General features: G+C 39.1%; 3 protein-coding genes and 1 long non-coding RNA gene across 14 annotated transcripts in view; 2 read left to right on the top strand and 2 right to left on the bottom strand.

The window, feature by feature from the left end:
- Positions 1-583: 583 nt before the first annotated feature.
- Positions 584-14,302, top strand: SDCBP (syndecan binding protein). Its single transcript, XM_080578988.1, has 9 exons — positions 584-738; positions 4,526-4,591; positions 6,101-6,179; positions 8,681-8,790; positions 9,108-9,266; positions 10,618-10,793; positions 12,059-12,230; positions 12,622-12,713; positions 13,582-14,302. Exons 2-9 carry the CDS (start codon positions 4,541-4,543, stop codon positions 13,634-13,636), a joined length of 894 nt encoding a protein of 297 aa, XP_080435114.1. The 5' UTR covers positions 584-738; positions 4,526-4,540; the 3' UTR covers positions 13,637-14,302.
- Positions 14,303-17,173: 2,871 nt separating this feature from the next.
- Positions 17,174-55,044, bottom strand: NSMAF (neutral sphingomyelinase activation associated factor). Of its 5 annotated transcripts, none has more exons than XM_080578977.1 (31): positions 54,911-55,044; positions 45,324-45,413; positions 45,148-45,226; positions 44,988-45,055; positions 44,864-44,900; positions 41,926-41,976; positions 39,429-39,500; positions 39,000-39,047; positions 38,849-38,901; positions 38,223-38,352; positions 37,180-37,251; positions 36,202-36,310; positions 34,167-34,343; positions 33,164-33,243; positions 31,697-31,787; positions 31,540-31,603; positions 31,359-31,410; positions 30,286-30,406; positions 29,861-29,992; positions 28,291-28,333; positions 27,737-27,894; positions 26,147-26,255; positions 24,725-24,783; positions 24,010-24,077; positions 22,226-22,293; positions 21,873-21,996; positions 21,056-21,139; positions 19,811-19,961; positions 19,239-19,341; positions 18,502-18,611; positions 17,174-17,541 (listed from the first exon to the last, which is right to left on the bottom strand). In XM_080578977.1, the coding sequence occupies exons 1-31, from the start codon at positions 54,961-54,963 to the stop codon at positions 17,447-17,449; spliced, it is 2,751 nt and encodes a 916-aa protein (XP_080435103.1). In that variant the 5' UTR covers positions 54,964-55,044; the 3' UTR covers positions 17,174-17,446. The 5 variants fall into 5 exon arrangements, 4 of the variants coding, with proteins under 4 accessions (XP_080435103.1, XP_080435105.1, XP_080435104.1 ...); XM_080578979.1 differs by lacking the exon at positions 54,911-55,044 and adding an exon at positions 54,307-54,675; XM_080578978.1 differs by lacking the exon at positions 54,911-55,044 and adding an exon at positions 48,527-54,282.
- Positions 55,045-55,288: 244 nt separating this feature from the next.
- On the top strand, positions 55,289-56,105 carry LOC308189202. The gene is made up of 2 exons (XR_013946128.1): positions 55,289-55,427; positions 55,691-56,105. It is a non-coding gene; the product is annotated as an uncharacterized lncRNA (long non-coding RNA).
- A 54,514-nt stretch (positions 56,106-110,619) lies between these two features.
- The window catches only part of TOX (thymocyte selection associated high mobility group box), a 221,339-nt gene continuing 187,779 nt past the window's right edge, over positions 110,620-144,179 (bottom strand). For all 7 annotated transcript variants that reach the window (XM_080578982.1, XM_080578987.1, XM_080578983.1 and 4 more), the window contains 4 exons: positions 136,638-136,718; positions 123,122-123,508; positions 113,904-114,055; positions 110,620-111,720 (listed from right to left, as the gene is read on the bottom strand). In XM_080578982.1, coding sequence (XP_080435108.1) covers positions 111,684-111,720; positions 113,904-114,055; positions 123,122-123,508; positions 136,638-136,718 — 657 coding nt within the window. In that variant the 3' untranslated portion in view covers positions 110,620-111,683. The remainder of the gene's footprint in view (positions 111,721-113,903; positions 114,056-123,121; positions 123,509-136,637; positions 136,719-144,179) is intronic.

The raw sequence follows: 144,179 nt of genomic DNA on the forward strand, positions 1-144,179 counted from the left end.
TCGCCATCGGGCAGTCTAGTGAAGAAAGATTTTAAAAACTGAGAATTGACAGTAGCCAAGTTAATACTAGAAGCATGGCAAATGCGTAAGAATTATGATAATTAAGTATAAAAGCCGAATAAAATGTCTCTGTGTTGGGTGTTCTTTACGTGATGGTTTCTCTAGGGGAGTTTCTCCAGCCGAGCTGTGGGAAGCCCTGCGTGGGGCGGTGAGCCGCAGGCCAGGTGATGTGGTCACGGCAGGCTCTGCGACGTCAGGACTTACGAATGCATGACGAGGGAAGGGAAAACAAGACGAGATTAAAAATAAATAAATCAGTAACCGAAACGACGCAGCAGGAAGAATTTGATTTAAAAAAAGGACAATGGATATAAAATGAAAGCGAGCCTTTCCTCAGGCAACCAAGCGATGAGAAGGCAGTAAGATGTGCAACACGCCGCCGGCAAGGCACCGCATGTAACGAGGGACAAGGGCGAAGCACCGAGGGCCGGGACCCCTTCCCCGTGGGGGGCCGGGCCACCCCCAGCCCCGGGCTCCCCCCCTCCGGCCACCGCCGCCCCCCGGCGGCCGGGGCCCGGCCCCTTCTCTCCGCCGCCGGAGCATGCGCGGGGCCGGGCCAGCTTCGCCGCCGCCCCCGCTCCCCTCATAGCGGCGCCGCCGGGAGCTGCCGGAGCCGCTGGTGCCGCCGCTCGTCCCTGCGCTGAGGGCCGCGACCGAGGGCAGCCGCCCGGGCCGGAGGTAGGGGGGGGGGGGTCGGGGGTCTTCGCTCCTCTTTGTACTTGGGCACGGGGCGGCTTGTGGGGAGCGTAAGGGGGGAGGAAGAGGGGGAAGGGGCGCGGCGGTATCGGGGGAAGGAGGGAAGGAAGGGCTTCGCCCGCGGAGGCTGCGCGGCCGTCGCTCCGTGCCCGGCGCGGAGGAGCCGCCGAGCAGCCATTTCGTGGGGCCGCGGCGCGCCCGGTGCCGGGGGGCGGCCGGCTCCGTCCCTCCCTCCCTCCCTCCCGGGGCTGCCTCCCGCACCGGGCTCCGCTGGTCGCCGTGGAAGGAAAAGCGCGAATAAATAAAGTCTGTGTGCGCTGGCGTCCTCTCAGTGTTTTGGGACTGGGGGGAGAGGGGGATTTGGGGTCTGTACTGCCTTCTTTTTAGGGCTTTAGGGCTTTTTAGGGCCTTCTTTTTAGGGCTGCATAATGTTGCAGAGCTGGTGTGGGTGTGTTGCGCCTTTTGGGGCGAGTGAGCCCTTCTTCAGGTCTGAAATGGAGGCAGCAGATTTCTGAGCAAAGTGCATAGCAAGAGCGAATGCTCAGAGGCCGATTAGATAGTATCAGAAGAAAAACACTTTTTTTTTTTTTTTTTCCTCTTTTATTGGAGGACACCTCTTGCAAAACAGTTCCTGTGTTCGTGCTGTCTCAGCTCGACCTTCGGGAGGTTTTGTCCTTTAAAGACAAAACTTCATCTCATGGCTTTCTAGCTGTTCGGGAAGCCAAAACCAATACCGTAGGTGCTGGTTTTGTGGCCTGGTATAATCTCTCTACAGGTATAAAATGCTTTTATTCCTTCCCTTTTACCCCCTCCAAATACCGTCTGCTGCCACTTTCAGAGACAGCAGTTGCCATGGACAGGTCAGACTTCGGTTGGCTCTTAGCCTACATCCAGCTCTGTTGTTTCCGACCCAACCAATGTCGGGAAGCCCGTCATCTTCCAGTCGAACCACTGTGTGTAGTAAGAGCCAGCTCCTACATACAAAACTTCCTGCTGATAGCCCAAGATTGTCACGAGTGCTGCCTGTCTATGGTCTCTGCCCAGTGCTCAGGCACTTCCCTTGGTAAATAGGATCCTCTTGGTGAGACAACCTGCTGGCGGGGCTGGCAGCTGGGTTTCTGAGCTTGAGGGTACTTGGAAACTGGCACTTTCTCCTTTTGCTTTCATTTCTGCTTTCCTGGAAGCTTCAGGTTACTACTATGTGTGTCCTCCACAGGATGTAGGAGCCTGTAAACAATCAGGGCAAATAGTTCCGTGTCGGTGTAGACTGGGGAGTCGCCCACCTCCCTTCCTCTCCGCTTTGTGGTTACCACTCCCCAGATCCTGCAGAAAGCCATGGCTGTTCAAACTTCGTGTTCAAGTCTGTTTTTGTTGTGAGTCATGGATGGATTCTTCCTGAGATTACTGGCAGTCCCCGACAGTGATGATTGTTGCTAAACAGTCATATTTTAAACTAAATAGGGTATTTTGGGGCGTCTCACGTTACCTAATGAGTGGTTAGACGTCTACTTCGGTGTTACAACTGCCTGCGCGGAAATTGAAAAAGCTCCTTGCTGATGTAAAAGCAACAAAGCTGGTATGCAGAGAGACAGGCTCACTGAATGCAGTGACAGGGGTGACCGTTATTCTGGCTATTTATTGAAAAACCAGAAATAGTAACCAGTGAGATTTTAAGGAGGGAGCTGGCAGGGCAGCTCCTTGGTGGCCGTGACAGACGGTTGGATTTGGAAGCTTCCAGCTGGGGAAGGGAGGTGGCATGGGCGGCGGTGCCAGAGCGGCAGGGTAAGCTGCTGGAGTGCTTTCTGAAGTGTTTGGGGAGCTAATATATGTTGAGTTTTGCTAGTACTCTTCTACAGAAAGCTCCACGTTCCTCATAATAAAGTAGAAGAAGTTTCAGATGACCGTCTGTGGCAAGTGTGACCAGAGATCGCAGGGCAGGATGAGAGTGGTCTGTGGAGGAAAACCAAAGCTGGTCCAGGTGGAAGCTTGCCCATGTGGATGTGGTCACTGGGACCAGAGACCCAGCAGACCCTGGGTGCGTTCTGCGCTACCGTGCAGATGTTGGAGCTCACGGTGGGCTTCTGCTCCCCTCGTTGCCCTGTGATGGGACCGCTCTGTCCCGTGGGGTGCTGACTGCTGACTTCGAATGTGTGCTGCAGCTGAAATCACCATGACTGATGTAGCTTGGAAGGAGATGGCCAGCCTGATGCGTGTACATCTTTATCGGTATTAGCAGCAGAGTGCAGTGCCCAGGGACTGCGTACCCGAGCAAGGGTTTTGCTGGGCTTGGGTTTGCATTTGCTGTTACCATTTTGGTTGAGTGAAAGCATTTAATTGCTTTCAGGTCAATGCTGCCTTAAAATAGAATTTTAAACTCACTTTAAATGTGTTTAATTTTTAAGGCTTCCAGGTCTTAGCTATGTTTGGTTTAGCTGCAGCAACTTGACAAAATTGTCAGTTGCACGTAATTACAAACGTGTGGCCAGTTATGTCAGGACAGTTCAGATCCCTGCCACATTTTGGGCTCTTTTGAAGTTTTAATTGCAGTCTGACATGATACTTGAGCTCCTGGGCGCTCTGCTGAACAAGAAGAAAAGCTGTTAGTGACCTTGATGTAATACAAGGAGACATCTATTGTGTTCCTGCAATGTCATGTTAGGCATCAGATTTTTTTTAATCAATTCAGCATCTGCATGTGAAGAAGCAGTAGCTCAAGGATTTATATAGTGGTCGCTTTTAGTCTGGAATTATAGTTAATTTGTTACGCAAACGAGGACCTCTAAAGTTTGGATGAGAAATTAATCCCCAAACCAGAAGCTTTTAGTAGTGCTGCCCAGTTAACTGTGTTCTCTGAGCCATATGTAACTTGAAAGACTTTGTCTTATTTTGTTGTCTTCTGCTTCTGTTCCTCTTCTACCCTTCCTCCTCTCAGTTAAAATGTTCATATAATTTGGGGTGAAATGTCTTATTACTCTCTTGAAAAGCTCTGTTGACCTTGGCGAGAACTTGAGCGAAGGATCTCTTGAAAACGGCATTTTCTACAGCCTCTGGTGCCCAGCTATAGCAGAGCTGAGTGTCTGTATGGTGCATTACAGGATCATGTGAAGTGTTTTTTATTACTTCCTGTTAATGGTGTCACAGGGCTTTCCCAACATCACATGAGAGGCAGGCTGAAGTCCCTGTGGATTTTGAAACTCGCCACTGACCGAATCTGGTTGGCTGAGGGTCTCTTGCTACAATTAATGTGGTACAAGTGGACATGGGAAGCCAGCTCTGAGTGACTCCTTTATAGGAACATCAGAAGTTATCAGAGTGTTTAGATACTTCGGGGAGTAGTGTGAAAGCTTACGCAGTTGTATATAGATTACTGTTGTACTTGTGTGGAGAAATATGATTAGATTTTTCTTTCAGTCCTCCTCATTGTTGCATCGTTGCCTCCTACGCTCTTTCTTTGTGATACTTACTGCGGAACGGTTTTCTCTGTGTAGGATTTCTCATAGCTGAGACCTAAACTTTGGCATCACTAAGTATAGTAAATAAAGCCTATTATACAAAGGCTATTATTGATAATAGATTAAATAGATAGCCTTAATGGAATTTGTCTTTAGTGCTGGGTATCTGTCATGCTGAGACTTGAAGGTCACAGCTGAAGTTATTTAATGCTTTGTCTGTTTTCTCTTTTTTTTTTTTAAGTTGTAATGCTAGGTAAATACCTGATGTCTAACCCTGTGTTGTTTGCTTTCCCTGTTCTGTGTCTTCTGCAACCCAGTGAGACTGCATCAAAATGTCTCTCTATCCTTCCCTGGAAGATCTGAAGGTGGACAAAGTTATTCAGGTATGGTAGGCTTTCATGAAAATAGTGTTGGTGGCAATAATAGATGTGTTGGTATTTAGTACAGGGAAGGGGGCACTTCTATTGAAGTTGTGATAAAATGTTTTACCATTGCACTTCTAAGGATCATTGGAGCCTTGAAGTCATAGGTTAGGATTGTAGTTGGGACTTCTTTGTTCCATCTGCCATGTCCCACGTGCTTCCTATGTGAAGATACAATTGGGTAACGCTAAATTTACCCCCCAAACAAACCCACCCTGCCTGGAGCTACAGATCAACTGCTAGAGTTTGATCTAAATGCTAAGTGTGATCTCTTTACAACTTATCTTTTGTGACCACTGAATGAAGCAGTGAGGAAATGGAAGTAAGGTATCTCTGTGTTGAGTATTGAAAGACAAAATCTGTGTCCACAGCAAATCAGTGAGTTTAAAATGGTTGCTGGTTTAAACGTAAACTTGTTGCACTAAATATTCTAACCTGTTCTTTCTGTCTAGCATTTGAGTTGGAGACACTTCTTCTAAATATGTTTGATAAATAATGAGTCACTCTTGCTCTGAAACTTCTCTCTAAACACAAGTTCCTGAAGAGGACTATGGAATCTTCTATTTTTAAACATTATTTCCGTAAAAAACATTAAGTAATTCAATGGTCTTGTTGAATTAAGTGATTCATGTGTCCTGTACAGCATAGTTTTCATTGTGCTGAAACTTTTCCCCACCTTTAATCTCTATCTTAGAGATACTGGGATAGCTGTTCTGTCATACTTAGGTTACCATGCAGAGGCCTGTTATTTTGGCCTCATGTATTCATGATCAGTGAAAAACAAGTAGCTGAGATACTGTGAGAAGGAAGGGAATTGGCTTACTTTAATACTGTCTCTTCTATTTGCAAGTCAGTCAGCAATATAGAAACTAAACTTAGCGTTTTCACTGTAGGATAAGTTGTGCATTTGGGACCTCCTGTAGAAAACTCTTAGGAGGTCCATTTTTTTTCAGAAGGTGTTAAACTAGTACCACTGCATTGTGTGCAACGTGAATTGCAACCTGCAAGTGACTATGGCAGAACTCATGACTAATACCTGTAAGCAGTGAAAATGTAGAGCTACTGCCATTCAACTGAAAAAAAAATTAATTACAAAACACTCTGCAAAGGACCTTCTTTTATAATTTTAAGTTTTAAAGTTTGTCAGCCAAGTTTAATGTATCTTTCAGAGAGATCCTAGGCTCTTTAACTTGCTTAATAACAAAACTGGAACTGAGGTTGACGTCATTTGTGCAGCTATTGTGTTATTTGTGCAGCTATCTCAGAGGACAGTACAAGTTCCTGTTGACGTAACTTAATACAATATGCTGCAGTATTATCAAACTATTTGTTTCAAAGAAAACAGCTGACTTCAGAGCTTCAAGATAATGGTAACAATGTGTAAAATAATGCATAGTCTCCTGGCTGCATAGTAAAGATTTCATAATTCTTCTTTTCCAAGATAACATATACGAGTTTCCTTGCTCTTAGGCTCAGACTGCCTTTTCTTCAAATCCAGCTAATCCAGCAATCTTGTCTGAAGCTTCTGCTCCTATTCCCCAAGATGGAGGTAAGGTCATATACTGTGTGGTATCCTAACGTTTTGGAAAGCAGTTATGAAACTCTATAGTTAAAGTACAGTCAAATACGTATAAACATGCAACTATTTGCTGAGGGTGAGGCCATGCCTTTTTGGAAATGCTTCCAAGTGCAAACAAAAAAAAGTGGCAAATAAGAACTGTTTTTGTAGCTTTAAGAAGCCTTTTTTTTTTAAGTGAGCCTAACATAACAAGATCTGTTGCTGGTACTGTTTGATCACTCAATAATGCTTACCTCAAACACTTAAGTATGTACTTATCATGTGTTTGTAAGCTTCAGAGAGCAGCGTGAGTCTGAATGTCTTCCCCACCCCCAGCATATGAGCTTGCTGGGGAACAAACAAGCTCAAATCTCTGTCAATAGGGAAGTGGAACTTCAGTATTGTCATGCTAGCAACATAAAGCTTCCTGCAGATTTTAGGGTCAAATGTCTGTTGGGAAATCCATCAGACCTAAAGTTGTATTGACTGATATCTCCTCCTGTTTACCTGATGCTCATATACATCCACAAATATGCATGGGTATGTTTGAATTCTGAGCTGTTAAGTTATGTTCGGTCTAAAGGACCTAAAATCTCTAACCAGCATGACCAGCTGCAGTGCTGGAATAGCCATCAAGAATGTTTGTGGATCAGATATTAAAGCATGGTAGGTGTACCTTTGTCTCCAGTTCTGCTCTTGGAGTTGGTGCATCTAAGATCACTTTAAGGATGGATTTTATACAGCTCACCTTAAATCCAGGAAGGATCTAAGTTCTTACCTGACCTAACCTCATTAGAGTAAGTTTGTTTCAGCAGTCCCTCTCCCTGGCAGCATTTTTTTTGACTGTCTGGAGTTTGAATTCTCCTGCAAATTCTGTGTCTACTGTAGTGCTGGCCAAATGACATTTTAACATCAGCTTGTCTGGAAATTGCTCAGGAGCTGCGTGTGGCTGAAGACTGCTAATCACTTAGATCACTTTTCCCTTGGGATATGTTATTAACAATCTATAGGACATGCCAAGCCCATGGGGGATCTCTGTCTTGGTAAAAGCAGGAGAATATACATCTGACAGCTCTTGGTGATGATTTCTGCTGTTTTGGAGACTCGTTTGAATGAGAATGTAATAACAATGTAGAATGAATCTTGTTGTCTTTTATGAAGAATGAAGGAGAAAAATCAAGTCACTGCAGAAGTCTTGGGAAGCTTTAATTGTGTGTAATCATAGGGGCTTGCAAGGCAAGCAGAAGACAGCCACAGAAGTACTCATTAGAGGCTTACTAATCTGTGTCAGTGAAACCAGTTTGGAAATAAGATTGGACAGTTCTCATATGAAACAGGATGCTCACGTGACAGCTGAAAGTATTAAGGGGCAAAAAAAGTTTCTCGGTGGGATTAGAATTCCTTGTAATGGCCTTTGAGTTCCTTCTTGGAAAAGTAGCTTTCAGTTTCTGGTCAAGTGTGGATTCTTATAATAGCTGTTCTTATACATATACCCATAAATGAACACTAAAAACGTCATCTGTGTGGATCAGGGAGCCTGTGTGCTTTCAGGGCTGCCCCTTGTATCACTTAGCTCTCTGAGCAGCCTTTTCTGTCTCCGCTGATTTGGTCAAAAGGGCGTGTGTTCTGGTAACTGCTTCTTGTTAAATAGCATCACTTAATTATCTGTGGAATGTCAAGAGCAGCATCAAGCTTCTTTCCAGAGTGGCTTGACTCAAGGTCCGACAAATCTGACTTTTCTCCCATTCCCAGCCACCTGCTCCTTCTCAGAGTGGAGGAATGTCCTGCTGGATATTTTAAGGTCCACTGTTCTTTTTCTGTTGGTATGAGGACTGTATCTAAAAAAGACTTCAATTTGAAGCTATGGGAAAATGACAGCTACTTTCTCATGAAGAATATTATAGTCATGTTTGCTCTGTGTGTGTTGCTTCTTTGTATAGGCTTCAGGGGTTTCTTTTTTTTTTAAGACTATCAGATACTACACATTCAGTAGCTGTTGGTTCCATGAATTCCTCTTGCACTGCACGCTCACTTCTGTCAATGCCATTCCCTCACACACTGTTTTCTAATGTATCCCGTGTTCTCCAGCTAGCCTGATGTGGGGGTGGGAGGGAGAATAAGTAGTTCCCCACTAATTGCCCGTAAACTTTGGAGGAAAGAAGGGCTTGTCATCGTGGACTGGAGCACAACATTGGTTTTGGAACTCATCACCATATATCTAATGTTGCTTGTGCCATAAAAGAAAGGAATGAATGGAATTACTTAAAGAATGTGGAGAACTTTTAGTTATCTCAAAAGCACTGCTCCTGTAGTTGCTTTTCTCAGCTGGGCTAGAATAACAGTCCTGATTCAGGTGGATCTTCCACTGTAATTTTCAAGTTAAGTACATTATGATACTGCAAGACTTGTTTAAGTTGTTGTATGTGTGATAGCAATATACTGTTCTGTTAAATGAACACACATTAACGGTTTTGTTTTTCTCGTTCATATAGGTTTATACCCCAGATTATACCCAGAACTTTCTCAGTACATGGGCCTGAGCCTCAATGAAGAAGAGGTGCAGAGAAACTTACCAGTGGCAGCAGCTGCTCAGCCACAAGGGGTAGGTATCAGTCAAGCATGCTTTGGAAACTGAAAGCATAAAGACTAAATGTATATCTACGATTCTAGAAAGTAGACTTATTTATAGTATGTACCTCACCTAACTGGTAAATGATTTTTTTTAAGTAACAGAGCCTATTTTTCTACAGCTTTAAACTGAGTAGTATACTTCCAGTTTTGGGGGGGAGGAAGGGAAGAACTGGTGTCGTGACTTGCATTTTATTTTTGCTTCTTTTCTCTTTGTTTAATCACTTCATATAAACTGACATACAGGTATTTTAAAAAATTGAAATTGTCTGGCTATTTTGTCTTAATCAGCAACTGGTAACACGACCTTCTACTAATTACATGGTAGCTCCAGTGACTGGAAATGATATTGGAATTCGCAGAGCAGAAATTAAGCAAGGCATCCGTGAAGCAATTTTGTGTAAAGATCAAGATGGAAAAATAGGACTTCGCCTTAAGTCTGTTGACAACGTAAGTATACAAGTTTTTGTTTTTGCCTTTACAGATCCTGCTGATGGATTAAGATAGTAGTTGAATTAGTGTATGGTCATGGGACTTGCTTATCTGTTACTAGAATTTGAAAACCCTCTGTTAGATCTGAAACTAGGGCATAGACTAAGATCTGATTTTATAGTGGCAATTTATTTTCATATAACACCTGGAGAATACTTGTAGTATCTCTTCAGAGTATAAAATGACCTTGCAGATCTGCTGTGAGTCTAGTTAGCAGTTTAAGTACTTCCCGGTGTTGCCACAAAGGTAGAGATAGAAGTCTTGAAGTTCTCAACAGTAGGCAGAGAAAAGCGTGTGGTGTAAAAATACCTCTCCTTTTATAAGCTCTTGCAATATGCTACTCATGAGAAAAGTTAGGATAGTGAGGGTTTTACCTACATACAAGGAGTAGTTTCAGAATCTCTTCTGTAGTTTCCTTTTAACATGAGTGTAGCTGCCAAAAGATCCAGGAGGTTGTCTGCTCTAGAGCTTCCCTGTTTAGATATTTTCTGATTCTCAGTGTGAAAAATGACACTTCTTCATTGTCTGTCTGTTTTCTTGGGGGGGGGGGGGGGGGGGAGGAGGTTTTGGCCAGGTCAATTATTTACTCAAGGTTTCACATAGGATTAAAATGATTCTGTAGTTCTAACCCAGGAAATACTGGACTTTTCCTAGAAAGTAGTGTGAATTCCTCTCTGTTGCCTGCCCTCACCCCATGGGAGGGTTTATCTACCTTCTGTGTTGACCTCATTTATTTGGTTTTGGGGGTACTTTGACTGGTAATAGTTTCTGGTTTTTAACACTTTTTTTACTTGAGGTGCTAGCAGTCAGTAAAAAGTTGAAAACTAATGGGTTGAGAAAGCAGATTTTTCCTTCTATAGAGTTCTTAGTGTTGCTGATCTATTTCTCGAGCTATATATAGACTGTCTTGCACGGGAATTCGTAGTCAAATACACAGGCAGACATGCAAATTTAGTACCAGTCTGTATGATCTAGTTTTTCAGATTTCTTGTTAAAACAACAGTATTTACTCCTTCAAGGAAGGTGTTACTGTGAAGCTTGTGTCTCTTAATTTCAAGAAATCTAAACAGAACAGACTTGCCTGTTTCCTAACTTTATTTTAATGTGAATGTCTGTCACTCTCTTAAAGACATCTATAAACTGACTGAAATTTCAAAAATGCATCTTAAGCACTTGTTGACTGTCTCTCCTTTTGTCCGTTTGCTTGGTATTACACAAAAACAGAAAACCAAAGGGCTGTGTATTCTGTGATTGGCTTTCACGTTTAAGGAAGTACATCCTGTTTCTACCATGCCCCATTCTTTTGTAGGGTATATTTGTCCAGTTAGTCCAAGCAAACTCTCCAGCATCTCTAGCTGGTCTGCGGTTTGGGGACCAAGTTCTGCAGATCAATGGTGAAAACTGTGCAGGATGGAGTTCTGATAAAGCACACAAAGTTCTGAAGCAGGCTTCTGGAGAGAGGATTTCAATGATCATTCGGGACAGGTAAGGCTGGCTACAGATACAGACTGTTATCTATCTTGGAGATGGATACTTTGTGAAGTTGGGTCTCCCTCACTTGAGAAGCATGGCAGGCATACAAAATGTGTTTGTCTGTATACTTTACTAATAAAGATCATTAGAAATGTTCCTTTTTATGAGGAATAGTCAAAATAATATTCAAAATGGTCACTAACTCAAAGTGCCATTGCACACCTCTTGCTTGGGCATGATGAGGCCTAACATCTTCAAGATAAACTAATGAGTGATAGCATAACTTAAATTCTGAGTTCAAGAGTTCTGTGCTTTTTCTGACACGACTTTTGCTTATACTTACTGAAGCTTCTACTTATTGAAATACCAATAAAGACAGTATCAAAATAGTCGCTGTACTAATGAGCTTAAATTTTTCACTTCCATTTTTATTTAGCATGGTACTCTTTTTGTGAACTTCATTGCTTACATATGAGTTCATGCCAGGCTCACTAAAAGTATGCTTGATAAACCAGTATGTTTTTAATCAATATTGGATATTTATTGTATGTAGTAGTAATGGGACAGATGCAGCATGGTCTCTAGGCTGAGAAGACAGATGATGCATGATGTGACTAAGTACATGTCTTCAGAAACTTTTTCAATGTTCTTTTGTGTTTAAGAATCAAGTTTGACCCCAGTGGGGGGTGTATGACTTCTATTGTATTAAATCAAAATACTGTGGTGGTAGATTCCCTACTGTCTACCACTTCTGTGCCCAACTTCTGCCCTCTTGCTGGATTTCTTAAGAAGTTAAGACAACTTAAAGGTTCGTTGTCTATAACACAGTGGAAAAGTTGTTGGAGAAGCCTTTAATCTCCAGAATCATGCAGTCACCTACAGTTGTCAAAATGGCCTGCAGTGTTTTAGCTACCTGCTAACATTTGTTAGGCAAAACTTAAGTTTGAGTGGCCATTTCTGTGGTTGGCTGTTGGGGGGTGGGTGGCTTATTAGTAATCCAGAGGGTGGAATACCTATAGAAAAGGGAAAACGTAAAAACTTTAAAATCAAATTTCCATATGGAATGTGACTTCAGCCTAGAAAGAAGAGATTAAAATAGCAAGTATTCCCAAAATGAAGTTAAACCCCTACCACTTTTCATTGTACTCTTTAGAGACTCATACATCAACTACATTAACTTTTTGCAAATCAAAGGTACTGAAATAGTGTGTGGTTCTCTCTGTGGTTTGGTAGACTGAAAATGTTCTTGCATTTTAAGATTCTTCTGTTTCTTACAGGCCTTTTGAACGAATTATTACTATGCACAAAGACAGCACAGGGCATGTTGGCTTCATATTCAAGAATGGAAAAATAACCTCAATAGTGAAAGACAGTTCTGCTGCGAGAAATGGACTTCTTACAGAGCATAACATCTGTGAAATCAATGGCCAGAACGTCATTGGATTGAAGGTACGTTTCGAGGGTTCTGCTTCTCTGTGGTTTCCTTTCTATAGGCAAGGCAACTCATTCTCTTCCTCTCTACCTTTTATAGTTGGTTCTCAGTTTTTAAGTTATGTTTTGCCAACAGCAGAATAAGTTTCCCCTGCCAGCCTGTGTCAAATTACAGTAGGATGTCTGTATCCCTACTCCAGTGAGTTCCTGTAAGGGAACTGTAAGGGGTGACTCCGTAGGAAATTCATTAGCACTGCAGCTTAGTGATTTGCCCTGAAGGTTAAATACTGTAAGAAGGGAGTTGTGGGGCTGTTAAGCTGCATGAATGTGTCTAGATTAAGTTCCTGAACTGCTGCTTTATTGGTTATTTCAAGTGATGTTGCTCATATGATTTCTTGTTCAATAACAGGACCCCCAGATAGCAGACATCTTGGCAACAGCTGGAAACACAGTGACAATTACCATCATGCCTTCCAGTATTTATGAGTATATAATAAAGAGGTAGGTAACAATCAAATAAAGCAGCCATGGTGTTAATTATCTCAAAGCTGGTAATTATTTTGCAGGTTAAATAAAATGCAATTAGGTCTTGCCATGAGAACAAACCTGATAGAAGGACTAGTTAAGGTGAAGTCTGAAAATGTACATAATCCAATGGTTTTAATCAGACTACTGTGATTTGGTTCTGTTTTTAAACTGTTGATATGTTAGTGATGCTCCTTTGACTTTTATTCTCTTGAAAAGCCCTCTTCTAAACATAACTGGACTAAATTTGTATCTGAGCACTTTGAAGTACATGGATAATACAAGTCTTTGTTACCTTGCAACTAAAATGTTTCTAGTGCAGCTAGTTCTGGTGCTGTGAACATGATTCTTGGCAGGATATAGTTGGGTTTCTCTAATCCTTTGGCTGCACTAGCTTTCTACAGTTAAATCTCTCCTGGAAAAAAGTCTTAAAGCTGCTAGGAATTAATTGTAACACTTTGAATGCTTAAAGTATAATTAAGTGTTCCTCCCCACCCCCACTGTACGCTCTTCCTACAAAATTGTTTCCAGAACAGCCATATTCCCTTCCCCTCCAGCCTTTTTCTTCCCTCCTGCTTGTGATACTGCTCTGCACAAATGTCTGCATCTTGAAAGATGTTTGTATCACGACCCAGCTGCTAACAAAATGTTGGGTATTGGGGCATCTCTTACTTACGCAGTTTAGTGCAGCTTTTCTATAGCAATGTATTTGTTAAAATGGTGGAGTGAGAGACCCTTTTTAAATTGAATTAAAGGGCTAGCAAGGACAAAGATGCACTGAACAGAAGCTTTTAGCAGGCTTCCACGTCTCTTAAAAAACTGAATGACTTTTCCTTTTCTATAGGATGGCAACTAGCATTATGAAAAGCCTGATGGATCACTCTATTCCTGAGGTCTAAACATGCATCATGTACATGTGTCTGTACGTACATATGATGAGAATTCCACTAAACTTGGGCTATTATACTCAGTGATTTCTTTCTTCTGCACATGAGCCTTTCTGGAGGCCAAGAGAAGATATGCTGCATCAAGCATTTGCATCTATAATGGCTGGGAATGTTACAGTTCAACATATCTTGTTTATTCACAAACTGTAGAACTTGTAGCCTTATATGCTTGACGAATGTGAAATTCCAATTGTGTTATGACTTTTTGTAGATCTCTTCCTTAGTTTACTACTCGTATAAGCCATTGCAACTAAAGGAACCAGATATCACTTGCAAAATTATGTGTTGTTACCTAGGGCAATGCTGTGCTTTGTATGTTTAAGAGAAACAAGTATTTTTACTGCTTTCTGTTTGCAAGCGTAGATATGAAATAGCCTATTTAGAAGTATGGCTAGTACTAGTTTATTTCTTGTTCTAGTAAATTCTGTTTACACAAGTATGCCAGCTAAGCTGAATATAGCTGAAGGCATCATTCAGTAAGTATATTAAATAAGGTAGTGTACAGATAATCAAATCTTTTTATTACTTGTTATACAAATTGTAACTGATACGCTTATCTCTCGCCTTAACCAAGTTCTTAAAGATTCAGAAGTAACCAAATAAATGACTGAAACTTTAGATGGTGTGTGCATCTTCTTAAGATGAGCTGAGACAGGTTTCTTCAAGGTCACTTTCAGCTGGCAAGAAAGACAAGGTAGGAAATAAAGTTTTAAATAGCTTTCTAACAAAGGTCCCAGGCATGTTCAACTCAGGTTTTTAAGTTAAGTGACCTGAAGTGAAATGCCAGGTGGTGAGCAGTTTCTTTTTTCATGTTCTATTCTAGCTTCTAGCTGTGAAGTTGTCTTTCTTATATGTTGCAGTAGCCCAACGCGAGTAATTTTAGTTTAGTATAGGTATTAATAGGTGTGGGAAATCAATTTAGATTTCCTTTTCTAAATGAACCAGGATCCAAAATTGGTTGGGGAAGATGGTACCTGACTTACGTGCTTGTCCATCTAACTGAAAAATATTTCACAAGGTGAGTGCAAGTGCAATTAATAGAACAGGTCATAGCTGAACAAACAGTTCATAGCTTGACCCTGCAATAAGTATAGTCCCAGGTATGCTAATAAGGGATTGGCAGTGTACCTAGCTGTAGCTATTCCAGCTTGTAGGAAATGCAGTGGGGGGGGTGGAGTTGGGAATGCACAGACATACTTTTCTTCCTGGGAACACTGCCAGATTTAGCACTTCAAGTTCAGCCATTTCTGGCTTCTCCAATGAAGTTCTCTGTTACTGCGAGAGAAAACCAGTATCTTACTTCAGGTTGCAGTGGTGATCAAATTCTTCCTGGGAGCCACTTTAATTGGATTGTCTCTAAAAACTAGTGGGGCAAGCACTTACTGGCAGTAGCTGATGACTTCATGCGGCCTTGGTATGGCTCAGAAGCATGGGAGTTGAACCTGTGGCCTGTAGCCAGTAACCTTAAGGAACTCTAGCACAGTAGCTTACTTAGCTATGAAACCCCTGTAGCCCAAAGAATGTATGGTCTCTATCTCTAACCAACTTCTCCTTAGGATCAGACTGTTTAGCAGGGGACAATTCTATACCCCTTCAAACTTTAAAACCCCTTATTTAAGCAAACCTTTTCAAACCTGTAAACACCAGCTTGACCAGCTTTTCACTGACTAAATTCCTTCAATTCCCTACTGAGTGTAAGTGGATAAGTTGTTATGCTTATTTTATATTACATATATATAATTTAAAGAGTTAAAAGTTAGAGGAACAAACACAGATGAGCAAAAAAAACCACAACATGCTACAGAGAAGGCCCTCTAGTGCAAAAGGAGCATGCCTGTCTGAAACTTGAATGAGACAACATGGAAAAAAAGGTGTGTGAAAAGGGAAGGGTAGCTCTTTGTCATTTTTCAAGCCCATTATAGTTTAAACAAAAATTGTAGGCTAGTACCTTTTACTCAGTTCCTGCTAAAATGGAAAATGAATTGCAGTGCAAATGTTAAACTCACAGTGGTATTGTATGCAGAAAGCTTAACCCTGGGGGCCAGGGATGAAATACAGTAGGGTAGAGGTAAATGAACAATGACAGGCACAATTAAAACTTTTAACATGCTGCAAAATGCACCTGAGACCTCTCCAGGCACTTGTAGAATTTGATTTCCATGTTTCTTGACTATGTACAGCTCTGTGTGGGAAATACAGAAAAGGAAAAGCAAAGAAGCAGAGTAAACACCAACCATTCTCCTGCAAGATCGAGTCTGGTAACAGAACGTGCATGTGATATGGCTTAACTTTTTTGTTACGTGTGCCTTCACCACACAATAATTGATTACATAAAGTTCAATTAATCCAAATGAGCACTGTAGATGAAATAAGTTTGCTTTAACTCTATACCATTACAACACTGAGAAGAAGGTTTAAATCCCATCATAAAAAATGGCTAAATAAATAATGCCACTGACCATAAAACAATTATTTTACAATGCTAACTAAAGAAACAGTTGCCTCTTGACATAGCTGTTAAGTCTCAAAACCAAGGCATTCAGTCCTGAGACTCAAAGGGCTGACAGTGTAATTTAGAGGAATGTTTGTCCTGGAGACATTAGCAAAGCTTCTTAGTATATTAGCAAAGCTTCTTAGTATGAGCCATAGAGAATACCAGAGAAATAATAATCATGGGTCACACTGATGAAAATCACAGCTGCAGGTGACTATTTCTTAAATATGCCACTTAAAGGCTATTACCTGAAGTCTTTACCCTCAGAATAGTTCCTTGCAGGGAAACATAGTCTTCAGTCCTACAGGGAAAATAAGCCCAATACAACACCACTTTGACCCTAGGTTAAGACAGAAAGGATCACATAAAGCCAGAAGTTGTAGCTCTGTTTGAAAGTTGTATTGAAATGCCATCCCAAAGCCTATTTGAGTTGAAAGAAGCATATAGAAACAGCACGTAGAAAAGGTGAAGATGAATAAGAAAAGGGTAGTAACAGAAGTGATAAAAGGCAGCAGTAATAAAACCCAATTATTAGGGAAGATTTATATCAACATATTATGTGTATGTATTACTTCTCTGCTAGGGGACCAGTTTTATACTTGCCTTCCTTTCAGGCTACTACAATAGGGTGGCTTTAGGTGTATCCTTCCCCCCATTTTCTTTTTAATAACAGGAAAAAACAATATAGAACTTGTTCTTATTCTTCTCTATGCCATTGCAGATAATGACAGTTGGAAACTAGACAGCACTAAACTGACCACTGCTCAGCCCAACAGCTGCCTTAGCAGTAAGTAAGTGTTGAAAGTAGTATTTTTGCATTTTACCCTTGTATGCATCTTCACTAGAAAGATGTTTCCTACACAAGGTACATACGTTATGTCATGAGACATAACACAGAGGTGCAAGCATCCTTAAAAGACTTGAGAATGCAAAAGAGTCTTCTTTTAAACCAGACAACATGCCATTGATACAGTCTATGTAAATCAAACAATGACTGCCAGTTAAGAGATCTTTAATTACAGAAAAATAGGTCTTTAATGTTATCTCATATCACTTTAGACAAGCATTTTCAATGATAGTCCATGAAAAATACATACACTGTGGAAGTTAAGAGCTCTCAGTGAAGTCACCATAATCTAGGAAGTTGTAGGTGAACAGAGCTTCCTATCTGGTCGAACTTCAGCAGCCATCATTGCACACAGTTAAGTTCCTTTAAAAGGTTTGGTTTAAAATAAAGAGTTCATTTAAATGTCTGGAGGGAAAGGCACTTAGTATTGCAGTTTCCAGAACATGATTTGTTTGTCTTCCCCTCCTGTAATAACACTGTTGCATTGTTCATTCATCCACATGGACGTTACACCACCTGGGGGGGGGGAAATAAAATACAAGTGGTACTCATGAGAATGGAACATATCTTTTAAAAATAGTTTAGCATCATCAATATATACTTAGTACATCAGTACATACTTAATGTCTATATACTATATACTTATATAGTGTGAATGTAATGCAAAGAAGATTAGGCTGCAAGGGAGCTGTTCTTATTCACAGTAGTAATCTCATGCTATACTGCCTCGGCTGATTTTTGGAATTGGAAGTGGAATGTAAGTTCCAGTGTACAATGCAGACAACACAGTGGCAAAAGGATTCATTGGGATAAGGGGAGAAGCGTCTCCAGAAAGAATTTTCCTACATCAACTAGACTTCTCATATTAAAAGTATGTAGCATCTTATAGCATGTGCCTAGAGGCCCACTTTTAAAGATTCTCTAGATGCAGCTTGATGTACTCTGGAACTTGAGCTGTAATAGACAAGTTTACAGAAGGGAAGTCTGAAATAACTTCATGAAAGCAGCCTTAAAAGCAAACTGAATAAAACTGAGATAGTTATTCCTCCTTCATACATTTTGGTTTCTCATGTATTGAAGACTATGCACATACATGTAAGATATTTGTAAATCTCTAACCAAAACAAATTTCTTTAGCAAACTTAATTGTTGTTAGATTTACGGTCTGGACAGACTTTGATATAAGGTAGTCTATACTATATTTGTACTATGAAGTACAAGAAAATATATTTTTGATGCTATATGAATTAGAAAATCCCAACTTATCTGCCTCTCTTCAGTCTTGTAAAGAGCAGTACCATTCACTACTGTTACATTTCCTAGGAGGCTCATGTGTACCTCCTTCTGGTGTTCTGGTGCTCCAGGTAACATCAGGAACCACTCAAAAGCAGAGCAGATGACTCTCAAACTTGTCAATACCAACATGGACAGAAAATTGGAAACTTCAATTCGAGAACAAGAGTAGTTCAGGTATACCTGTATGTCCTCTGATTCTTTCAGTAACTTTTCCACCAAGAAGGTCCCAAATCAGTAATTCACCAGACTGACTTCCTGATAAGATGGTATTTCCATCCCATTTGAAACACCTGCAAAGTTAACTCTAATCAGTTCACTTTAAACTTTTGTGTAAAAAGAGCTGAACAATTCCAAACAAAGCCAAAAATAATTGAAAATTGAGGTATGGGACTGAAGGAAATTTACCATTTAAGAGTCTTTCTGGAAAGGTTATTCCACATCCGTTTTAAAAGGTCATGACCCAAACTTTCTTTTCTGACTGCCCTAGACCCAGCTTCTTTCCCTGCCAGAGGGATGAAGTGTATTCCCACAGCACAAGAGGACCCAGTCAGTTGTACACGTGTGTGGTACACCCAAGTGCTCCCATGAACCACCACTTTCACTTCCATCACTTCATGTTTCTGAAGTGCAAAGATGACTTTCAGGGTAATAACTGAAGAAGTTGGTGCTGAAAAAGCAGGAGTTATTTGCTTAGATACCTGTTTGTTTTCATTCCAGTTGGAAAGCTTGACTATAATGCACACAACTTACTAGAATGTCAGCCTTTGCACTTGAGTGAAAATTAAGTATTTGATTTAATTCAGTAAAACAATCTTCAATATTATTACCCTTTCCATTCTGCTATTGCCAACCATTAAGCACCTCCACAGTTAACTAAGCTGGCCATGCAGCTTCATAGTCTGTGTTCTCAGGATTACCTCTGTGGCTCATCAGCAGTTACAGAAGATATGAGCGTTCCAGTCTGCACATCAATCACTTTAAAACAACAGTCTTCTCCTGCACTGAGTAGATGTCTGCTGTCTGTGCAAAAGAGCAAACAAAACAAAAAACACAACAAAAAAGAGCATGTTTAAACATGCAGCTCTAGTTATCAAAGTAGTCTACAGTACAGCATGCTTGCTGTGACAGGCATGACCTGCTTATTTATACAAAGTTTACTGTAAATTGTCTTCAAGCATGCAATGATAAACATTAGTCTAGACCACTGGTTTACAGTCTAGTACGGCCTTGTGTAGACTTAATAAATTCTTTATAGTGGAGAATCAGAGAATCACAGAACGGTTTGGGTTGGAAGGGACCTTAAAGATCATCTAGTTCCTACCCCACTGCCATGTGCAGGGACACTTTCCACCATTCCCATTAGACTAGTAATTTCAATAACACTATTAGACTAGTAATTTCAATAACAAGAGTGTATTACATGAAATCAGGAATAAGATTCCCTTTGAAATTCCCAACAGTGCACATTAAAAACCAAAATCCAACATACCGGGACTAAAAGCAGCATCAAACACAGTCCCAGAATGATATGGCAACTGGTGCAACATTGTTGCTGTAGTAACATCCCAAATACTAATGGTACCCTCTTTGGTTCCAGATGCCAGTATAGTATTTGCAGCATTAAGGTCGATTGTATTTACCTAGGAAGTTAAACATCCCATGATTTTCCTGTTCTTTCATGTAAGCCATCTTGAGACAGGTTTTAAACATACACAAAAAAAATCTTAAGATGCCATTTTATTTACAAAAGCTTTTACATTTAATTCTGCAACATCCTTAATTAAGTACAATTATTACCTAGAAAAAGTGAAAAATAGGTCCCTTTGACGATATTTTAAAATACTTTTTCTTCACAGAGTAAGAAATGCAAATTGACATTTCAGACTCTTTGTACCCATACCCCCCACCTAAATGCATGACTTTACCCTAATGGGTAATATTCTCCTTTATTCCTAAAGAACTTCCTAGCCATCAGTTGTTTCCAATACTCTCGGGTACTGTTCTTAAATGTTATGAAAACTGTTTCAATACTTGTTTATCTTGTGCCCTGTTAAAAAAAAACTATCAAGTAGGCTTACAATACTTAAATATCCTTCTAGAGTGACTTCAGATGCTGTAAGTAAAAGCGCACATTACACATCATTTAGATTTAAGTGTCATTAGGTGCACAGAATGTGTTTATATAATTTACAGTGAAATTCAGTGATATATTTTATAGCATGGTGAACAATTCAGAACTCTGTTTTAGCTTGCCTTTGGAAAAGATACATTGAAAGGAAGCAGTAACTATGAAAATACTTAAAAACACATTTGTTTTCAAAAGCAAACAAAATCACCCCAAACTACTAAAAACAACCTCTCTCCCCCCACCCCCCTAATGAAAACTGTGCATACAAGCTGAGCAAGGCAAATTAAAATAATGAAAAAAAAAATAACCACAAAACAAAACTCTTCACACTGTTGCTTCAGTCCCCAGGGGTGGACCTTTCATCCAAGGAAGCAGGGAAAATTGGAGAGCAGTTCAGATTAAAACAAACAAAAATAAATAAATAAACAACAAAAAACCCTAGTAAACCAAACAACAACAACAACAACAAACACAAAACAAAACAAAAACCACCCAAAAGCTAAAACCTCACAGCTAAACAAAACAATCCCCTAAGACAATCCTTGTACTTTAACACATTATCTTGACTTTCGTTCTCAGATACTGTATCTCTATCTGCATACTTACACTAACATCGTGTTCTAACTCTGCAAGGAGTTCAAAGTGGTGTTTTTTATTGCTCAAGGTCTCTCCAGGAACACAGTGCCACACCTGTAACACAGACATTTCAGTTTGCTCAAGACAGCATTAGTAAAACTCTGAATTAATTTCTCCATTACTGAATTCTCGTGTTAAGAGGGCTGCTTGTGTAACTGTGGGCCTTGTCTGTGTGGCACAATACAGCAACAACAAATTGCACCATAAATCATTTACACTAAGCAGAGCAACATATTAAACATGATCATTACAACTCCAAGTAGGTTACAGAAGCCTACCTAAGTGACTGTGTATCACTGCACTGAATGTATACTTATCAAAAACCATTGACAGAAGACTTTGGGAAATTTTTTCCTGTCTGTAACTTTTAATTTTAAATTATCTTTCAATCTAACTGTAGGCATGTTCTTTTGATTAGCAAGTTCCTGGTCCACTTGGCTGAAGAAATAAGCTACAGAACTATTAGACACTTTAGAAGCCTATTCCAGTCAGCAAACAATTGTCAGTCAAGGTCACAAAACATTCACATTCCTTCAACAAAAGCAGTTCACCCCCAAAAGAGCCAATTTATAGTAAATTAGAATGAATGAAGTTCCTTTAAAGTAACACTTCAGCTTTGAAACACAGCTGAGGTAAAGCTAATGAGCTTGTATTACAGTAAGATTATTTCTAGAATAAGTATTTATTCTACTACAACAGGTGCATCCACTCCAATGTATTTGTCTGGCTGCATAATGAAGTGTCAGCAATAAATAGTTATTGAAATATTAGAAATTTGTATACAAACCTTAACAGTGGAATCCCAAGACGCAGAATATAAACGCCCATCACGCCAACAAATCTTACTGACAGCATCATCATGTCCCATTAAGATGTCTTGACGTCTTCCAAATGCAATTGAATAAAAATATCTAGTAGGAAGGGGTTATAATAGCATAATGTCTTCAGAAAATTTAAACAGTTTTCTTTGAATTTATTAAAATAATTTTGCTTCTACAGTTTCTAACAGGAATCCATTGAAAAAAACATAGAAGTACAGATACTGCATGTTAACAGTGAACTTCTGTATCTATAACCATAAATATAATTACCAAGGTACTCAATGTAATTCAATAGAGTCACTAGGAAGTAAATACACACATATGATTGTCCCATGAAGAACTTATGACAGTGGTATCTCCTGGTAAGATTAGACAAGATGACAGGGCCTGTAGGGAAAAGGAAAAAGAAAACAATGTTGTATTTTTTACCCCTAGTCAAAGAGAAGTACATTAGCGTGCTTCTGGAGAACAAGAAGCATTGTAACTTCTTTCTTAAAAACATCATACAGGTGTTACATGAACATTACTTAAGTAAAACCTTGTAAGTTGGACACTGACCATCCTTTAAAGAAAGAACACTGAATGTCAGGTAAATAGAAAATTAAAGTTCAGAAACACATGTAGAACTGATGGATCTCCTTTTTCAAAATGCTGTTTTTCCAAGTACATTGGATGTGATTCCACACTCAGGAGAAACTGGGTCAGCTTTTCATCTTGCAAGCTACTGTCAATTCTAAATGCAAGAAGAAACCAAAAAACATAGGTTTCTTTTGATGCTTGTTCTCCAAGACAGCCACTTATCTGCTCAGCTCTTTTAAACAACAGATACCTAATTTCTATTATTCTCAGCAAGAAACATTCTTTACAGACAGGTGCTCAGTTACATTGCCATTAATGGAAGCAGAAGAAAAAAAAAACACAAAACAAAATAAACAAACAAACAAAAAAAACACAGCCCAGTGCTTCTACTAGTTTCATCTAAAACATGAACAGTAAACTGTTCTAAAAAACAGGTAGGCAGCTAGAGTGTTAAAAGACTATTGCTTCTGGCCTTGCTGCAACAGATCTGCACTGAAACTACACAAGGGGTGGCGGAGAGAGAAGAGTACAAGAGTGTACATGGCCTCCTCATGAGAAATTAAGTTTTGGACTAGGATTCAGCAGAGCTCCCTTTCTATAGCATCAAGAAGTGGCATTTCTAAGTTTGCCTTGTTAAAGCATTAAGAATTCTTGTATATAATTTCACCTGCTAGTTTGTACCACAGAAGGCACCAACCAGGGTCTTGATCCTAAAATTTGTTTGGGGACCTGCTAGAGCATAACTATGGCTTCTGTCTGGGCAACATATTTGGCTTTTCTCCCCCTCCATAGAGATGAGGGTACAGAGGAGGGCTAATGCATGCTAGTATCTTGTCTTGACAAATTGCTCAGAACGTGACAGTAGAGAAGGAATCTCAATGACTCAGCTCTGGCCACAGTGCTCAAGCACAGAAAATCAAGTAGAGAATTCCTTTCCAACTTCTGGTTTAGAAGCATGGGAAAAATGTTCAGAGGCTGCTGAGATCACTGCTCATGAAGAAAGGATACCTCGGGTTCACACAGCATGGATTCCACTTCCTGTCCTTGGCTTTCCTCTGCTGACTGACTCACAGACTCCAAACACTTTGGAGCAGTACGGCAATGGTGGGTATGAGAACACGGGTGGCATTTACGCTTTGTGAATCTGTTCTTATACTGAATGGCAGTTCAAGGTTGTTCAGGAAGTCAACCTCTGCTTATGCCAGAGTATCTTTGTCTCCCACAATCCCTTCCCTGGACATCAGAGCAACTCAGAACAGCACTAACACAGATGTAAAGTGCAAGCCTTTAATGCACCCTTCCTGTGTTCACAGAATGTGCTCTCTCTCCCTGGAGGCCTGACAGGGAATCTCAATTCACTCTACTAAATTATTCACACACAGTAAAACTGAGGAGGCAGGCAGGGGAAGGAAAAAAAAAAAAAAAAAAGAAAAAAAAAAGCACTGAGGTATGCTAAGAAGTGTTTCTGTGAGTAGCTTTCAGAAGATTCTTAATGATGTCCTTTTAATTTTGACAGCAACTTACCATATTTGAAAAGGACACACTTCTTTGGAGTGTTTTTGAGTCTTTGGAAAACATCTTCAAAGTTGAATCTAAGGATAATGGACAAAACAGACAAAAGATAAAAAGGACTGTTTTATATTATAGAAGCTAGTAATTTTGCTCCTGTTTGAATATTCAAGTATTTTATTATAAAAAGGAGGTACAGATTTCTCAGTCTTTGAACTGAGAATCTAAAGTGAGAAATTACCTACTTCTCAAGCCTAGATATAGACAATATTTAAATCTTTGAATTAAAGATCTAAAACTTTAAAATACATGTACTTAAGCTTTTTAATTACAAGAAATATATTTCAGTTCATTAATTTCTGTAGTAAGTGACTTGCAAATGTGACAATCCAGAAGCAAACAGAAGAAGCCTTTTTATATTGCTTGATATGTTTCAGTATTCATAAGAAGTAATTGAGTGTGAACTGAAAAAACAAGAATCTTGCATCTAGCAGATTAGGGCAAAGCTCCTTTAAAGACTGTAAAAAAAAACTGAACTCAATGATTCTGGAAAAATCCCATTTAATGTTGCCTTCCTTTTGCTCTCAGTGAAGATATTCAAGGGATTCAATCTTAACTACATTTGAAAGTTTCACGCTGTTTTATTCACAAAACATTATTTGGTGTTACAACCTATTACTGAAGCATTTACACTGCAGGTTCTAGTAAATACCTCTGCAATAATACTCACCTTGGGATGTAGTGAAAACAGAAGACCCATTGCCTGTGACTGCTATTCCAGTAATTGCCCTGTTTAATACAAGTAAGCTTATAGGTGATTTCATAGGTTTTAAAACTTAACCACCATACTGTAAATTGACTATAGCTGAAATTTGTTATTTCATCTCTGTAACAGTTAAGACATTCAAGGAGATTAAAAACACTACAGCGGCGTGTTACATGCCTATATACAAAAATATACCTTGATATATGTGAAACACCAGTACAGGTCCCCCCATATTGTTCTGCAAGAACTTCATCCTCACCAGAAAGGACATGCCCATGTGAAAGGATTAATGATTTCACATTCCATCTTCCCAATTTGGCATTAGCTACAAAAAGAGAGTTGGAAACCTGCCTACAAGCAGATATTGAGTACCTCGAGTATTGGGATTTGGAATTCATACATTTTTTCTCCTTGAATTTGATACTGGCAGAGTCGCTATAGTCTACATATTTACCCACCAACCAACTTAAGTCGGTGAGTTAGCTGTTAGGAAGCACAGAGCATTCTGTATTGCCAAAACTCTCTTATACAGTTCTGCTTCTATTTTTTAACTCAGTATTTTTGGAAAAAAATAATGTTTAGATGCTAAAATTAAAATTTGTTTTCAGGATTAGGATTTTCTTAACCCCTAACAACCTGGTAACGGGGGACCTTTCTCACTGCAAATACTGCCTTGTTTTCTGGACAAGGAAATACCTCTTTTCTAGATTAGGTTATAATCACAAAGAAGGTAGCTCCAGTCAGTAAGACATCCTCCTACTAGTCTAGCCACTAGGAAAAGGGATGGGGCCAACGGAAAACTTGTTTTTGAAAATATGTTTGCTCTTGTTCATTGTTAGGTGTTTTCAAAGTTCACCTGAAACTGTACTATTGGCTCATGGTTCCCTATGAATCCATCAGAACAGCAGTATAGTACCTGGATTACCTGACAACCTATGGCTGGAGGCTTGTCAGACTGCTCACACAGGAGCAGCTCCAGGTATGCTGCAACTGAACTTTTAATTGACTTAGCATTTGATTTGAAAGTTTATGAGAAGTTAGGTGCTCCTTGACTTACAAATATACAAATAAATGGAAGTATTTGTCTAGCTGCTGCTATGACAAGTTTGGAGAAAAGTAATCAATACCTGCTTCAGATACTAAAATGATAATGAACTTGGCTGTAGATCTGTATAAAGAATAAAATTAAGCTGACAAATACCTTTTCTAGATTGATAACTGGTCATATACTCAAACTCATCTTTTGTAGCTAAATCAATAAGATGTCTCAAAAAAAAAAAAAAGTCACCATAATCCCTAACCCATCATTCAGATTGACACACGGATGCCCCTTATCCCCCAGTTAAATATAACAATTGTGACCGAAAGGCAGAGAGTAGTACCTACTCTTTGTGAATTTTATATTGCTCATCTAATTTTAGTTTGGCAATATTATTCCAAGCAAGCGTTATACTTTCTTCTGTCAAATCTTCAAACGATTCTTCATTTGCAGAAACTGCAATAAAATGTGCCACAATAAGAGTTTCATCACAAACAGAAGTCAAAAAGATGAATTTCAAAGAGCTAGGTAGTTGAAGTTGCAAACATAAATATGAAAGTACAGAAATCATGCAGAGTTTCAGGAATACAAATTTCTGGCTACTGTAGACAGTGACCAGATAATTTTTTTTCCAAACCTTTTCCTGAATACATAGGGCTACAGTAAAAAAAATATGTTGTTGTCCTGCTCCCCTTCCCCCTCAACTATGGCTTTTAAGCCAGAGATTTTATGTAATACATTTCCAAAACAGAGGGAAAAAATAACCCTGAACACTTTCTGCAGAGATGTTGTGGTGTTCCTTTGAGATGCCAAGAGCTTTCCAAATGGAAAAGTACCAGGAGAGCCACCTACTGCTACAAAACAGCACGTGCTTTTATTATCTTATTTCATTCAGTTAGGAATGTTACAAATGTATTTCACTGCAGTGTTCTGAAAGTTAAGAGATAAAAAATGCAAAGAAATTGAGACAAATTAAATATCCATTGCTGTAAAAAGGCCAAGTCTAGCAAGAATTAGGTAGTCTACCACCATAAATATTTAATACGCATGACCATTATTACAACCATACACAACTTCCAAGGCCAATCTTGCCATTTGGATGCTTCAGCTTGCCATGCTAAGTAATAACCAACTTTACTTCTCTGCTTAAAAATAATAGCCATCAAAATGTAAGTGAATCAAGGACAACCAACTGAGAGAAGTCTTTCCATGTTATACCTGGGCTGAAGATCCAGTCCAGTTTATAGTAGACTACTATTCATATGATGAGGGCCATAACATCTTAATTTCAGAAAAATGGGCAAAGTTTCACATGAACAGAAGCCTGTGTTGCCCTTACACATCCTTTTCTTGAAGTTATTCAACCAACATTTTCTTCCATACTTACTGTAGAAACAAAGTTATTTCTTTACAGATTTTCAGTCAAGTCCTGGTAGAGTGGGGAAAAAACAACAACACAACACAACAAACTACATGTTTATATCCGGATGCTCAAATTAAGTTCTTAGGGTTCACTTAGACCAAACCAATCAAACACCCCAAAGACATCCCTGTTCAAAAACTGAACAAATCTTTATGTCATTTAGAGTGCCTGCAGAGATAGTCAAGAAGTTGCAGTCATGTCAGTTTGATTCTGAAGTGCCATGAAAGGCCAGGGAAGATAGCCCTCCCACAGCTTCAAAAGCAAAGATTGAACAGTCCCAGAGGAGACCACTGGAACATAAGGCAAAATGCAGGACCAGAGCTCCAGGACAATGCATGTATTTTCAAATTTGAAACTGATCTTGTCAGTTTTTCCTTTAACAGTTAGTTCATGTATTTATTTTGAGTTTGCTTAAAGGGCAAGTGGCCAAGAGAGTTATATAATGAGATCCTGTGGGAAAAAGATACAGAACTCCAAATCAGTTATATCATCAGTTTATCTGTTATACACTTACCTGGAGACTCAGTTATGGAAACACTGTGAATAGATGTTCGAGAGGAGCTTTTCGATAATATCCGTTGGGGATGAGGAATTGTAAACAACTGTTTTGGCGTCTGTCCAAACTCCAAGATTTGTGTCAGCAGAGCTACTTTTTCATTAGGGTCCATAATACTTCAGAGGAACAAGATATTTAATTAGGGCAAGTTGTTTGTTTCCTCCCTGGAAGCATGGATCTGTACATACAGTTACTATGGCACTATCAGCAATCACAAACTCTTACAGAACAGATTTACCACAGATGCAACACACATCCATATGACAGTTCCACTATTTTAATAATACTAAAATTTCACAGAAGTCAGACTGAAGAATCACTCAAGTTACAATCTTTTAACATTTTTTAAAACTTACAACCCTGTATCAGTTTACTGTGTATTTGGGAGTCTAAAATGGAAGAGCTACACCGTTCACATACAGAGCATTCTTACAGACAGCAGAGAAGCTGTAGGGATACTGGCAAATGTAGCTTACTACTTTAACAAATGCATTCTGATTCTTGTTAATTACCTGTTTAAATCCACTCCTCCTTCATAAGTTAATGGGTGAAACACTGGAAAAAAATAAATTCATACAATATAAATATACAAGGTTCATTTTCTTTGTTTTACATATCTACTATGAACAACTTGTATTTTTACTCAACTAAGTTATATTTTAGTAACCAAGCTATTTCATCGAGCTAGGTAGTTTGAGATCATGTGTTTTAATCCTGGGTTTCTCACTTGAAATAAAATCCAGGATTTCTAAGACACTCAGAAAAAGTTTCAGAAGTCAGTCCTTTCATAATGGTAGCAGCTGCAAATACAGTGAATTAATTTGGGACCTCTGTATCTGAATACTTACTTTGTCTTTTGATGTAAGGTCATTCATACACAGAACCCTTCTGTCTCTTGTCTACTCAAGACTGTCTTGCAAATTCATCCACATTGCAACGAGAGAAGCACGCTGTGTTTTACAAGTTTATTTGTGAGATAACATACAGATGCCATAACTTAAATGCCAGTTTTCCTCATTCAAAGCCTCTGGCATATTTTACTTGACACTTAAGGCATCCAACCATATTGTAACCAGACCCTGCAAGCCTAACATACAGCCAATCATGATTTAAAGGCATGTGAAAAAGCATATTAATATATATATATATTTAAAATCACATCATCTGACTTTTAAAGTAGAAAGCATTGACAACCAAAATTAAGAGGTACTTATTCCTTCCCTCCCAGTGTTTGAAATAAAGAATAAAATTTATCTATCTTGTTGAGTGCACGCTATCTCACATTGTCTCTTACTTGTAATCCTTCAAAAGGATCAGGGCTTCTGAAATAAACAGAGTATCTTCACCCTTTAATACAAATCTGCTAATGTTCTTTTACCAAGACGACATTTCCTTATCAAACAGTAACATACTTAAGCTAAGTATCAGACCACTGAATAGACTGATCGTTGGTATTCCTATTAGGTCTAGAGAAATTAAACATGCCAACATAGCTATCCCAGAATAACATCCTCTTTTATAAGCATTTACAATGGCTACATACATGTTCGGCATATATACCGAACAATGAAACTTTCCACAAAGTATGCACATTACACAAGGACAAACTCAGTCACCACGTATGTTTTCCTCCATTCTCACTCCTAAACAGCTGTAGCCCATTAGATACTTCTTTCCCTTGACAATTCACAGAAGAGGAGGGGGGGGAATTTTAGAACTGAAAATCTTACACTGTAATTACAGTGTAGGAACGTTAAATACACATTTGTGTGGAGGCTTCCACGAACTCCCATTCTTAACTGGGAAACACTACAACTTCAACACTACATTGCCACACCACACTGTGTAAGCAAATAACCGCAATGCTGCAGAATCTTCTTGCCTACCATTTAAAATAGATCTTCAAAGATGCCAATAGATTTTACTGGATAAGGCACCGTTTCCGGTAAAGAACTGTATTTCCTTAAAGGATCAAGAATTCCAAGCATAATTATGAAAGCTCAAAGGAAATCAAGCATTACAGATGGCTGTTAATTTACCTTTTTTTTTTGGTTTTGCTAATTCAATAAAATGTATACTTACCATTGTGAGCTGCAACCGCTTCAGTTCCCTTCTGCTTGTAGCCAAATACAATGTCAATCCATTCATGAAGATGTTCTGATACATACTGACTCTCTAAAGCCTCTCGGCTCTTCTGAAGAAAATCATCAGGATCTGGCAAGAAAAAGGTTAATTAAAGAAGATATCCCTCTCAGTATTGATATCCATTTATGTTGTTCTTCACATAGAAACCTGGGCTCTAAACAAGTAAAACTACAACAACAAAAAAACCCACCAAACTCAAATTTGCTATGAAAATTAAATGTAACTATTATACCAGTGTTTAAGAGCAAGAGTTGCTTCAGAAGAAAACCGAGTAAGAGCTTTTTAGAGAAGAATAATCCCAGGAACCTAATAACAACGATAATTTAATTCATTCATAAAACAAGAAGCTTGACCATTACTACCTGATGCCCAAGGCGGAAGCTCTACATCTTCAACTGTCTTTCCACCTTGTCTTTTTCCCAAGTCCAACTTCAAACTGTTTACTAGAAAACTAGAATCATTTTCATAAAATTCTGGAATCAACTGGTAGAAAAGGAAAAGAAAAAGGAAAGTTCTAAGATCAGCTTAGCTTTGATCATTTTAAGTACAATACAGTTAATAAAAAATAAAAGTTATTGAAATTCATATATTAAGCTCTAAAGGTGGATAGACATTTCTCCAGGCTTTCCTCTCTGTCAGAGAACACTGGAAACTTCCTTCTGTTACCCTTCCAACTAGGCTTCCTGCCTACCAACATGGTAATTGTCCAAGTTAAATTCAGAGTAGCATAAATATTTTTAACATTATATGTATGGCATACAAATCCATAATATCTAAGAGTATCTTCAGAACTCTAATCACATAGCTGCCTTGTTACTTTTAAGACATCAGGTATGATTCAATACAAAAATCTAGAATAAAAATAGAATTACAAGAACAATGTGAGAGGTTAAGTCAGTTACTTTAAAGACCACCACAGCTAACCATTCTTAATTCCACTATTAACTATTAAAAAAATAAAAGTCGTATTTAAGTATCACTAACCCTGTTATCAAAGAAACGTTATTTAACAGTACCCACAATCTGGCAATCATTCAACATGCTCCACAAGTTTTTGTCTCTAAAATGCTCAAAAACCTAAGATAAAATTTCTGTAGTTGAATCTCTCCAGATGTACTGTTGTAATGCAGCCAAATCCTAATGAGATTCCAGCAGGTGAATCCAGTACATAAAACTGCATGTTTCACCCTTAATACACTTTGATAATTCCCCTTTATTCAAGTATCATTCATACTGACATTTGTCTTAAAAAGAACGTAAAGACAAACACGGAATAACGCAATTATAGAGAAGAAAAGTTCAAAACTTTAAAGGATTCATAAAATGCAGTCGATAGCCTCAATAACACATAAATTCAAATCAACGGAAGGCATTTGAGAACAGAAAGCTCAGCATAAGCACTAAGAAGGACTTGAAACATTTTCTGGCCATTTACCTCTTTGAAATCTGTCGCACCATCCAAACAATTTTTCCAGGTTTCTGCAAGACTAGACAACATGTATCAATCACACATTTGTTAAACAAAACAAAACAAAAACCATGTTAAAAGCTTTGTGCTCCCTTGATACCTATTTTAAAATGAAAACAACTTTACTATAGACAAAACATAAACACACCTGTTAAACGTTCTGTCAGCATGATCAAACTTTCCGTTCTGCAGACAGAGCATATATTCTGGAGCTAGGGAGAAAGAAAAGTTCATCAGATGGCTTCAAACCTTGTCCCCTTCTGAGGCAATTGTCTGCATAGAGAACACGTAAAAAGCTATCTTACCAACTCTAACAAGATAAAATAAAACATAACCCGGAGATGAATAGTGGCTCCCATACATGAACTTAGGTTCTGGCATTTCCTGGTAACGTGTCTGCAACATAAGAAGAAGAAAAGAGTTATGTTTAATATCAGCACTCGTGCTTTCTTTCAAAATTGTACACCCATATACTGTCCCTTTATCTATTTATAAAAAAAGAGAGAGTTGAGGGTCACCTCCCAGATTTTTTTTTCCTAAAGAGAAAACATATTCTAAGTACTAATAACTATGCGGCTTTAATCAGATCAGTAAATCAATAAGAAGGCACAAAGGTTTTTTATAACTTATCATCCAGAATTATCAGGTCTTAGGCTTTTTCCTTCTCTCACTTTCCACATACCATGGCAGCGACTTAACTTCAAAGTACTTAATGTTTTTGTTTTTCACATGAAGTTTACTAAGATTATGAAAGGCACATATTGATTGAACTCAGCCTGGCAGATTCCCTCCTGCCTTAAGCTCCTATGTGTTACCCCCAAACCCAATTGTATTCTAAATAAAAAGCTCATTAAATATTTGCTGTTATTGAAAAGGTGGAGAGTACAAACATCATCAGTATTACAACCTTAAGAACCATTTATGATTTTAAAGTACTTAATATTTTTATCAATAAAATGCAGCTAGTCTGGCAGTATTTTCTTCTCTAATACTTCATTAAGGACTAATGAAGACTCCAAAACATGAAACATTTTCCATAAATTAATTTTGGAATAGTCAACCTACCATAGTAGAAAATAATTTCATACAAATAATTAAGAGCAAAAAAACTCGGGACCTTCTAACTGTAATACTGTATTTGACTGTTTATGAAAAGAAAGCGTGCCTATTTTGAGAAATGGAAAAGGTTTGTGCACTGCTATCCGCATGTGGAAATTTCAAGGAACTCTGATCTCCATGGATCCATTTTTCCTCCCCTTAACAAATTCTCCCTCAAATTCAGCATTTTTCTAACACAGAAATATTTAAGATTTCTGTTAGTTTGCCTTGTGTAATGCATACACATAGTTTACATTGTGTATTTCAATCCTTTGGTCTTGAAGTTTTATGTTTCCATGTATGTTAACAGTATTTCAGTGCCTGCCATACAAATGCAGTTACAATAGTGACAACCTGGTGATCTTACTATTAAAAAACAAAACAACAACAACAAAAAAAACAAACACACATAATATTTAAAAGTACAATACATATGGTATGTTAGTAAGAGAGATGAAGCAGATTTAAATAATTTGAAATTAGTACCAGTAAGATCAGTACTCATAAACTGAAAATAAATGTAATACTGTTTATAGGCAAGTTTGCTTCTGATAAGGTTTATAGTATTTTATACATGTGCATTAACTCCCAAAGGTTGCTTGACAAATCTCCTTTTATTTCCAGTATGTACAAGACCCAAAATGTTCAGTATAAGAAATTCAAGATATACATACCAATAATCTATCCAGCCTTTCCTTATTCAGAGCACCAATTGGTTTACTAAGATCACGGAATGTTTCAGGCTTTGTTAGATCTGAAAAAACATAGTTAGACTATGAATTGCTCCTGCTAGGCACAAATTTATTCTGATCAATAGTAAAAACCACAGCTACTGCAACAATCACCGCAGAAACACCCCAGTAATTTTTCCTTCTCCCCAGATGCAAAAGAATAAAATTCTTGCTCTATGTAGCTACTCAACTCCTTCCTTCCTGGTAGACTTGCTCTTAAACCACTTGCATAAGAGCTAGTAGTTATACATCCTTGACAGTTATTGCAACTAATGTCATCTTCTATATTAGACACAGAAGCAGCTGGTATTGCTTTCTTTCTCCTCAACTATTCTGCATGCTACAGTTACAACCCACCAAACAATCAGATTGCACTACCTGAGCAGGTGCTCAACACCACGACATTCCTCTACTCTACTGGTTTTAGAGGGACAAGCTTCCAAAACAAATTATACAAATATCCTTAACCAATGAGCCTATTTAGGCACAATCCTTGTTAGCCTATTCAACTTGAAATATTCAGAACTGTGAAAGAACACCTGAATCCTATACATTTCAATACATCCAGATTGTTCCACGAAAGGCCATTTTATCCATTCTTACACACTGAATGTTCAATACCACTGATTTTCAGTGACCAAGCAAATGCTAAAGAGTCTTTACGTGAAAAGTGAAATATTTAACAGAAAAGTGAAATATTTATATATTATATATAATATATTATATATAATATAACGTGAAAAGTGAAATATTTAACAGAAGTGGAAGTTCAGTTGTCCACTGAACTCCAGGATAAGGGTAAGTGCAAACAAAAACATCCAAGGCCACTAACACCAAGTGCATTTTGATGTACCTGGAACTTTTGGCAGTGTAACACCCATCCCCCCACACCTGCCCTAGAGATGTTAGGCATGATGCCCTAACATGCCTTCTTGTATACACATACCTAATACTGAACTAGAGTAGTCTGCTATGATCCAGGGAAATACAGGATACTGGGAGAGATCATTGCAGCTCCTATCAGCCAGATTGTTGAGATGAAGAAGATATTCGTAGTTTGATAGATGTCCTCGCTGCCATTGTAACATGTAACTTTCAGCTGTATGCTCTGTAATATGATTTTCTAAAATAAAACATAGCATTAAGGGGTTTTGAGGTTTGGAATTCCACCCACAAAATTATACTGTAATTAATATTAATCAATGTAAAATAATTAAGGGCTCAGTTGTTTAAAAGAACCAATCAGAATTAAGTAGAAAATTTACGTTTCAATAGCTATTATTCTTTATATATTTTGTAATACCTGTTCAGATAGGCCTGAAGTGCATTCTACGTGTCGTCCCCCCCACCCAAAAAAAAAAATTTAAAAAAATCACCCAGAAGGAGTTTTGAAACTGAATATGGACACAATAGGTGGAAAAGAACTTGAAAGTTTATGAAGTAATAGAACAAAATTTGCAGACCATGAACAGCTTTCATGGCAAACAGGCAATCTTTAAGATTTCAGGTTTCAAGAAGCAGCTCTGCTAGGAAGCAAGGAAAAAAATAAATACGTTTTTCTACTGGACAACTAAGGACGCCCACTGACAATAACTTATTGCAAGGAGTCACACACTGTAAAAGGAGTTCAGTATCAAGACAACTGAAACAGAGAAACTAGTGGAAGACAAAACTTTACCACCACTCAAGAAAGTAGGAAGTATGTACCTGAAGCATCCAGCCACTGAGATGTTACAAGCACCTTTAGAAATTATAAAAGGGTGAGCCCTATCCCTAAAGTCCAACATTGACAAAATCTTCAAGACAGAACAAAGAACTGCGCTGGAAGCGGAATAAAAGAAAGAAGACTGATTTTTCCACTCCACCCCCTTGTACATCTTTTGACCTCTTTGGAAAGTAGAGTTGGACTCAATTTATTTCCATGGAACTGGAAGCTTTGACTTCATCAGTCCCTGCACCTGGAAACTTTGTCTTTGGAAAAAAAATACAGGAGAAAGTTATCCAGCAAAGTCTGAAGTGGGGTAACAGCATGCAATTAGTTTAACAGCAGAGAAAATCATGTCAAACTCTACTTCCTTTTCAAAAGGAAAATGTAAAAGACAAAAAGGATTCTCAAGTTAAGTGATCATTTCATTGTGGATTTTCCAGTTTTCTTTGTGAACACTCCAAGTTTTGATGAAGTGGGGAAAATGTCAACTGATATTTAGGCAAATTCATTATAACAGAACTACAGTTCCGGTACAACAACGAGATAGTACAAAATTTACATAAACACTTTCAATATTGGCAGTAAACATGGAGTTCCAGTGTTTCAGTTGTAGTAGCAGTCTAGAAAAAATAACTATTAGCTTTTCCTTTCATTTTCTCAGTGCACATACTAGCATTTTAGAAAGTTTGTGTTCATGATCTGCAAAAGATATGCACCACTTTCTAGGAATTGATGAATAAAAGACTTAATAGAAATGATAATTTAGTAGTTTTTGAAAGGTAATTTTCATCAACCATTGCTGCTGAGCTTGAGGAAAGTTCAAATATTTGTGTGCACAAAAAAATCCATTCACTACAGGAGCTTTCTCAACATGATTTATACTCAGACTTAACAGGGGGTAGGAATGGAATCCACCCACAAGCCTGTCTATATTCTTCCAGCAAAGCACAGTTTAGCTGAGTGGATCTTTCTTACTCCTTGCTTTGAAGAAGCTCTATTTTATTATTTTGGTTTTTGGGCACTACATATCAAGTTGCAGATTAAAGGAATCAGTTTCACTTTAATAGTGTTATCTCAGCTTTCATACTCAGTTCTTCAAATACAAACAGAAAACATGCCACTTTGCAACATTCATTTTGAACTTTGCTTGCTTCTACCAAAAATTTTTAGGGCCTATTCTTCCAATTCTCCCTACAAATCAAGAAAGCCAAACCCAGACAAATTTCCCCTCACAAGAGACTGCAAACTACATTAATAAATAAATACTGCAAACCTAGATATGTTGCAATAAGGAAATACAGCTCATCTCGATCTTGACAGCTGTAGAATTTCAAGTAGATATCAGAACATAGATCATTTTCTGTGCAAAATACTTCAAGTCCCTTAGAAGTTAAAGGGGAAGAAAAAACAAATTGAAAGCGGTTACTGACAAGGTATAACATTCATGTTTTTACAAAATATTCCAGTTACTAATATTTAAAGCTTAAGACTAATAAGCTGGGCAGTAGTTTTGCCTACATACAGTCTAACATCTTGATCTTTTCTGTTTTCAACCCTAAAAGCATTCAATTTACACCCAACTAAGCAAACAGATTTACAGCTGTCCACAGACTGACTCCATCTAGCTTGTTTAAGGACAGGTAATATATTTTTTGTCCTAAGTGAATGAAGTGAGGCAAAGAGTTAAAGGTCCATTTAGTTTAAAGGTGTTTTGACATGCGAATTTTGTTCAATATTGAAATTTCAGTGATAACACTGAGAACACACAACTGAGGTTCCACCATGGCACTGTCGGTATCCCTCAGTCATGTACAGCAGGGCTCATCACTCCACATTAGTCTCAAACTAAACTAGTGATCAGACTCCCTCCATGAATCAATCCAGAGAGAGAAAATACACCATGAGAGGGCAATTCATTCTATCATAAGATAGGTGTTTGAGATAAACGGGATGAATTGTTCCCTGGAGGTACTCCCTTCTCCCTTTCCCTACACCGACTGCTTATGAAGGAAATTTTTCATCCATGACAGAGTTCAATTTTCCTGTTTCCATCTTTCTGACAACACAGGGAACTAAAACACCTTCTAGTGTTTTAGATTTAGTTTGAGTGCTGTTCACTAAATATTCCACAGTTTTTAAAAACATATACATTTTACCTAATGATGCACACAATTTCAGCTGGTCAGTTTAACAAAACATATACACAGCATGCTGTTAAAATATATGTGTATATATATATATTTGAGCTTACCAGTGGCATTAGACCATGTCTTCTTTTATAGATGCGACGTACATTTTGCAGTGTTATTTGTACTACTGGTTTCTGTAGGGGGAATGGGTAGGGCGGTGAGGAAGAAGTGACTGAGATATTCCAGGAGATTTATATTCTTTTACATTAACCTTTCCAATCAATCTGAAGTTTCTCTGAACTAGAGATACTAGCAATATCAAAGCAATATCCACCCATGTCATTTTAGAAGTGAAACAGTGGTTTTAAGCAGTTACTTTAAAAAAAAGGAAGTTTGTCTTTGCTGTTGGTCCTTGTCTGAGTAGCAAAGCAGCTTAAGAATAAAAGAAGAACAATGCATTATCGCCTAAATCTGTTGCCAGTAAGAATAATCAAGCAAAAGATGCGCAGAACACAAAGATCTGTATTAAAAAATAAGGAAGCCATTGGGTTGCTAGGCAAAATGTTTGCCAATGGTGCCATCTAATGGACGAAAATTGAATGGCATTTTGTCATAAAAAGATGTGAAACATTTTACTTGTCTGGACACATTTTCAGGATTTTAATAGCCTGCTAGGACTATTGCTGCTATTTCTGTGACAAAGGTCCAAAGCAGTGAGACGCTGTCAATTTTCCCCTAGAGAAATAAATGCTCAGTTTAATAGAAAACCTAGCTAAAATCTTCCAATACGAAGTAAATGTATATAAAGCTCTCACCAGGTAGGACAACACCACAGAGTAAGATTAGAACTTTACCTTAAATGAATTTTTACAAGAAGTTATTGTTAAATATTAATGGAGAATGAACAAAGGACATTTTGTGCTTTGTCAGTAAGAGGTAAGTTTTAAGCAAGTTAGTTAGCACAGAGTCAGACTACTGAGATATACTGAATGAAGTCAGAGCAGCATAAATTAAAGGAATGCTAAGGAACTTTTTATGAGAACTGAAAATACAGTTTTTTGGAGCTGTGCTGCATGTGCATTTAAGAGGAATAATGTAAAAAAACCTGTCCACTAGAGGAGCAGCGTGCTCACACCATATGCAAGACCATCTATGAGGCACTTACAGGATATCCATTAAGAGGCTGGAAGTACAAGTTAGCATCAGTAACACACACATGCCCTGGATTAGTCACCAGTGGTGTCACCATTTCTGCTTTACATTCCATATTCAGCGTTTCAGAAATGCTTTGAAATCTACAAGTGAAGAAAGGGAGTAAGTTTACCTCTGGTTCTTACATACGCAGAGCTACCCTTAAATTCTTCAGATTAGTTTATAACCATGGGATGTCAGAATGGGGACTTCGCTATTTTAGGAAAGAAGAAAGTTCTTTGTTGAGACCTCTACTTTACCAAGTCATGTGTTCTGCACCATTCTCAGAGCAGTATACCATTTCTATGTTCATTTTTCTATACAGAGCTTTATTCTGCATATACCAATGCCCAATTTGCAAAAAATTAATAGGTAAAACGAACAGTTTGAAGAGGAAAGAAATGGGGGGAAGTAACATATTCACCTTGACAAATTCTGTATTGTAGTTCTCCATTCCAGGTGGTTCAGAGTGTAAAGAAGATAACTCTCTGAATTAAAGAACTTGTGCTTCCCCAAGGAAGCACTTAAGTACTGAAGCAGGAGCCTAATTGACCAGAAATTCAAATATATTTTCGCAGTAGAAAGTTATTAGAAAAATACCTGTTTTTATCAAATGAAGTTCTAGCCAAACGGGATTGCAGTATAGCAGTTATCTAATGTGAAGAAAAAAGAAAATACAGTCTATGATCCAAATACAATTAGAGTTTCATTAGTAACATTGATATTCTGATAGAAATAATGAGATACTTACCATGGCAGCTTGATCTCCCATCTTATCTAGACAAGAAGCCCTGTAGAGCTGAAGGACATTGAACTTTAAGTGAAATAGCACAGCACTCCCACACAAGTCACAAGTCAATAGCAACTGGGAGGGCATTAGCGTTCTTAGTGCTGGAGTACTAGAAGAGTTATTATTCTTTCCTTTTAAAGTAGAACATGTTTGGTCGTTGTTATTAATTTGTCTATACACTACCACCCCACACAGTAAAAAGCTATTGAGAGTAGCTTACAACAGCTTTCAGAACTAGACGCTATGTTCAACCGCTGCATTTTAAAAAAATAGATACTCCCATAATTTCACTTCGAGAATAAGTTACTCAAAATATTTAAAGAAAGCTCCCCATCAAATACCAAAAAGACACTCGGACAAAGTGTGTGGTGATACCAAATAACCACGTACCTGATGCAGAGTTTGCACAACATCTCCTACTTTCCCAGCCACATCCAGTTGAAATAAGTGTTCTGTGGTACCCTAAAACCAAAAGGATATTTACTACAAGCAAGTTTAAAATAAAGTGCAATGAAAAAAAAAAAAAAAGAAAAAAACCACCTAAAATTAAAATACACGAAAACCTTGTCAAATTGTTTCCATAGGTTGCAGTATACATTTGAAAGACCTATGTTAAACTCGAACTTTTTTTTCTTTACAAATCCATCTTCCCTGTAGTAAGCTTTTTGCATAGTAATTGGTCAGTTATTTAATATAATGCAACATAATAGCTTTGAAGTGCTCCATTTAATATAGTGAAAACATCAGTAAGTGTAGAACTAGTACATGTTCTAACTACTTTAGTATCACAAACATGTAAATATAGAATTAGTAAATGCTCTGACTAGTAAATGACAATACATTTGGACAGCTACTATATACAGTTTTTTAGACAAAATATTCCAGCCCATTCAGTCTTGAAAGACCTGGCTTTAAAAGTCATCATTCTTCTCTACATAAATAGTTTTAAACTGGAATGATTCCAAATGTAATCACATGTTTGGACTACTCATTAATAAAAACTCTAGGAAACCTGCTTTGGCAGGGGGGTTGGACCCGATGATCTCTCGAGGTCCCTTCCAACCCCTACAATTCTGTGATTCTGTGAAAACTTCATGAACATCAACCAACTTGTGTGGTATACTCATTTCTTTCCTCTACAAAGTCTTCCCAGATTTCTCAAGTGTCATTTCACTAACATTTCTCATTTTGACTTAAGTATATTAAAAGTATGCGCGTGGATCAGCTGATAGCAACTCTTACACAACTCATCTTTAGCAAAGGGTTTAGGATCCCTTGAAAGACCCGGAATGTAGTATAAAACTGTATTAACACATTTCTGTAGGGTTTTGTTTTATCTTTGGTTAGAGTTTTAAAATAGTGATTAGTAAAACTAATTCAAGACATTGATCAGTGGGTACAACTGGATTAATTTAAAACTTAAGGGAACAAAACAAAAACCTAGAATTGCAGCAGCAATTTGGTTAAAAACTTTGTAACATTTTACAGGTACACAATTTTCCTTCAACAGGGGAAGCATAGCTCTCATAGTCTAGTGGATGGTCTACAAGGGCTGCTTATAGCTGACAATGTAGAAGCTTTCATGAGCAGTTCTCTGTCTAGCTCTCCAGCTGTATGCAAAGATAGCAACGCAGTGTTTTGTAATTAATCTCAAACAATCAATGGAAGACATGGAAGCTAAAATGTACTACCAGATTCCAGCACTCAGTGAAGCATCCGGAACTGGAAATGATTTAAGTGTAAGATACCTAGCAGCAATAAAAAAAAAAATATTCTGAAGTGCAGCAATAAAAAAAAAATATTCTGAAGTGACTGAAGGCTAACTGGACTTCTGTTTTAGTTCACAGAAACATACCTGCACTTTTGTGAAGGAAGTTGTATTGGTTAACTTTCAGGAATGATTTAGGTATGAATGACTCTTGTCTTGGGACAAACTAAAATGAAAAACCTTCCCCCCAAAAAAACACAAATTCTTTTATCTTTTCACTGTTTTGTCAATGTGATAGTTATAAGATATTTAATAAATTGTGCACTTGGAGGCAAAACAGAAAATACAAGGAGCAGAACAGAAATCAGGTTTAGCACAAAGAACTAATGGCATAAAGCAAATGAAAAAGGAAATTTAAGAAAAAAATAAATAAAATAGTTTAAGAGACATCAACAAAACAACCCAAACCAGTTGTTTAGAGAACAACTCAGACAATCTTCTTGTCTCTTATAGCAGTAATACATTCAGGAGTCCATGACTCCTGAAATTTTTTACTTGAATGAATATGGCAAGAAATATAATATAATAGCCTGTTTCAATTCTTGCCTTTGGAAAGAATTTTTGGGCAGAAATAGTGTTTTAATGACTCTGCATTTTCATTTTGTATTTGTATCTTAACCCATCTCCCGTTCCAGCTGAAAAACCCTTACTTGTGCACTTTGAGGCCTTCAGGCTCAAGAATTGGAGCAGACTCACCCTATCAGCAGAAAGTAACCAGAAGCAAGCTCTGGTTTCTGCTGTGAGCAGACTTATCTGCCATTCCTTTGAACCGTGACGCATTCAGCTGGGAAATATCAGTTAGGAATCTCTCATCGCCAGTATGCTTAGAACTGAGGAGAAGCAGTGTCCTCTAAATACTAGTGCCCAGCTGACAGCTCTGTTCAGCCCACAGAGCTGCACAGCAAGGGTCAAATCTGCAGTATGTTTTCCAACAAATAATACAAATACACTGTAGAAGAATTCAAACACTGTTTTTTAACCAATATACACAATTATTTATTTTTTAAGCTTTATTGTCATATTCCTCAACTTATAATCATCATACTCCTTCCAAAATGAGAGCATAGGTCTTTGCAGAACATGAGTTCACTAAAAACAGTGAAAAAAATGTATACTTACTCTGACCGTTTTATAGGGTGCAATGATGTTTCTTTCTTTAATGAGAAAAGCCTGAAAAAGCACGAATGTTAGTTTTAGTCTGAAAAACAAAACAAAACAAAACACCACCACCCTAAGCAAAAAAGAACACATCCAAAAAAACAAAACAAACCCAAACCCACATCAATAATAAACATAAATCCTGATAAAGGCAGAGCTAAAAACACTGTTTAAGCAATCAAAATACTGGGTTGCAATATCCTGCTTTAACTACCCTCCGTGAACTGCAGAAAAACAATGACCTTTTGTAGCTGCTAACCACAAAAGGGACAAGTGTCCAATGCATTTCAGAGGCTTACTCACTTATACAGTCAATTAGTGAGCTTTTATTCCCATCATATGACCTTCAAGGAGCTGCAAGATTAAAGGCAGTAAACACAGCCACCAGTCTGGCCCCATTCAACAGAATACTCCTCCCCACCTTTTTGTCTGGCAGCTCATGTCCCTTGGGTTCTGCCCTGAAGGGAATGCCCCTTCCCACAGGGGAAACTCATGAAATACCATGAGCCTTCTCAAATGAGCTCTTTCCACTGCCAAACATTTTGCTTCCTGTTCCGACAGCCACGAACCTCAGATTTCCTCTCTCATCCAATAGCTCGCTTTTGAACAGTTTTGTTTCTCTGATGCTACTCTCAGACTCTCAGATCTGGAGAGGACCTTCCCCCCCCCCCCCCCCCCCCCCAAAAAAAAAAAAAAAAAAAAACACAACAAACACATGAATCCTTCAGATCCTTCTCTTCACAGCTCCTACACAAAGGCTTAACTGTTGGCACATTGGTTTATCACCTTATCATCTGCTGTCTGAAAGGTGTCAAAAGCCAGAGAAGTCATGTTTTGCCCTGTCCATAGGAAAGGCTCAAACTTGTTAAAATCTCATGCCTGATTAAGACTAAATTAGTCCTGAACTCCACGAAAGGCACCAGACTGCACTACCAACTGTATTATTCTACACCATGGCCTGAGAGCCTTTCAACACACCAGGCATCACATGGCTCCACCAGACCCAGTGCCTTCGTTTGCTTCCTGCAGAGAGCACCATGCCTGTGGGTCTGCATTCAAAGGCAAATAAAGAAAACCATAACCAAGAGAAATACTGTTATCAGCCTGACAGATGAGGGTAGAGCAGTGGACATTGTCTACCTGGACTTCAGTAGGGCTCAGAAGCTAACATCAGAGCCGACCTTTGCCACGTAACAACTCACAGTACGGGCAAGCCAGCAGAAATTGAGCGGCATGCTTAGAAGCTTGAAGACTCAGCATGCCTCTCTAAGTGCTACATCAAATAATAATGGCAATTAGTTCCTTACATCTGACATCAGCTTTTACAGACCTGAATCAGACTATAGGAGAATAAAAATCAGAGTAAGAGACACCTGCTTTATACTCAGCACTTACTTCTGTATGATAACTAAATGTTATTCTACACTGAAAGTCCCAAATTCCAAACTATGAGGGAAAAGTCAACAGCACACATCAAAAAACATATGGAAGCAGAACAAAAAAATTGGCATACTGCATTAATTTCATATTTTGGAGGACTTTTCTCCAATTCTATCTTAAGAAAAAGTATCAGAAAATAAGTTAATATAATCTCCAATTACTATTTATATTTGCTGTTTTATAGGAATTATTTTTTAGTTTTCTTGTTACATAAAGCAAAGCTTCTTATCCAGCTATGCATTAACAAATTTGAACCCAAAGAAAAGGTGAACATGTTTAAGATGATCCAATTATTCAATATGTACAGTTTCCTACAAGACAGAAATTCTACTAAAAAAATATTCAGAACTAGATCATGATTTATCATCAGTACAACTACTGAGTGAGTATTTTATACTTGAAAGTCCCTATGCCTTTTATATAAAATACCAATATGTATCATCACAGCAAAATGTTTCAGTGCATTTCCCCAGTGACAGAAGGATGACTGGCACGCTACACGTAGTGGGACTAACAACATTTGACACTTTAAAAGTTAATTCTCTTTTCTTCATGAATGTTTTTATACTCATCTATTCTTCAGAACATCAGTGTATGGTAGATGGGATGAATAAAAAGCGTAATGAAATAAAAGACAACACTTTTTTTTGACCACCTGCAAGTTTGCATGGAACAATTAGAAATACCTATAAACAACAACTGTAAAACACTCAATACAAAAAATAGCATAGACAAAATTAAATGCTTGTGTACCTCTGACTGCCAGAGTACATAACACAAGGCTTTCAATCTTAACTCTTGGTAAAAACATTTTACCTTCTCAAACATTCTAGCATATCTGTATTTCCCACCTCATCTCTGTTCTTTCCATAAAGGAAAACATGAGGGGTTTCTTTGTTTGTTTGTTTTAAGCATTGGAACACTTATCAGCCCCAATTTTGCAAAGCTTGAAGTATATTCTGTTGGTTAACATTAAGTACACATATGTTTAAGTTAATCACAACTCATGACTGAAACTTGAGCCCACATTTCAGGATAGCTACTGAAAATGACTTGGTGGACATACAGTAGAGTCCAATGATTTCATAAAGCTGAACTGAAAGGACTAAGATGGCTTTGCCATTACCAATACATGCTGCAGAAAGAAAAAAAATCTATATAAAACTATAGCAAGACGAAAACAAGGATGATTAATAACCACTTTGAAATCAGTCTATTTGCCTTTTTCATTCAATTCTAAAATTGCCCTAAGCTCTTTTATAAAATTCAGTGTAAAAAATTCTTTTATAGTTTGAAATTTCCAGCATCGATAATCTCATGTTAATGCTAAGGATTTTCCACACCAATTAGTTGTGTTTCCAGTCAACTCACCCTAAAATTCCAGCTCTGAGAACAACAACAATAAAGAATGTAACCTTTCATATTTATACATCAAGAATCTGTTATATGCAGCTCTTACCTGATTACATACAACAGAAATCCCTCCGGATGTTTCCCTAAAATGTAAATAAGATATTTAAAGTGATGGGCATTTCAGCTTTTTAGAGTTAAATGCATATATACAGTAACTCAAATTCACATACCGAGTGAAAGGATTATTTGCTTCATTGTCTTCTGGGGCTTTTATACTAATGCAGTCTCTCAATGGTATCTGCAGCAAGTAAGAAAAACACATACCCCTTCTTAAAAGGTTTTTAAAAGGTATCTTAATTTATCAAGAACTTGCAAGGTTACACTGCTTACCTTGATAATGGGTTGGATATTTTCATCAGGTTCAAAAATGATTGATTTTGAACAGATTTTTAGAGAACCTCTGATTTTTCTAAAGGAACAAAAAAACAAGTAGTAGTTGTGTGCGTTTTACAGACACATGAGACTAGAACGACTAGAGTAAATGAATATATGTAAAACTTTCGTACCTTTCATCCCTGCAACCTTTATTTATGATATGATTAGCTGTGTGCTGTTCAAAGTAATATTCTTCCAGGTTAAGAAGCAGCAGTGAAAACCTACAAATAAATAAACAAAAATTATTTCTTCAAAAAGAAAACACCATAAAACAGTTAATGTTCTTAATAAAATATATCAAGTGTTTCGGAAATCTTCACTAATATACATATAGAATCACTAAGGTTGGAAGAAACCTTCAAGATCATCCGGTCCAACCACCCCCCTACCACCAATGTCACCCACAAACCATGTCCCTAAGCACCACGTCCAACCTTTCCTTGAACACCCCCACGGGCGGTGACGCCACCACCTCCCTGGGCGACCCATTCCAATGCCTGACTGCTCTTTATGAGGAGAAATGACTCCTAATTTCCAACTTGAACCTCCCCTGGCTAAACTTGAGGCCATTCCCTCTAGTCCTATCCCTAGTTACCTGTGAGAAGAGGCCGACCCCCAGCTCCCCACACCTTCCTTACAGGTAGTTGTAGAGAGCAGTAAGGTCCGCTGTTGAGCCTCCTCTTTTCCAGACTAAACACCCCCAGTTCCCTCAGCCGCTCCTCACAGGACTTGTGCTCCAGGCCCTTCACCAGCTTCGTAGCCCTTCTCTGGACATGCTCCAGGGCCTCGATGTCCTTCTTGTAGTGAGGGGCCCAAAGCTGAACACAGCACTCGAGGTGCGGCCTCACCAGAGCGGAGTACAGGGGGACGATCACCTCCCTGGTCCTGCTGGCTGCACTATTCCTTACACAAGCCGGGATGCCGTTGGCCTTCTTGGCCACCTGGGCACACTGCCAGCTCGTGTTCAGGTCAGCATCAATCAGCACCCCCAGATCCTTTTCCTCTGCACAGCTTTCCAGCCACTCTCCCCCAAGCCTGTAGCGCTGCATGGGGTTGTTATGGCCAAAGTGCAGGGCCTAGCACTTAGCCATGTCGAACCTCATCCCACTGTCCTCTGCCCATCAACCCATCCTGTCCAGGTCCCTCTGCAGGGCCTCCCTACCCTGTATGTGCCCTGTCCCCCTCCCAACCTCCAAGAATGAATTAATTTAAAATAACTTTTTAAAAGAACAAACCTGTATGGAAACCTTGTATTTACATTAAGATGATTGACTGATGCTCTTCCAAAACAGTCAAGGTTAGGTATTTCAGTCTGTTCATATGTCTGAGGTGGGAACTATCCTAGCATAGCCAGTCTTTAAGGAATAATGCTAATAATAACACTACATTTAACTCGGATCAGTGTAAGCCAGTCAAAATACGCAATGACACAAAAGATGGAGCAGGAACTAACAGTGCGGAACAGAGAAGATAAGATCTTTCCAGAGCAAAGCTAAGTGACATTGGTTTCAAGTGTTAAGTGCAAACCACAGGCATGGTTTTTACAACACGGCTGAGCCACTCTATGGATACCCTCTAATAAAGCATTCTCCAACTACTTTTTGGCATATTGTACCAGTGCCAGTGTTTGTTCAAACCCCCAGGAAACCTGTTTATGGGCTAATCCGATAGAAAACAAACCACCACAACAACAAAAATTGAAGACGTCTTCTAAAGCATTTCATTGCAGGATCACGGTACTGCCAACACTCACACAAGGTAAATGCAAATAGGTTAGATTTGATATAACATGAAACTACATTCTCTAACAAATTAACTTAACTGCTGCAAGTAATGAAAGCTCATCAGCTCTACTAACAGGGTGAACACAGGGTCACCTATGCATTTCGGCAACAGGGAATGACAGTGAGTATCAGCGCAGCAGGCAGAGCAGCAACATCTTATTTCCCTTCAACATACAACAGCTTGTTTGTGTGTGGAGCCAGCCAGATCTGCAGAAGTACTTAACATTTATTCACATCCACGCTTTGAGCTAAGTTCTGTATTGTGTTCATGAGGTGCTTTACAAGAAATGCTCGTGACAATGCTAATAAGCACCAAGTGTCCCCAGAGCATTACGGCACGTTTAAATAGCAAGCAGTAAACATGTTGAGAGTTCAAGAAATGAACTACATACTAAACAGTCTGCTTGCTAGGACAGCATAATTCCTACTAGAAAAAAACAGCATTACTGGAAAATACATCCTGTTTATGTAAGTTTCATGTTGTGTCTGTGTTGCACTAAATGCACCAAGACAAAGGTTTGCTGTACTTACAAGTGGATCCACATGCTCAACACCTCCTGACACCCCACGTCCAAGACTCTCTGCCCTAACACCCTACTGCTTCTACAAAAAGTCCAGTGCATTATCTTTGCCCCTGTGTTCTTGAAAACAGGTGTTTTGTGATGCCATTAAGAAACACTAATGTTAAAATGTTAGAAAACATACAGGTTACAGCAGTATAAGCCATACAAAACTCCTTAAGAAAATTCAATGCAAATCCACAAAGGTCACTTCAGCCTTTCCCCCCAGTTACCATTACTGTGTTTCTTGAATATCTCAGGTTTCCAATGGAGTTTCAGGGGCTTTGCCATCACATATCGTTTCTCAGAAGACACGGTATCAGTTGCCTTCTGTTTCTCATAGAAGGTTATTTTTCAAACTTACTGCAACCTATGAAAGCACGTCCTATCAACAGGTGTAAACTGAATTCCCAGCTTTCAGAGGCTTTGGTGCCATCACTCGCCTTCAAGAAGCTAAAATAGAAGCTCTAGCTCTGCATTTTGAAGAAAAAAGCTTCACTAGGAACATTCTACATCCCAAGGGGGTAGAGGAGTATGAAACCATAGCAGCTTCCACACAGCTACCATTAAATCCCATTTTTCAACATGTCACCTAATTGAAGTCACACGGGACAAACTTAAGTTTTCTGGGCTTTTGCAAGCTCAGATCTAGCAAGTGCTATCATATTTTTATTCAAAGCTTTTTAATAAAGCTGTGTCAGGATATGTAAACCAGTTCAACATCAGGATGTTTTTCTTTCTAGTATATATAAGCATACACACTCAGATGATTATCCACAAGCCAAAATACTTAAGAACAAAGGTAACGCCCAGATTTGTTTGAAAAATCTTCCACTTTTTTTGTCAGGGAACAGACACTATGGACACAAGGAACAATCAGCTTCACAGCAATGATGTTAAAGGTCCCATAAATCTTCTTTTGTGACAACTGGTAAATCATGTTCGATAGAACTCATTTCTGAAATACCGTAAATAAGTAGAGCCACTAACAGTAATTGTATCAACGGGGTCCCTCGTGAGAGCCTTCACCACACACGATGACAATTCAGGTTTGCCAGGAGTTTTAACAAGTATTTACAGGTATCAGGGGAACAGATCACTCTCTGGTACATGGCATCAGCAGGCAAACATGGTGTTGTGAAGGTCTGAAAAAACAGGAAATCGATAGCTATACAATTATAGCAGTGGGGATCTTCAACATGCAGCTAAGCAGATGGACTGCAGAAGAACCAGCAGGGTGATTGTCTTCCAAAGAACTACAGAAGGTATTCGAAAGACACTTGTGGTATCAAGATGACTGACACACAAAATTTATGTTATCAGCTGCTACATAGTCCTATGACAGGAATTTGTACATATGTTTGGTACAGAGCTAGAATAGTAATTTGATTCTTCTGGGCATGACAAGAGAAAACAAACACACACACAAAGGAAAGGAACGATGCCCAAGATAAGAAACGGATGAAATACATAGCAGTGGAGAACTCTATCTTGGTCTCAAGCCACCGAGCAGCTGTGCTAGTCCCTGTGCTGCATCAGCCTATGACTTACCATGCTGCCCTGGAGAACAGCCTGGCTCACAAACCCAGTCTCAAGTCACGTAAGACTAGGTAAGCCTGTTCCTTTTTCCTCAAGTCTGACCCTAAGACATCAAGAAAATTCAGCCTCAGCCATTAGTCAGGCAAACATCTAAACAAGGTCTTCCAGTGAGAAGAACCAGACTGCTTCAGTAATACAATTGGTTTCACACCCCTCCCCTCCAGAAGAAAAACAGCAAAATCTATTTATGTCTAATTTTTCCCCAAAAAGCAAACTGTAAGTATCAACTGAGAAATGTACAACACCACTGCCGAATCCAAAATGAAAAAGTTTTTTTTTCTTTTTTAATTATCACCAAGAACTAGTATCTGGAAAAAGCGGTTTTGTTCTAATGCAAGCACTTGTGTTTTTTAATAAAAAGCAAAGGGATCTTCTATGTGTGGCTGCAGCTCTCAAACCTTGTATTCCTATAGCACAGTAACAATGAATACTGGCAACTACTGTTTCAGGCAAACACGAAAGGATCAAGTTTGCGGTATTTTTCTTAGCATCAGCAAGTGGCTCATTTTAATCCGCTTTTGAAATGTATAACCTCTTGGTTACTTGAAACTTCCTTGAAGTCGAATCACTTGAAACAAGTGATTTCATTAGCATTTATTAAAAATAGCATTACCTTTCTCTAAGTAGCTATCCTTTCTTGGAAAACTCATGGAAACCAACTCAAATAGCCTTTGAAATCAAGCAATGAAACTCATACCCTAGCATATTGTATGATGCATTTATGCTGGCTTCGTAATAAAGATACATTTCACAGGCTTACGTTCACAATTTTTGTGGTCACCAGGCTATTTAATTGCTTACAACAGATTGCTAAGGTCAGTAAGCCACATTTCTTCAGAAATTTCTTCAGGCATTTCTTCAGATACAATTTACTATTTTTTCCTCATACATTGAACTTGACACATTAAACTATTTTTAAAAAGCGATATATTGATTTGAAAGTGACAGAGAGGAACAAAACAGACAAGATTTTCAAAGGAAGCTCAGATGCCATTAAAATATCTGTATGGGGTAATGCTCATTGCCTTATGTTTTAGCTTCTTAGCAGCCTGGTCTTTATCCTTGGATAAAGTCTTGCCAACAGCAAAAGAAAGCTTCTCAGAAAATGATATGTGCTTAATGCATTTGATCACTTCAAAATCTGAAGGAAAAAAGCTTTAACAGCTTCCCTGGTCCAACCCAGCCTACCAGCTTCCTCAGAGACTACTTACAGTTCAGGAGACAACTCACTTCAGACTGCAGAAGCCATCAAATTAGCAGACAGAGAAGAACAGCAGCTTCCAGTCAGAGCTGTGGAGTTCCCTCAGGATAGTTTTGCACAGGTTTAATAACCTGAATGAGTTCATGGAGGGGAACAACAAGTAACACAGATTGTACAGCATGAAGGGGTCAAGGGCAAGAACACCGTGGCCAGAAACAAGACCTTTCTGCTCAGAGGGCAGCAGCCCTGCTGTCAGAGTGAGAAGGCAGCAGTGCCCCTTCCAGGATGAAACGAATCGGCAGCCTCCATGGCCACCAGGGCAAAGCCTCGAGCTTTAACATGGGTGGAAGGGCATTTGAGCTATTACAGTTCAGATTTAATGCAAACCCTGTATCTGAAATCAACAGCAGAAGCAGCTAGGAGGGAGAAAAAGAAGAAACTTTAATGAAGGCCCTAACAGCTTTTTTGTTGGAATATCTTCGATACCCATCCACTGGTGTTTGTCCATTAACTCTTTATTCCATGAGGATCAACCTTTTAATAGCTGTTGCTTAAAACCTAAGTACCTACACTTAAGCGTAAATTAAAGCACGCTAATACAAATCTGCTCGAAGGCTTTTTCATATTCCTGTTTTTGTGTTGTCCCTGAAAAGTGACATTAAGAAAATCTGAAAAAAAGTCAAATTGAAGTGATGTGGAAGGTGTTCCCTTGTGATGAGAATCAGTATTGGTTCAAAAAGTAGCTTCAGGGAAAAAAAGAAGGAAAGGAAAAAGAGAAGGCAAGCACCTTGCCAAGACAAACAAAACTTAATCTGTAGCAGGAAGAAGAAAGAGTACCGCAGGTAAGGCTGGTACACAAACAAAGCAGTGAGAAACTCTGGTTGCTCTTTTCTAAAAAAAAAAAAAAAAAAGTATTGTCTTGCTTATTTTTTGCCTTTTTCAAAAAGCTCCAATATAATTGCCACTCCAAAAAAGGGCTGAGGACCATGAGTCAAGAACACACCCTAGACGCATACAAAAACTAAGCAGGACACTAAGCAGCGGGAGAACACTTGCAAAACCTAACCTCATGTGATGTCACCTCCTATACACAAGGTTTGGGAAGCCAAATTGCACCCAAACATTCCTAGCATTGTTCAAAGCATGCAGCAAAGAAGCCAAACACACAACTCTTGATTTACCAACTACAACTTGAGGTTTGTAAGTCCTGCCAAGGTGCAATAAAATATCCCCCAAGTAGAAAGTGTGTTATATCAGGCTCAGTCTACCTGAGAATGTTAGTATGATTCTGCTTCACGTGCACGTCCGTCCATATTTCAATTTGCAAAGATCCAAGTCAGATCCAGCAATATAGTGAGCAGGGAGAGAACAAAATCCAACCCGACAACAACAAAAACCAACAAACCCACAATTTATTTTATGTTCCAATGTCACCCACCACCTGCAGCACCAAATCAGGCACAGGAATGAGCGTGAAGGTACCAGCATCTCAGCAGAACCCCATTTATATCATCCAGAAGAAACAGCAGCCCATTGATCCTGCTTTAAATTCTTCATCTGTGATTGAATTGTTACCATTTCCACCACTTCACTGCACATGCTGGGAAACTCCTGGGGCAGAACAGTTTCAAGTGGTTGACCGGACACACCTTGGACAATCACTTGACCCGATACTGAAGTACAGTCCTCATAATAGAAGTACACTGCCAGGGATGAACAAGCAGGCCACCCAGTTCAGCAGCACCCTGCAGCTACACAAAACCAGCTCTAAGTAAACCTCCTCTTAGGAGCAAAGTATCTATTGGCCAGCTGATGTGTGAATAAAAGTCTTCCTTACATATACTTTGTCCTCAGAGGCTAAGATAAGGCTACATACTTATCACGAAACAAAAAAACAAGCGGACATCACACACCATCATCGATCTGCAGGACCTACATGCCGCCAGTATGTTGTCTTACATGAGTGATGTGAACAAAAAAACAGATGAACTCCTCAAACAGGAAGCCGAGCAGGCAAACCAGCAGAACTATTTATAAAAAGTCTCTGTATCAAGTGTTAGATATGCCTACATCTGGGCACACAGCCAGCAGAACCCGGAACTCTATTTATAAAGAGAGCAACAACCTTACCAAAACGCCACATCATTTAATTTGAAGTTTTGTAACTAAAATTATTAAAAAAAAAAAAACAAAACACAAACCAACAGACTCCTACTAATGCATGTTGAGTTATTTTTACGGATTAAATTGGGTCATCATGCACACAACACTGCATTAATTAGAAGAGAACATAATATCTTTCTTCGCTCTGAACACCTAGGAAAAGTGAAAATAGATGTCTAGGAATACAGGTACATTTGAAGTTAAAAATCCTGCCAAAATTAATCCAACTCATTAGGTAGATTGATTTGTTTAATAAAATATAAAGTAAACCCCATTCTTTGTTCTCAGTGTATGAACACAGGACGTTTTAGAATGATCTTCTTTTCTTCTAGAAAATAACATAGTAAGAAAAGTAGACTTACATAATCAGATATTAAATCAGTCCAAGTAATTAGTTTGGGATTTTTTCCTGATCACTTAGAACTGATCTTCCTTCCTCCCCCCCAGAGCAACTATATAAGAAGATTAACTTTTTACCTACTGTTTCCCTGTGCTCTCAACCAGAACTTTCATAGCTTGCAGATTTGTTCATTGCTTTATATAAAAACAAACAAACAAAAACAAACAAACAGCAAACTAACAAACCCACGCATGAAACACCATTACCACAAAGTTTCAGAAAGGCCTGGTCATCTCAGTCGGAAATAACTACAGCACGATTACTTAAGAGAAGTATGAGCTATTGTTCTTGTACCAATTACCCAGCAAGAAGGCTAAAAGAAAAGCTCCCAGAGGATGTCACTTCTATTAAGCAAAATAAACATCTCTTTTGTGCTGTTTTAAGGCAGGACTGCCTATAAGGAAAACAAAAGACAGGATTTGATATTTCACAGCCAAAATCATTTTAAAGTGCTTAAGAAATGTTTTATGATTTCCTTTTTTTTATTTTTTTTATTCTTCTTCAGTAAGGCACAGGAAGAGAGAGAGGAGAAGAGACACGAGATATATATACATATGTATATATATATATACGCCCACACCTGATTTCATATATACAAATTTACTCTTATTTTACACATATGTCTAGTTAGGCAAGGGGAAGAAATAGAGAAATGAGTTTGCAGATATTTAGGTGGGAAAAGCTAGAAGTGAAAATGACAACAAAATTAATCTTTCATGATGTTCTCAAACTACAAACAATAAGATACAAGATCCTAAAACGCTTCCAAGGAACTTTCATTAACTGCAGATCAGTAACGCTGACAGACATTGATAAGTTGGTTTTGTTGTCAGGGCTTTTAGGAGAGACTTTTATACCACTTGGATCTTTAGAGCAAATCTGATGAGTTGTGGCCTCTTCCTCAGCTTCTCAAAAAAGTGGAGACAAGTTACGTTAAAACCTGAACAGAGCTATTATAGTCATACTTCTAGCTTTTCCTACAGTGAAGATGTTTTACTTCACAATTAAAAATCCTTCTCCTCCTCCACAGGAAGCTTGCCCATTCTCCCTCCAGGACCCTCACAGTTAACTGAAACCACAGCAGCCCCCAAAAGCAGCAAGGAAAAGAAAGCAAAAGAAAGCAAAAAGGGATCCAGAATACGTTTGGCCTTTGGAAACGGTTCAAAAGCTGTAGCAGCTTCATCGGCTGAATACCTATGAATCAGAATTTATATGGGCAAAGTGAGCCAAACTCTTCGTCACATGTTTTTCTCCCCAACAATAAACATCACTGTGTAACCAGCATCAGGAATTTGCACAGGGCTCACGCGGGCCCGGCTCGGTGTCCCCGCGGGCCCCTGTGGCTGCAGACCCTGCAAATCCTGCAACGGGAGGCACCTGGGGGGCACCCCGGTGCCATGCTCTTACCTTGCAGAGATCTCCTACATGGCAATACGACGGTTATGAAGGGTTTTGAAACTTTCTGACGAGCCAGGTGTAGATAAGCCACATAAAAGAAACTGTGACACAAGCTAAAAATAAGAGAGCAAATTCCGGCCGGGCGCAAGGTAAGCCTTTCTCATATGGTTAGTTAGTCACAGGAACTAGAAACACAGTCAGAAAGCAGGAAGGGGGTAATTGCATTTAGAGCTTTAAGGAGCTGTCAGAGAGTCTGTAATTGAAGGACTGACGATACGCCGATCGTAATGTTCAGAAAAATAACAAACAGCCTCTACAGCGAAACAGCGCTGTGCCTCGACACCACCAACACAACCGAAAACACCCGAAACGGAGCTCCCACGCGCAGCTTCCACGCAGTTTAAGCCGAGCGAGCTTAATTTACCTCCGTTTCCCCAGCTCTGCCCGGCACCTTTCCAGCCCTGACTGCGGGCACCCAGCACCGACCCGACTGCAACGAGGGCGCAGGCGGGCACGGCGCCTGCAGCCCCTTCACCCCCAGGCGCCTGCACCCCCGGCCCCTCTCACCCGAGGGGTCCGGGGCCGGGCCCGTGGCCGTGGCCGGGACTCTCACCTCTCCTTGGAGTACAGCTCCCGCTCCAGCCGCCGCCTGCGGATGAAAGCCATGGAGCCGCCCGGCCTCCCCGCCGCCGCCGCTGTCGCAGCAGGCCGGGCCAGGCCGCGCCTCAGGGAGGCGGGGAGAGCAGGGCCGGCCCGGCGGGTCGCCGGGGTGCCTTCCCTAAGCTTCCTTCCTCTTCCCCTTCCCTTTCTCTTTCCTTCCTTAAAACTTCAGCTGTGTTGTTTTGTTACCGCCGCAGGTCCAGAGGAGCAACCCGCGTCCCCAGCTCGCAGCAGGGCCTGCAGCAGGGCCTGTGCCCAAACCGGTGTCGGAGGGCATAGGTTGGGGTTGTCCCTCTCCACGGGGTGCGTTCAGGGCAGGAACGGAGGTGCCGTCCTCCTGTCACGGGTTTAAAACCTAAAAAACCTCCGTGGGAGGAAGAGGTAAATAAAATCCCACATGCTTCAGTTCGTGTCACTGCAGCTGCATCTGAACAATCCGTAATGTGTGCGCTGACACGGTTTCATGTGAGGTAGGAAAACAGTGTTGTTTGCATTTTTATAAATAATAAAAAAAAAAAGTTGAGTCACGCAGGGAATGTGATTTTTCACGTAGGAATAAAAAGAATTATAGGCTTGTAGGCCTCGAGTCTGTCTGATCTAATCTCTGCACTGAGGCCGATTCAGATATGTGTTGATCAGTGTTACTCAGTTTCAGTTTGTGGACCCGTAAACATGAATATGAGAAGTGCTGTATATGCTAAGAATTGATTTGCTTTTGCCATTTGTCTTTCAGGGACCTCTTAGGAGTAGTTCACAAAATCTAAGGAGGCTGTGGATCGTGGTCTGAAAAGTGATATCATCCATAAAAAATATTTCTGTAATTGATTTATAAAAACACCTATTTGAAGGAAATCTACAACTCTGGTATGTAGATCGCAGCGATATTTAACTGCATTTACGAAAATGTATTTGCCTTGTATCCCACTTTATTCTTTTACCGCATTCCTTGCTGTCAAACTCAAAATGGAAACGGAAAATATTTTTATATTGTTCACGTATGTTTTTATAAATCTGTGTGTAAATATATATAGATATTTATTTATACAAGTGTTTGTATGTGTAGATATGTATACCATCTTCACACAGACTACACAGTTTTGTTCATTTTCCTCCCAGACTACATTCATTAAATGATTTATTCTTACTGATTTTCTCTAGTTTCTTTCCAGTATGGTTTTTGCCTTTATCTTAAGGTGTGAGGCCCCTTAGAGCAGTTCAGCTGAGGACTAACACCAACTAGAGTGTAAGAATTACATCCTATGTATTACACAAAAGAGGAACTTCTATAAATACATCGCAGAAATAATTTGCTTTTCTTCTGACAGTGTTACTTCTGCTGAGAACCTTTTCTAATGTACTGCCACCTAATTCTCCCAATTTTAGTCTGCGCATTTGAGTTTTTCTCAGATGTAACGTTTTGCCTTATCCCTCCTTCTAACTTTAGATACTTATCCAGGTAATAGAAATAGTTTTGAACTCTGACTCTGCCTTGTAGCTCCCAGGTTGGTGAAAAACATTTACTTTTTTTTTTTTTAAATATATATGTATATTCTGTTACATCTTGCAGATCGTTGAAAGAAATATTGAGTAGAACAGAAATGACAACATACCCTTATAGGATGTCCCTGAATATGCTCTTCAGGTTTGTTTTTTGCAAGCAGCATGCCAGTTGGTTGTGATTTCATGAAAACTGTATCTCCTTTGCTTTTTGTTTTAATAAAACTGTTGTGGGACAGTCTCCAAATTACAGTAAACTCAAGGTCTATGATACCTGTTTTTCTACAGAATCAGTGAAATTGATTGTAAAAGAGGGCAATAGATTAGTGTGAGATTATTTGTTCTTGACAAACCCATGTTAACCTCTTTATAAAACAATTTTTCTGGAATATCAGGATTAAAATTAGCATGTATAGTTGTGGACCTGCTTACCTTAGATAGACACATTTTATCCTTTTCTTGTCTCCTGGAACCCGCATAGTCTTAGCAATTCAGAGATTACTTTTGCTGTATTATTAAACCAAATTCTTCAGGCTCTATTAACTCAAACTTATATCATCTAAATAGTTTTTAACCCATTCCTTCTCTAAATTCTTTGTAAGATAAATTTAACTAAGTATCTGGGCACATTTCCTTGTTGCATTTTCTATCCCTTTTTACCTGTCACTCATTTTGTACTGTAGGCTTTGTGATTTTATTCTTTTATTCCTATTCTTTTAGATTACTCTTCAGTTATGTCCCTTTATTGTGGCCTTTTTTTTTTTCAAAATCCTTGTATGACTCCTAATGCAACTTTAACGCAGTATACCTAAGCTTTCTACAATTCCTTTTGTTCACATCAAGATAGCTTGCTATTGTATGTTTAATTAAAAATGAGTCTATTGTTCTCTGTAGAAAATCTAGGTTAGCTTTAAATGACCGAGCACAGGCTAGACCGTACAGAAGGGAGGTTAAATAACTCATATAGGATGGCATGCTGTTATGATGAACCTGCTTTTAGTACCCAGATTAGCTTGATTAAAGCTAGTTTAGCTATTTCTACATAACAATGCAATCTGTAGTTGGCAGTGGCAGAATGCTTTTTCTTCCTCTTCTTAGAATAGAGAAGCCTATTTTGCTAAAAATATGCCATGATTGCTTGCAACCGGTTTACCTTCTCCCTTTAAAGTCAAAATGAATTCTACCCTACCTGTCATGAAATTCAAGTTAGTAATGCCTCTTTAACTTCTGTCCCTTGAAGCAAAAGATCATCCCTAAAACGTAACAAGAACTTCATGGACCTTTTTTTGCTATGGTACATAATTATTCTCATTTTCAAGTAGTTGAAATCCACTGTTATCTCAAGGGCGAGTTTCTTGTATACCTCTATTGCTCAGAATAAGTCAGAAGAAAAGCATGAACTTCCTCTTTTTTAAGAGAGCTATAGTCTGTTATGAAAAGTAGACCCCAGTGGTGACAAACTGCTACTTCTGCCTTTTCATTTTCACCAAGATACAATCTCTCTCTTCCTGGACTTGATACAAAATGAAACACCTTCTCTTGCTTTCCTTTGCCCATTTTCCTTAGCAAGCTGCATTCTTATACACATTCTTATACAGCTATTGTTGAAGTGTGCCAGCGTATCTCTGATGATACTAAAACCGTATTATTTCCACAGGTTCGTTAGATCCCTGACATTTGACTTCAAATATCCCTACGTGTCTTTCATGATTTTCTTTTCTCTCTTAATGCTTAATCATTTCTTTCTTCTGTCTTCCTCTCTAAGATTTCTTCTCCTGGCTTTTTGTGGCAAGTCTCTTTTTCAAAGTCTCTCTCTCAAGTTGTTAAAAGATCACCTCCCTGCATATGTTAGTCAATGACCTCAGATGCTCTTTCTTGTCTTTGTTGAATTGACACAATTTCTTCCCAATATGGAAGAAAAATACTTAAGGAACAATACCCCATGGTCATGTCGTTCAGACCCCCTGTCAAACCATCCACAATTCTGTGCTGTTAACCCCTGTATTTGTAACAGAGTAGCCAATGCTCAGTCCTCCATCATAGAGGACTTTCTTCTTTCTTCTGTCAATGTCCTGCTATAATCCTGGGTAGCTTTCTCTATTTTGTATTTGTGTCATGTCAGCATCATGCTAACGATGTCCTTGTCAACCCTCCTATTTCCCAGGTAAACATCCCTGCTCATTTTCCTTTTCCTGAAGAACCTGGTGGAGGGCAAATAATTGAAAGCAGCAGAATGACAAGACCTACTACTATTATGTTTTCACAACATTACTGCCATTTTACATAAATAAAGGGCTCAGTTTAGTCAACGTCCATGTATCAGCACAGACGTTAAGGCATACACAGATTTTTCTTTCAGGACTGGGGAGAACATATGAATGTATATCAGCCAGTATCATTGTGAGTACGGGAGTCATATATTAGGTGTAGTATCATATGTACTGTGCCAGCAGTTTTATTAGGGAGGGTTTCTACAATAGTAGGCTTCTGGAAGGTATTCTTCAGTAAAGCTTTGTCCTTCAAGTACCTAAAAAGCTTAATGAAATACAACATTCAAGTATTCCATGTCAATCCATTCTGTTCTATGGAGAGTTTTTAGACATGTTCAGGAGAGGCTTAACCTCATCTGTTGAAGTCAGTGAAATTCCCACTGAATTATTGGGATTGTAGAAGGCTTCCTGAGTGCATTTCAAGGATCCATCCAGTACTATATTTATGCTGTAGTGTATGGTAATGGCCAATCCTTGACATGTTAATGAAAACCGGAACTTGTAGAGAATGGTCTAGCTATTATTGTTAGAACTGGTGAGAAAACAGAAGCGCATTTTTCATGGAAAAAACCATAGTCACCTCTCACTGTTTTTCAATGACATTTAAACTATTTAAAATAAGTTTGCCATTTTGTAAAGTTAGCTTTTTTTAAAGGTGCAAGCAAATACTTGTACTTTCAGCAAGAGTTTAGGGCAGGTTAAATCCTGTAAAGCAGATGCTAGCTCAAAGTTCTTTGTGGTATATGCTCTCTTTTCATTGTATGTGTACTCACAGCCTAGACTAATATATCTCTAACTGGTACATCTTGCTTCTACCACAGTAATAATAATAGAATCAACAACATCGGCAGCAACAATAATTAGATGTGCCATGGCTTAACTGTTGTCCTGATCTGAATGATGACTTGGAGGTACATGCAGAAATTCCACTAATTTGAAAATAATCATATAAAATTTGCCCTGATCATACCATTGCAAGCTCCAGTGTGAACACATTTAAACTAGTTTGTAATCGGCTTATTTGTACTAAATTCTGCAAAGTTTTTTTGAGCTAGTTGTAAGTGTGTACACAAAGAAGTTTGCAAGTGTTTAAGTGATTTAAAATCAATTTTAATTAAACCAATTTTGTCAATCAACAAATGCATAGTTTACCATTTTACTTGTAGCAAAACAATCCTATAGGCAGATCTTTAGAGTCAGCATTTAAAGCTGTTCTATAAGAAAAAAAAAAGTGAAGACAAGGAAGAGAGAATTTTGTACAAGTATTTTACACGACAATTTAAATTGATGATTTCATACAAAAGTAATGTTTCTAGTGAAATCCCTCCGAATGACACCAATGATTAAATGGAGTACTTGACTAAATGGTTTTTATTTCACTGACATCCTCTATCTGGACTTGTGCAAAGCATTTTACACTGTTCCCCGTGATATCCTTGTCTCTAAATTGGAGAGATGTGGAAGTAAGGAATTGGCTGGATGGTTTCACTCAAAGAATTGCAGTCAACGGATCAACATCGAGGTAGAGATCAATGACGAGTGGTGTTCTTCAGGGGTCAGTATTGGGACCAATGGTGTTTAACATCTTTGTCGGTGACATGGACAGTGGGATTGAGTGCACCCTCAGCAAGTTTGCCAGTGACACCAAGATGAGAGGTGCAGTCGACACACTGGAGGGAAGGGATGCCATCCAGAGGGACCTGGATGAGGTGGCCCTGTGCAAACCTCATGAGGTTCAACAAGGCCAAGTGCAAGGTCCTGCTCTGGGTCAGGGGAATCCCAAGCAGAAATACAGGCTGGGAGGAGAATGGAGAACAGCCCTGAGGAGAAGGTCTTGAGGGTGTTTGTTAATGAGAAGCTCAACATGAGTCAGCAATGTGTGCTTGCAGCCCACAAAGCCAACCGTATCCTGGGCAGTATCAAAAGAAGCATGATCAGCAGGGAGAGGGAGGTGATTGTCCCCCTCTGCTCTGCTCTTGTGAGACCCCGCCTGGAGTGCTGCGTCCAGGTCTGGGGCCCCCAGCACAAGAAGGATGTGGACATATTGGAGCAAGTCCAGAGGAGGGCCATGAGGATGATCAGAGTGCTGAAGCACCTCTCCTATGAAGAAAGGCTGAGAGAGCTGGGGATGTTCAGCCTGGAGAAGGGAAGGCTCTGGGGAGACCTTCCAGTACCTACAGAGGCCTTCCAGTACCTACAGAGTGCCCACAGGAAAGCTGGGGAGGGACTCTTTGTCAGGGGGTGTAGTGACAGGACAAGGGGGAATGGTTTTAAACTAAAAACGAGGATAGGTTTAGATTAGATATAAGGAAGAAAGTATTCAGAGGGTAGTGAGGCACTGGGAAAGGTTGCCTGGAGAAACAACTGTTGGAACTAGATGTCCTTTAAGGTCCCTTCCAACCCAAGCCATTCTATGATTCTGTGATGTTAGTGCTCACTGAAAGGTAGTCTCCTTTAGGTCTCCATGTGCTTTCACTAACATTGCTAGGAGCTCTTTATCACAGTTTCAGCCATGGAGAATATCAGGGCTGCATTCTCAGCCTCTGGTTTGGTCAGTTCAGCCTGTTTATGGGCTATAAAGTGGCTGATGTAGTCAAACATGAAATGGCACCTCTATAGGCAAGCACATATCATTAGAGGATAGTTGTCAGAGAGTGCAGGCATCTCTTGAAACACCTGCAGGGGCATTTTAGGTAATGCAAGAGGTATGTTGTCACCGAAGTCTTCAATTGCTTTGAGTTGCAGATGTCTGCTATGGTCAGAGGTGAAAGCTGGAGAGGCATTTTGGCTTTTCTTGCTGCTGAAGCTTAAACTGGAAGTCTCAGAGTGAGGTGAATTACTGTTTAATCATATTATTTGCCTAGCACTGAAGGTATGACAGCATAAGAGTGATGCCCAAATCTCAGGCCATATCCTGAGTTCCCAGTTGGCAGGTCATGGAACTCTACCTACTAAAGACCTATGAAGGTGGACATCTTGCATGTGCTGCTCAGCCTCTGCTGTCTGCATACAGGCAGATCCCTACAGTCTCATTATGGAAGTGTCCTGAAGAGGACTTGTAAAATAGTGCAGGGTGTATGCTTATCCCAAAATAATCCAGTACACATTTATACATCCGCACTGGTGGGGTATACAGCACTTAATACAAATTAAGTTTCTTTACAGGCATGTAAGATTTAAAGATCAAAGGCAAAACTTTAATGTGAGTATATTTACTATATTAAAATAGGTTTAGAACACATGATAACTATACCAGGAAAAAATGTAGATTATGTTCACCAAGTAAGATCCCTCCTCACAACCTCAGTGTCTGGGTACTTCATGGAGCAATGACTTTGCTCCCCTCCAACATCCATAAATCATGTCATTAGATTTGTAGAAGTCACTCTGATCCGATGTAGAAATACTGAATATCTTACTGCAGATGTTAGTTTGAAAAATAGATGAGTGGTTGAGTCATTTCCCTGTTTAACCTCTATTTTAAGCCTTTCAGTAACCTTATAACATATAGATATAGACACACAGTCGTCAAGACAATGGAGCTGTATTTCAAATAGCAGAAATGAAAATTAATATGAATAGTAATGATGAGTCAACCAAAAAAGTCTAGGGGAGTGAGGAACATCTATTCAAGACAGATACATTATGCAAAAGTAGTATTTAAAAATACAACCTTTCGGATTAAAGTCTGATTTTCACTGTATCCCCCACCATAATATGTAACTTCATTGTACTTACAGGTTAGAAAGAAATTTACGATATTGCTGGATTTTACCGGTTTTTTTTTTTGTATGGGCAAGGTTGATTTTTTGGCAGAACATCAGTTTGCAAATGAATACACTGGTTTTTAGTCCTGTTGTGAGCAAGTGCATGTGACAGTACGTTTAAGAATGTGTATGTAGTATGTATGAAATCTTATGGCAAGGGGAAGTTCAAATTCCACTCTGCAAATGCTAAAGTCTTAAGTCTCCCTTTTTTGGTCAACAGTTTGAACATTCTGCACGGAAGCACCTTCCCAGGCAGGGGTGGTTTGCTCAGATGTAGGGGATGGCAAAGAAAGCAAAAGAAGAACCGAGATGCAGGGCAAAGCTATGTAATTGGATTAGTTAGGCTGTAGCTGAAAACTTCCCAAGATCTTGGCCAAGGATATTTTAAGTGCCTATATATATATATATATATTTTTTTTTTTTCCATAGCTCATAGTCCTAGGTATGTTAGGCCATTTATTAATCGACGACTGCTACTCTGCATCCAACACCATTCCTGCTGCAGTAGCAGAAGCTGTGATGAAATAGCGTTCATGCTTCCATTTAAATTAAGTAAAATGGATCCATAATTTAGATTAATTTTCAGATACACATGCAAGCATGTAATATTTCTTTGATATGTATTTTAAATTATTGGTTGACTGTGTCCTGCTTTACATATATCAGAACCCACTTCTGCAAAGATAAAGAGCAAACCTATGGTAACGTAACCTATGGTAACGTAAGTTCTGTCTAAAACCTAATACTGTATGATGAACTGGGGAGGTATAAGATCAGCTCAGCCAAAGCCTAAATAAGCAGTCAGACTGCTTACCCTATAGTGAAGACCACAAAACAAAGATTTAAGGGCCATTCCTTCAACAGCATTCCCATCCAGAAAACATGACACATTTTATATGATGTGTAATGCTCATGTGCTGTGGATGTATTTCTGAATGCAAGACCAGATTTTTTCTTGACTGGAAACTTCTGTCTCCTCTGTCACCAGTCAACAGAGTTATATTTTATTTCAGAGCAGCTGCAGAAGTGACTAAAGGATACAGCACTTCTATTCAAAGGGCTTGTTCAGAACAGAATTTCTTCAGGAAATAATTGTAGTGCAGGCACTAAGGGTGGATTTTTCTCCCCTAAATATAGCCATAAATATAAGTTGAGCTTGTAATCTGAGATAGTCTTCCATATTTCTACTGTAGATCATAGGGAGAGAGGTGATTCACCACTCTTAGCTCAGACACCACCGCTAGGGATAATGCTTTGCTTCCTATGGGATCTGCATTCACTACGACCTCCTGAATTTTGACGGGCAGATGTGCCTGGGCAGGCTGTCCACCGGGCAGCACTGTGAAGGGATAGTTCACTGGCCATAAAGCACACTGTTCTTACAGCTGCTTTGCAAACTGTGCTTTCATTTGTTGTAGTGGAAACAGGGCTGCCAGCATCTGACTGGTTAGAAGGAGAGGAGAAGCAGTCTTTTGTATTTCATGGGGACTGCTTTTAATCCAAGAGCAGAGGTGAAATTCTAGGTTCTTGTGTGATCTGAAAAAATTCCAAAATCAAACGAGGGCTTCTGCTCGGTACTCATAAGCATATGGTAATTTTTACAGTACCACATTTAGAGTTCCCACTTGGTATGATTTGAAAGAGAAAAATTCAGTATTTGATACTGCTGCCTCATTATAATAGACTGACTTCAATGGCCTTCTGTTCAAAGAATTGGAACAGAATAGGTGTGAGAAACTGCTTAGGACTACATCACTCCGCAATATGCAGGAAATAAATTGAACAGCTCTTCGTGCTGTATTTCTTCCAAAAATTATTATGATTGTTATTATTTTTAATTCTTAAAGGGGAAGATCATTGATGAAGAAGCTGTTTAACTTCAAGGTATCTGAGCCCTTCTTTCAAAAACATGTTTGAAAGATGGTTTAGACATTGAAACAGTGTTTGGATTTTAATTCTGGGGAGATTAAAGGGTTCATCTGTTGCAATGGCATACTTTAAGTAACTAAGAAGAATTTTTAAAAAGTGTAAAGCAAAAGATACCTACTCCTTTTCTGAGGTTTTGAGCCTGAAATCCATTGCTTCAAAGAAGCTTGTGTGCTCAGCATCACTACTGATCAGGCATAAAAGAATTCAGCATTCTGGTTTACAACTTTAGCAGTTGTGGTGTTGATTTCAGAAGAGGGAAAAAAAAAAAAAAAAAGCCAAGAGTATGGTTTATCACCACAGGCGTCCAACAAGTGGGATGCATTCCTCCAGTCAATTGTACACGTGAACTGGATGTTTTTGACTCATTATTTTCCTGTCTCAGACTGTAAACATTTTTAACCTTTTTATGTTAAGTAAACAGTAAATTCTTTGGGAAATGGAGCATATTTTGGTTGTGTTTGTGTGATACGTAGCAGCATATTGTTGTCCATAACATTAAATACATTTCAACAACAGAGGTACGGTAGTTGATGATGATGACAACTGGACCATAAGAAAGTCCAGAAAAACAGCAAGGCACACAAAGTATAAATTGTTATGAGACCATAAGCAGATATCGTTAGCAGAAGGGAGATGTGTTTAGAAGGTAAAATTTTGCCTCGGAATTACTGGTACCATCTGATTGGCATTCAACTTTTCCTCTACACTGACCACTGCTTCTCAGTCAATCATCTGTATCTGAACCCCTCCAGAATCTGAAATCTTGTGATATAGGGATGATGTTTAACTTAATTTCATTTTATTTTTTATTTTTAATTTCTGCTTGCGTATGAGTATCTCTGGCTGATCTCAGCTTCTGGCTGTGCTCTTTGTGGAATCACAGAATGGCTTGGGTTGGAAGGGACCTTAAAGACCATATGGTTCCAACCTCCCTGCCATGGGCAGGGATGCCACCCACTAGATCAGGTTGCTCAAAACCCCATCCAACCTGGTCTTGAACACCTCCAGGGATGGGGCACCCACAGCTTCTCTGGGCAACTTGTTTAGGTGCCTCACCACCCACATAGTAAAGAATTTCCTCCTTATATCTAATCTAAACCAACCCTCTTTTAGTTTAAAACCATTCCCCCATGTCCTATCGTTATCTGCCTGAGTCAAAAGTCTCTCTCTCTCTTTTTTATAAGCCCCCTTTAAGTACTGAAAGGCAGCTATGAGGTCTCCCTGGAGCCTTTTCTTTGGGCCGAACATCCCCAGCTTTCTCAGCCCTTCTTCACAGGAGAGGTGTTCCAGCCCTCTGATCATCTTCATGACCCTCCTCTGGACCTGCTCTACAGCTCCAAATCCTTCTTGTGCTGCAGGCCCCAGACCTGAATGCAGCACTCCAAGTGGGTCCTCAAGAGAGCAGAGCAGAGGGGCACAATCACCTCCCTCACCCTGCTGGCCTCTCCTCTGGTGATGCAGCCCAAGACGCAGTTGGCTTTCTGGGCTGCAAGCACACACTGCTGGCTCATGTCGAGTTCAAAGCCACTGCATGGCTCATGCTTCTCATCCACCAGAATCCTCAAGTCCTTCTCTGCAGGGCTGCTCTCAGTGAGTTCTCCTCCCAGTCTGTGCTCATGTCTGGGATTGCCCTGACCCAAGTGCAGCTCCTTGCACTTGGACTTGTTGAACCTCATTAGGTTCACATGGGCCCACTTCTCCAGCCTGTCCAGGTCCTTTTGTTTGGCATCCCTTCCTTCCGTTGTATCGGCTGCACCACTCAGCTTGGTGTTGTTGTCTGCACAGGTCTCCAGATATGTAACTTAGATTTGTTTTCCACAACCTTTTTTTTCATAGAGAATTGAAAGCAAACAGTTGTTAGTTTAACAGAAGCAAATAGAAGAAGCAAATTCTATGAAGAAGCAAATAGTTTTTAAATTATAAATTTTTATAGCTTCATAGGAAAGTGAGAAACAAAGCAGGAAGAAGTTAAAAAAAAAGGAAGTTATCATACATTTAAGTATGTATTTAGAATGTAAATAGCTTGTAAATATTTCAGTACTGATTACACAGTGCATTCAGGACACTCCCAGAAAACATGAAACCACTGTAAAAGCTAGGGACTATGTGCTGAGTTTTTAATTCTTGCAGGCTTTTCACAAAAGAGATCCAACTGTAAACCACAGGCTCTTGTGAAATAGCAACACCACAAAGGTTTGTTCTTCCTTATATTTCACCAGTAGCTATAACCACAAGTGCTAACTGTCTGCACATGATATAGGAATTTGTAAAGGCAGAGGTGCTGTGAACTGTCAAGGAAAGAGTTTTACAAAATCATCTATGGTGTTATTTCTGACCAGGGGACTATTGATCAGGTAACAAGCATGGTTTGTAGTCACACTCTGTGCTGCTCTTGACCACAGCCAAGCTCTGGCAGACCAGTATTCTCAGCCTGTTTCTCACTAGAGCATTACCTGGGATTTTTAAAATGCTTGATTTTAGTGTTCTGTCTGCAGATCCTCAGCTCTCCCAACTTCTTCTCAAGCATGTTTTGTAGTTTTTGCACATCCACGGCACTTCGTCCACTTGGTAAGGCTCACGTTTACCTGACTGACTGAGAGCTTTGTCTGCTGGTGCGAAGTTAGCGCAGTGTCCTTGAGAGTTGGTGCCTGCACCTTGGAGAAAATGGCTCAGGAGGGATCGGTTCTGCCCTCCAGAATGAGGTTGTGTTTGACTACTACATTAATGATCACTAAGAAGTTGATTTACAGGTATATTTATATAAATAGAATCTGGAAAAATAAGTTGTAGAAATGTTTTCTTGGAAGTTTACATTACATATGCTTGTTTATGCAATGGTCATTCATATAATAAGTGGACATACTAAAACCTAACCATTTTCCTAGCTATATCCACTTCAATCCACTTAGCGTTCATGTTTCTGACAGAACTAGCTACTGCATTTCAGAATAAGGATTTATACACCAAGTTTATGATATCCTCAATTTTGACCATGAGCCAGCAGTGTGCCCTGGTGGCCAAGAAGGCCAATGGGATCCTGGTGTGCATTAAAAGGAGCGTGGCCAGCAGGTCAAGGGTCAAGGGAGGTGATCCTTCGCCTCTACTCTGCCCTGGTCAGGCGTCACCTGGAGTACTGTGTCCAGTTCTGAGCTCCCCAGTACAAAAAAGGCAGGGATCTCCTGGAAAGAGTCCAGCGGAGGGCCACAAAGAAGATACAGGGCCTGGAGCATCTTCCCTATGAAGAAAGGCTGAGAGACCTGGGTCTGTTCAGCCTGGAGAAAAGAAGACCGAGAGGGGGTCTCATCAATGTGTATAAATACCTGAGGTGTGGGAGACAGAGGGATTTGGCCAACCTCTTTTCAGTGGTTTGTGGGGACAGGACAAGGGGCAATGGCCACAAGATGAAGCACAGGAAGTTCCGCACCAACATGAGAAAGAACTTCTTCACGGTGAGGGTGACGGAGCACTGGAACAGGCTGCCCAGGGAGGTTGTGGAGTCTCCTTCTCTGGAGATATTCAAGGCCTGTCTGGACGCCTACCTGGGCAGCCTGCTCTAAGGAACCTGCTTTGGCAGGGGGGTTGGACCCGATGATCTTTCGAGGTCCCTTCCAACCTCTACAATTCTGTGATTCTGTGATTCTGTGAATTAAAAAAGCCAGTATCAGAAACTCAGGATATCACCATGGGATAAAAAATTATCAAGACTTGAAATAGCTGAGACCTCCTATTGAATTACATGCAGCAAAGATTTCAGCCAGAAGTTCTTCAAACCTTTTAAACTGAGAAAGCAGAGGAGGATTTGATATGTCAATGTATGGAAGAAATTTTGAAGCTAACTTTTAGATTCTTATGAGAAAAGCCCTAGAAGTAACACATCAAAACCTTGTGAAACTATTCCCTGTACCTATATTGAAAGCAGAACAGGTCAGCTTTCCTTATTAAAAAAAAAAAATCAGAAAGAAAAAAAACACCCTACGAAACAGAAGTGCTGTTTCACATTTTTGGTCACTTGATGGCACTAAACGAACACAGTATACATATTAATCGCCAACAGCATAAGAATATTTCTGTGCCAGTGTATTTTTTTAAGGCTTGGCCTGATGAAAGTGCTTTGTTTTGTTCCGGACAGATTTCAGACATAAAAGAGATTAAAAATAAACAAACATAAAACCAAGAAACAGTTGTGAAATCTGGCTTACCGTGTTCCTTCTGTCTTGCTAAAGTTCATGACATACTACAAATACCACAAAGTAATGGAATACATAGCATTTCTGAGCAGAAAAAAAGTCCCTTTTCCAATATAATGCACTGAAGACCAAACCAAGCCTTCCAGCATCAAACCTGATGGACATATCTGCAGACCTTGAGCAGTAGTTTCCTCCACAGTGTACAGCCAGCAGGTTGTTTATAGCCACCTGCATTAGGCAGAGAGCACACGGACGTCCTGGCCCTTCACATATCTCAGTGTCCACAGGGAAATGGCTAATATTTCAGGGCTAAATGTCAGGGTTAACTGCGTGAATGCAGAGGTGAAGGGGGGAGAGCTTGGCATGGATGATCTCAGTCCTCGTACAGGGAGCTGCTGGTGTGATTGATGGCTAAAGATGGGATTGCAGCCTGCTGTGCCTCCCAGTAAAGACAACTCCTCATGGACTGTCCAGCACAATGGCTGTATTCTCTTTATTTGCAGTTAGAAATCTGAGAGAAATCTCAGCTAAATGGAGCCTTTTTCAGGACTTTTTAGGATGTGACTACAGTAGTAAGGGAACATTTTTATTTGATTGATAGACGTTTTAAGCTTTAAAAGTATTTTCTTATCCTACAAAGGGAGAAAAAATAATTTTTTTGAAAATTTTTAACAGACCAGGAATCAAAAATGCTTTGGTTGGATCAAAGAAAGTAGTTTGTTATGATAATGCTCTTTCTCTGGATGTTTTTAACTTAAACAGGAAGTCACTTGGATTTCAAAACCTCCAAAGGTTTTGAAAGACTTTTTACAACCTCCAAAGGCAATCTTTTATTTTGGAAATCTAAAGCAGGATATTACAGCAAGTTAAAATAAATGGGGGTGGGGGGTGGGTGTGGGGGTGGATTTCTTTCTTTTTCAAATGGAGATTACATTCAATCCTTTCCCATAAATAGGCCTTAATGAAAGACAACAAGCCATGGCACAAAATTCCCAGGCAGCTCTAGAAATGATGCTGCCGATTGCAACCACCCTCCCTCCGCCTTTTCAACAGCCCTTCTGAAAGAGCAGCAGTGACTGGCTGAGCAGCACTTGTGCAGAGGGGCTTTCACAGAGCTGAATTTGGGAAGTCCCATGACGTCACATGCATCTAGCTTAAGGGGAAGGAAATGTGGTCATTTTATTTAAAGGCGATTTTTTTTTTCTTTTGATAATTTTAGGACTTACAGATAGAGCATTTTTTACTTGTTTCCGTTCTTCTTTTATTAACCTGTTGTGTCTACTTGCAGTATGGGGGACTTGGATGGTACTCATCCCAAGGGGAGAAAAACCTCCATGACTTCACCACCACTTCTGGAGCACTGGAGCATTGATTTGCAGGTTTTTTGCATTGTCACTGTCCAACTGCTGCAGAGAGAGGGCTCTGAGGGACTTCACTGTCATATCCTCTCGCTTTCCTTTTCCCAATGATTCTGCAATGATCAAGAAGTATGGTGCTTGCTGGGGGGTTGTGAACTTTGCCATGGCTTCTGTTAAGTGGTAATTTGCAAGGTGCCAGCCAGTGAATCCATTGCCAGAATTTTGGTTGAATTTATAATCTCATGTGTCCTTAACCATGTTAAGTTAGAGGAAAAGGATTGGCTAAAGCAGTGGACTGATTTCCACAATATGCAAAGCCAATTTCTGCTCTCTCTTCTATTCATGAAAGCGCCTAGATTTCCACAGGAGGTAAATGAGCACAAATTTGGATTTCTTGGCTTAAAATACCTTGTTTCATGGCTATTTGATTATGCACTCACTAAATTTAATCCAACTACAACAAACTGAATCTCTTCATGAAGTTGGATAAATGTGAGCTAAGCTAATATAAGCCATGTGAAAAATGACACTGTTCTATATAGTACCAGTCAAACTGTGTTTGGAAATACATATGGAAATATGGAAATATGTATGATTATCTTTTCAAAAATAATAGATGCAGTTCTAGTTTTTAGATGCAGGTCTAGGTTTTATACGATAAATATAAGAATAGAATACTAAGACTAAATTCAAACTCACAACCACCCTGACAGAGAAACAAAGGAGAGAAATGAGGAGAATTCAAGAAATCCTCTTTTCAGTACCACACATTGTCATATAGGTTTTCCACTGTTACACATCTTTATCTCATGCTTCCTGTAAGTGTGCTGGAATCACATAACACAAAACCTAATTTTTTACAGCCACGGTAAAAAATGATCACCATTTTAATTACATGTCGAGTTTTGATTATGGTTGTACCCAGAATGAATAACTTTTCATGGCAACTCAGAAACCACCCTCTCCTTTATATTTCTGCACAGTGATCACTTTCTAAAACTGTTTGATCGTACAGCATAAATTTATTCATTTCTTTATTTTTATGTTTCTAAAGGGTTTTCAAAACAATTGCAAAATCAATAAATCCATTAACATTTGAATCAAAAACCTAACATTCACTTAGAGGGCTATTGGAGGGACTTCTGGGAGGATGGACATAGAGAGACTCAGTGGATATGCTGCCCAGGTGTCACAGGCACCGCTGCCCTTCCTGCTCCTCTGTGTCTTCATGGAACCCCGTGATACTTACTCAAAAAAATCTGCATTACATTTCTACCTGAGTACAGATGAAATGCATAAATGGATAAAATGCTGAGATGACGACAGCTCAACTAGAAACACTCCTGGAGACTCCTAAGGAGACTCTTTGTGTCCACTCACTCCACTACTTGTCAGCACTCATCAGCCGTTAGGCACCTAACAGGGCAGGTAATACAGCTCTGCTGGCTTCAGTTCTTGCTCCCATAATTATGTGCACTCAGCTATGTTAAGATTTATGCACCTGGCAGATGTTTCTTCTGAAGTAACACTTCATTGTGAACAAAGTTAGTTATAGGCCTACCTAGGTGGAGAATGTGCATGTATGAGTTTCATAATCAAATTAAGGATAAAACCTTGGTCTCACTGGATGGGACTATACTGAAGCTTGAGGGACAGCCCTAACAAGATCTATTTTTGTGGTTCACCCAACCAGCATACCTGGTAGTATGGCCCTACCCATGGCTCCCCAGAATATACAGGGCCACGCATAATAATTGGTTGCTTGTGGATCATTATATGCAAGCATTAAATACAAGGACTTACTTAATCATTAAGTCCAAGCATGTGAATGGCAAAAAGGATCAGCAGTGAAAGCAACCCATGAGTGTCAATAGATAGGGAACAGGCGGATCTGGGAGTATGATGTGGTCTCAAGACTACTCTTCAGGGACATACATTGAGACTGATGGCAAAACTCACATTGCTGTTGCCTTCTAATTCCAAACAGCCTTGTGTCTGAATTTAAAGGAGGGAAGGAAATTATTGTGTCTTCTTCTTTACAGAGACCAAAGTGAATATGTCCATATGCTTTTGTTCACTTTCTACTCTGAACATTTCAATTGACTTCTGTAGAAGTCTAAATGGGGAAAGTCCAGCTCTAATATTCCTTTATGCCCACAACCTTCCCCTCATAGAGCCTACTCATATTCACAAATTCTTGAACTACAGTTTTACTTACAATAAAAGAAAAAAGTGCTTAATTTTAGACTTCAAATTATTAGTGGGTGAATACTGGAGACTAAATACGATACAAATAGAAAAAAAAACTGTGAAGCCAGATACTAACTTGGCATAGTTAGTCCCTTAGCATCAGTGGAGTTCTGCTGATTTACACAAACTGAGAATCAGGCCTGTTAAAAAAAAAAAACAAAAAACAAAAAAACGCTAAACCTACAAGCATCTACAAAATCTGAACACTGTGCTTTGAAATTTAAGGCAGACACTTTATCCATGGGTCTGTGCAGTCTTTCGTTGAAATCCACTGGAATTTAGACATATTATTTTTGGCCACTGGAAAGTGCTCACATTGTTCCATGAAAGAAACAGAAGCGTGTTGTGAATTCAGGAGAAAAGTTAATAGAAACGTAAAAAAAGAAAAAAAAAAGTAATAATTAAAATAAAGAAGGCTATGGAGTTCACACAAAGTGCATTCCTTCATCCCAAATTAAGAGCTGCATGCATGAAGAGCTGCTCAAGAAGTCAGACTTAATTTAGCCGTCTTTCTACAGAAATTAAGTGTGGTAACAGTAGTGATGACTTTTTTCCCGTTTGCTAACTGTTCATCTTTCTTTTAGTCTCTTAATTCCAGTCCTGAATAGCATATGCAATTTGGGAAAGACTTAGTCTTTTCCAAAGAAGTACAAATAGCGTTGTGTGTGTTGACTGTAGTACCTCAGCAATGCCAATCCTCTCTGTCTTGACGTCTTCTCTGTCCGCCAAGGGAGCCCCATCCTCTGCAGACTCACAGGAGAGGCCATGGGGTCTGGCCAAGGCAAACAGGTGTGATGGTTCTCTAACAAGTATATTTCTGGAAACATTATACAGGTAAGACAAACTGACCTGCCAGGCCATGGATCACAGATTGGACACGTCTATGATGCACACACAACCCCATAACTCAATGTGGAAAAAAAAAAGAGGTGTTTTTTCAGTTATCTGGGCTAAGCATGACAAAATGGGAGCTTTGACTATTCAGTCAGCAGTGGAAATTAGGAATAGTTAAATCAAATTTCATGGTGTCAGGTAGAAAACCAAACAGGATGTGCATACTTATATAAACATACACCTGAATCCTACTCTCTTTAACCACTGGAAGCCATGGAAGTGAATCTACACTGCTAAATAACAGGAATCATGGAGGAAACTCATACTCTGGTCATCCGTGCTGCTCAATTAGTAAGTAGCCTGATGGCATGATTTTGTTCTGTGCCAACTAGCATGCTCTGCCACAAGTGTTGGATTCAGATTTGAGGTTTGGAGGCATTAACAACCATTCCCAAAAAGGCAGTATGAATAAGAATGACAAGGCTTGGCTCCCTCCACCCTTCTCAGCTCTCCAAAGCTGTACTCGCAGCCTTTGTACCCTCAAACGTGTCAGCATATCAAACCCAAGGCATGCAATCATAATTTTATTTTCAAGCTGCAAAAACACTGTTTTGGTAAGCTAGAATGCACTTTTGTATTATTACGAACATTTTGAGCACACATGCATGCAGCAACAATCATATCTGAGAGCCTCAGGGGTACCTAAAGGAGACCTGAAGGACAAGTGGTTGTAGTAGAGTAGACAGCACCAAGCCAGGACACTTTGCTTCAGGGCCAGATAATGGTCCCTGAACAGGTGTTATTTAGCAGAATAGTCATATTCACCAGCAGCTACACTAGCAGGATCAAACAATAAATGTTGTGCTGCAGAGTAACTTGTTCCTGTGAACTGAAATACCGTCTCTTGCAATGTAGCCAGTACAAGTATAAAAGAGGTCTTTATCTTTCCAATGCATGCTTTAGATAAGCACATTAGTGTAAGGATGTAAAAAATAAAATATCCAAATACAAATCAGTCTGGCAAGTGTTTTTCATCAAGGAGTTCTTTTCAATAAAGTCCTTAAAAAAAAAAAAAAAAGTCTTCCATTTTTAAATAGGTACAACTCATTAATATGCTATACTACATCTAACAAACCATGACACGGCAATAATAAAGTCCCATCTTTTATTGGACAGAATGCATAATGCAACCTTTTTGATCTAGAGAAGATTCTCTTTTCTCTCTGGTTTGAAGTAGAAAATGAATAATAAACTAAGTGGTAGCTCTTAGAGACTGGTGCTTTTTCTCTCTTGTAGAAGACAGAAAAACAGGAAAAACATCTTGCAAGTGGGAGTTTTTGAAACTCCCAATGGAGTTTCAGTGGCTGTTTTTGAAAACATTAGGTACAAAGATGTTTAAGTCCAGGTATCCTTTACTCAGCTACACTCACACAATTCCTGTTGCCTTAAATGTGTATTAGTGCTGATATGTGTGCTAAAACAACACATTCATGTGCAGTTACCGAGAGTAAAAGTTCTTGAGACAAACAGCTCAAGATTCACAACAAAAGCAAAACAAAACAAAACCAAAAACAAACAAAAACCAACATACACCAGTACTTCAAGGATAACTGGAAAATACAACAAACCCTTGGCCAGGAAAAATCCAAAACAACCCAGCATTGAGAAACACATATCCAGAATGGCCTTCAGATATGATGCAAACTTTAATTTAGTTTCTATTGCAATAGGCATACTGTCTAAAAAGGCCAAATTTTCTTAGGATTTGGGAATCCAGAGGGCATGGGTCTTGTCCCACAATGCAAATCTGGGAAATGATGTTGATATCAGTACAGAGACAGTCACATTCTGGCAACGTAAAGACTAAGGCAAAGGCTCACTATCTATCCTAAGCAAATGGTTTGAGTGATAATTTGGCTAATTGATGCCCATATATGTGGAAATGTACACAGAAAATTACAAAATATTTTCTGACATTTTGTCAAATATCAACTGCCACATGGTGAGAAAGCCATTCTTAGGACTGCTGCCTGCCCTCTTCATCTGCAACCCACATACAGCGTGGTATGTACGTGGGAAAGTGCACAGGGAAAGTACACCTTGTTAAAACACTGGCCTTTTAGGGAAGGACAAAGAGAACAATGCTTTCAAATATTGGTTCCTAAGGTTAGACAACTGAGTCCACATTTCAGCTTCTAATTTTAAGATTCTTAGTCCTGGTTCCCCCGATGAATCTGAGAAGAATCAATGACACTGTCTATGGACTGTTCCTTTATTCACTCCCTTTTTAAAAATGCAGACACGCTTCTCCACTGGAAGACGGCTCTCTGTTCTGCAGATTATACATTTGTAGCAGGTTGCACTTGGCCTTCAGTTATTGATTACAAAATGTTGAAAGCATATGATTTTACATATATAGGTTTAGCTAAAATAACAAAAAATCTTTCATGATATTGTACAAGACAATAAATGGTAACTTTAAAAATTTCCATTTGCCATATGGTCTTCAGGTAATTTGATATAATTCAAAACAGGCATTCGGTAGCCTAATAGTTTTACTGTGCCACAGATGTGTGCATTCCCTTGAAATATATTTTTAGTTTGCTTCTCAGGCCTTGATTCTTCTGCTGGCATTAGAAGCCCAATTACAGAAGCAAAGCAAATTCCAAATTCAGTTCACAAGTCTACATTATCAAAACCTTCTACACTGGAAAAATATTCATGTCAGGCTTGAAATACCTTAATCATATTTCTCTTCTTCATCCACCAACACAGTATATGAGGATATGATGTAGAAAAGCTAAAAGTAGCTAGAAGCTACTCAGGAAAAGCTCTTCCCTGTGTTGTCAGAGTCATTTCAGAGAACTGTGATTTGAGTCTGAACTTAGGCTTATGGGTTTGCAGTTTTAACATGATTATGCACATGCATGACTACCACCCATACTTGAGTGCACATACTGAAGATTTTAATTCAGTGGTTCTAAACACATCTTAGTTTGTTTTGTTGCTGTGTCTGAAGCAGCAGCGATAGCTCTGAGAGCAAGCTAGGGAAGTTTTTGTTTTTTTTTTTTACTTTGCTGCTTTGATTTTTTACAATAACGGATGCATTAATGTGAAACCTTTGAGCTCAGATGGGAAAATTTTCAAACCAAATGAGCGCATGTTCATAGACTGATAAAGTTTAGATATCAACAAAATGTGTGTCTGAAACCTTAGATGAGCAAGTCCACTTCTCTTTGCACAGCCATTTGTTTGGGCAGTTGTCTAGCAGTTGATTCATGATCTGTGCCTCTCCAATCTACCTCATGTAGATCTGACAGATTAAATTGTGGAGGTGGCAATTTCACAGCACGAACTTCTACCCTAAGTGCGGCCAATGTGAGCTAAGCAGTCTGTAGTTTGTAGATAGGAACTTTTTGTTCTGTTTTACCCGTATGGATTAAAGATTAGCATAACAGCATCATAGCTGGCAATCCCCTATTAAATCATATATTTTCTATCAGCTTTTCACTACTTTTTGCAGCACTATATCCATTTACATACAGTACATTCTTCTGATGTTTTTGTTTTCAACAATTGGGTTTTAAATGGTATTGCTTCAAATGATTAGAAAGGTGATGGAGCCAGTGGTTCTTTAAAAGATTTTCAGACTCCCTCAGAAATGCTTACAGAATCACCATTAGTAAAGTGGATCTTCATAAACACTAGCTCATCAAGAGCAGCAATATATACTAAAAATGCTTATGTTGTTGTTAACATGGTAAAAGTATAAGCAAGCTGTATGAGAACTAGTATTGGCAGAAGGCTGAGCAGACACAGATGTAGTTGAGTAGCAGTGCAGGACATGTTAGCAGAACAAGAGGGATCACACTTCATGAGATATGACAGCTATACTCTTGTCTGAAATGAGCTCTTGCTCTGTGGGACTTTGTGGGACTCATTGCCATGCTGTCACACCACAAGAGCCAGCACATTTTAGACATGCAAGGTAGGCACAACAGTTTTTTGGCATGATTGCCATTCTCTTGGAGGGGCTGGCCAGGAAGAGGCCAGTCCTACCGACTTCTGCAGCTCTAATTCCCATGGCAGGTAAAACCAGGAGCATCTCAACTGCTCACGGGTGCAAACATGGCAATTGTGTCCCCTGAAGACCAGAGCTCAGAAAAGCAAAACTCTTTCTCACTCCAGTATTTGTACAGGTACTTATAAAGCTTTTGACATGGGAGGGGCATGAATAGTGAATCATGATGAATCTCTACACAGAGATACTTACGGGAACTGTGATGAAACTAGACACTGTTTCTAACCTTTTATTAATGAGATCAAAGTTCCTAGTTCAAAACAGGCGAAACAATAAATACGTAGTTTGAGCAAAGAAAGTTAATTGGTATATGTAACTTCTTATTAAATCAAAAGTAAAAAATTATATATATTGCAGACATGTTTTTTCATGCCAAGGTCTTGTTGTTCCAAGAAAAATTAATAACTGACCTACTGTAAAACTCTATTCTCTTATTACTTTCTTGAGGATTTCATCAAAAATAGACATCTTGAATGTGCTGGATATTTCTGGTTCTTTTGATGCTTTGCTGTAACTTTAATCTCCATAACGCAGTTGTGTTAACACCTTCCCACTGCTAAACCAAATTTCACCTTCAGACACAGGGGACTGAATTTTTAGACAGGGATAATCCAGGACTCAGCAGTAGTGGATTTTGGAAAAGTGACTGAAATATAACCCAAGCTGGGCTGACTTGGTTGGCAGGCTGAAGCTGAGGCAGCTTAACAAGAAATGAGTCTTGAAAGATCCTGTGTGCTGATACTTCAGTTGTATGCTTCATTTCTGAAACTTCCAAGGGAATTAGGGGGACCAGAAAGCACTGATTTATGGCTGCAGAATAACAGATTATTTTTTTCCTTAGGAATAAGGGTAGTTCATCTCAATAAGTTCTGATCCATCGGCTGCTCTGGCACCATTGGTCTATTGAAATCTACTGAAATGTCTGCACATTCTTTTTTCAATGGTACCTAGAAACTACAGCTGAGTGTTTTCTCAGGTTACAAAGATTCAAGTACTACAGCAATATGAATTGTGTAAGTGTGACAGATGGGTAGGCAGGCAGATAAAGATAGGAATGTTCTCAGAGCCTAAACAAGACCCTCAAAAGTTGATGCCATCATTACGCATATGACAGCAATTTGATTTCAGTGAACCTTTCCTCAGGCTGCAGTCTGGGCAAGGGATCACTTGCTTGAGACTCTTAGAGCTCCAGGATGTTCAATGGATAACAGCAACTCCTGAAGAGCACGTGGAAGGTGAAATCTAAACCATGGTTTTCTACTGTTGGTGCAAGGGAAATGGGCAGTCTGTTCAGTTACTGGTACCTTAGCTCTAGTCAGAGGAATAAACTCCTGTGATTGCCCATATCAAGGACTTTTGACATCGTAATGTAATTTTTCCTTTCATCTCTTAGAACAGTGTGTTATGCTCATACATATATATACATATATATGCAATGTATAACAATGTGTTCCATGGCAGTCTCTGATTGAAAGAAAACTAAGCAGAAACTTCAACTAGTGAATTTTATAATGATATGTTATACAGAACATTCAGCAAAGAATCTGACCTCCTTTTCCGCACGGTGCATCTTCCATTGCAATGGATGGAGGTATTTGGTTCATTGGCAGAAACAGTCACCAGAATATATGGAAGGCTGGTGGAGACAGAGCATTTGCAGTACAGGTACATACGTCTTGAGAACTGCCAGTATTTTGTTTCCTATAGAATTTAGATCATTTCCAAAACCTTATCTGCTTACACACCTTAACTTCACCATAACTTCAATTTTTGATTTCATATAGGAAAGGTTTATTTATTCTAATTAATGTTGAATAAATATTTATAATTCTATAGCTTCTTGTACTTGACTGCAGGTGCAGACAGCACTTGCATTCAGCTTGTATTATAAGGAAAAAAAAAAACAAATTGAACTGTCTACACTATAGCACATCTCAGGGCATACTTCTAAACTAAAATACAGAAGGAATGTGTTACCTCTTTGAATGAAGGTTGTGGGGTTTTCTTCTTTTTTCACATCCCCAAAAAAGGATGCTTGTCTCATTCTGACAGAAGATGCTAATATTACCTCCCATCCTCCTTCCTGATGGTAGATCCTACACTGATGTCCAAAAGATTGCGGTTAACAAAACACTTATTTTCAACTTACATTCTTCATTTTTCCCATGTTGTGTTTTAACCCGGCAGGCAGCTAATTACCACACAGCCGCTGGCTTACTTTCCTCAGGTCAATGGGGGAGAGAATCAGAAGGTAAAAGTGTGAGAATTCATGGGTTGAGATAAAGGCAGTTTGTGAAGTAAAGCAAAAGCTGCGCTCACAAGCAAAGCAAAACAAGGAATTAATTTGCTACTTCCCAGTGGCAGGCAGGTTTTCAGCCACTTCCAGGAAAGAATCATGGGATCATAGAATATCCCAAGTTGAAAGGAACCCACAAGGATCATCAAGTCCAACTCTGCAGGACCACCCAAAAATCAGACCACATGTCTGAGAGCGTTGTCTAAACGCTTGAACTCCAGCAGCTCAGTGCTGTGACCCCTGCCCTGGGGAGCCTGTCCCAGTGCCCGACCACCCTCTGAATGCAGAACCTTTCCCTAACACCCAGCCTGACCCTCCCCTGTCCCAGCTCCATGCCGTTCCCTCGGGTCCTGTCGCTGTCCCCAGAGAGCAGAGCTCAGCGCCTGCCCCTCTGCTCCCCTCGTGAGGGAGCTGCAGGCCGCCATGAGGCCTCCCCTCAGCCTGCTCTGCTCGGGGCTGAACAAACCAAGGGATCTCAGCCGCTCCTCATATCTTGCCCTCTAGACACTTCACCATCTTCAAAGCCATCCTTTGGATGCTCTCTAAATAGTTTTATGTTCTTCTTGCACTGTGGTGCCCCAAACTGCACACACTACTCAGGATGAGGCCGCGCCAGTGCAGAGCAGAGCAGGACAATCCGTTCCCTCAACTGGTTAGCAATGCCATGCCTAATACACCTCAGGGTACAGATGGCCCTTTTGGCTGCCAGGGCACACTGTTGGCTCGAATTTATTCAACTCGTCATTGACCAGAACCCTCAGATCCCTTTCCACAGGGCTGTTCTCCAGCCTCTCATCTCCCAGTCTGTATGTATAGCTGGGGTTGTCCTGTCCCAGGTGCAGAATCCAACACTTGCTCTTGTTGAACTTCATGCAGTTGGTGATTGCCCAGCTCTCTAATTTGTCGAGATCTGTCTGCAAGGCCTCTGTACCCTCAATGGGGTCAGCAGATCCTCCCAGATTAGTGTCATCTGCAAACTTACTTAGTACACTTTCAAGTCCTGCATCCAAGTCATTTATGAAAATTTTAAAAAGGACCGGCCCTAAAACAGTGGCCTACAGAACCCCACTAGTGACTGGATGCCAGCCTGATGTAACCCCATTTACTAGAACCCTTTGTGCCTGGCCCACCAGCCAATTGTTCACCCACTGTATTATGTATTTATCTAGCTGAATGCTGGACATTTTGTCCAGAAAGATACTGTGAGAAACGATATTGAAAGATTTTCTGAAATCCAAAAAGATTACATCAACTGGCTTCCCTTGGTCAACTAGGTGAGTGACCTCGTCATAAAACAAAATTAAGTTCATTAAGCAGGACTATCGCCTCATGAACCCATGTTGGCTGTAACCAATGACTGTACTGTCTTTCAGGTGTTTTTCAATAACTCCCAGAGTAATTTTCTCCATAATTTTACCAGGCACTGAATTGAGACTGACAGGCCTGTAATTACCAAGGTCCTCTTTCTTGCCCTTCTTGAAAATTGGAACAACATTTGATAACTTTGAGTCGACTAGGACCTCTCCAGATTCCGAAGACAAGGAGCAGGGCTCATCAGGCATAACAGTTTCTTGGGAAGAGAAACACCATCCCTCCTTACGTCCTTTTCTTCCTTCCTCCTTACCCCAGATTTTATTGCAGAGCATGATGTCATATTGTATGGTATGTGTCTTTGGTCAGTCTGTTTGTGTCCCCTCCCAGTTCCTTGTGCACCCCTAGCCTACTCATCGTCAGGGCAGTACAAGAAACTGAAAAGTCCTTGGTGCTGTGTAAGCGCTGCTCTGCAACAAAACCATTGGTGTGTTATCACCACTATTTTCATCAAAAATCCAAAGAATACCATCATACAAGCCTCTATCAAGAAAATTAACTCCGTCCCAGCCAAAATCATGACATCCTACTACCTGATGCTTGTTTTTAAGAGAAATGTAAACAGAGAAATAAATACTTCCACATTTCTACCGTTTCCCAACATTTTTATATAGAGTAACAGAAATCTTGCAGCAAAGTTCATTTGAGTTATATTGTTACTACAATGAGTTTTTTTTTTTTTTTAACCATTTCTACAAGTGTCCACAGTTCTGAAAGACCAAACTTTACCCTTTAAGCATTTGACAGCCAGGTCTCAAGGAGCATTATAAATCTTTGCAGTTCCAGACCAATTGAAATGAATGCTGCTATCGTTATTTTAAAGTTAGGAAAAGCAACATCCTAAGGTATTGCATAACTTGGTAACAAAGAAAGTCTTTGTTTGAAACAGCAGTATATGCTTTGTCTATCGACTTCCAGCTAATTTTTAGTCTCTTCAGTAGTTTAAATACAGACTCTTTCAGAACAACAGATAGCTAGAGATGTGTACCTCAACTTGTGCAAAATAGCATTGCTTATTACCTAATGGACAAAATGGGCAAGAAATACCTTGGCTACACCAAATTTGGTCCTTGTGACCCCGTGATGTGAAACCAAATGCCAAACACAGACAGAATAGACTGATATTTCAATCAAACCACATTCACATTGCACTACCGTAAACATCTATGCAAGATGCAGGGTTATATAAATCAGGCATACAGCTTGTAAACAGAGATATCCACCACCAAATTGTTGTAACTGTCTTATTTAAAATGAATGAATAAATAAGAACCAGACTGTGCAATACATTAAGACAGATGCCTGACTCTGTAAACAACAGTGACATATATGTGATTAACAATTATTTTTAGAAAACAAAACAAAACAAAATAAACCCCACCTTTTAAGTCTTGTCTAGGTTAAAAATATTCATACAACAACTTTTTGTCTTCTGCCAAAAAGCCTACCCTCTATTAGACCTATGACATTTCCTTTGAAAAACATATCTGGCTTCTGAGACTACAGTGTCCATCATTGAAAATCATGGTAGTGAAAGAGCAACAAGAAGGTGATATCGCAGATAAGGTTACTGACATATCTCCAAATAGAATTTCGTCAGTGCCAATTTTGAATAGTCAATTTTGAACACTTATGGAGAGTTTCATAAATAGACAGTAAAACTTTGTTATCTTCAACTGGTAAGGAGATAGCATATTCTAGAGCAAAATAGATGGCTACCCTACTCAATCTGTCATTCTGCCTACAGATGTGTTTGTTGTCTGATTGGAAAAGTTAAAAAAAATTAAAAAAATTCTGCACAACAAAACCAAAATACACCTGGCCAGTTGGGAAATGCTGATTTCCTAAAACACATTCCTTCCTGACTTCTATAAGTAATCCGTTTATACCAAGAAGCATGAGGTTTCATTATACTTAATTATCTTTGCATAATTATAAATGCTAATGGTCACATAATTATCTAGATCTTTTAAAAATCCAATCACTCAACTCACTAGTTCACTCAAAAGGTCTCTTGGGGCTGTAAATCTCATAGTTTGCATGAAATAATATTTCCTTGAATTTGTTCTTCATTTAACTTCCATTAATTACACCATATAACCTCTTCTCATATTTAGGAATAGAGAAACAGTGGGTGCATGTGATAGTTTTATATTAATACCACTGCATTTCAGTGCTCATTTTGTAAGTTAAAACCGTAAAAGAATACATAAAAACCTAATGAATGAGTTGATGACAAGCGTATAAAATAACAAGCTTTATAAGCACTATCAGAACCACTACCTTAAATTAATGCAAGAGCAGTCCTATTCAAAAATATGTCAGGTCTGCAATCAATCCGAAGTTAAATATGTAAATGAATACTGAAGAGATAAGTCCAGACTTTAGGACTGTATGGTAATCCCATTCAGCAACAGGGACCATAGGGAAGGTCCAGGACCCCAAGCCTGTTAAAAGGTTTTGTAATCACTGATGGATAATTGGCACTATTTTCCCCACAGCCCTCCTCTCACACCGTTGCAGACAATGCTGTTAGCTCTGGTGGGTGGTGGGCTTGAACCAACCCTTCCTCCTTGCAGGGCTCCCTGCTGCCATCAGCACCTCCTTCTGGTCCGTCCCTATAGGTCATTAAAATTATTACATCTTTCATTTCAGAAATTTTACTGTTACCCTGTGTACTGGGTCTGGCTGGGATGGAGTTAAGTCTCCCTGCAGCAGCCCATACAGCGCTGTGCTCTGCACTTGGAGCTAGAACAGCACTGGTATCACACCAGTGTTGTGTCTGCTGCTGGCAAGGCTGGCACAGCACCAAGACTCCCTCCAACCCTGCTCAAGAGCCAGCAGCCTGGGGGTGGGAAAGAGGTGGGGAGGAGACAGCACCAGGGCAGCTGACCTAAACCGACCAAAGGGGTATCCTATACCATGTGGTGTCACAGTCAGCAGTAAAAGGTGGGAAAGGGGAAGGAGAAAGGAAGGGGAGGGCTCTTGTTATGAAAATGTCTGTCCTCCTGAACAACCCCCACGTGTATTGAGGCCCTGCTTCATGGATGTGGCCAAACATTGCTCATTGATGGGACGTTGAGAGTAAATTCTTTCTTCTCTCTCTGTGTTTCTGCACGGCCTTTGCTTTTTTTTTTTTTTTTTTTTTCCCCTCTTCCTTTCTTCCTTTTCCCTTTAATTAAATTATCCTTATCTCAACCCATGAGTTGTTTTTTTTTTTCCTTTCCAGAATACTTTCTTCTTCCCCTCTTCTTCTAAGGAGGGGGAGTGAGAGAGTGGTTGTGGTGGAGTTCAGCTGCCCAGTGAGGTAAAACCACCACACCCCAAGGCTCACTGCAGGGTCTCTTTCTTTTCATGAGCAATTAAGGGAGTAACGCACCTGCATCAAGCTGAGAGGGGAATACTGTTTGTTGTCCTATGATCTTCATTTTTCCAGCCTGATCTGCACTCTGAACAGCTCTAAACAGCTCTGAACAGCTACCAGAGCTTCTTTCCTGCATTTGCATGTCTCAGCAAATAGGCTTCTTGTCTCCTCATTCTTTGATGTGCTCCCCTCTAATTTCTTTCACAGTGTGAACCAAATCTTACTGCCAAAATGTGATCTTCAGTGTCCTTGGGATTGATTGTTTGTACTTCCATTCCACCACTCCTTGAATAAAGTCAATGGAGCTCACACGTGCTCTTTGCAGAATTCTCAGCCCATTTTTAAAGTTTCATAGGACCTTCAGCACTCTGTGCTCTTCATTTGCCTGTCTCATTGGCATCTAGCCCTGCACCACTGTGAGGTTAATGGGAACATCCATGAATATAAGTTCAAGCTGTACCGTGTAAGCCTGGGCCTAAATGTCAGTAAAAAGTGCATGTGACAATTAATAAAACTATAGCCTATTGGTCCTATGGCTGAGTAATGACAATACTAGTAAATTAAATTAAATATCCCTAGTTTAGCTGTCCAGCTTTAAAGCAAGGACATAGCAGTCCCATGCAGAATAAGGAGATGGACTGCTGTGAGTGCATGGCTCAGATACATCAGCAATCTCTGGCACAATGCAAACAGTCAGCAGTGCTTTGGGTGTAAAAGAAAGTATGTTTAGACCTCTGCAGATCTTAGGCACTGAAAAAATAGGCTCTGCTGTGTTGCCCATTTTAATTTTGGGATAGCATAGTGCCGTTCATTTTTTCTGTTTGCTATATTGCCTGAACAAAACAAATCCAAGTAATAATTTTATCATCAAGTCTAGTCCTTGGAAAAAGGAGGTCAAGGATCTTCAGCTGTTTGGAAAAGTATATCTTGGAGGATAAACCAAGATTTATAAGGTTCAATACTCCTCCAAACAGCTAGGAGTTTATGTTATATTTCAAGAGTACCTCAAGTTTTTCATGTTGTATTTTCTCCCTTGTCTGCTCTTCTCATGTTTAGTAGTTGGAGTCTATGTTAGATTAAAAATAAATAATAAAAAAAACAAACAACTAATATACTTTTTTTTTTTCTTTTCCTCATTCTCTGACTCTTTTCTAGACCTTCATTCACTCAGAGTTCTATTCTGTCTCATCCCTCCTGGTGGCTGTCTGGAGCTCGACACTGATAGAAATCCCTTAAAATCTGGCTAACATATATATATATATTTTTTTTTCTATTCAGGCAAAAAAAGTGATGCCATAGAACCACAAGACAGCTGCATTTGGGAGGTACTGCTGGAAATCATCTAGCCCAAAGATCAGGCAGAGTCAGCTAGAGCAGGTTGTCCAAAACTGTGCCCCATTGGATTCTGAATATCTCTCTGCTATGCTCTCCTATCTTGTAGAAAGAGAGATGATATTTAAGGTCCATAGGCCAGGGGCCACTGAGATGCAAAATTATGACTTCCTCTGGTCCTAAAAAGCATAACAACCTTGAATCCAATGAACAAAATGTTTTTATCACAGGTTTCACTTTTGTTTATCACTGCTTTTAATATGATATAGTGTTTGCACATGGATATGGAATCCATGGTGCCAACTATAGATCCCAAAGTGTGTATATGAAGAAGAACCTGCTTGTTACTTTGCTTGTTGTCATGGAAAGTTTTAACACATTAATAAGGATGATGAGTATACATATATACATTTATATATTTACTGTATATGTTATATATTCACATTCAGGCATACACATATATTAATGTATACATATATAATACATATATATTCACTCTGCAGATGATGGAGCACTGACACAGGTTGCCCGGAGAGGCTGTGGAGTCTCCTCCTTGGAGATCCTCAGAAGCTGCTTGGGCACGGTCCTGGGCAACCTGCTCTGGGTGGCCCTGCTTGAGCAGGAGGTTGAAACAGATGGCTTCCAGAGGGCCCTTCCCACTTCAATCCTTTTGTGATTCTGTGCTATATACATACATGCATATACATAAATATGGTGATAAATATGATATATACATATTCATGTGTATGCATACGTAAGTACACAGGTATATGCAAATATATGCATATATGTGCACATAAGAGGTGTTTCCTTTGTGTACATCTTAAAAGCATTGACAGTTTTGCTGCTTTCTCTCATAACAAAAATAAAATTAAAATAAAATAAAAAAAGGAAAACATGTTCCTCTCTTCACGAAAACACAGGAAAAAACAAACATCTGCCCAGCTGCAGATGTTAGACTAAATAAACATTGAAAACAGTAACAAGCAATAGAAATAATTTCATTTCTAAGCTTTGAGTAGCACAAAGGAAAAAAAAACTCTTCTTTTGATGTCAAACAGATTGCAGAACAGTTATATAACCTAGAAAAAAAATATTTGCCTATAGACATCATTCCACTATGAAAACCACAAGTTAAATGATTAAAATTGGACTAAGCAAAGTCAAATAAACAGCACAAGAAGAGCTATAAAACATATCATTGATGAATAATGTCATTGTTATTATGCTCATGAGTACTTCCATTTGCAGGGACAATGGTTCAGATCCTCAGCTAAGTGAAAGAGTATGCATTCAATTGAAATCAATGAACCTATTTTGGTTGCATATAAAATGCTCTTACAATGTTAGCCTGACAATTAGAGAACTGCTGAATTGCCCATACTGATCAATTCTTACTCCAGTTTGGGAAACTCTTCATCCATTCTGCTTATGCAGTGCTTTGATTACCTTGATCTTGAGCCAACCCTTTTTCTTCATGTCTAAAATGCAAAATATATCATTTAAAAAGATCTGTTATCATACATATTGTGTTGCAAAGACATTCTTCTTCATTTGGATTCTTGGGCTGTTTATTCCCCTGTTGCTCTACACATCATGATGTACTTACTAATAAAGCTTGGCAACTATCATGCCTTACTGAGTAACTGACTGAGTAAACCAGAGAACAACGGTAAACTGAAAATGGTAGTATAGCTGTAAATCCAAACAAATGCTGTGATCAAAAATTGCTGTTCTGAGAGCTTTAAAAAATAAATAAATAAATAAATTTCAGAACTGTAGGGGTTGGAAGGGACCCTGAGAGATCATCGGGTCCAACGCCCCTGTCAAAGCAGGTTCAGCATATAGCATCTGGGAACATCTATGAGCAGGTGTCAGTCATCAAGCAAAGTTTACAGCACAAAGAAGTTTTAATCCCTTATAGTGTGTGTATCCTACCGTTTGGTCACCACAAAAGGTGATGAGATAACCCTATTGTCTTCTCTACAGACTCCTACACTAATGGTGTGGTGATGTAACGACAGAGTCGGTGTTTGTGCTAGGTTAGAAGTTGTTTTGGAGAATTTTTCCCAAAGCTCATTTTTAGTTCTGAAGAGGCCATCAGCTTCTGTCAATGAAGCCAGTTCAAATCAACTAATAGCTAATTAGACTGCAGAAATTGCTTTCTTGACACACCATTTCAAATATTCACACCTCTTGCATAGCTGCACTGGCTCCACTCTTTGTTTGTTTATGTTGGTGGGTTTTCTCACATTGAACATAAGATACTTCTATTTGTCTGCATGACTCCCTCCAAATTCTCTTCATCTTAAGGTCTCCAGTAAACTGATCCCAATCCCTATAGACTCATGGTGCCTATTCCTTATATTGCACAGTTGTGTAAATGTGCATTTTTATGAAGCCAGAAATATGAAGCTAAGTAATTTTCAAAAATTTGTAAAAACTGTTGTAGTGAATGATTAATATGAATGATTAATTCCAAATGTTTATAAACATTGTATGAAGTAGACCAAAAGCCACATTTCCCAAGCAAAAAAAAAAAAAGGAAAACCTAACTCACTCAAACAAAGCTTACTTAAAGAGAGTATTAGAAATATCCATTTATTTACTGGAAGAAAGTGGAAATTGCTAGTAATAAATATTAATCATAAAGAAGAATTTTTGAGATGGCAGAAAAAACAGAGAATAGTATGATTTTTTGAAGTTTATTAATACAAAATTGTATGTGATGTCAGTCCAATAGTATTGTAAAAAAAAAAAAAAGCGAAGCATACAATAAACATTTCAATTTGTATGTATGTACAGTATATAATGTAGAATATGTCAATGTCAAATATGCACTATCCAGTTGTAACAGAATGTTGTAAGAATCTGTTGCAGAACAGATGTGGAAACAGATACTTTAAAGTCAGCAATCTGGACATCCTGTACCCATGAGTTTTAAAAGAGCTGGCAAAGGAACTCAATGAACATTGAGGCTGAAATTTGGTCAGTCTTGGAGCACCAAAGAAATTCTGTTAGACTTTTGTTTCTTGTTGTTTAAGTTACCATTGTATTTTAATAGGTTAAAGGAAAAAGTTGGGTAACTATGGGGCTCTCAGTCTCTTCCCATTCAAATAATAAACAGGTGACACAGAAAAAACAAAGTGAAGTGCTAATATAATTCAGTGCTATGGTTCCTTTAAAATGTTAATATAGTACTAATAAGTTTAAAGGCAATTCACACGCACAAATGGAAAACAGATCCTGTCCAGCCAGCCAATGGGATTTTTCAGTAAAGCTGGATGATGAACGTAATGGAGCTTGGCTTTTAGAAGTGTTGGGTTCTGTACAACAGTTGGGATGATAAAAAGTAACATGGCACATCTAGCTCATGGAAAACTCAATAACCAGTCATTGCAAACATGGGTAAGTGTTGGGCAGAGGTATTTCGTTTTACTGAGAGTGGATCTAGAATCACTTCATGCTTCTACCATTTCTGATCAGGTTTGCAGATGACAAAAACTGTGGGACAGGCGAGTGGGGAAGAGGAAGGAATGTGCTGCTCAATGTAAGCAAAACTTCTTTTTCAGACAGTCATGTGTAATGCCACTTGAATTAGTCTCTCTATGCAAAGGGAGTCAGTAAATTGTGAAGAAACAGCTCAGCTCAGTACAAGTGCCCAGTGTGTGGCAGTGGGCCCTGGTGCTGATGTGATCCTTGGGCTGTAAACAGTGATCTTAAGAGTTGGAAAATTATATTTCCTCTTCATTTGGCATGAATCTGACTGTCACTGCAACACTGTGTTGCTGTTTTCTCTGCAGCCTGAGGAAAATGTTTACAATTTGGAGAGGAGTCAGAGAACAGTCATGACAGATACAAAAGGACAAGTAAACATACCTTAGAGAGAGAGGGAATGCAAGAGCTCTGTCTGTTTAGCTCAACCAGGAAAAGATGGAAGGATGCCTTTGGTCACAGTCTGAAGCAAACTGTAGGAGGAAAGTAGGTCAGAATAGGTGCTTCAGCCTGGATGGACATGCGTAACCAGACCCAGTGCTGAGGACACATACACTCCATGGTAGTTAAACACTTTAATTGTTTACCGAAATCTGTGGTGAAGTCATCTGGAAATATCTCAGTTAAGATCACATGTCCTTTAAAGTGTTTTTCATTACAAGCAGGAATCAGCTCAGTGAATCCTATTGCCAATATCTAAATGCTGATCTCTGAGCCAAATACTGACCCACAACATGGTTCTTTCCAGTCCAGCATATTTATTTAACTGTCTGGCAGGAGATGAAAACCCACAGTTTTGTACCTTCTTCTGCACACAGAGAGACATGAGCTGTTATATACGCGTGGGATAAGCAACTAGTACTGGAGGCATCTCTCCTGTGCTGTCTGCTTGTGGCTCAGCACTTAGAACTGCACTTGGGTTGTAATCACTTTGTCTTGTACAACACAGGAAGGTAAAGTAATCACAGTGGTATCTTCTCTTAAACAAGGCTGTTTTTTTTTCATTTAGCATCATTCTTTAGCAGGACTGTGGATAACACGCTAAGGTTTGTTTAGTCAGGGACACCAGGGACAGCCTTATTTAGACAGCCTATGAACAGAACAGTTAGGAAACACTTCATATTTATCGGAGCACATCCTGAGAGTACCAATGGGCCCTGGATGCCCTGACCAGCAGTCTTAGTGCTCCAACAATGTTTTTCCTGATAACTTTTCCTTAACCATAGCTAGGGAGAATGATTTAGATTCAGTGGACAGGCTCTTCCTGGGAATAAACTACCTTTAAGTCCCCCTCACTTTTATCTTAATGCTTCTGTTGTATTTTTATTTATTTACTAGTCTCAGAAAGTGTTTTATGAGAACTTATTTTCCTTAGTGTCTGTATCTGGTTATCGCTACATATAATCTTTGTATAGCACCAGCATAATAACATTTTGGGCACTTATCTTAAGGACTTACTGTTAGTTATCTGGTTCCATCACATATGAATTTCAGCTAAACACTTCGCTGTTGGTGTAAAAGAAGATCCTTTTTGTAATTTCTCTTCTCTGAATATCATGTTCATGGTATTATAAAAGCCTGTATTCTACTCAGCTATTTGTCTATACTGTTGTAAAGCCCAGCTGTTCAAAAGACAGCTGGACAATAACATAGTCTTTCTTCTCTAAATCATTCAGATACAAGCACAAAGAATGGTAAACACACCACATTGTTTTAGTAAATGCTTTAATCTCGGGAGAACGGTGAGAAAGGATCCCTTGAAAAGTTCTGCTCTTTGGCCAAAATTGCAAAAATTTTTCAGATTGAAAATTGAAAAGGAAGATTGCACTGAATTCTGCGCACTTTGGGAATGAAAGATTATTTGTAGGTAGAAAATTGCATTAGATTCCCACCCAAAGTATTCAAGTCTGGACTAATTTCCAAGTTAAAAGCTGAAGTCAAATATTGTGACAGTGCTGCGTAATCCCAAGGGCACCTGCATATTTCACAAAAATAGTTCTTCAGAGCTAGAGCTTCACTTCAGGGGCAACATCTCCACTACTTTTACTGAGGGAAATCTGCTAATCTTAACGGTTGGGACATCGTGCCATAGGGTGGGATGATGAGTTTGTATCCTTTCTGTAGTTATCTGAAAATGAACTGAAGTTTTCCACTTTCTAGCCAGAAAACTGCTCTTGCTGAGAAGAGGGATTGGTCGGTCCTTCCTGAGTGCTTTTAGAAAGTGAATTTGAGAAAATCCAGTAAAGTAGGGAGTGTCTTCTGGCAGCACAGAACCACGTGCCAGGGGCAGGGGGGACCTCTGTCCCCTCCTGTTCCTCATAACTACCTCAACTCTCTTGGGCTGCTAACTGCTGAGGAAGTTTTTCTGCAAAACCTAACTTGCCCTGCAATCACACAAGTGCTTACCTGTCTGACCCCACACAAAGGCTTTCATTTCAGGTGCCCTGAAACATGAAAAATAGGAACTGACTTCCGCAAGCTACTTAGATTCATAGCCTCAGTCTCCCTGTATACATTCCTAAAAGCACCGTGGCAGAAATTGTGTTTGCTTGGTCTGTCAACATGTAGTTTTTATGCTTTGTGTGAGTAAAATAAAGCCTATAATAACATTTATAAATCTATAAAGAACATCTATAAAGAACATTTGTTAATATTCAGGGAGAAGATACCATGCTGGCCATGGCCATGCCATTTCTTCAAATATACCAAAGGACCTGAAATCCTTGGAGCTCTAATAGAAGACAAAGCAGAAAAGCTCACTCATCACATGGAAAAAACAAATCAGGCCTGTCCTTTCTCCACAGATTATATCCTTTGCTCCAATTTTATTTTTTTTATTTTATTTATTTTATTTCATTTCATTTCATTTTATTTTATTTTATTTTATTTTATTTTATTTTATTTTATTTTATTTTATTTTATTTTATTTTATTTTATTTTATTTTATTTATCTTATCTTATCTTATCTTATCTTATCTTATCTTATCTTATCTTATCTTATCTTATCTTATTTTATTTTTTTGTTCCAGCATTTTTAGAGGCTCCCTGAGATCCCTGAGCTCTGTAAGCTTCGTACAATCTTTTTTTTTTTTTTTTAATGGAAAAAACATGGTTGTCCATATGACGTCTCACCTACTAGTCATGTTGTTTCTTTTGTGTTTGCTATCAACACTATAGTATAAATGTGTAATTAAATCTGTTTAGTACATTTTTTTCTACACTGTGCATGCTCAGTGTGAACAACTTCCTCACCCTAATCTGTCTGAGATATATGGATGTCCTTCAACAAGGCCAAGAGTTAGAGAATGACCACCTTCATCAACCTTTATAGACTACTGTCTACATCTCGGTACTAGGCTTTATGTCCTAGAATGACTAATACTTTACAAATACACAAATTTTGGCATCAATTCATTCCCCTTGCTGCAACACTGAACAAGTCCCCACATGCTATTTGACAGACCTTTGAGCACAGACACGGTGCAGCACTGTCTCTCAGTACAATGCTATTAGTGCATGCAGTGATGTCCCCGCTTCCCAGTCAAGGGAGTTAATTTTTCATTGAAAACTACAAATCTCTTTATTTGGATAAGGCTCGGATTAATTTGTCAAACCCGACTCGCAGGGCTGTCTATTATCCCTTCCAGGGAACGGTGATTAGATCTGTACATAGGTTGGGGGTCTAATCACTGCCTTATACACTTATAATAAATATTATAACCTTCTTTTTTTTTTATGTTTTTCTAGCTGTGCAGTCTGTCAACTGGTTTATCTTCCTCACTAATTAGGCTCGGGGCTTTGGGGGAATTATATGGTAACTCCTAAATCTCCTTCCTGGTTAGCTCCATGTTTACCTTCATCATTTGATCTGATAGTTTTTGTTATTATTTTAATACAGAAGAATACAGTCATTAATACCCTTGGTGGGGGTATGGGTACCTTGACTCTATAATCACGGTGTCAACCGCTACCTCCCCACTGTGCTTTCCCAGCGCTGAAAGTGGTTAAAACGTCACTGGGAGAACTGCTTCTCTGTGCTTCCAGTTAGTGCTTATAAGTAGCTGTCAGGGGGACTGCTTTCTCACTTGCATTACATTTTGGGAAAGCATGAAGAAACAGATTTGCATGGTAGGTGTGGGGATTTATCCAGTATAGAAGCACTAGCAATGTGGAGTGAAAGGATTCCTTATTCTGCCAGGACAGAAGTTTTCAGATGGGGCAGAGACACTGCCCACCAGACTGCACCCTTTTTGAAGTAAATGACATCTCACTAGTGTTGGTGGCCATTGGATTTTGCCCTTTGCTGGGAAGTAGAGGAAAATTTCCCTGAGCAAAACTTTTTCTCTGTTTCTTTGAGAACCAAGAATTATCAACAAGGGGACAGAGAAATACTCACTTTGGGAAGAACTGTAGAACATGGAAAAAGCACAGAAACCTTAGAAAAGTTTCCTAAGTTTGAATTCTGAGGCTATGCAGGAAAGTGGCAGAATACAAATAAAATGTTACAAGAAAATATTTTCTATTTTGCTGGCAATATCTAAAGGAAGCGTTTAGAAGAGGTAAGTAAGGAAAGGGTGCTTTGGAAAATAGTCATTATAAAAATACCCCTTAACTAAGGAGTTCATGTCCAAAGGATCAATGACTTCCTCAAATCAAATTACTCAAATCAAATATATATATATATATATATATATATATATATTTAAAGAGAGAGGGAGATAGAGAGACAAGTAACAGGACACTAAATGCAAAACCACAAAATCTGCATAGGAAAAATTTAAAAATTCAAAGGGTGCAAAAATTAAAATTCCTTCAAAAACAGTGTCTTGGCTGCAGGAAACATATACAAAGTCTTCTGTGTTCTCTTTTTCTTGTAAAATGAGTATGTTGATACATTGTATTGTTTTTACATGGTCACCAATTATTGGAAAACATACTTCAACTATACTGCAGCCAACTAAAAGCTACTATTTAAAGCTTCATTTTTATATTTCCACAACTTTTTTTTTTCTCCTAAATTTGAGCAGTGGAAATATAGCATAATATGAATACAGCTGATGGAATTTAATAAATATCTGAAATGACAGAATCAAGTGAGTTCTGGCAAAGCCCTGTAAGTGGTTCTGGTTCAGTCTGCAGACAAAGGAAATATGGAGTAATGGGGAACATGGGAGCATAGCATCTCAGTTTGGGGAACTTAGTTTAATTTTGAGCTTAAAAGTGCAGAGCCAGGAAGGACCAGCAGGCAAATGAAGGGTTTGCTTTACCTGAAAGGATGTTAATCTCATATATATACAATAGCAAGAATTTATGGTTGGTGGTAGCAGGGAGTGGGAGATGAGGGTGAACCACTGGGGTCATGGGGGACCCTGTGTTAAAGCCTGTGTCAGGATACGCTGGACACTGTGTCCTGTTATACTTGGAGGATGGAAGAAAGAGAAAAATGAAGGTAGTATCTCAGGAAAAAGGTATTAAATATAGTGGATACACCAGTAGATTTTAGAGATTGTTTTTCCTTGGATCCAAAATCTAATGGCTTTATTGTAACTTCAGTCAGGAAAGCTGAAAAGTTGATCAGCAATGCCAGCTTGGGACTGGTCTAGTCCGGGAAAGGAAAGAGAAGGAAGAGAAGGAAGTTCTCCAAACGGGTTTGTGTGTCTTCTGCTTAGCTGGCTACGGGCAGCAGGGCCAATGCTCTGGGCTGCAAGGGAGACAGAAGAGCCCCAAACGGTGCCTTCATGCAGGGGAGCAAAAAAGTGGCATGGCTGGGTGTGCAGGAGAGGTGTAAGAGGGGAGCAAGTCAAAAGGAGCTGAACATTCAAAACTACCCATTGTACTGCTTTGAGCAGACCTAGTCAAAGCTGGGGGTTTCTGATTAAAAACAGAAAGAGAGAAAAAAGAGAAAAGAAAAAGAGAGAAAAAAAAGAGAAAAAAGAGAAAAAAGAGAAAAAAGAGAAAAAAGAGAAAAGAGAAAGAGAGGAGAAAAAAGGAAAAGGAGAGGAGAGGAGAGGAGAGGAGAGGAGAGGAGAGGAGAGGAGAGGAGAGGAGAGGAGAGGAGAGGAGAGGAGAGGAGAGGAGAGGAGAGGAGAGGAGAGGAGAGGAGAGGAGAGGAGAGGAGAGGAGAGAAGAGAAGAGAAGAGAAGAGAAAAGAAAAGAAAAGAAAAGAAAAGAAAAGAAAAGAAAAGAAAAGAAAAGAAAAGAAAAGAAAAGAAAAGAAAAGAAAAGAAAAGAAAAGAAAAGAAAAGAAAAGAAAAGAAAAGAAAAGAAAAGAAAAGAAAAGAAAAGAAAAGAAAAGAAAAGAAAAGAAAAGAAAAGAAAAGAAAAGAAAAGAAAAGAAAAGAAAAGAAAAGAAAAGAAAAGAAAAGAAAAGAAAAGAAAAGGAAGAAAAGATGAAGAAAGGAAGAAAGGAAGAAAGGAAGAAAGAATGGAAAAAGAAAGAAAGAAAAAAGAATGAAGAAGGAAGGAAGGAAGGAAGGAAGGAAGGAAGGAAGGAAGGAAGGAAGGAAGGAAGGAAGGAAGGAAGGAAGGAAGGAAGGAAGGAGAGAAAGAGAAGAAAGAAAGAGAGAAAGAAAGAAAGAGGGAGAAAGAGAGAAAGAGAGAGAGAGAAGGAAAGAAAGAAGGAAAGAAAGAAAGAAAGAAGGAAAGAAAGAAAAAGAAAGAAGGAAAGAAAGAAAGAAGGAAGGAAAGAGAGAAAGAAAGATTGAACTGCCTAATTCTCAGTGTCTGCGATAATGAGGTTTTGGATAAATAAACAGTTTTTGGAAGTTAAGCTTCTTAGAGCACTGGGGAGAAGAAATCCTCAGATGTCACTGTAATGTGTCCACTTAATTTTTTTAATGCAACGTGACTTGGAAGTGCAGCGGATGGCTACTCTTGTGAGTGTAGTTCAATAGACTTGCACACTGCCATGGCCATATGTGGGGAAATAAACATCTTAGCAAACTCCCTGGCATGTGACCAATATTGAGTATAAATCTACAGAACAAGAAGAAGAAGCTTTTTGTTCCACAAGATTATTTTTAACTTGAGCTTTCAAGTTGCTATCAGAGATTACCTCTCATCTTTCACAGCATGAATTTCATGTATGTATTGTTAGAAAATCCAGAACAATATGGAAAGCATGAAGGAAGAAAAGAGGAATTAAAGTACCTAAATCAGCTGAGTCATGACTGAAATATAAAAAGGATTTCTGAAGGGTTGAGATTGAAACAGTAATGAAAAAAATCCCTCATCTGTAGCTATGGGGTTACTTACTACAGTGTTTTTGATGGGAATTATGACAGGGTTCCTGGGGACTTTCTTGCTTCAATTAATTAAACTCACACCGAGAGAACTACTTCAGCCCTGAAATGATTATTCTTTTTTTTTTTTTTTTTTTTTCATGGGAAAGTAGAAAAAGTGATTTGAAAAGAATTTGGTGAGCCTTTCTTTTTTTTTTTTTTTTTTTTTTCCTCCTTCATTTTCTGCTGTTGAAGTCTTTGCATGGAAACCAGAGCTGAAATCACAGGCCTGAGGCTGGAGGCAGAGCACAAAGTGAGAGGAACAGAGGGCAGTACTGCAAGAAGGAATGGGCAGACTCTCTTGAATATCATCAGCCCTTATATCAGTTCGTTCTCCTTTCCATTTTTTTTTTTTATTGCTTTTTGCCTCTTCCTCTTAATTTACAATTCTGAGCTGCAATATGCTTTTCCAGGAGAAACAGGGATTATTTTACTTTGTTTTGGTTTGTTTTATTTATTTTATTTTTAAGTGAGGCAAAAGGGTAAGTTCTCTTCTCCTGGGAAAAATGAATCACACGAGCTCCTGCAATCACCAGGCAGAGTGATAACTAGCTTGTTGGAGCTGTATGTTCTTTCCAAACAGTTTGCTATTCTCACATTAGCAGTTTAGCGCCTATAGGAGACACCACTACCCAGACTTTGCCCCCTTCCTTTTTCTCAGAAGGAAGCCAGGTTATTTGAAGCTATCTTCCTTTGTGAAAAAAGTCACTCCATATTCCTTTCTCTCTTTGAAGTTGGACATACGGTAGTGCATGTGGTAAGTATGAAAACACCACTGAGTGATAACAAACATACAATTAAGCCCATGAGTGATAATGAACAGATGCTTCCCTCCCACAAATGCTTTTTCATATCAAATGAAATCTGGCTGCAAGATTTTATCAATTCTAGGAGTGTACTCAACTTTATAGAAAAATGTGACCTACCTTGATAAAATCCCGTATGGTTATCTCTTGCCCCAGGGCTTTTACCTTTGTGGCTAAGTTCTTGTTTTTTCTGTTAAACTGATTTTTCCGATCTCGGCAAATTAAAAACAAAATGGCATGAGACTCATTGTGGTTTTACAATAAACAAAGCAAGTGTATGCATGCTATCTGATGGTGGATCTTTCTCTACACTCTTACTAACTACTTAGATATTTCCCTCCCTCTAATGAGAGAGGGAAAAGATAAAACAAACTAGTCTGCATTAAAAAGGGAGATGTCAACAAAATTTGTTTGTTGTCATATTTTATCCAGGGATGGCCAGGATGGTTTCTAGCAACAAATGGTCTTTCACATGGTGAAACTTCACTTTGTCCTCTGGTATTGACATTATTATTATTGCACCACAAGAGAGCTCGGGCAGAGCTTGGGACCTTTTCTACAGGGACCTGTGCAAGTTTCAGGCAGGTGGGATGGTTTCGAGGCAGAGCCTGTGGAGCTGTGGGGCTGGTCCGTGGTGCTGGTCCTGCTGCACTGGCACAAACCTGCCTGCGGTGCTCTACAACAACCGGTGAGCCTCTTGACTTCTCTCTGTACTCCCCTCTTCCTCCTCTTACCTGTCCTGATGTTTTAGACCGGAACCTCTGTACGGCAAAGGCTGTGTTTTATCACGTGGCTGTCAAGTGCCAATCTCTGCTGGTGAATCTCAGCACTCCTGTGGTAGGAATGATAATTCCAATAATAAATGCAAAGCCTGACCATCTGGCTGCTATTATGGTAATGTCTTGCTCCGTGACAGTAGGTCACTCTGTGCAGCTGCTTCTCTGGCTCATTCTGTATTGGAAAAGGCCACTCTTCAGCTTTAGGCTAAGTCTCTGTGGCTTGAAAATAGAAAAAGCCTGTAGTAGTGCCACCTGTCCTAGGTACAGAGACTGAAAAGAAGCCCACAGTCCAAAGAGTATCATTCATAGTGGCACGCTTTGATACTCAGCAACTATTAAGTCACTGGTTTCACCCCCAAAGCAAGTGATGATCACTTCTCCCAAGCGATCGTCTTCTGAGATCACTGAATCCATGCCTACCTCATGCCCAGATAACATGCTCTGTCCCCAGAGAGTGTGAACGCTCCTGCTGCTTTCATTCAAACATCTATGGGTAATGGCAGGATTATGACTTGATGGCAAACCCCTTCACCTCCCAGTCGCCTCCTGCTCTGGCTCCTGAAATGTGATCCAGTGCAGCAGAGAACTGGGATGCCCTCCCTGTTCATCGCACTCAACATGCTGCTGGTGAATTGCTGCCTTCCTGGTTTGCGTACATACAGAAGACTCTCCAGTGCTTTGGGACTGAGATATTGCTAGAGCCGAGAGTCACAAAATAAAACAAAACATAAATTAGAAATTACTTATGACATGCATAATTTATGTTGATCAGAGTTTTCAAACATGGCCTTTTTCCTATTATAAAATGAAGCATAGCTCACAATGATAATTCACATGGCTGGATATAGTGTTGCTGATAATAATACTCAGCAGTGGGAAACTGTCAAATGCATAACCTTACTGTTTATCTATTATATTCTCCCATTAGCTGTTTTATTTGATTCCATCCAGAGTTTGCTTTAACTGGTACAATACGTTTGGCACAAGTGACATTAAAAAAGCACTACTGTATTTGCGAAATGGTTCTTACAGTCTCGGTAAGAGCTTGCAAACTCTCAATTGAAACTAGAACTCCTTTCCTCCCATACATATATATATACAACTCCAGAATAAACAGGAACCTGAACACAGTTGGATGAGCAAGAATAATTTCAGTAGCTTTTCCTGTGTGGTATTTAAAGACCAGGACCACTGTATGGATGATGCCTTGCTCACAGCTCTGTCCAGGGAGTCTGAAGGTCCATTTGGTCCCAACAATTCCCAGTGTGAGGCACAGAAAAGGTCCAAGGGATGCTTAATTCACACCAAGCGCTTTAGCATGGTCCAGCCACTCTGCACAGGGCCAGCCTCTCCTCAGCCAGGCTGGCTGCATCCACACCCCACAGCTCTTGGCTCAGCATCCCCAATGCTCTCACGGTACCCTGGAATCACAACACATAAATCAGGTTGTATGAAGTTTTATTTTTTTGGCTCAAAACCCTTGATGGAGGTGTTGCGGCCCCCTGACAGGCAAGGGAAGCTCTGTGGGAGTGGGATGTTTGGGGGTGATGGGCATTCAGGGATAATGCTGGAGTACCACATAAGGGCTGGTGCTACCTCATCCATCCCCAAGGACAAAACTAAGCAATTTCCATAGGGAAATATGCTCAAAACCACACAGAGGTCTTGTTTCAAAGGAACTTCACAACAAGAGAGAGACCGGGAGTGAACTGATGCTTAACATAGATATCAGGGCCCAAGAGTGAATTGGTGAGCTAAGTCATTTGGCAGTGTTGGTATACCCTATAAATCCTGAAGATGTGCTGAAGGGGAATACAGCTTATTTACCTATTTTTTTTTTTTTATTTCTTATTTTTTTTCCCCACTGCTCAGGCTGAACTTCCTCATATCCAGCAGCCATCTGAGGCTGTAATTTTTCAAATCCCCATAGAGATCTTGCTGCAGCAGTGTCCTCAGGAGAAAGGCTGGTTCTCTGCATGGCCCAAAGCAGGTGGAGCACTCACATGTCATATTGCAAATTGGATGCTTATTCCTTTGGGAGCACTTCCTTTGTTTGAGGTAAATGAAATCTCTGGCTTGTCTAAGGACAAAGAAAAAAAGAATCTGTTTTGAGGACAAAGGGGAATTTCAACTCTCTCTTGAAACACAGCTTAATTCATTTTAAGTGCTTGCTTATGTGCTTTTACCTAGTTTATCTGTTTTTGCTTTTGAAAGAAAACATAGCATAACATCAATGCATCCATTCAACACCATTCTGCCCTTCACTTCACTCTTATTTCTACAGTCTACATTTTTTTTTCCTACTTTTAAATTTACTTGTATTGAAAACAATGGCAAAAGTCCCTTTCGTCTTAATGGTAGAAGATCAGGTCTTGCTGGAAGAGCACCTTCATAGGCTTCTTGACTTGTATGTATCTCTCAAGAGGAATTCTGATTCATTTTGGGAATGGCATGACAATCTTGAGACAAATTCCTTCTCCCTGAAGAAAAGATAAAAAGAACCATTTGGAAAGTAGCTAATGTAGGCAAATTGTTTGCAACAAATTATTCATACGATGAATTCAATTTTATTCTGTTTGGAAATATTCACCATAAGTCTGATGCTTAGAGAGATGAACTAGCTGTTTCTTGATATGCAGTTTATTCATGAATGGTTCATTGTAATTCAAGTCGTAGCTCCTTTGAGGGCATGCAGGTCATAGTTTGGGTCCATTTTCCCTGACTGGATGCACATTATTCTTTTAGAATCTGTTTCCCTGGTACAAATATTCATTATGACAAAATCATATTCATATGTATTTGCTGCTATGATGAGAGTTCCTTTTCTTAGAGCATGGGGGAAAGGGAAGGTTTGCTTACCCGAAGCAATATGCTGAAAAATTTCCATACAATTGGTCTAATTCTTTTGCTGTTTCCACCTGGCTATGGGAATAGTTCCTACACCCTCTCAGTTATTTCACATAACATACAATAGTCAGTGTGAAGGAAAGAGTGAGAAGTGGCTGGTGACCCACCTGCAACTGGCTTCAATGTACAGATAGGAGAGTGGAGATGAATGCAGAAAAATGCCGGGGGAGGTGGATAAATGATGAGGTAGCTCGGTAGCTTTGCGTGTCCAACAACTCCTGTGTTGGCACGTTGACATGGCATTTCTGGGTGCGGGCTGGAGGGGACAGAATAATGACTGCAGAACAGCACCAAGGTGGAGAAAGTGTCCCAGAGGAGCATGTTTGTGGTAGTCCCTTCACATGGGCTCTGCTGCTCCTGGCTGCCCCCAGATGTCCTCCTGGCTTGGCACGTTCAGCTGCAGAGAAACAGGAGGTAGACAAGCCGATCTGTCTAAATGCCGTCAGAGGGATGGCAGGCTCGAGGCCAAAAAGTGTCGGACTGTCCTGAAGGATGGACCAGGATTTGAAAGCAATCCCCCCAAAGACAATTACTAGATTCCTCACCAGCCCGTCCGAAGTACCTCTCATGGTTTCGGTGTCTGTTGTGCTCCAGGGACTAATCTCTGGGAGGGTCAAGGCAAAGCAAAGGAAATGAAAATAAAATACAGTGCAGCATTTGTTTGCTGTGAGATGGAAAGCCGAGGGTGTCATCAGTGACAAAAGAAGTTCACTAACTTCTGATCTGTGCAAATGGATCCACATCTCACAGTCCATTGAGGACTACCAGAGAGCCACCCACTCTCCTGACAGAGAGTTACCCGCTTTAGGTGTAACAACTGCTGAGGGTGGAGAGCCCTCATCCAGCCCTTGGTGCCCACAGATTCCAGTGCTTGTGCCCCAGCTACCGCCCACAGCTGTAAGTGAAATGCTGATATCTGTTTGCATTATTTGGGGAGAAAAAAACAACAACACTCCCACTTGCCATTTCGATATGCAAATTTTTCTCTTGATGTGGGAGGTGCATCACAAAAATAAGCCTTGGATCAGCAGTTATTTCTGAGCCATGGATTATGCCTGCCTTTGTTTCATACCACAGGGCCTTGTGGATGTCTTGGTCTGGCTTAGATTTTCCTGTTGCTGTTCACTGAAATGTTTTATTTTCCACCGTCGCCTGTAGGCACTGACATGGATTAGCCTTGGCAGCACCACGCAGGGGGCTTACACACCCTGATGCTCACTAATTACAACCTCCTGAACATCCTAACAGCTATAATAATACAATGATGTATATATGAAGTCACGGTCTGTCAATGTATTGCTCCTGTGGTGTAAATCCTGCAACCAATATACTCATGACTGGAAATGCCCTTATTGCATGGAGAGTTTTGTTCTTTGGAATGGTTTCCATTTACATATGGTCAGGTTCTCTGAATGCCCAACAGGATGAGATACTACACAAACCCACATCTTGAAGACACACAGGAATGCTATTTCCTTTCTTTTCCCTTTTCTTTTCTTGCTTTTGACTCCCTTACATTGTTTCTTCCCACAGCTACTCGCCAACATTGTTTCTGCCAAAGAAGCTGGAGTACCCAATGTAGGAAAATACATATAGTGTTAATTTGTTATTAAATCTCTGTGCTAACTGTTATCACATTTAACTTGATGAATACCTGTCAGGACTTAAATCTGAATTGTAACGTCTGCTGTTTGAGTTGCTGAGTTACTGGTGATGAGGTGCAGTGCAGGGGAAGACAGCAAGGTTTGCCCTAGTGAACACCCTGAACCTTGTGCAGCTGTGGGAGCTTCGGTCCCCTGCGCATCTTCAGTCAACTGATCAGCTCCTGGTGGGAGAAATTACTTCCTGGTGTAGTGCAGTCTTAGGTTTTGGGGCTCGCCAAGTACTGTAGACAGGTAGGCAAAGGGGAGGGGAGTTTTGTCCCGCACTAATACACACCTTGGAGGTGCTGATCTTTCTCCTCTGACCACAGAAGGAGGTCAGCGATCCAGTTCCTAACAGTGTGCCTCCATCAGATGCTGGTTAGGTCCTCTGCAGGACCGACAGGCTGGGTGCTGGGCACCCCAGAGCCCCCAAAGAGCTCTTCTGAAATGAGAGAAAACAGCTGATAGTGTCTGTTCTGAATCAAGTAGAATGACTGTGTTAATGAAGAGATTCTGGTGTGTGCTGTGTCCTCTTCTGCTTGGTTCCAAATGAGCTCCTTGAATGATAAAGACTCCACAGAATTAAAATTACTCATGTATGCCTTCCTAACATCCCTTCAGCATGTGCATATCAGAGCCACATTAATTTCATTGCTAAGGGGAATTCCCTACCTCCAGAAATGGGAGTGGATTTAGTTAGGGTTTCCAGTAGTGAACCTTCTCCAATTTTCACACACTGAATGTATTCTGCAAAGTAATGACATCAAGACAAAAAAGAAGATAAAGGGCCTGCATCATTATGTTTGACAGAGCATGTACACTACTTATGCAGAGATTGAAATGATCATAACTAAGCTTATGGAAAATTGCAAACATGCAAAGGTTGTATGAAAAGATGCATAAATCAAATTTACGAAGTAATTTTAATGCACTTTTTTGACATAAATTCTTTTAGAGGACTCATCAACCATATTCTGGCGTGCATCTTATTTGATGGTAAGAATGGTGATGATTAAAGTGTTAGACACTAGCAAAAACGTCTCCACTTCTGAAAAAAAAAAAAAAAAAAAAAAAGTAAAATCCAAGCCTTGAGGCAAAAATGCTAAAAATGGACATTTTTTGTATGAAACCATTTGCACAAATGAAACTAATAGGTTTTATCTAAACCATCTGGTGGAGGAAAAGCATTAAAATGGAGAGTCACGTACTGAAGCCCCAGAGATTTCTTTTGAGTGCTATACATTAAAAAAATAAAAAAGGAAAACTCTGTAACTTTTCCCTCATTTATCTGAGGCCTTGCTCCCCTGAGTCCAAGCTTTAACTGATCAGCTTTACTTTGGCAACCAATACATTCCTGCTTGTCTTTGCAAGAAAGTTGCACTCCAAAAAATGTAGACTAAATTCATTTCAGAAAAGTGATTGGTGGGTTAGGGTTTATGTCTTGCTTGGGAGTACTTTTTTTCCCTTAAATAAACCTCCACAGGAAACTCAGATATAAATGACATTCACTTTTGCTTTTTCTGTAGATGTAAAACCAGACTGTGAAACCTGAGTTCAAAATAGTACAATTTACTGTAGCACATGAGGTGTATAACAGGAAGTAACCAACAGAAACTTTCTTACTCCCTTTCCCAAACTGGGGCCAAATAACCACGATCTGCTGGCTTTCTTTCTATCCCATGTGTAGGGATATTGTGTAAAACACAGCCACAGACTAGCACAGGTCAGAAGGGATCCCTGGAGGTTTTCTGGTCCACCCCATCCCCACAGTAAACGCCCATGAAACTTAAACAGGGCTGTTTAGGGCCGTCCAGTTGAGTTTTGAATATTTCCAAGGATGGAGATCCCACAGCCTCTCTGGGCTCCTATTTCAGCTTTTGACCTCCCTCCTGGTGATTTTTTTCTTTTCCTAATATGCAATGAGGATTGTCTCATTGCAACTTGTGTCTGTTGTTTCTTGTCCTTCACTGAAAGATTTGGGCCCTGTCTTTGCTGTAACACCTGTTGGGCAGTGTCAGACTGCAGTAAGAGCTCCCCTTGGCTTCTTCTCCTTGAGATTCTCCAGATCCAGTGCTTTCAGTCTCTCTTCCTGAGCTCTCTGCTCAGCCCTGTGACCATCATGGTGGCCTCCCTTGGATTCACTCCAGTCAATGCTCTTGTGGTGGGGTCACCTTTGGAAAGGCTGGGCTTAGGTTCCCCCCAGTCCAAAGGTGACACAGCACAAGAAGACAGGATAGCCTATTTCTGCTTTTGATCTCTCCTGAGAATTTAGAAATAGCCTTGAAAATCTATCACCCATTTAGCACAGAAGTGTGACCTTGCTGCCAAGACCTCCTTGTGTCACTGCCTCCAGCCTGTTTGCAGAGGGCAACTTCTGCTGGGGACCGAGCAGCAGGACAGCCCCATTTTTCAGCTGTCATGACTCTCGCCTTGTGAGTCCGATGAGCCTCCTTGGTGTACACATATGTAAATATATATATATGTATCGTGCTTTGATAAATCTGATGCATAAAGTCAGGAAGGAAAGGGATTTTGCCAGGGTCTAGAGCAAAATTCGGCAAAGAGAGAGAGAGGGAGAAATAAAGACGTTTAAGAACAGCCTAGTCAAAACGACAGTCTCATGAGATTTGAAATTTTAATGTAAAATTCCAGTAGTGTGAGATCAGAGATCAATTTCTCTTTTATTATTTTATTCTTTTAAAAGTTACTTTACAGATAAGTTTGAAAATAGCACTCCATTTTGCACTTAGAGCTGACAAGTAGAAAAACGCAGAAGACCAGTAAAACCTGGAAACCTCTCCCTATTTATTATATATATTAGTAAAACCTCACCTGATTAAAGCTGTCCTCATGGGTCTGAGCACTGCTTCACAGTTGTTGAACTTAAGTTATGGCTAAAGCAGGAGATTTTTTTTTTTTTTCAAAACTCTCAGATCTCAGCAACTCTTCCGCTAAATTGCTCCCTGTTCCTGGAGACTTCACTTATCATTTTTTTGTATTTATCTATTTAACACATAAAAAACCTAACAGACATGTGTATGCCAAAGGAGTTGAGAGGCTCACCTTATTATTTCAGAACCCTGAGCAGAAGCAGATATCAAAGCACGAAGTCTTCTACTAATTAGGAAACCAGATAGCCTTATTTATTGAAGTGATGGCATGCTTTTGAATGAACATTGGAACTTCATGTTTGTATTTAAGCAGTGGTATATAGACAACAGGAAAAATCTCTCACATCTTCAGAACTTAACAATACTCTGCACTGTTGGCAGTGGGCCAACAGTGCAGGGCCAAGTGTTTTGTTGTGCAGAAAGCAACCTGCAGGCTCTGTGAATGCAGAGGGCTTATATTGCCATATGAGCTGTGCTAACATGTTCAGGTGAATAGCCCCTCTGCCCCCCACCTGACTTGGAAAGACCTGGGGCTTCTTTACTTCCACTGAAACTCTAGATTGACTCTAGATTTCTAAGTGTGAAAAGCCTGAATATTCACCAGAGGTTTTCTTTTTATTTCATTTATTTATTTATTTATTTATTTATGTTCCCCATATATTGGAGCTATACAGATTGTAAGGCAAAACTTCTTAGAAAGCCACTTTAGAGCAAGCGCTGAAATGTACAATTCTTGGAGCCTTCAGAGACTTCTGTATTACAAAATGTGTGCCTAGCCTGCTGTGAAGCAGTGGAATATCCTCCACTCCTCAATTTGACCTAGCCAAAATACATATTTTACAAAGGTATCCATCCTCGATCTAATGTCTTTTTTAAAAGAAGTTGTGCATGCACTGTTCTACTTGGTTATTCCAGAGTTAAAAGGAAAAGTACTTTGTTTTCCATTCTGAATTATTTTCTGACCTAAACTTCCAGCCTCTGGACATTGCTGTGAATCCTCTGGTCCTGCCTGCTGTGTGCATTCAACATCTCCCATCCACATCCTCACCATTCAGCTGGCCGGCAGTCTGGAAAACGCTGATGTTCTAAGGGTTACTGGATTACGATTGCTCTCTGCAAACAAAATTCACATCTGTTCTGACAACTTATTTCAGCCTGATGCAACTTGAAAAGGTCGAGATTAATCCCAGAAAATCAGCCTTCTATTGGAAAGGCCAAATCAACTTTAATTGTAACACATGGCTATTTGTATTGGCGTTTAGCTGCGGCCGTTTATCCTTCTTTCTACTGGTATTATTTGTTTCTGAACCAGCTACTAAAGCCTACAGTAAAAGTCGAACTGTTTTAAGTAACATAACAAAAACAACAGCTGACATCTTTCCTTTTACAGGTTCCCATTGACCCAGGGTATTTTGGGTGTATGGCTTTTACGACTTTTGTTTATCAGCAGGGGGAACAAAAAAAAAATCACAGAAGAAAACGTTGGCTCATTTTAGGATGATTAATGTTGCCTACTGTACTTGCACACATCCTCTTCGTGTGTTGGCTTGATGCATTACAGCCTGCCGAGCGCGTGCAGCGCCCGGGGGGATGAACCGCTCCTTCTGCAGCCCTGCCCCTCACGAAACTTTGTCGGCAGGTGCTCGGGGGTTTAAATCCCCTCTGCCACACCGCAGTCGCAAGATGTGGTTTTGTGACTCGCTGCAGCCCCCTCCCAACGCACGCGGGGCCGGCCAGCGCAGCACCCCTCTAACCAGCCTGCCGCCTTCCGCTGGCTGCTATCAGCCCAGCCATCAAGCCATAAACTGACATTTGAGCTTTCAGGGCCCCTGAAAAGTGACAGGATGAGAGAGACTCATTTGGCAATACTTTGCTCTTGCTGTTTGGCCTGGAGGAAGATACTCAAAGTGGTAAGATTTTTTAGCAACAGCTGGCAAGCACCCGGGTGTGAGCCTGATTTTCAGACATGACAGGCACTTACAGGAATGTTGCCAGATACAGCTGTTTAAAAGCCTTAATAAACAGCAAGTCAATACTAATCTTTGCCAAATTAATCTTTTCCTTGACAGCCCATCAGAGCAATTATGCTCAGACTCGTTGTAAACACGCAATTGTCAGAGGGTAAGGATCTTCTCTGCAGCACACTGTGTTTTTTTTTTTTTCTCACAGAGCTTGTTTTCAAAATAGGAAGGTTTCCTTTTCTTCTCCCCTTCCTCTCTTTTTCTCTCCTGTTTTATTTTCTAGCCAATTACATGTTTGCCAGCTTGGTATTAGCCTGAATGAGATTTCTTTGTAAAGTGTCTGTCGCAGCAAGCCCTTAATAGAATGTGAAATGATGACAGTCGCAGGATCCATGCAGATGCACATTTGCTAGTAGGTTTCTCTAATTAGGCAGTAACTGTGACAGACTCTGAAATGTTACAAGTCATTGTTCTCACTTGTCCCCTTGTCAATGGAATAAGAAGTACATTTGAGTTGTGATTTAATGCGGTGCTGGGTAATAATAAAATACATGACTTTGCAAAGGAAAGCAAATGCTGTCTGAGAGACCTGACTTGAAGCAAGAGCTCGTGTTCTCTGAGGTGCTGAGCATCTTGTGCAGCACTGCTAACACTCTCATACTCCTATACACACAAAATAATATTCCATTTAAATGTAAAAAGACTCGAGGATGCCATATAAATAATTAACCAGGTAATGGCTCTATATCTATCTATATCAATACCTTTTTATCAAGGGGAGTTCTGGGGAGTGACTCCCTGTATTGGTTACATACAGCTCTTTAGCTATTTCTCAGACTGTGTGTAGAGTAAGGGTTTTGACTACTCTGTGTCCCCAGAGCATGGAAAGAGATCTCCATGGATCTGCCATGTTTACAGAATCATGTAAGAAATAGGCAGATGCAGCCTTGGAGATGGTAGCTGAGGTTGGGATGAAGTCTCAGAAGGTTGTGGAAGGTGATAAGCCTGTCTCTTACCTTCCAGTAATGAGCTCTTTTATTGCAAGATTTCCTGTTTACAGAGGAGCCTCACAGGGAATATTTGGCAGATTTGCCACTGGAATCAGGAAATGGTGTTTGGTGAGGGAGAGAGAGGCAGGCATGAATACATTAAGTTTCATTGTGAATGGCTTAGGCCCTCCATGAATACATTAATTGCTTACTGCCTGTGGATGAATGTAGGGGGAAAAATGCTACAGCAAGTCCTTTTAAAGAGCCTCTTTGGGTCAGAGGTAGCAGCTGGATGCGATGCTTGAACCTCTGTGAGTCGGGTGAGAGACCAGGACTCACATCACCAGAACAGAGCACTCCGAGATCAGCAGCAAACTCAAAGAGCTCTTTTCCTTTTCAAAACTTCTGCTTACCTTGGTGCAAGCAGACAGAATTTAAATCCACTGGAGTGCTTATGTTCCTAACCTTGCATTTCACCTACCAGTTTTTAAAAATCTTCAGGAAAACAAACAAACAAACAAACAAAACCAACAAACGAACAAACAAAAATAGTTTCAATTAATGGAAGATATTATTTCTCTTGGTTTCTATCATTTTGACGGATGTCTTTATTGTATTTTTTGCTGTTACTATGTTGCTTCAGTGTGTAGGTTGTTTTGTTCCTGTGTGCTGTCTCATTATCATCTTTATGACAGATGGTGACTTACAACCAGTAGCTTGGGTATATGTATTACTGTGGTGCCTAAGCCAAAGTGCTATAGCAAAGGATGGTGCCTATCTTCATCAGCTCCAGTGGAGTTTCGCCTGCTTGCAGAAGAACCTCAACTTTTTGGGCTCCACTTATCAACAATTTGTACCTGTTGATATGCAGCTGAAAACAAAGAGCAGATTGCCCTTGGGCCAGCAACCATTGCTTTTTCCTAAGGTTGGACATGAAGAACTGACATTTATGCATCAGAGTTGGACCTCTCCTTTGGAACGAAGTGGCTTCAGTATTACCCAAAGCAAAGGTGCTGCTCTTCCAGCACAGCTGGATCACAGGAACAGAGCCCAGGCGCAGAACCGCACTCAAATCCCAGGACTGGTAAAGGCGCTGTGCGGTAAACACACGGCAGGTTTCCGTTCTTACAGAACAAGAGACATCAACTAGCAAGAGATTCGTACAGAATAAGTATTTTATTCATGATGTATTTTTTCTTTTATTTACATTAAAGTTTTCTTGTATTTTGAACTCTGCTTGGATATCGAAATTAACAACTTTATGTGACTGCACACCTGCTCTAAAAGAAATGGAGATAACACAGTTCTTTTCTGTAAAAGAAAAAAGAAAACTGCCTGTCAAAATCAAAGCTGATTTTTCTCATCCCAATAATTATCTTCTCACTTTGGAATTAATATGAGTGGAAAATGTAGTTTACTGTAATATAATAAATAGAAGACATTGGGTAATTAGTAGTGCTGGTATATTTCTAAAGTACTAAACAGACAAACAATAAACTGTGAATTTAATCACGAGTTCTCATACAGTTTCAAGACAGAAAAATTAGAGCTCTCAGCTACAGTCATCTGAGTAATCACATCTGATCTGCATTATTTATTAGTTATTACATGCCAAGTGATTTCAACTGTACATTGCCTGAAATCATTCCAAAGCAAGCATACCTTTGTTTCTGTTTTGTTTTCTATAAAAATCAATGGCATTGCATAAGTTGTATTTATTCTGAGCTGCTTTCTCTATTTCACACAGACAATATGAATCAGTGGTACTCTCTATTACTCTGACAGGCGTCTGGGATGAAATCCTCCAGAAAAACATTTTCAGATCTATCCCTGAAGAAAAACATTGACAAAATGCCTTTTTTTTTTTCTTTTTTTTTTTTTTTTGACTTTTTAAATCCCTTTCCTTATGGCTATTGAACTTACCTTTCACTTTAGTATGTATTTGTGATACACTCCCTAAGACTCTGTAGGAACTTTTGAATGTATAATAAAATGTTTGAAGCATATTTGGTAATATTTCTGTTGGTAATATTTCTATTCCATTTGACTAATCAACAAAAACTGATGAATTTTCAAGAAGCGTCATTGTGTAGTTTTATTTAGTTACTTTTGTTGGTTCAACTCTTGGTTTTGGGCAACTTCTTACTACAATACTTTAAAAAGGGAATTACTTAAAAGTACTTTTTTTTTTTTTCCCCTTAGCAACCAAAGAAATACAGAAATAAGTATTGGTTACCTTCATTTTCTGCCAGAAAAGCAGGTTTGGTGTTATATATGTCACTGTAAAAACTAAATAAAGTATTCACATCAGTTGTGAACAATTTGTGCCAGCAAAAGTTAAAGCGTCAAAGAAACCTCTTTAAAATGCTAACAAATTTACTTACAAACACCTATATTTATTATTTCATAAATAGGCGCAACAGGTTCCATAAAAAAAGATTAAATACAGACACAGTATGAAGAAACAATAATACATAGCCATATGCAAAGGTTATAATTTAGCTGTCTCCAATCTGTTTCTGCATCTAATAAAATAACAGGTAAGCATTTGGCAGTTTTATACATAAAAGGACTTAAATGACATTTACTAACCAGTACACATAAAGTGATTTTTTTTCTTTTTAAAAAAAAGAAGCATTTTTAGGCAGTACAAAATAAATGTGTTTGCTCTTTATCAACACTGTTTTTTCCCCTAGTTTTTGTGTTTATTTCACGAGACGAAGCCAATATTTTTAATTAATATCTCTTGGGAATATTTTACTTTTTTCTCCAAATACTTTGAAAATATAGAACTATTAGTCAGTTGTTTAAAAATGAAGTAAAAATATGAATGTTTGCCAATTTAACCCTTTTTTTGAAATCAATAAACTGGAATGAGCCAGTTTCAATTACAATTAGCTACAAAAACATTCACATTTTATACTCTAGGAGAGTGTAACATAGATGCTATTTACAAACTTGCTATGACTGCTACATCAAGCCATTTAAAAAGTCTTTAGTAGTTTCATATAAACACCCATTATGAAAAACCAATGGAAAATCCAGGACTTTTATCCGAGACATCTACAGTTGCTAAGGCAGTTACTATCGCAGCACTTCACAGCAAAAAACAACATAAAATCTGAATGGTCCAAGTTTCCTTCAGGGAAGAAGAAAAGCAATGTCCGTTAAAGGATCTCAGGGTGGGGGTGGAAAGGGGAAAGAAAGAAAGAAACAAAAATGCGGGGAGGGAAAAAAAGAAAAAAAAAAAGAAAGAAAAAGAAAAAAAGAAGCAAGACTATTTTTTCCAGAGTGGGTGACCCACAAGCTCAAATAGTCCTAAGTGCTTAGCAACTTGTATTTTCTAATAAAATGCAGAACTGCCTTGACTGCATAAAGCAATCCATGATGAAAAGACTTCCCTGCATTCCTCAGTGGAAAGGAGAGGTGTTTCAGATTTTCAGGTAAGGTAGAGTGCTTTGTCCCTCTGCATGCCCCTGTTCAAAGGGAAAAAGAACAAATGTGATTTTTAAATTTGTCAAATTTGTAGTCCTTTTCTTTCCTCTATAAACCACACAACCCTACTGTGTCATTAATTCCAAGCATATCACAGAAGTACAGCTGTATTACCAAGGTAATAATACCAAAAATAAGAAAAACCTTACTGCTATAGTGGCATATAGAAACCCAGAGGCCACATCTGGGTCTAAACTGAATAGGAGGGGACATGGGTTTAAGCACTGTTTTGGGATCACCTGTGCTAGTGGGTTGGTAGTATTGATGGTCCCTCACTCACAAGCTGCATAGTTTTGTCACACGAGAGTTTAGCACAGCTCTAGGGACCTTACTGCATAAGCACCCTTTCTGTAGAAGGCAGGAGAGGTTAGTTCCATGAGCATAGGCGCCAGCCAGCTCTCTCTGGCCTGTTTTATTTATTAGTCCAGGCATAGCCAAAATGCACCGTGTTGGCAGTTTCAGGTAAGCGTGAGCAAAGGAGCACCAGATGGTTCTAACAGAGCCCAGCTCAACTAACTTTTGCAGGCTCTGTGGGAGACCTTCCACCAATGCACCATCCAGCACACTTTTACAGTCTGTTCTTGCCAGGGTTCGTCTTTGGATGAAACATACCAACTCAGAGCAAAAAGGAATCATTTACCAGTTTATAACCTGGAACAGTCTGTACAAGTCAGAAAAAAGTATATCATTTAAAGTAGAAGTATCACTGACAGGGCTTGGTTCACAGTGCAGAGATTTTCTGGGGGAGAGGCTTTGCTCTTCAACTCCTGTTTCCTTGCCAAAACCCAGGCACCAGTTCTGTTCTTCCACAGCTCTACAGCTTACTTGGTTTGGAGTCCAGGATTAGCACAGAGCATAAATTGCACTGGCATAGCAAAGACATGCTAAGTCCTTGCACACAGATTCACAGACACACATCTACACAGCACGCATACAGAGCCTGCTCAGAGAAAGGTTTTGCCGATGGGAGTTACGCTCACTGGGCACCTAGAGGACACTGCTGGCAATGATCTCACGTTGTTTTTTTGAGGAGACCAGAAATCAAACCCAGAGGTGGTTATGGCCTGTTGGTAGGGCTCCTGCAAAGGTCTGCAGCACCGATCAATGCATTTGGGTGATACAGCACAAAAGTGAGACCGTTCTGCTGAACATATGGGCAAGTCTCAGGGCAAAAGCACTAGTTATGGGAGAAGAGCGAGGCCATTGTGCAGACTAGTTAAAGTATGCCTCAGTGTCAGTAAGTTTTGGTCTGGATGTTTTTCTGAACAGGTAACCAGAAAAAGATTTTTCTTTTTTTCAGTTTAGTTGCAGAAATACTTTAAAACAGTAACACAAGTGCAACTCTGAGTTTGAGTAATGCAATGGTTGAAACTGGTCTTTAGTTCTGCTTTGGGTTCAATTACTTTGGCAGTAACCAAGAGCTTTTATCTGCCTGTGTCTTTGGTATTCGTGCCAAGGTCAAGAGGAGGTCAGGCTGGTGGACGTGTTCACAAGGCACATCTATTATCTAAAGCTCAGAAGAGATCTTCTGCTCAGGGCCTAAAAAGTTTCCAGGAAGCTCCTGATATAGCACTATGACTCCACAAAAACAAGGCTGCTGAGGAGCTGGGGCTTTGAAGGAGCTACTAACCGTCTGGCAGGGGCACAGAACTCCTACACATACGGTGTTTTGTTTCTGGTAACAGTTATGTAACCTTCACATCATTCCCTTCCATGTAACTTGTATCCCATGCATTACCTCTGGGTCTCACTGACATTGGTTCCCATGACCCAAACCAGATGTTTTCACTGGCAGCAAGCTCTCCTCATCAATGGAATATTTGGAGAAAACAGTTCATGCCATTTGCCTCTTAAGTAGGGGGGCAGTGATCTTACTAGTTCTTTCCTACACCTTTTCCCTAAGATTTCAGTTCTGTTTTTCTAATGAATGGAAGCTCTCAAAGTCCAAAAAATATGTGGTGCATTAAGGCGACAAAAATTTCCGATAAATGTATGTATTTAAAACTTATTATCCCACAGTAGTCTAACTACTCGACAAATACAGCGTCATCACAGGTGCACTTCTGAAATAGTGTAGGGAAACAGGCAACAAAGATGTTTTCACTGTTAGATACTTGTGTCATGAATGTTGCTCAACACAAGGTGGCATTCACTGGCTGCTTACCCATTACTGCAGTAGTCATTATTCCAGTCCACAGTCTGTGCTGGAGGATTTCTGCACCCTGAACGAACATACTCCATTGCTTGGGTAACAACTTGTGCAGCTGTTGATGTTGGATTGATGATATTCTGATAATCAGGCTGAAGAGTAAATCCCTAGAAGAGAGAGAAAGTGCATTACGATGCATGGAAACTAAGCAACAGGTTCTGTACATAAAATAAAAATAAAAAGAAGGTGTGTACTACAAAACAGTAGAAGCCTTCCCCCCTTCCCCCCCCCCTTTTTTTTTCTAGGTATACTTCAAGTTCTCAAGCTTAAAAAAGGAGAAAAAGTGTACATTCTTTCTACATTTTAAAATCTTTGGTTTGAGAAATAAAATAGCACCAAGTTGGTGTTAGCTATTACACAATCACAGGATAGAACTAAAAGGGAAAACAACTCAAAACCAAGAGAACAACTTAATCAACACTGGGGCACAAAGGTCTGCTTGCTCCTTAGAGGTTCCATTTAGATTGGACGTAAGGACACAAACTAGTCGTTAATTCCTAGAATATGCAACAGAATCTTTTTGAAGGATGTAGGCAGCAGGTGGCTGACTGTTTTATTAGACTACACCTATTCACATATTGTTCTCAAAACCCTCTTTCTTCATTCAGTCACAAAGAGACCATCTGCTGCTTCTTTTATTTGTACTTCTCTCTCAACTAAACAGAAATTCAACCAAAGCTTTTTAACAGTTGTTGGACTAATGTAGTGAAAGTAGCACAGAATAACTTACTTTTTGAAACCAAGAGGACAAGAAAAAATGTGGAAGTTACAAAGGGACATCTGACCTGCTCCCTAAAATATCTGTCATATCAGAAATCGTAACAATTTTTAGGTTGTTTGATATATTAGGATATATCAGTTAAAATACTGTATTTCAAAACCAGGAGAAATTTCAAGGTTAGTATGCACTGCCATAGCGTACCTGGCTCAGCCTATATAAATGTACATCATGTTCCTGTAAAGTTAGAAGAACTACATTGGGTAAAAGTATGTGAATGCTGTACAAAAGCAACTGATATCTGCTGGAAAAAAAATTAATAATAATAATAAAAAGCATACAATTCCCAGCCAAGTTAATAGGATCTGTAGTTTTTAAATCACACACGGAACTTGATGCAAAATACCTAGTTTGAAGATCCACTTCTGGTCAAAGTCCACATATAGAATAGATAGGCTTAAAGCTCATAGCTTTAAATTTGAAAAGTTAGTGGCTTATGTGTGATTACTTCATAGACACTGTCATCGTGAAGACGGGAATTTTGGGTAGAGCTGTCTTCAGCTGCAGATTTAACAACTCAGCCACGTTACCTTTAAACAAGATAAATGAGGACTCTCAGTTTCCACCTGCCACCCTCACATCTCCAAAAAGAGCTTCCTTCAAATATAAAATGTCGCTTCCTTCAAATATTAAATGTCACTTCCTTCTTCACATCCTTCCTTCATGTTGTATTCTTCTTGCTCTGCCCATCCTGACCACAGATTTTAGCTTAGGCCATAAATGAATCATAGAATCATAGAATATCCCAAGTTGGAAGGGACCCACAAGGATCATTGGGTCCAACTCCTGGCTCCACACGGAATCACCCAAAAATTAGACCATGTGTCTGAGAGTGTTGTCCAAACATTTCTTGAACTTCAACGAGCTCAGTGCAGTGACCACTTCCCTGGGGAGCCTGTTCACTTCCCCTGGAAGCCTGTTCAAATATGAACACAACTTCCTTCTATAGTCTCTTCCATATGGAGAAGGGAGTCACACCTCAGTGCCTTAAATGCTCTTGGAAGCCTCACTTTATCCCTGATGATGCCAAGAAATAGATCATTAGCAGTGGGCAAGTTCATGAGCTGAATCTAGCATCTAGTTGTAATGTAGCTTATATGCTGCCCTGCTAATAAGATAAAATAAAATGCACTCATCATGACTGTTACCACCACGCTCTGTGCACAGCCTTTTCACTAGGCTGCAAACCTGCACATCGGGATGCAAAACCCATGCCTGCAATGAATCCAAAGGAAACTGTAACTGAGCAGACTTCACAATGACTTTAATTGAGGTTTTGTGTAATTACAAGGCAGAAAAATTGGGTTTGTATATCCCTGTCATAATTTTTATGCAAAACATTACCCATAAGCCCTTTTAAATTTAGCTGCAAGAGGAAACTAGCCACAGAAACACATTCTGCCCGCAGGCATTTGAGTTTACCTTTGGTAGCAGAGCCCCTGTGCGATCTTTTATCATTCTTCAGGAAAACCAACCATCTATGCAAGAAAAACACTAAATGTGGCTACTACCTGAGCAGTGCTGTAGAGAAGGATGCAAGTGACCAGGTACAGAAGCTCACATACTCTTTCAGCAAGAATAAACTGTTTTCCAAGTGCGAAGGCAGGAACATGAGTGCAATAGCATTTCTGGATAAAGAAATAGCTTAGATGTGGGAGGATGGTCCCCTGGTAAAAATGCCAGCCTGGTACCGGGTGGGGACTTATCTTATTCTTGTCCTTTCTTGGGTTGTCTGTGTAACCAGAGCCAACTCTCTTTGGCTGTCCTCCAGCAAAGAATGCTCTTGGACTGGATTGATACCTCTTGTGCTAAGGTTAGGGCCACAAACATGAGCTTTATTCTCCTATCTACAAAACAAGGAGTAACACCATTCTTATCTTGCATCCATTTTAGTTTATGATTGCCTGGGATTGGGCTTGTTCTTCAAGATGTGCTCATGGAATACATTTTAAAGCAGTACAAAGGTATCTGAGCCACCTCCAGTTTGGGACCAGCACACACCAACCCCATGGACCACACAGGCACGTTGACACCTGGGCCCACTCTGGGCTCTCTGCAGCCATGGTTTTAATGCTGCTGAGAGGCAGCACCCAGCACCATCCTGCACTGAGCCTGGCAGAGGGCTACCAGCAACAGAAATAATGAGGCAGGTGTTGGAGAGTGTGCTTCTTAAGGCAAAGTAATTTAAGAAACCTGAACGCAATATGAAGGACCAATAATCTATGATCATGTGTAAAATGTACACAATCATTACTTCAGCTTTTTCATCCGCAGAAAAAAAGCTCTGGAAATATAGATTTGTACAACAGAGGGAGACAGCCTTGTACCAGGCTTGTAGTAAATATTTGTGTATTATTTATGGAAGCCCTTAACAAACAATGATGAAATAAAAAGTGCTCAGAAAATGAGTGCTTCGAGGTCTAATTAAACAATGGTGAATGTTTTTGCATTGTAATGCTTAAGAGAAAATCACCAACTGTTTTGCAACATGCCTAGAATTTTAAATTTCATTTTCTTGTTCCAGATTGAAATAAAAATAGGGAACTTGATAAAGATTAATTCGATGTCAGGAGGGACATTTGCTCTTTAATTAGATTTCTGTAGCCCTAGCAGTTTTGCTGTGCCACTGTAGCAAGTCCTAAAAAGCCTGCAGCAGAACTAAACAGTGATCCTCATCTCCACACTTTACTGGGAACTAATTTCATTTCCTGCCTGTCTGGAGAGGTATTTTCAACAGGCATCAATGTTTTTGTCTTCACAACTGATTTATTCATCAATCTCAATGTGATATTTTAAACCTTTAAATTACATCCAAATCCTAAAGCATCTGTTTATTACACAAGGAAATTGAAAATCTGTCTGTGTGATATCATACAAAGATTTTTCCTTAAGGTTATAAAGGAAGTTGACAGATATTAATGATTTTTTTTTTTTCTCTTGACCTCATTCGAAGACAAAGCATAACAAAAAAGAGGAAGAAATCTGGACAAATACAGCAGGTTCCTGAGTTTACTGTATATAATATATACCAGAAAAAATGAGGCTATTATTTTTGGCAGGCTATGCAATCATCTTGCTGTATACATTTATTTTCTAAAGGAAAAGAAACACGCAAAAGTAGACTGAAATAAGTTATTATTTTTAAAAATAAAAAAATAAAATGTGACATACATTAATCTTCTGCCTTTTTGTTATGCATACACTTGCAGCCATGGTTACTAGACGTTAAGTAAACAGTTTTGCTTGCTCTATCTATGAACCAAAGTGGGACAGAAATTGTGATGGGGCCCACCATGCCACATTGCTTGGGTGAAGGATTTTAAGTAAGGAAGGAGATGCTTCCAATAGGGCTACTAAAAAGGGTTCCTTAAGAAGGACTGGGAATATTTGGGAGGGAGTGAATCCTTGGTCTCATCCCTCTCCACACGGAACAGCACAGTGCAACAGGCAGGAGAATGGGGTATGCTCAGAAAGAATTGTGTATGTCTGTGTGAAAAGAACAACTTTTCAAAAAGAAAAGAGGTTGCAGCTTCAAATGCTGTTTTACCCTGAACTTCAAGAGAAATTGGTGATTTGAATAACAATGCTGAAGAGTCAGATCACCTAATCCCAACTAAGTAAAAATTAAACATCATGTCAAACCTAAGAAACAGACCGAAGAGAAGCAACGCAGTATCAGTTAAAAAAATAAACTTCTAAGATGCTCATACGAGCATTTAATGTAAAAAAGTCCCACTCTTCCAATGTACGATGATTCTTTTGGTCTGTCAAAAGTGGATGAAAGAAAAACTGTTGCACAGGGGATTTGGACTTCAGCAAAGAAAAACTTTAACACAACTCCTGCTAACAATATTTAAGAAAAATATAGTATAATTTAGAATTAGAAGTTAAATATCATCAAAAGCAGGATCTAATTTAAATCTAACTATGAGAATAGGTCTAAAAGGTCATTTTTACAGTATAAAGGTTTAACACTGAGCACCCCAACACTGAGGTTTAAATGAGCACCCCAAAAGTCTGCAATAGTGCCCATGTAGTTTAATTTTTTCATTAGCTGTTTTGAAAACAGAATAGAGAAAGAATAGAGAAAAAAATAGTCTATTTTTTGGAAACTACAGAAAAATTATTTAGATAAACTCTGGAAGATTGTTTAAAGGAAATCAAAAAAGATTTAATAATGCCAGGCATATGAACAATGAACTAATACATAAATTTAACATTGTCATGTGTAGTTTAGAAAAATTTGGATGTATTGCATCAGCTGCATAATCCATAGAATTAATTGATTTTAAAATAACAGAAACTGTGCAGTCACTGAGGATTTTTGGCTACCAAAACTTCTGATCTTCTTGATGTTCTGCAGTTTTTGTGGAATCCTTGAGGAAACCGTCCTTCTCCAGTTGGCAGTCTCTCCTAGTTTGGCAGCTGCACACATGCAGGCAAGGGCTGTTGGAAGTGGAGGAGTACGTGCTGTTCCCTGCAGAGCTGATGAAGATCAACTCATTGTCCTTGCAGCAGTGTGGGCAGGACTCACTCCCCAGGTCAGCACTTCTTATCAGTCCCTCCCCAAAGTTATACACAGAAGAAGAGTTTGTGGATTTCATGCACTGTGGTTTTGAAGAACTGTTTCTCTGCCTGCCAGGACTGCATTCTGGATCTGTACGTGATTTTTGCTGGAGCTGGCAGTCCTTCAGACATGCTACAAGCAGGTCTTTGATAAGAACCATCCTCCCTCTCCTTGAGAAAACAAGTAATCAAATCTCCCACAGCCACACTGTGAAAGCAGGGATCTGTAGACAGCAAGGTTTCTGAGAGTGTGCTACTATTGAGTGGCACACCAGTAAGCCACAAACTGTTTCGGAGATGGATATTTGGAAAACAAAACAAAACAAAAAGAGAGAGAGAAAAAAAAAAATAGGAATTTGCTATTGGTACGAACTGTGGTTGCTCCTTCTAATGTATCTACAGCCCAGCTGTGGTCTGCACTGGTGCTGTCCCACCAGATGAGTCTGCAAGCAGCTCCAGTAGAAGGCTGCTAGGAAGCTGTTGATAGTCTCATCCCTCTCTTGTCTATTAAGCTTCACACTACAGTGTGACATGAGAAAATTTACCTTGCTGCTTCGTCAAGTGTGTTAGTCTGTTTGGCATAAGCAGTGGTGAGGTGTCTGTAAAGGAAAATGTCTCCTGTCACAAGTAATGTTGCAGGAAGTGGGATGTTAATTAGTTTCTGTTCTTGCTGCTTACATACATTGGATGATTACTGGAGTCTTTGGAAAAGTCTTAGGGCAACCACACCTTTAGTGTGGAGGAAATCAAGCAGCTGAGGGAAGATGAACTGAAAAAAATGTTGAATTACGTGCAACTGTTACTTCTTTATCAGACTACATATCCTCCCATTCTCCTTTGTTGTCTTTTTGCGTAGCAGAGTGGCCTACACTGTGCTGCTGGGGACCGAGCCTCATGCTGAGAGTCTTCCCTCACTCCTTGCTGTGGGCTGGCCATACAGGGCAGTGTACGCCTCTCCTCTGCCATCATTGATGCTGACTCTGTGCTGCCATCATCGTACCGTGGCTCGTTTGGAGGGCTCATCTGCCTTTTCCACTATGTCTTGGCCTCCTTTACATGCTCTGTGATCAGCACAACGTTTGCTCAGTTTCAAGCAGAGTGGAGATCAAAGTTCCTTGGCATATGAGGCCTTCACTTTCAACTTAGTTTCTTGTATTTAGTGCTCTAATGCCGTACAAAATACTGGGGACTGTGTTTTTTACCATTTCTTGACTAGAAAGAGTCATACCTAAGAAACTAGATAGGGTACCACTGTTGCAGCATGAGGCAAACTGTGATGGGGGTTGTACACCTGCTGCTTTACAGACTAACATAATTTTTGTCTTTGCCAGCATCATTCTTTAAAGGAAATCAATTTAAAAATTGTGCAAACTATTGTATGTTAAAAATCAAAACAAAACAAAAAAAAAACAACATATGAGACCATGAAATACATATTACAAATATTCCGTAGTGAAATTACATAGATTTTCCAGAGCTCAAAAACTGTATTGCTTTCAAAAAAAGTGGGGTCATAAGACATCCAAACCGGCTTGCAGATGTTTCAAGGTGCTTAAGAGAAATGTAGTTAAGATTGGCAGTGTAACATTTCAGCAGGTAATAAGCACCTGTCACCTTGGGCGAAGCTCAGAAATATCTCACTTCGGATGCTTCATTATAAACATCAGCCTTTCTGACTAAGCAATTCAGTAGAAGTATTTAAGCTAACCACTAAGGAATTTAACAGTGGGGAGGCTGCAACACAAAGGTACAATATTTCTTACTTTACTGTACTTGTACTTAGTAAAGCAATATATGTAGCATGGTACAGTAAAGCAAAATATGCAGCATGGTACTGGTCTGCAAACTGACTTCTAGAAACCTGTTTTCTACAACTTAGTTCCCTGTGTTTTCTCTTAAACTAGAAATAACTAGGCTGCATACAACACATCCCACTGATAAGTGAAATTACTCTCAAGCCATTAAGATACACACCTTATGTTACAAGCATGCAACTTGGTAAAGTAAAACATCAGAAGATTCACATTATCTAACCTTTTGTGTGTGTGTGGGGGGGGTACATAATGTTTGATATAATGATTTAATATAACTCCTAAATGTTTAGATTCATACAAAAATGGTGACGAATGTTGTACATGTACATAGTCAGAGAGACACGAAATCCTTAAAAGTATCTAACATCTGCATTCCATCTTTTGCTAGCCATTACAGTACTATTCATTCAATAATTAAAGCCAGATTTTCAATTCTGTTCTGTAAATTATGACTATCGATGATTCTGGAAAAGACATAACGGGTTTGATCTTCTGCTGCTCTGCATTGGACAAGTAATGTGTATCTGAGCTTGGCATAAAATGTTTGATTCTAATTTGTTGGAAGACTGAATCATTTCACAATTAAAACTTGCTCACATGTAACCATGCAGTCTCAACAGGCTGCTGTCACAGATGTCGTCCTTCATACTAGGTCACCAACCAGGCTATTGCACTGGGTCTTTTTCCATTGCTTTGTCTCTCACTGCTCAGAGCCTTCAGTTCCATCAGGACTGCATCAGGTTTATGATCACCAGACAGACACTCCTAGCTTATTTGTCTAGGACTTCTCCCTAGCTACTTCTAGCTGCCCAAGTTTGGGGTTAACTCTGAGGCTTTCACATGGGTTCTGGCAGGACACTCACACCAGGATATTGGCTTTATAACTAATAGGAAAACCTTCAGCAATACATGACAGTAAAAGACTCTATATTTATGTGGTTACGAGTCTATTGAGTCTATTTACTCTGATCATGAAAAATAAACTGTCCTTGGCAAAATTTGTAAACCCTTTATAAATTTGTCTACCTGCCTGATTACTCAAAACCATTCTTGAGACTAGGATGAAGATCTCTGAAAACACCCAGATCATCCTCAGCACCTTCAGATTTACCCTCTGAACAAATAATTTTACCAAATTGTTTTTACTTTTTTTTTTTTTTTGGTCCTGCTATGGAAAATTCCTCTCTCTGTTAAATCAGCTCTCCCAGCTAGAGGCTTTAACATCCAATCTTTACGTTAAATGTCTTTGGTTACAAAAGCAAATAAAAGCACCTTATTAGCAAAGGTGAATTTATAGAGACATTCAAAAGCAGCAAATCCATGGCTCTGTGTTATCAGCCAGAACTGACAAGTTTTGTGTGTACAAATTTTGTACAATTCTCACAACTCCACTAAAGAATATTTCATTGAAATGCCTCTTTGTAAAGCAAGATCTTATTATTGATAGTCAGATCTCACCCAACACAAAAGAAAATTTTCTCTCATGAAATCAGCAGAGTTAACCTGACCTATTGTTAATTTAACATGTATAACACAACCTGTGTTGCTTCATATTCCGCCTGTTACAAGTCACAGTCAACAAAAGATACTAGTGCATGCTACAGTCACATCTTTTACTAGACATGCTTGCCCCTTGTTTGCAGAATATATTTTCCAGAAGCCTTAGCATTGCACTTATATTTCAAGGTACTTTGAGATTTGCAGATGGATCCACACTTCTATTTAAAGGGTACCTCCTGAATTTGGTGGGGGAGACAGGGATGGGGCTCACAAGAACATGATGAGTGCCATTGCTAGCATAAGCAGTTCAACTGAAGTTCCCCATCATCTAGGTAAACTCATTCATTTGTTCTCACCTTTGAAAGACTAAGCCCTCAGACTACACTACCACTTGGAACTCTGTAAAATTAAAGCTAATCCATGGCTTTACATCTCCCTCAGTATGCCAACTTCTGGATGAATTTCCCTTGCTTAAAAATCCCAGTTCCCCAGACAACTGAAAAACTCGAGCTTACTTGCTGCATTGTAGGTGAATGTAAAGCAGACTGGACTTGCATCGGTAGCTGGTTTCCAATGGACTGCTGCATTGAAATCGGCTGGTGTTGCTGCATGTTGAGATGCTGGTGCAGAGGAGGGCTGATCTGAAGTGGCGGTGGTGGCGACACAGCCATGTTTGCTATGGAAACAGTCACTGGCATTTGGTTGTTGGTCTTGGGTGCTATATTCCTGGGGATGTTGGCATGCATGGCAGTGATGTGAGGATTCATTCCTGGTTGTTGGTGGTAGTGGGAACCGAGGTACAGAGCAGAGTGAGCCTGGGCTGGCCCGTGAAACACTGACTGCTTTGAATTCATCATCTGAGGTTGCGGGGAGGCTTTAACATCAACAGGTTCACTGTAGCTCTGTTGGGAAAAATGAAAAATAGACAATACTTAGAAGCAACAAAATGCTGTTTCTCTTACCTACAGACTATGCTGCATAGACAGATCTTGCACATTTCTCTCCCCTCAATATTCTTTAGAGCAGTTTGAAGGAAAGTGTAGCTGCAAACATCAATGTGCTGTAAAGGTAAAATGCAATAATGGAGCACATTATTTTTTTAAAGAATCTCACCATGGGAAAACACATATCTGCACCATCAAAATATCCTTGCCATGGAGTTTGGTTATTACACTAGAAAAACAATTAATGCCTATTACCTTACACATGTTCTTTCATCATCATAAAAAGAGAGGTTAGCCCCTCTGCTTTCTGGTCTAACCTGACATTTTGCTTTTTTAAAACTTAAACTGGCATCACTGACCTAATAACCTACACAACAAAGAAAACCAAGCTTGTCACATTCATTCTCACAAGCATTCATTACTATTGTCCTCAAATTTGATGGCATAGTTGAAAACAGATTAAGGAGGGTGAGTTCTGGCAAAAGTCTACAGTGATCTTTGACATGTCATTTCCCTGCTCTATGCCTCATTTTCCTATCTGCAAAACAGGAATAAGAGCTTCAGTGTCCTTTACCATACATGTTGACAACAGCTAATAGTGCTGTATCAGAGTTACCTAACATTGTGTAGAAGCTAAACCCTATCCAGTTGTTTTACTGCACTGAATAACTATTCTAGTTGCAGCACTGATGCTTTTATTGAGAAGTATTCTGTGCTGGGAAGCTACCAGACCTGTATCAAGTATGTTTCATAAGTCACGCATGCAGAAAAAATAGCATATTCTGAATAATTTTACTTTTAGCTAAACTTCCTCTATAAACTGAGTTCATAAAGTTCTGAAAATTCATTTTAAAACTGATGTCTATATAAATGTTAGACGGCATCAGACACAGGGAAACTATCTTACATAAGTTTGAAGAATACTGCATGGAATAATAGAAAATGCACAGATTTTCAAAGACGTTATAATCTATCATGATTTTTAAAGCTGCTAGTAATAAAATTTTTCCATAAATGGATATGAATTTTAATCATATTCTTAGTTTTAATATTTATAAATTGTTATATCTGTTTTGCATTCAATTTATTGTTTTCAATACTCTAATTTTCTTAGATCTTCTGAGTGTTAACTCTGCGTGCTCAAATAAATAATGAAAAAAAATAACTCCCATGTGTTTATAGGTGGTAACTATAATTTGCAGTCAAGGCATACTGGGATTAATAGCCAGTGAAAGGTGAAACATGCTGGAAAAAATGGCAGAAATGTCCCTCTGAAAAAAGAAGTCACTTTGTCAAAACAAGGGCTGAAAGATGCATATATGCCCTTATTCAGTGACCTCCATGTCATGTTTGCTCAGTTTATAAGTCAGAGTAAGTTTCATGTTACTCTCAGCACTCCAGGGTCAGTGCAGCTGAAGAAAGCCTATTTGTATTCTTTCTGAAGGATGTACCATCACCAACAATCCGCTGACACGCATGTTATTGAAATTGGCTCATTATAGCCAATGATAAAGATGAAAAAGATAACTTCACTTTCCCTACATAAGACTGCAGTTCCATTAGCGAAAAAAACCACACCACTTATTTTCTCTAGTAATCTAAGGAAAATTAAATGAATATGATAAAACAAATGCAAATCTCTGCCTCTATGGATCTGCCTGGCTCCGCTCACATGTGGGTGTACACATGTGCAATATGCATTCTATGAATGTTTGCAGGCTACAGACATCAAAAAAACCCAACACAATAAAACATAAAACCTTAAAGTGGGCACACAATCTGGCATTTTTTGGGGTATTATATTTAAAACATTGAACTAATGTTCATGATGACACGAGAAGTATTTTTCCCCCTCTCTTCCCAGTTATATTTGTAGGATGCTCTTGTATGTGTGGGAGCAAAGATTGGCAGGTTTCCCAAAATTTCAGAGATTCGGAAGAAGGTTAGCTAATCAGAGGCATGGTTGGAACACTCCCCTTGAGTATGCTGGGTTCTTTATGTATTACAGGAGGTCTGTGCTGTGCTCCTTCTGCAGAAACTTGAAGCTTTACTGAGTGCATCACCCCATCCTGAAAACACTTTGCCTTCCCATGATGTAGCTGGAAGGTTTGGTCTGGTCTGAGCAGGGACAATTTCTCAGGTCTGAGCAGGGACAAGTTCCTCAGGATAGATCAGTTAAACAATTCCTCCTGGTGAAGCGGTACCACGAAGCCTTTGTGGCACTCTTCCTGACACACCGATATGCACTTACACACTTGTGACACACCGGTACATGCACACTTGTGACTGCAAAGATGTTGCTATAGACCTCTTAAACAAAGACACAATGAACCAATTTAATTACTGGATAATTCTGAGTTCACACATCTGTGGTGAATGCATGGCCCATACTGATAAGCTACAGAGATATCAGATTCTTAGTAACACATAATAGTTGAAATACCAAATTATATTAAGAGGAATTGTATGGTCTCAGGCCAGAGATGAATAACATTTGCTTTATGTTTGCAAAGTGATCAAAGGGACAGTTTCAGTTGTCTCAAGCTGTCAATTAGCTTTCCATATATTTCACTACCTCCTGATCGGGTGAAAAGTACAACACTTCAGTTTCAGACCAAGTATTTTGCTGTTACTTAGGCTGCTTTAAATCATATGTGATCTGAAGCCAAATTGTCCAATATCAGTGTAAAGCACATCAATATTATCAGTTACTGGAAATCTTGATAAATGAAACCATTACTTGCTATTCTCCAGCATACTGCACTTTCAGCTTTTTCTAAGGCTAGGTCAGAAACCTCAGATTTTGTAAGTACTGATGAAGCTAATGGAATAGGTGCTGTCAAATATTTTGGCTTTGTTATATTGCTTTACTGTCGAATATACCAAGAGGTGTATATGATACATAAGCCACACTATTATTTTAGGCACAATTACTGCTTTCACAGGTTTGAATGGGCATTGCACCTGTCTAACACAGTATCAGACAGTCTTAGACTAGGACAGCACCTTTATTATGGGTAAGGCTAGAAATTAAGAAAGAAGGGATTTGATAAGTCAATATGAGCTCTAGATGCACAGTCGTGTTCCCTAATTTTGCAGGCTAATACTCAGTCAATTTGCTTTTACCTTTTGCAAGAAGAAGAGTAGGGAAATCATTTTTAAAAACCCACTTTAGCTAATTAATCTGCCCAAAGACAAAACAGACAATTTAAATCTCTAAATGTGGCATGAAGTTATAAGATATATTTATTTACAGATATATGTAGTGGAGACCAAAATTACTAATCCATACACACAGGCCATCAAACATTGAAGCATAATATTTCCTGCATGTGACAATGTCTTCTACCAGACATGCAATGAAAAAAATCTTTTACCACTACTGTCGTAATTATGGTTTTGTAGACCCACCACTAGAGGGTGACAGAATATTATATTTAGTTAACGGTAAGAAGAGGTATTGTATGCATACTTAGTGAATACATTCTAGGACCACAAACTAGCTTTTCTTGACAGTTCTTTATGCTCTTTGAGTGACTTCTACTTGTTCTTGAGTTCAGCTCAAAGCTTTACTCTAAATCTTTCAAGTTCTTAATAAGCTAGGAGTAGGATTTCTTACAGAACTGCCTCTATCTAACATCATCATCTAATACTCTTGTCTAAATTAAAAAAATATATATAAACAATAAGAAGCTGAAGGCAAGTTAGGTAGGCCAAGGCAATGGAACACTACAGAAACAGTAGAAGTGCCCTATAGGCACTACACAAAACCTTCTTTATTTTTTTTTTCTAAAAGAATCTATTGTTTTACTGAAAACCAAAGAAAAAGGGGGAAGAACATTTTGAAGGCCCATCAGAATGAGAATGAAATTAAAACTGAAATAGGGAAAGGAAGGAAACGAAATAAACATAACTATATCTCATAGTAATGAACATACCTATATTGATTAAAAGTACTGGCAAAAACAGTTTATAGAAAGCCTTGTGAGTAACCCTCTGTCCAGAAAATAATTCTACTTGTATCATACTTTCAAGTAAACACGAAATGACACAGATAAATGATATTGTCCACAGAAAGTGTTGAGTGCTGAATATTTTGCAAAAAGTTTTAGAAGCGCAGAGTCAAATTTTGACTAAGCCCAAGTTTTGACCAAATTCCTTCCAATTCTAGAGCAAAGCAAACTTTACCTTCTACTCTTCTACTGTGTGTTAAAACTGCTTGTGCATATCTGCCAAATTAAATAATTAAATTAGGTTAAGGGTTTAAACATTGTTCATCCAGAGCTATTCTTTCTTCTTAGAGAACTACCATGGTCCTTCTAATTGTAGACTGAATATGGAAACATGGGAAAGTTCAATTCCCTAGAGAAAAGTGACAGTGGGGTTTACCTTACCCCAAAACTTGCAATCCATCCCTACAGTCGAGACGTGATTTTTGACACAGGCATCCTGTTCAGCCTAGAGGTGTCAGTGAAAGAGCAACAGCCTAGTGATGCCTGGAAAACTCCAAAGCTTCCTTTGGGACATTATTTTACTTCCACTTTGGAAAGTCTGTAGTTGCATTTTAAACCATCATCTGTAGCTCCAGGTAACCAAAGAGCTGTTGAACCCTACAGATAGATTTTGATAATCTTTCTCTTTCGTGGCTGCCTTCTGGCTACCATTGGCTATTCTAATTGCACTTCTGTTGGAAAAGAAAAAACAGCCATGTGATTGAAAGCAAAGTGAGAATATGTTTTCAGAAGGTGGTATTCTAAGGGCCTGATCCTTAGACTAAATTTAATGGAAACTCTCCTATAAACTTTAATGGAATTCAGATCAGAGCGCAATACTGTTACCATAGTATTAATATTTGGATCTCCATTTCACAGAATCACAGAATGGCTGAGGTTGGAAGGGACTTCTGAAGATCACCTAGTCCAACCTCCCTGCCGAGCAGGATCACCTAGAGCACACTGTGCAGGATGGCATCCAGGCAGGTTTTGAATATCTCCAGAGAAGGAAACTCCACAACCTTTCTGGGCAACCTGTTCCAGTGCTCTGTCACCCTCACAGTAAAGAAGTGCCCTCTCATACTGAGCCGGAACCTCCTGTGCCTCTCATTCTGTCACTGGGCACAACTAAAAAGAAACTGTCTCCACCCTCTTGACACCCTTCCTTCAGATATTTTTATACATTGATGAAGTCTCCCCTCAGTCTTCTCTTTTCTAGGCTAAAGAGGCCAGTTCTCTCAGCCTGTCCTTGTATGACAGGTGTTCGAGGCCTCTAATAATCTTTGTAGCCCTCCTCTGGACTCGCTCCAGTATCCCTATGTCCCTCTTGTACTGGGGAGCCCAGAACTGGACACAATGCTCCAGGTGTGGCCTCACCAGGGCTGAGTAGAGGGAGAGGATCACTTCCCTTTACGTGCTGACACAGGCTTTATGGCCAATATGGCCAACACAAACTTTCTAACAATGCAAATAGCTTTACTTGTGGGCAAACATAGCCTCAGAAGACTTTTTTACACAGGAAAAAAGGAATTTTATTTTAAATGAGAAACAGGTGCTCTGGGTTTGGCATCACCTCTACATAGGCAATGAAAATGCACTATAGGAGTGTTTCAAAGCTTGGAAAAGAGTTTAACTTGATTAAGATTTCAAATGAATACATGAATATGTGTCAGCATCTGACACAGCTGACACACTGTCTCTTTTCATGACAGTGCCATGTGCCCTTCTAGTGACTGGCGTCCATTCTTGAGCCATGCTGAGGAATTCAACAGTTTTTGGACTTTATGACCAGAATGAAGGTTACTTTCCAGGTAACAGCAGTGATTATGTCAGCTGGTACCAGCAAGGTAGGCTGTGAACAGTCTTTGGCAGGCCTGACTCAGCTTTAAATGAGTTACCTTCAGTACCATGACATTAGAGGGGTAGATAGAAGGAAATTGGCTGAATATTTATGCAGCTTCTACAAAGCTTACCTAAGCTTAACTTTGCATCTGTTGTCTTTGCTGTCTCTTTGGTGGAAGGAACATCTTGAGTTGTTTATTCCTTCTCTCAGCTTTTCTGTGTTCACACAATCCTGTCTGTTTTTAGTGTTTTTGACATTTTAGGTCACCTCCAACCCCAGACTCTCCTTGAGAAGAATCTCTTCTTGTAGCCTGCATGGGCTCGTCCATTTTATTAATACCCCTGTGAAGATGTTTATGAGCGAATGACTGCTCTCCAGCACTGTTTTTTCTTTCCTGCTTAGCTCTTTAACTACTTTAGAGATTCCTTTGACTTAACTCTGTTCACTCCGGTAGAGAATTCATATACATATTTATGATACAGCTGCTTTCCTACCTAAGTCACAAGAGGCTCTTAGAAAATGATGTTTCATATTTTGCTAATTCCAGTCACCTATTGCAGTAATATTGGGGACTCTAGAGAGTTCAGAAGCTTTTGACACATTCTTGATGTTTCAGAACAAAGGAGTAAGCCATGGGTTGTCATCTATAATTAGCTAAGGTGGCTCAGAAGAACATCTTCAAATCTAAATATACATTTTGTCATCATCTGCAGGGGATTGTCACGGATTCATTCAGGGTATGTAAGTAAAAATGGATGTTTAATGAATGTAACCTGGATACATGTGATAAAGGATATGCAACTTTAATTTGATACAAGTGTTTTAATTCCCCAAATGGAAGCACTCAGCTAATAGTAAAATCTAGTTTTATTAACTCACTTGAAAACAAACACAAATCCGCTACAAATCAACACATGGCTTCTCTCAAGCTCAAGACATTTCTGACATTTCTGGCTGAAGTGATGTGAGAGCACCACTAGGATTTTGGACTGCTGAATGTAAAGTTTCACATGATTTACCCTCGAATACAATTCATGGCATTAACTTACACATCCTTTGCTCTCCTTTTTCAGCTGCAGTAAATAGTTGGTTTCTTTTCTGGACAAGAAGTTGGTTTGATTTGTGCTGTCATCAGATTAGGCAATTGATTTATTGATACATATGTTCACTTACCAGATATTCTGATACATCATATACTTGCACATACGTGATTTTATTTATGATCACTTGAAGATTTTTGGTATATCGTGTTAACTCCATAAACAAAGACTGAGGTATCACAGAAATATTGAGTATCTGCTGTAAAAGCCTTGCATTATAGTTTTCCCATCTAGGGATTCTAATGTTTAATGGAGAAAAGTAAAAGTTGTAGGTGCATGTCATCATTCTGCGTTTTCTGTTGTTGTTTTACAGGAAGCATTGCCAATTCCCTTGTAGCACTTTAACAGCTACCAGAAAAAAAAAAATCATGCATCATACACAGCCATATTTTTTATTTATTCTTTCTATGATGATTTCACTGCAAACAGCTTGAACTGTTTTCTGAAATTCCAGAACATCTGCATGGACTGGGGCTAGATATAATACAGGAATCTGTTTTCTCAAAAAGTAGAAACCAGGTGCCTTTCTGCCAGCAGCAGAAGGGTTGCTGTTCTACTTGTACACAATAGCCATTTGATTAAAGCACCAACCAGCAGACACAACAGGTTAGCCCTCTGTTCTGTCAAGAGATATTCAGAACCGTATTTCCAAAAGAAATGTGCTAAATCCCAGCAGCTGCTTATTTAAAGATGGGGTGAACTAGGATAGGGTGTTCCCCTACATTTGAAGCTTGGCCACTATGCAGAAAAGCATTTGGGATTAACTGGGCCACAGAAAACAAATAGTGGAGGGAGCACACCTGCACATCCACATTTACTTAGGAGTGGGGAGAGCCATGATCTGGGAGAGCTGACATTTTTTGCCTTTTGTGGCAAGTGTTCTCACCACATACACATATGAAACAGGAAACTAACACCATTGAGTTTACTGGTTCGGGTTTTGGCCTTTTTATTTTTTAATTTTTTTTTTATTTTTTAATTAAATGTGGTCTCCATTTTTCTTTATGCAACTAGCTAAAACTTTTCCATGTTCACTGCAGTCTGAAAAGGCCTTGTATAGATTCCTTAGGCTGTTCAATTATCACAGAATCATAGAACAGTCAGGTTGGAAGGGACCTCAAAAGATCATCAGGTCTTTCATGGAAAGAGGGAGTCTAGGTGAGATTATCTAGCACTCTGTCCAGCTGCATCTTGAAAACCTCCAGCAATGGGTATTCTACCACACCCCTGGGGAGGTTGTTGCAGAGATTGATTGTTCTAAGCAATACTATACACATAACACAGACATTTTGGATGCCTGGAATAGCTCTGCTTATAAATTGCTATGCTAATGACATTAAGGCAATGCCAGTCTATAGATACAACATTTTATGTATATATATATATATGTATATATATATATATATATAAATTAATGGAAAGTAATTGCATGGTGATTGGCTAGGAAAACTACATGTGCCATATACTTCAAGGACAAATATTACACGTCCAAAGGATCTGCACTGTCCACAAAACTGAAAAACGCCCAGTGTGTCTGTTGCAAAGGCAAGTGAGGATACGGCTTTGACTTAGACACAACGTCAGACTTTTGAAATGTGCTTGAGCATTTGGAATTTGAATAATATTCTCCTAGGTGAGTGGTTTTAGTTTCAGCCATGGCTGCTAAAATACATTTGCATGAAACTTGAATTTGTGCCACTGTACAGAACAGAATTAAAGATTCATTTAGCCAGAGAGAACAAAACAAGAAAGAGGAAACTTCTTTGTATTATTTAAACAGTTAAACTTGTACTGCTATAGTTAACATATGTATTATGCATATTAAATATATAATACGCATACATGTTTTATAAGTATACATAGATGCATACGTATAATATATAAACATATTTAACATTTATTCGTATATATGTATTAAATATACATATTTAAAAGATGCAGCAAAAACTCTAATGTCAGCCAGAAAAAAAGGCTGGTTAAGCTAGAAAAAGTGCTTGTTTTATGAAAAAGTAAAATTGCAATTCACAGCATTTTATGTAATGCTGTACAAATTACCAGATACCAGAGACTGCATTTCTGGACCTGAATAGTACTAAAAGTTGCAACTAAGGGCAAATATAAAGACACTTGTTTACAATGCAAAGGCTTAGTCAGTATTATAAGCAATATGGCAATCTGCATAGCAGAAGATATAATGCTTTGTAATGTGATTTTTACTTTACATATCAATTTCTACACACATGAACAAGCTCAACTATAGACCCATTAATCTAAATCATTATAAACAAAGCAGAAAAATATAGGAAATACACTGATTAATTAAGTGTGGATTAATGCATAGCTGATATATTTACACAATTTTACATTTAACTTATTTAATGGGTGGTAGTCCTGTTTTATAAAGACATCACTAAAGCATTTCAGAATGTATTAGAGAGGCACTATTGCTGAAGTTGTTGGTGACACTTCCATTCTTCTCAATTATGATTGTATCGAATAACACAATCTGGAATTATACATATTAGGTGTGTGAGTGACTTTTGTGTGTGTTTGTGTGTGTGTGTATGTGACTGTGACAAACTCCAACTGGAACCTCTCAGCTTTATTGACAGAGCCTGGAGGAAAGCACCATATGCCTCCCTTCTGACAAATCTGGGTACTCTTCCTTAAGATACAATGGAAGAGGGACTTGAAATCTGGAAGGGACAATGACAGATTGTGTCAAAGATGAGTATCTCATCTTCCGGTGAAATGTCACCCAAATTTATATACTTGTATCATCTGAGTCCATTCCTCCACATGGGCTTTCCTAGTACTGGCTGCTTTCTATGATGAAGGGCAGGTAGCATGTTCCTCACATTCATCCCCAGTTTCCTTCACTATGCACCTACAGTGAAGGGTATATGGAGGAGAAGTGATGCTGAGGGCAAGAAAAAACTTGGCCGAACTTGGTTGCTTTATTGTGAAAAAAAAAAAAAAAAGAAATAGAGGGGAAAAAAAAAACACAAACCACTGAACAAAGGCGGCAAAGGTCTGAGCATCACAGAAAAGCCCACAGACCCCAGCTGATACCCCGCTTCCAGCCTGGTACCAGGGGTAGAAAACAATATAACAATGTTAGTGAATTTCATTATTCTGCTGTCAGGCAGAGGCTAAGAAATCTCCTGGAAATCTCCTCTCTGTGATCTCCTATTCTGACTATTCTAGCAGCTCAAATGGCTAAGGCGGGTGAACTGAATTCAGCTCCAAGTCTGGTCCACTCAGGTATAACACGGCATATGTTCATTCCTTTGCTTCTCAGAAAAAAAAAAAAAAAAAAAAAAAAGACTTGCAAATAAATGCAGAAAAACACCCACGCAATTACATACCAGCCCTACACTCACTAGTTCTTTAAAAACTGGCAGTGCTTCATGAAAAAAGTGGCAGAATCAGTGCTCAAAAGTTGAAAAATTGGTCAAGCAGCTGCTCTGGGTGATGTGAGGCACCCACTGAGCTGGAGACAGGGACCCTGAGCAGGACCTTCCCTGCTGTTCCTACAGCTCTGCACAGGCAGAGTCTTTTGAGAAGGAGGAGGAAGAAAGTTTGATAGTTGGAAAACGTATTTGGATATTATGCAGATGTCCTGATGTGATGTGAAGCACCACTATATATCTCATAGCTGCCAGCCAGCTGACCCTGAAATCATTGGAGCTCTGAACATGGAAGGTGTAATATTGCTTAAATACCATGAAAAACGAAGTTCTAGATGTTCCAAGCAGGACATCCAAAATCACTACTTAATTTCACAATTTTTTTTCTGTGTTTGAAAATGTGGACAATACAAATTTCCTGCTCTAGTGTATTGTTGAGAAGATGAATGCACTTTTTTTTTTTTTTTCTTAAACACAAAAATGCTGCTGGGAGGAGTGGAATGGAAAATCCTATAAAGAAGCAAGGCTAAGCAATTTGCAGTAAATACAGCACAGGGGCTCCCACAGAGGACACCTTCATATAAGCATATGAAATGAGACCCAAAGAGTGGGGTATAAAGTATAAAATGTACTATGTGAGCAAATCATTAATTTTGTATTAGATTATTTTTGGAAAAGGTGTGTTACTTCTGGCATGTCTTAACTTTTGCAAATAAGGTCTTGTAATATTAATAATATTAGCTAAATATAGCTTTTATGGATGATAATATAACACATGGACAGAAAAGAGCAGATGGATTCCAAACAATCTTAATAATATATTACATCTATTTCTTCATGCTTACATGACTATCTAAAGAACTACAACTCTTCTGGTGCCATATGAATATTTAATAATGATAATTTAGAATATACTGATATAATATTACAACTGAGTATTGTACATCCTTATTCCAAAATGGAGTTGCTTTAGTCACATGGCAGCTCTATTGGATTCATTGAGCACGTTCATGAGAGTAAGCAATTAGTACTCAGCTTCATTAAGTTTGTATTTCGATACTTTCCATGGTAGAGGAAAACACTATATTATCGGCAGAATTTAAATAATTGGTTAAAAGTTAACAGAATGCTTCAGTGCTTTTCTGACTAACGACAAATTTAAACATATGCACAAATGGCTTCATGCACTGAACAGATCAACAACCTTGTAGTTTTTCTTTTTTTTTGTAAATACAAACCTCAGAAAATGCCATAATGTACTTTTTCCTTTCCAAAATAATAAAAACAAAATAAAAATCTGGGTTTTGTTATATTTGCCTTTTCAAAGTTAAGCTATATAGAGTTTTATGTGAACAGTCCATGATGTACTGAATAATGGCATGCAAGTTTTTTCCACAAAGAGTTGGCTTCATACATATCTTCAAAACCTAGTGGAATATTTTGACCTGCTTTTTAGACCTCTCTTTTGCCAATAAGTAGGCTATTTAAAACAAATTTGTTTATGTACACATAGTACCCCTCTCTGAATGCAATGAATATTTCTACAACCATACAGACCTAAGACAGAAATTATAGGTATCCTGCAAATCCCATTAACTAATGCATTAGTATTTATTATGGTAGCTACAAAATTGAAGTGGTTAAGAAACAGCACAAAAGAAAAAAAAAAAAGAAAAAAAGATAGTGCCCATATTTAAGACTATTAAATTCAGCACAAATACTTACCGCATACTAAGATAATGTAGAAATATGCATGAAAGCTCCTTGTATGGATAATCATACTGTCTTTCCACTGAAAATGTGTAAAAATTCATGTAATATACACAGAGGTAGACTGCAGGACTAACCTCCCCAAACATTTAAATCTAACAAAAAGTTCTACTCATGTCACATATGCTAGTCTTTCATACTGCCATCTTTAAGTCTAAAATTAAGCTTATTTATGAAAGAACAAAATATATCTAAATTTGTTTTGATTCTAACTGGTATGATTCTGAAGTTGTTCAATTGTTTTTTTTTTCATGTTTTCACAATGCAATAATTTCACATAATTTCTTCTGCAGATTTAAAAGTTTATTACAAGCTTTAAACAGTCTTTTACAAAATTATGGGCACTAAGAATGCTTGTATATGTCAATATAAAAAGTTGTTACTAGATGTGTTCTGGGGATACACTGGTGTTCCACTGTACGGCCTCACAGTGACCTATGCTGTGCTCACACAAGTTGGTTGCTAGATGTAAAACGGAAAGTCACAATTTTGTATAAAAGATTACTATGTGAGCTGAGCTTACCATTTTCAGCACTGTGATTGCAAGGTAAAAAGCAGTACTTGAAGAAAAACAAACAAACAAAAACCCAGGTTTGTGTCTGGTATCGTTTTTCCCTTATAGATAGAATGGTGGCTGCCTGGCATGGCATGTTTGTGGTCTATTTGGTGTGTTATGGCACAGTTTTGTGGCATATTGATATTTTTACCTTTATCTCCTTTCTCTGACTGCAATGATACTCCCAGCCTGGAGCAGTGCTGTCACTATGACCAGAAGGGAAAAGGGATCCCTTCACGGAGAGATGATTGTTTTTACTGAGCATTTGCACAGAGGATGGATATCCTAACTTTAAGGTGATAACAAACAAGGCTATTTGCACTCAATACTATGGTGCTCAGCACCATAAAAATGCTGAAAATGGTTTGCAATATGTTACTATATATGTGTGTGTATGTATATATATAATGTGTTACCTTGGATACAAGGCTTGCTCTGTAGGCAGCTAACTGCTTCAGATATTCCTTCTTGGCAGCTTCAGTTTTCTTTTTGTATACCTAAAAACAAAGAGTGTCACATTGGTAAATTAATCTGGTTTTGTTTTTATATATCACCGGTGTGTCTCATGCATCTTCATCAAGTCTTTCTAAGTAAACAGCCTTTCCTGCTCATATACTCTAAAGAGAGAAATAATAAACTTCAAATATTCTAATGAAAATATTGTTCCAAGTGTGAAACACCCTTTAGCTACTCAGCAGTACCGAAAAAAAACAATATCGCTCACAGCATCTCAGGTTTAATTGTTCAAAGTGAAGTGCAGGGCACACTTGCAAATGGGACCTTTAGGGATAGTGGAAGGCAGGTGTCAGCCTCTCCACTGGCTCCCACTTGTGAGATGAGTTAAAAGCCCCTGGGGAAGACAGGAGTGTGCAGGAAGACATGTGAGCTAAATGAAGGAGGAGATGATGGCACCACACAGATCAGCCAAGAGGCTTTCTCTCGTCCCTGGATTAACTGTTGGGGGCACTCAAAGAAGCTTCATGGAACTGCTGAGGATAATAAATGTTAGTCATTATTCCAGTCTTGATCCCATATCGTTCTAATTAACTTCTCAGGAGCATAGATCTATTTCTGTACATTTCTCTCAACTCACCAAATTATTTTAAATGCGGCATGTGCACAATCTCATAATAGATTAAAAAGCTTTGAGAGTCACTTCAATTTTGCGCAAATTTCAAGATCAAAGATTATCTACAGGGCTAGGCAGGACCTCATGGCACTACAGTAACATGATGTTATAAAAGTATATGTAGATATTTAGGGTTGAAAGTTCTCAAGAGGAGAAATGCTTTCTGACCTGTGCAGCCCAGCTAATGACTTGCTGTTAGCTATGTCAGTGACAAATTCGGGAACAAGCCAGCATTTCTTTTTGCAAATATTATCACGAATTTTTCACTACTTCATGTATTTTTTTTTCTGAGACAGTAGATTTTGGAGTCACGCAAGCATCTTGGCCTCATATAACTAAGCAGGATTAATTGCTAGCCTTCCATGCTGTACAGAAATGCTTAAATAAATATCCAAATGTAAAGTTTAATAGTAAGGAAGACAGCTAAGGGGAAGGAAACTTTACTTTTAAATTACTGTTGTGTTTCACAATTTTTTAAGTCACATGCCCAGGGCAGAGATTAATTCATATTTTCATGGGCATTTGGTTTACACAACATTACACAAAATGGAACTGCAGTTTTGAGTCTCTGCTGTCCACTTCTTCAGCCAAATGCACAACCTAGGCACCAGGTGTCCAGGCACCAGGTATTGTCCACAAAGGACAATACAAAGTGACAGTGTCAAGCTGGAAGGATCGTGTAAAACATCATTTTTATAAAGAATGTGCTGATGAAATGTTTTTGTTTCACTGAGGCTTGGCTTTCAGGAACAATCCTCAAATACAGGCTGGCAAAACTCAGAGGCTGCCTAAAAGGATTAAAGATTTTGCTTCCCAGGGAAGCAAAAGATCATAATGGAAGCAGAGAAGTCTTAGGCTTCTAAAATTGTAAATATAAAGATAGAGAGGAAAAAAATATTGGTTTTAGCTGTGCAACTGTATCTGTGCCACTGTGTAATTTCTCCAGATTAAGATAAGTATGTAGTGTTGGCTGATCTCCTATTGTTTTGGAAAACAAAAACAAAAACAAACAAACAAACAAAAAACTAGTAATTTGCTTTTTAAGTTGTAGTCATTTGTGATTAATAGAGAAATGTAAGTTTGTTTTGAAAATTAATAAAAAATTAGTCAACAATCTGTTCCTAGCTTCTAAAATGAATTTAGCTTGACCTAAAGAACAAAGACTAAGTTATACAGCTTTGTATATTGTAATGGCTCTGCATCTTTCTGATAGCCAATTTAAAAAACACAGTTGAACAAAGAATTTCACACAGAATAATGATCTTCAAAATATCATGTATCTACTGCTTCCACATTGGGTTTTATTTTGCATTACACAAATATCAAAAATATACACTCCTGCTGTGCACTTACAGTCACAGCATATTGAAAAAGTCCTCTGGGACCTGACTTTTCCCTCAAATAGTCATACTGCATGAGGTTAACTCAATAATATGATGCTAACAACAATTCTGTAAATCGCCAACTAAAACATCACTACTTCATAGGAATATCAGCATATAGCCTTTGTTTAATTATTTCCTACCTATTTTCCTATATATCTACCACATTTAGCATACATATTTTCTTGCTCACTTTTCTTGGGTTTCCTGGTGAGTCAGTAATAATCAAACGAACACCATGTTTTCCATTGTAATACTAACACTAATTATGTAAAAGGTCATTATGGTACAGAAGTTCTTATTGGATGGGAAGAGATGGTTTTTACAACTCTAGCCCTCTTTGATGGCTTGCATTGGCCAGAATGCTTACTGCAGGCTAGTTTGCCCAGAGGGCAGTCAACTTGCCCTCCTTCATCATTGTAAGGGTATTACCTTGTCCTCTGAGGACAGTGACTCGAGCGCTTGCTGTTGATATCTTGATACTGTTGTCCTTTTCAAGACACCCACTGTTTAGACAAAATACAAGTGGGTTGATGCTCTTTGCATTAGTTTTGGAAATCCTGTTTTGTTGTGGTTTATTATAAAAATTAGAGTAAGTTTTGCCTGTCTGGGCGTTGTTCATTTTCACGAGTAACAGCAAGGTCTGGCTGTCAGTATTTTTCTCCAGAAATTAATGTTGGCCCTGGCAGTGGTACCAGTTCACTGAGTTTGTGCTAGACTGGACTTGTACTGGGAGCTTATGAAGGCAGGGCAAGCGGGGAGTGTCCTCAGCATTTGCAGCAGTACCTAAAACAGGTATGAGCAAGTTAGCTGCCCCTCCCAACCTCTTTTTTTTTTTTCTTTTTCTTTTCCAGCTGTGAGAATTTTTAGCCCTCAAGCTTAAATAGTTTTGTGTTGTAGTAAGGTTAACAGAGTTTCATCCTTGCAGCGCTTTGCGGGAGGAAAATGGCTCTTGTCATCATTCAAGTGTGCTCTAGAAAATGACTGAAGCTCTGTTGTGTTTTGTGTCTAAGATAGTGCCAAATTCTGAAACACATAATTTCCAATAATATATTTATCATTTCTTCCTGTATCAAGAAGCAAGTTTCTGTTCTTTTGCTTATCTATAGTGTATAGTGACAATATTTAATTTCATTTTTAACATCTCAGAAATCTCTTATGAGGTCATTTTCTCCTCCTCCCTCAAGCAAGCAACAATTATTACAAAATTAACTTGACAGGAGCATATATGTACAGAATTAGGTAATTTCTAGCTTGCTTTAATTCAATTAACATTATAATTGAATATTGACTGATTGTCATTCAGGCAGTAAAGGCCCATTCTGATTCAACAACAGATTTTTTTTTACTTATACAACATTTTATTTTTAAAATTGTCCTAGTTGTGGAAATGGCAGAAAAAAAAAACCAACATATTTTCTGTATATGCAGGTGGGTCAGCTTAATTTATTCTTATTCTCTTCAGCTTGTTATAGAAACCCCCAAACACCACGATTACATTAATTTGTCTACAAATGGAAGCTGCTGGCATTATTTTCCTACTGTGAATCACGAATGCAAATTTATACAGCATAATACACAGGTTCTTAGTTTACTATTTAATTACATTTCCCAAGTATACTCAGTAAGGTAGCTTCAAGTCCCCTTACATAGTTAAGCAAAGCACGCAGCAATATAGAAAAAGGTATTTTCTGAAAGAAGTATGAAATGCTACCTTGTGCATATAAGCACAGAAGATAGCAATTAAAATGAACTAGGCCACCTTGGAAAATGGATGCTCTGGGTTCTCCAGTGGTAGCATAACAGCCTGGTACCAGTTCCCAGACCATTGCACTGGCACCCTTTAGCTCCATTTCCATGGGCTGAACATACATGTGGACCCAAGTGCTGCACCTACACTGAAGGATGAATGATTTTTATTATTAGTGATAAACATCCTTAAAGTAGCTGCCCCAGATTTTCACTTGGAGATAGATGAGTTGTGGGTTACATGGTTAGCCACAAGTACTCACAAATACCAGATGTACCAAATTAAAACCACAGTAGAACATCTGCACTTCTTTTTATGATGCCAACTTCTGGCCACGTTTGCTTTATGTGTTTTAGCTGCTGTATAATTCTTGTCTTCCTATATCATAAATTCCTTCAGGCAGGCTTTGTGTCTCCTGTGCTTTTCTCTGTGTTGGATGATATGAAACTCATCGCTGATATATATAACCGAAATATACCTGTAATGCCTTTAGCCAAATTTTTGTTCCGGTTAGTCATCCTTTCCTGATGAACTTCCTCTGAACTTGCTTGTGGAGGACTATCAACATAACACATTATGCAGCAGGACTTCTACCCTATCCAGTGTGGCTTGCACCCTTCTTCCTTCAGGGAAACAGGACTCAAATGTCTGCAAACATGTCCAAATAACAGGCTCTAATGAAGAAGGAACCATTAACTACAATCCTCTTTGATGTTAGGGAGTTGGAGATAGTGACCTAAACTGACTGATATTCTTAGGAGAAAAGGAAACTTTCAGAATTTGAGCCTCATGGTAGTCTGGAAAAGCTTTGTGTCTCCTAGCTGACAGAGCACGTTACAAAGAACCATATTGTTTCCCTGGCCTTGCCTAAATAGCTGGTAGGAGGATGACAAAGAAGGGGAAGTTTTCAGTTTATCTTTGTCTCTGAGGTGACACTTCCAAGCAAGTTATATTTGTCTTTTTAAAATGATATAAAGGTGCCCACATTTGTTTTGATGAAAGTGTTCCATAGGTGCCCACATTTGTTTTGATGGAAGTGTTCCATAAACCTAAAAAAATAGTATATGCAAAAATAGCAAATCAAAAAAAGCAACATGACCGATTTTGACTTTTCGGTCTCTGCAGTGTTATTACCCATGGGAGTATCATTTTCACAGGCTACAGTTACAGGAATGTCATCTGATAAAATATGGCAGGCTGCAATCCAGACTTAAATTCCACATTCAGATTGTCGTTCCTGGCTCTGCATACCTATGCTCATAGAGAAAACTTCTATTTTTCCAAGTGGGAGATATATCTCTAGTTTTAATCTTTTGATTGTGTAGCAAAGGCACCTAGAACTGCACACATTCTTCAAAAATATGGAGAGAGATATTCCCACAGCAGTCAGAAAAAAATCCTCAGAATTGCTTAATGGATACTGAAATATGTTATCATTTGATTTTTAATCTAGGTACATACAGTAACAGAAGGAGGCCCAGGGCTAGCTATATGGCTCAGCAGTCTCTTAGACTGTACAGCATGAAAATGACACTTATGACATATTAGAGGCTTAGGGGAAAGAATTCAGTCTTTCTGGCATGCAGGGTAAAGATCACAGGCCAAATTCAACTCTAGCACAAATAGAGAAACTCTATGGAGTTCACTGGAAATTGCAGCCATTTACGCCAGGACTAAATTTGACCTTACAGGCTCAATGCTTGCAACTTACAGGAGCAAGGTTGTTTATTTCATCAGAGGCATGTGGGATAAAAGCTGGATACAAAACAAATGACATTAAACATACGATTTATTTGGTGATTATTTGCACCTGTTGGATTTTTTTTTTTAAATGGATGTGAGCCAAATGGAGCATAATAATTGGGCCTAAGTCCAGTTGTGTACACAAATGATTTAAAGCCATGTTCCCATTGAGCTCAAATATATGGATAAAGGGTTGGGAAGAAGAATGAGTAGAAAATTAAGGCTATCATTTCTGAATATCACTGCAGCAATACTTGGAATCAATGGTCTTTTTGGCCCAGCTCTTTTCAAGCACAACGAGAAGGTGAAGTGCAGCTACAGCCAACATTCACAACTACAGGGCAATGTATGGTATTTATCTGGTAGAGTCTGTTACATGCAGTAAATAGGAAATGGGTGCTAGAATTCACCTGCCAGGTGGAACAGGCAGGAAGCCAGCAGACTAGAGGCTGTTTTACCTTACATAGAGTAAGAAGAAACAGTTCCTATTGCATTTTTTAAAAGTTTTTTTTATATATATATATATATATATATAAGGTTTCCCCTCCTGAGTACACAGTGCAATTTCAATACAGGAATTTGTCAAGAAAAACAGTGGAGCTCCAAACAGGCCTAATGTGCAACACTGTAAGAGTGACTTCGCTTGTGCAAGTAGCTAGGAGGGAATGTGTAAGGTTTTTGTCTGTTGTGCCTATTCCTGAATCCATTTTGTCTGTAATTCACTTTGGCAGTATGCACACACAGATGTGCCTTTGCTTCCTATTCTCATTTACAAAAAGAAAACAAAGCTAAATTTAAACCTTGTGTGGTTGTTTATCTAATAAATTGAAGGTACATTCTCATCCTCTTACAAGTGTTTCAAAGTTATTCCTTGGAGATTACTTCATTAGCACAAACATAAAAAAGAAAAAAAAAAAAAGAAAAAAGGTCCTTTCCATAGAGGGAACGAGAAGTAGATAAACAAGCATCTGCATGAACATAAATAAGAGTGAAAAAATGTAAATTTATGTTTTCAAAATGCTACTGACTACCTTGACCTGAAGATCTGCATATACCTCTGGAGCTATCTCAACAGATGCACTGAAGTCTCCTGAACTTCCTGATGCCCCTACTCTGGGCACCCCACATGCAAAGCCATGCAATAGGAATGCCATAACTCTTCCACCCATGGGATGAGCTTATTTGTCACATCAAGGGACAACAAGTGACACAGCATAGTGCCCCAGGAGAGAGGTTACACGTCCCTGGAGACCAGGATGAGCCAAAGTCTCTTGAAACACCAATCTCAGATCCATTTGTATCTGACTCATGTCTCATACCACAAGAGAAGCTCTGGTGTTATGCCAGGAGTTATGCTATATCTAAGTGTCAGCATTTTAGTCATGAAGTGTTCACCAGCTTACTTTTAAAGCTACTCCCAATCTACCTGATTCATCCTGACACTGGAAAGCGTGCTGCCAAAACTTCACTGTTCTCTTCCCCAAAAAAGAAACGTATAAAACATGCTCAGATATTTTTCATACCCAAATCGGTCTGGGTTATTTTTACTGACCAAAATAGAAACCCTTGAAAGCTTGTGGGTTATAACGAAAATGCTAACAACATCAGAAACATTGACACTAATGCACAAGGACTTCAATTTACTTAAGCATTGGTAACATACAATCCAAGTTCCATCAGATGTTAAAGAATAAACTGCAGCTTTTATCTAGTGGGTCTTTGAGCACCAATGAGGAGTAAATGATTTGATTTTGTAAGCTCAGAGGATTTGTCAGCTGCCTCATAAGTATAATTCTGGCTCTTCATATTCCTGCTGCTTCTAATTTAGCAGGACAGGCTCATAATTGAAGCAAATTAACTATTTACACTTGCCACTTCTACCAGGGGAAGAGGACACATCAGCAGGAAAGAATGAGTGGGAAATTAAATTCTTCCCACTTGTGTCAGATCTGCC

The sequence above is a fragment of the Anser brachyrhynchus genome, assembly GCF_964034855.1.
Source record: "Anser brachyrhynchus genome assembly, chromosome: 2".
In the NCBI taxonomy this organism is placed as follows: Eukaryota; Metazoa; Chordata; class Aves; order Anseriformes; family Anatidae; genus Anser; species Anser brachyrhynchus.

Bases quoted from the DNA above. Each gene is read 5' to 3' on its own strand.
- SDCBP (XM_080578988.1), top strand. From the start codon at position 4,541: ATGTCTCTCTATCCTTCCCTGGAAGATCTGAAGGTGGACAAAGTTATT. The intron at 9,267-10,617 runs GTAAGTATACAA...ATTCTTTTGTAG, and splicing joins GCCTTAAGTCTGTTGACAAC to GGTATATTTGTCCAGTTAGT. The intron at 12,714-13,581 runs GTAGGTAACAAT...CCTTTTCTATAG, and splicing joins TATGAGTATATAATAAAGAG to GATGGCAACTAGCATTATGA.
- NSMAF (XM_080578977.1), bottom strand. From the start codon at position 54,963: ATGGCTTTCATCCGCAGGCGGCGGCTGGAGCGGGAGCTGTACTCCAAG. The intron at 38,902-38,999 runs GTAAGTATCTCA...TCTTCACATTAG, and splicing joins TGGGAGATCAAGCTGCCATG to ATAACTGCTATACTGCAATC. The intron at 38,353-38,848 runs GTATTTTTCTAA...CTTCACTTGTAG, and splicing joins ACTTCATTTGATAAAAACAG to ATTTCAAAGCATTTCTGAAA.